The sequence below is a fragment of the Rousettus aegyptiacus genome, unplaced genomic scaffold, assembly GCF_014176215.1.
Source record: "Rousettus aegyptiacus isolate mRouAeg1 unplaced genomic scaffold, mRouAeg1.p scaffold_m13_p_15, whole genome shotgun sequence".
Classification (NCBI taxonomy): Eukaryota; Metazoa; Chordata; class Mammalia; order Chiroptera; family Pteropodidae; genus Rousettus; species Rousettus aegyptiacus.
In genome coordinates, this window is record NW_023416290.1 from 11,018,908 (window position 1) to 11,163,086 (window position 144,179).

The 144,179-nt window shown below is 39.4% G+C and overlaps 3 protein-coding genes and 4 non-coding genes across 19 annotated transcripts; 2 read left to right on the forward strand and 5 right to left on the reverse strand.

The window, feature by feature from the left end:
- Positions 1-610: 610 nt before the first annotated feature.
- On the forward strand, positions 611-2,433 carry CRH (corticotropin releasing hormone). Of its 2 annotated transcripts, none has more exons than XM_016152897.2 (2): positions 611-903; positions 1,683-2,433. In XM_016152897.2, the coding sequence occupies exon 2, from the start codon at positions 1,697-1,699 to the stop codon at positions 2,285-2,287; it is 591 nt and encodes a 196-aa protein (XP_016008383.1). In that variant the 5' UTR covers positions 611-903; positions 1,683-1,696; the 3' UTR covers positions 2,288-2,433. The 2 variants fall into 2 exon arrangements, with proteins under 2 accessions (XP_016008383.1, XP_016008384.1); XM_016152898.2 differs by having other exon boundaries at positions 1,687-2,433.
- A 746-nt stretch (positions 2,434-3,179) lies between these two features.
- On the reverse strand, positions 3,180-52,796 carry TRIM55 (tripartite motif containing 55). Of its 12 annotated transcripts, none has more exons than XM_016152892.2 (10): positions 42,645-51,047; positions 41,949-42,121; positions 36,712-36,877; positions 34,676-34,771; positions 23,594-23,827; positions 23,217-23,239; positions 22,998-23,122; positions 21,470-21,753; positions 19,824-20,138; positions 3,180-4,632 (listed from the first exon to the last, which is right to left on the reverse strand). In XM_016152892.2, exons 1-10 carry the CDS (start codon positions 42,810-42,812, stop codon positions 4,510-4,512), a joined length of 1,707 nt encoding a protein of 568 aa, XP_016008378.2. In that variant the 5' UTR covers positions 42,813-51,047; the 3' UTR covers positions 3,180-4,509. The 12 variants fall into 12 exon arrangements, with proteins under 12 accessions (XP_016008378.2, XP_016008382.1, XP_016008371.2 ...); XM_016152891.2 differs by lacking the exon at positions 42,645-51,047 and adding an exon at positions 18,431-18,518 and having other exon boundaries at positions 4,499-4,632; positions 41,949-42,619; XM_016152893.2 differs by lacking the exon at positions 3,180-4,632 and adding an exon at positions 14,511-18,518.
- On the reverse strand, positions 50,949-51,021 carry TRNAA-AGC. The gene has a single exon. It is a non-coding gene; the product is annotated as a tRNA-Ala (tRNA).
- Positions 51,150-51,238, reverse strand: TRNAY-GUA. Its single transcript is given in 2 exon segments — positions 51,150-51,185; positions 51,202-51,238. It is a non-coding gene; the product is annotated as a tRNA-Tyr (tRNA).
- On the reverse strand, positions 51,773-51,864 carry TRNAY-GUA. The gene is given in 2 exon segments: positions 51,773-51,808; positions 51,828-51,864. It is a non-coding gene; the product is annotated as a tRNA-Tyr (tRNA).
- TRNAR-ACG lies at positions 52,193-52,265 on the forward strand. Its single transcript has one exon. It is a non-coding gene; the product is annotated as a tRNA-Arg (tRNA).
- A 13,783-nt stretch (positions 52,797-66,579) lies between the features above and the next one.
- Positions 66,580-114,719, reverse strand: DNAJC5B (DnaJ heat shock protein family (Hsp40) member C5 beta). The gene is made up of 4 exons (XM_016152899.2): positions 114,598-114,719; positions 91,570-91,783; positions 87,885-88,056; positions 66,580-66,685 (listed from the first exon to the last, which is right to left on the reverse strand). The coding sequence occupies exons 1-4, from the start codon at positions 114,714-114,716 to the stop codon at positions 66,591-66,593; spliced, it is 600 nt and encodes a 199-aa protein (XP_016008385.2). The 5' UTR covers positions 114,717-114,719; the 3' UTR covers positions 66,580-66,590.
- Positions 114,720-144,179: the final 29,460 nt, after the last annotated feature.

A 144,179-nucleotide genomic window follows, 5' to 3' on the forward strand; every position in this document is an offset into this window, starting at 1 on the left:
TGACCCTGGTTTGTGCCCTTCATCATAGAAGTAGCTCTTGTCATCATTTCAAGAGACATCGGTCTTTCTTCTGCAGACTCATAATTCTATTATCTGTTCTTGAGAGGAAAAAGCAGATAGAGGCTTAAACGCTAAGTGTCCCTGCACTCCCATCTCTGTTCTTCATTCTTATCCAGGCAGGAAGGTGACAGGACGCTTTGTCTCTAGCAAAGGGATATTTTCAGATACCGAGGTGTTGCCGGCGAAGGCTGGTCAAAGAAGTTGGGACAGAAGGAGAAGAGGAGGATCCAGAGCCATCCCCTGTAACTGGTTGCTGCTTCTCCCACAGGCCTGTGCATTAATAGACCTCTCTTCCCTCGCGCCTTCCCTTCCTCTCCCCTCCCAGTTGCTGTCTCTCTTCTTATGCTCAATTTGGCCCTTCAGAGTAAGAGGTCAGTATGTTTTAACACTTGGGAAATCTCATTCAAGAATTTTTGTCAATGGACAAGTCATAAGAAGCCATTCCATTTTAGGGCTGGTTGACGTCACCAAGGAGGCGATAAATATCTGTTGATATAATTGGATGTGAGATTCAGTGTTGAGATAGCAAAAATTCTGCCCCTGGTTCCCTGTCAGGGCCCTATGATTTATGCAGGAGCAGAGGCAGCACGCAATCGAGCTGTCAAGAGAGCGTCAGCTTATTAGGCAAATGCTGCGTGGTTTCTGAAGAGGGTCGACACTATAAAATCCCACTGCAGTCTGTGGTGTGGAGAAACTCAGAGCTCAAGTCTGTTGAGAGACTGAAGAGAAAGAGAAGAGAGAAAGAAAAAGAGAGTGGGAACAGAAGAGAAAACCCCTGAAAAAGCCTCGGAGACGTCCCGGGGGTGAGCAGCGCCCGGCTCACCTGCAGAAGAGCCTCAGAAGGTAGGGAGCGCCTGGACGGAAACGCGCCTCCAACTTCGCACTGCCTGAGCTGCCATGGTGCGCGCTGCGGAGCCGCTGCCGCTGTCCCCGTCCCTGTCCGTGTGTGTGTGTGTGTGTGTGTGTGTGTGTGTGTGTGTGTGTTTGCGCGCACGTGTATGTGTGTGCGTGTGCGCTATAGGCAAAAGCAAACTTAGACGGCTACTCGTCGTTACTCAAACCGCCAGTTACTCCTCGCTGGCTGTGTAGATGACGCCCCATCTCTCCCGACCCCGGAAAGAAGGACACTGGAGCAGGGATCCATAAATAGGAGGAGGCAGTAGTTCTCAATTTGGAGGAAAACACTGAAATATCCGGACAGGGGTGGGAGTGGTGTTAGAGCGGCTGAGATCTGAAATTTGTAGAAAATCAATTTGGAGGTGGGGATAGTTAGAAAGAGGATTCAGGGACCGTCGCATTGGGGGTCTTGGGAGGAGCAGGGTCATTCCAGCCTGGCGAAGGGCTGAGCTTTGGCGCCAAGCCCTGCAGGCGTCCCCTTTCCTGCGCCCCCTCACTCCAACTCGAGAAGTCCTTGTTCTGGAGCTTCAGAACCGCGGACAGCGCCTCCCCATGCCACCATCGTCCACCCCGCGCCCCACCATCCCGAGCCGCATCTACGGGTGTCCTGTAGGAAGATCCCCTACCCGCCAAGCTCACCTCTCAGTTAAGCTAAACTCTGACCAACTCTTTCTTTCTCTCTTTCATTCTCTCATTCCAACCCTCTGCCCACGTCTGTGCCGCAGCTAGCGCCCCTAACATGAGACTGCCGCTGCTCGTGTCCGCGGGCGTCCTGCTGGTGGCTTTCCTGCCCTGCCCGCCATGCAGGGCCCTCCTCAGCCGGGGGCCTGTCCCGGGCGCCCGGCAGGCCCCACAGCTTCCCCAACCTCTGGATTTCTTCCAGCCACCGCTGCAGCCCCAGCAGCCCCAGCAGCAGCAGGCTCGACCGGTCCTGCTCCGCATGGGGGAGGAATACTTCCTCCGCCTGGGTAATCTCAACAAGAGCCCCGCTGCTCCCCTGTCGCCTGCCTCCTCGCCTCTCTCTGGCAGCAGCGGCAGCCGCATTTCCCCAGACGAGGTGGCTGCCAACTTTTTCCGTGCGTTGCTGCAGCAGCTGTCGCTGCCTCGGCGCCCGCTCGACAGCCCTGCGAGTCCCATGGAGCGCGGCACCGAGAACGACCTCGGCGGCCGCCAGGAGGCACCGGAGAGGGAGAGGAGATCCGAGGAACCTCCCATCTCGCTGGATCTCACCTTCCACCTCCTCCGAGAAGTCTTGGAAATGGCCAGGGCTGAGCAGTTAGCGCAGCAAGCTCACAGCAACAGGAAACTGATGGAGATTATTGGGAAATGAAATGGTGCGTTTGGCCAAGAAGATTCTGCATTTAACACAAAAGTTACAAAATAAAATAATACAGTATTCTGTACCGTAGCGTTGCTCCGATACCATTTGTTTATTTTTATATAGCTTGAAACATAGAAGATGTACAGCAAGAGCGCCTATACTCCTTAATCAGCATGCACAAAGTGAATTCACGTGCAGTAACAGCAACAAAATGTTATCTGTATTGCTTACTTTTAGTTTCCATTTAATGGTGTTTTAGAGTATAGACCCAGAAGAAAACCTTTTTTTTTTTTTTGAAGCAGCAGCAGACAGAAGTCACCAAATTGACTTTGTTGTGGTCTAAGCCAAAGAGAATGTCCTTCTCTTGGGTGGGTGAGACGAAATCTGTAAGCTCTTTGAATCAACGTTTCCTTGCAAATGTTTCAGTAATAAAACATCTTTCCACTCCTCAGTCAATCTGATTGTGTAAGAGAATGTTCAATATTTATATTTTTAATAAATGCTACAAAGGTAATCATGAGTTTATTTTTCCTCTTCAATGCTAGCAAGGGAAATACTCTCAGCTCCTGGCTTCCTCCAAGCTGACTTCAGCACAAGAAAACACAAAACTGCATTTTATTTTCTGCTACAAATACAAACGTACCCATGGCTTATGCAATCCTGCAATTGTCTTGGGCTCATCTCTGTACCTCAGATTACTACTCTGAGATTGAGTTATATAAGTTTCTTCCAGCTCTAAGACTTAGTGATTTTATAAATGGAAGGTCAATTCATAATGGAAATAATTTAACCCTGATTAACCATAAGATGTAAAATAATTGAGGAAGGTTGGGGAAGGGGGAAAGAAAAAGAGAAAAGTTGAAGAAGGGCATTCCTCCAAACTATAGGGCCAAGTGCTGTCTTTTTTTTTTTTTTTCTATGAGAAAGGCTCATATATTATGGAGCTATTACTTTGCTACCATAAAATATTTTTTCTAAGCTACTTTCTAATGCCTATTTCAAATAGGAGGAACTTGATAGTCTCTCCACTTAAAACAACTAAATTTAGTTGCTATAAAATGGCTCTTAGGAAAAAATTTTCGTAAAGAATATTTTAACTTTAACAACTTCCCAAATTATGTCTGTCAACTCTAATCACTTTAATTTTTAGAAATATAAACTATCTCTATTTACTTCTAAAATCAAACAGTACGTCTAATTAGTTTTACAATGCATTCACCTTTGGTAGTTTAGTCATAACTTAAAAAATTAAATTGGCTGTTTACTACTTCAAAATTAATTTGGATATGTGAAGATGCTTCATCCCTTGGGACCCTTTAAATATCTTTGACTAATGGATTAATCAGATGATATAAAACACTGAATAAATCATTATAAGACTAAGTTGTTAAAAACAGCATTTATTTAAGATTTTATACAGAATACAGTTTATGTTCTAAAGGAGGCATTGTGGTGGGACAACTAAAGCGTGATTTTAAATATATATACACACATATGATGTCTATTATGGGTATGTATATTTAAATATATGCAGTTCTACAGTGCAGCAGAGCGGTGCCTCAGTGGATACATGAGAAAGTAGACAGTTACTATTGAAAAGTCCTTTTCAGTTAAAGTACTGGATATCTACATATTAAAACTAAGATTAGAAAAATGTCACAAGAAATGTCCTAGACCTGCAGCCCCTGGACTGTGAAAGTGTCATCAGAGTCAAAGAACATTTCTAGATATACGTCCAGTGACATATATTATGAAAAAGAGGAACCCTTTATGAAACATTTCATACCTTTGGTCAATGATTTACCTTTTGTCCATATATTGATAAATCAGTCATTTCTGAATTAACACTGAATTTCACTGACCATCTGCATTGTCAAAAGCTACTATGATATAATAACACTTTTTTCAACACTTGTCACTTGTTACTAATGCACGCACACACATACCACACCTATACATCCATCATAATGTTTCCCATGCAATAAGAGATTTGCATAAGATCAAGTTTCTTTCTTTCAATGCTTTTTGCAACTATTTTTTTAAAATATTATTTTCCCTTAACGTATCAGATAAGTCATCTGGAATTAAAGGGGTTTTTGTTTTTTGTTTTTAACAGAAATCCTGTCCAGAGGTCCCTTTAATCATCTGCATAATATCAATTTCATCTAGGTTCCCTGTTGCCTGTTTACATCTCAGGCAGGCAGATAGACGGGCAGCAGTTGGAATGAATATCATTCTTTCAGGGAGTTCAACCAGGAAAAGGAGAAGATGTGGCGAGCTGGCTCAGAATCAGCTCCATTCCCACTCCCTGAAGCTGCAGCCTGTCCCTGGAGGGGAGGGTCCTCAAATCCAATCTGCAACAGAGAAAATCTGAATCAGAAGAAAAAGAGGCTAGTCCTTTTTGGGTTGGTCCACTCACTTTTCTACTGAGGAGACAGGATCATCATCATAATAATTACATAGAACATAATTATTATTAGGGATGAGAAGCAAGCTTGTTATCTTGGCCATGGTCAAGAGCCATGAAAGTAATTCACACTCATGATCCAAAAAGGGGCAATAGTAATGCATGCAGCAGAGGGAAGTTCTTGGGAAATGGTCAGGCTATGTACATTTTTGTTACTGAGATGAAAGTTGCATTGAAACTAATAGGAATTTGGATTTAGAAAAGTCTGCAAAATAAATAAAATCCTATTTTAAATGACATTACTACATCACATATGTTATGGACATAATCTCTTCACTGCTAAAGTAAGAATTACTACTAGGATGTGATATATACATATAGTATAATTTTTGCAAAAATGCAGGCTTAGTTTTTATCAAATCATGAGGCCATAAAATCTAATAAGATCAATATTTATAAAGCAATATTTATCTTTTATATAGATATCTATAGATACCTGACAGATACAAGTTGTAATTTTGAAGTAATCGATCAGTCTAATCTCATAAGTCAAGTTTATTTATGTTGTTTTGAGTTTAAAAAATGGTAACTTGATGGAATGAGGGACAATCGTAAAGTCTTGTTGAAATGCAACTTGATGTAAAAACTCAAACTCTTTAATTGAAAGGTATTATGGCAAACATAGGTCTTCCTCGGGGAACTACCAAAGACAGACTAACATGTTCTGATGACTTCACTGGTAAAATTACCCCACCAGATTAGAATGCCACTGATTTCAAAGCAATGAGGTAGGCACATGCATTCAACTCAGAAGCCCCAGGTGATTTTATGATGCTGCTATATGAATGGAAAACACTTGGCACAAGCAAAGCAGAACTTTATAAATATGTAGTTTTGTTGCTACTCAAAATACTTTGATGTGAAAAATGAGTACCTATCCTGTACTTTACCAGATTTGACCCTAAATATCTGTTTTGGGGGAGTGTTTCAAGTTCAGTAAAATTATCCCAAATCCTTATGGCTTTGAGATATCCCTCCCACAACCATGTTGCTCTCTGAAAGAAAGAGGGGCCGTGAAATCATATTCACCATGGTAGAATAAAACGGAGGCATGTTGTTTTCTATGAAGGAAATAGTTGAGACATCAGGTGCAATTGGGCTTTTATAAAAAGGCTGCTATTAGATTCTGTTGGTAATGGGTTAACTACCTCAATGTTCTTGAAGTTGAGGTGGAATAAACATCATTTTTAAAAAAAATTTTTACAAGTGTTTATTTGAGCCAAATTGACAACATTGTCAGGAAGCAACATCTCAAATGCTCAGTAAACATCATCTTGACAGAATCCTGTGCCTATTTACGCACATTAAATTGTTCTCTTCTCCACAATAGTTGCCTTACTCTCACAAATCATTTATTTAAAAAAACAAACAACAAACAAACAACAACAACAAAAACCTCAAGTAATCTGGGTATATCATTGATGTGTAAAAGACTTTTTTTTCTAACCATACTATATGAGCGAATAGTGAACCTGCCTAGATGAACAGACCATGAGGGTCCATTTTGTAGCCTCTTTTCCTTGAAAGCAGTTTGTAATCTTGAAGAAACTATGTGACTGCTGTTCTAAAATATCTGAAGGGTGAAACTAGTTGGGTAAGGTATTATCTGCAGAGAGATAAAAGTCTTTGTGAAACTGCTGGTTGCTAACAAACCATTTGGGACTGCTTTAGGAATTTCTATGTAATTTTGTGCTTTTCTGTATTTGAGGTAAAAAATCTATCTTCCATTTAAAATGTTTTAGCTGTTAATACTCTACAGCCTTCAAAATTTGGTATTAAACAGTTAGGGTTTGCTGCTTTCACACCCTCATGTTCTCAATCAGTTATGAGATTTTCCTCCAAATGATATGGACATTATCTTTCAGAGAAGAAAGGCCACTGCCAGAGAGGAGCCAAGGGCAGAGATTATCCTGAGTCTCTCTAGGTGATTACACCATTCTCCTTGGTCTCGTTTATGTAAATGTGAGGGCCTACCAACCATCTCAGCAAGGAAGTTGTTTGCAGAATCTTACCCTGGTTCTGAATCTCAGATTAACCGCTTATTAGCTATATGACTCAGATAAGTCACCGAACCTCTCAGAGCCTTGGTTTTCTCTTTTGTAAAATAGTGATGAGATCCTATCTCACAAGATTGAAGCGAGGACTGAATAAATAATACACCTAAACCACTTAGCACATGCCTCACTAATATGAATTGTTTTATAAACGTTCATTTCTACCTTCTTTTTTCCCTACCTCCCTTCCCCCCTTCCTTCCTACATTTTTACATTAATGAAGAGGCTCCTCTGCTATGTAGAATGACCTGGGGACTGTTTATGAGGAACTATATACAACAGCAGTGACTCCTCAGTAATGAAAGACAATTAACTTGCAATGCTCACCTTTCCAGAATTAAATATCATTTATAAGATTTAGTTCCTTTGTTATGTTGTAATCACGGTTATCTATGACTCTGTCTCATGTGTCTCCAAGTGGCTCAACTTTATATATGGCTCTCTTATAAAAGAAGAATGAGTTAAAGATTTAGAAACCCCCTTTTTATAAACACAGCCCATTGAATTGTAAGCAGACATTTTTCCTATAGCCTTCCCCAAAAGGAATTGTATATATGTAGTCATTTAAATAGTATTTCAAATGCTGGCTTTCTTCCTTCACAGGAAGTGCTATTTTGGGAGAGTAATGATGTCTCATGAAGCTGAACAAAGGACAGAGATTGGTAAGCACTAATCTCCTCTACCTGCTTTTGAGCTTGTCCTGTATTCCATTTTAGTTTGAGGTGTATGAAAAAAGTTAAGAAAGGATTATTAATCCCATCTCATTTCTAAATTTTACACATTTTCTTTAGGTAACAAATTAAATGAACATACTTACAACCATCACTTAGCACTGTGCTCTATCACCATGGGGCTTCAGATAATTTGAGAAATATGAGTTTTAGTCATAAATAAAACCAGAAAATGGAACAGGGAGGTAGCATTTTCCCTCTGTCTCAACTGTGAGACCCAAATTACTCAAGATCCACAAAAGACCAGCAGAAGGGAGTGATATATCTTTGCTTAGAGAAAAGACTGTTTTTCTTGGATGAACTTGACCAGGAATTCGGGTATTCATGAACCAGACCCACCAGAAACACAAAATCTTTGCTTTTAATTTCTTTCCTGTTACTAGCAAATGTCCTTTGAGAGGAAAAAATTTATGCCAGATTGTGGCACTAGGTTATCGTTTCACTGCACAGAAGAGCAGGGTGATGAGAAATGCTTCCACCCAGAGCTGTGTGACATGCAGGCATCACCTAGACAAGTTATGTCACCTAGAGCCACTTCTTGTTAATGGGGATTAAGGAGCATATATTCTACCAGAGACTTGTGGACATGTTAGCCACTATGCCAGACCATCGAAGAGGATGTTAGGGGCAATGAGCTAATTTGTGTTCGGGTCCTCACAGTTGGGCCTTCATCCCTCTTGGCTGCTATGAACACCAATCACAAATTCAGCCTGACAGCAGGATCTGGTTACCACTGCAGAGTAAATGCCAGCTTTCCTAGGCCAATTCAAAAGAACTCTTGCCCATCTATAATAAAATCCATTTGCTTTAAAGGAATGTGGATAGGAGGAGTAAGGCTAAGTTTGAGGCTACTGAATGGGCAACCACTGTGTGTCTACCTTGCACCTGCTAGGCTGGGTCAAAGAATCAAAGCCAGATGCTGGAAACAGGTGTGAGTAGGAATGCCGAGATCATGTTCAGAATGTTTATTCAGAAAGACTAAACCCAAGTATTGGCTTGCTCCCCTACTTAGCATTCCTGAACCTCGGGTCCTTGGATAGCTTAAGCATTATGGATTCCAGATTGGGAAAGAGAGTACAGCCAAGAGCCTGGGCCAGTCATCATGCCTGAGAAGTAACTGAGGCAGGCCTGTGACTCACAGCCAAGGGCCTAAGCCCTGAGAACTCAGGCAGGTCTGCTACTGTGGGCATTTACTGCACAGAAATGTAGACATTTTATTTGGTGGCAGAGCAGCCAAGATGTGAGGAATGAGGCACAGAGCTGTGAACATGTTGCACCTTCTCCATGAATGGTAGAGAAAATAGGAAGAAAATAGGATTCTCTTCCCTGTCCCTGCCCCGCCCCCCTCAAAGAAGTCTGGCAGGAAAACTCTCACAGAAAAGTATTTTTTTCCTTGGGAGATTATTTATAGCTGTACACACTGAGTGCTGGAGGAACTGGTGAAGGGAGTGTGTTTGGGGGCTTTGTTATTAGGTGCTTCCTTTTTGCTAAGGGAAGATCAGAAACAAGAGCAATTTCCTCAGGTCTGTGAAACAAGAAGAAATTAAACTCGCTTTTTCTTAATGCAGAGGAAGATGTACGGCATAGTCTGTTTGGTTTGTTTCAGACACGGTGTCTAGGAAGTGATGGGGTCAGGTGCGGAGCAGGAAGGAGAAGCTAAAATGCTGATACCACAGTCTGGCAAACACTTCGAGCCAGCTGTCTTCTCAGATATGGGCCTGACAACTGTGCGTCTAGTACAGATTGTGTGTGTGTGTGTGTGTGTGTGTGTGTGTGTGTGTGTGTGTGTGTGTGTTTGTAATCCTTCCTGAAAGGAGAACTTAACTACAAAGAACTGCTAATTAGATCATTAATTCCTCATAGATAACGGCCTCTTTGCTGTGTGTTAAGCAAATAGACCAAACAGGTTCTCAAGAGCCATGGGAGGTGGGTAACATTTGTATGCCCAATTTATGAATGAGAAAACTCAGACTCAGAAAGGCCCAAGAACTTGCTCAAAGTAACTCTATGGATAAAATGCCAAGAGTCGTTGATAGTGACCACTAACCCTAAGAGAAAAGGGGCAGCTAGTGTTGTTGAGCATATGAGACTCTGGGGACAGGCCAGCAAAACCCACCAGAAGTCAAATAGAGAAGCAAGTTGGTCAACAGCATGGGGATGCAACTATAGGATAGGAATGTTCTCATTTACAACGTACAACCACATCCCTGCAAGCAGTGGAGGTGGAGAAATGACCTCTCTGCTTGTGAGGCTGTGCCAGTGGGTCATGAGTGACCCTTGGGAACCTTTGGTCACACTCTTTTTGCTTCAGTCACATCAGCCCAGGTAAAGTGGAGATGCACTCACTTTTTCTGGATGTGGGCTTGGCTTCCATTTTACTGCATGCACATACTCCGTGGGGGAGGACAAGGCATCACTGGGCATCAAGCTCCCCACTGCTCTGTGATATTGAGCAAGTCACTCAACTTCTATGATCCCCCACCATAAAATGGGGAAGTTTAACAAATCTTCCTGTACTGGGTTCTTGGGAAGTTTAAGTGAGAGAACCTCGATGAAAGACTTTGTAAATGATAAAGCAATGACCACACATTAGTTATAGTAATTGCTTTGCTTTGTGGGCTGTAGTGGGGAAAAGGTATTTTATGGAAATCACTGAGCTACTTAAATAAAGACAGAAAAAATCCACAGGATGTACAATACTGGCAAAGGTCTTAGGTTAAATCAGAATAATAAACAATTTAAAAACACAGGAAGTAAAATTCAACTAGCTATGTCATAACAACTTCCCCAGAGGGCTCTCCCCAGTGCCTGCGGTACTGTTTTCATGGAATTGTAGAGCTGTAGGCACCGGTTGCCAGGGGAAATGAATTCATTACACTGCTCGCACACAATTTACATTATGTTTCCCTGTAAAATGGATATATCCATTTTAGCTTCCTATTAAAGTGACATTTACAGAGGATGCTATTTGATCTTGAGAAATATAGTCTATGGTTTTAGTATAGATTTTTTTTGTCCTTCTAGAAAAGCTCCCAAATTGAGTTATTAGGATGTTGCCTTCCTAGCAAGAAAACAAAAACAAAAACAAAACAAAACATAAAAAGAAAACTGCAGTTGTAGGATGCAAATGAAAAAGCATTAGTAATGTGAATGCAATGGCCTCATTAAAACACTTGTTTAAGAAAAACCTTACTCTTTCTTCTATATTTTTTCCTATGTAAAAATGCTTGCATTTCATTATTAATAGGGTGTTATAATTTCCAGGATTATAAAGTCCTGAACAATGCTATGCCATAAGTGCAGGCCAGTCCCGACCATTGATCAGTTTTCTCTCTATCTGACCAAGCCAAAATTCCAGCACAGTCAGGGCACCTGGCATATCAGTGATTTGTAAGCCTGAATCTCCTAATTTGTAAAAGATAGCAATTGCTCTCAGTAGGGATTTCTATTTGAAAATAATTTGACATCCTATTCCCTCAATTAAATTTAGAGAACATAGTTAAATTTTCATTCATTTCGGTTTGTTTTGGAAAATTAAATAGATCATTTCAAAGAACACAGGACCTATAGTCGCACTCATGGGAAATCATGTTCTTGGTCTCCTGCTATATTTTTAAATGTTCTATAATACCTTGAGAAATTAATCTTGCTCAGAAAAGCTTTCCAATTCTCTAGTCTCAGGCATCTCTCACCTCAGTCTCCGGTGGCATCTGGAGTTGATATTTACACCCTTGAAATCAGAGTGAATGATTTTGTCTCAAAGGTTATTTGCATGAAAATGATCTTATCTTTTTGCGTGTGTGACACCTTGCGGAGACACAGGACTGCTCCCCAAGGCTGCTTCTCCTTGGAACTTTGGCCTATTGTTCATCCCAGTTTAGGAAAATATGAGTATTTTCAAGGGGACCAAATCTTGAGATGATGAGAAATTTTGTAAGGTCTCAGGTCTGGGGACACATGTATTAATAGTTTCCGAAAGCCTAAAAAATAAACACTGGGCTTCAAGAAAAGAATCTTTGTTAGCTCTCCACCTGTCGTTTTAACTTAAACCATAGGTCTTTCTCTCTCTCCTCTCTTTTCCTCCCTTCTCTTCCCTTCTTCTCTCCCTTCCTCTCTCCTTTCTTCCTTCCTTCTTTTCTTCCTTGAAAATTTATTCCTCAGGAAGTATCTTTATAAACTCAGAAGGCAACATTCACAGAACCTAGGTTGAGGATTAAGATGGTCATGTGCTACTTTTCCTTGGTGACATTTTCCACACTAGCTTTGACCTCTACACATCCTTTTATTTGAGAATGAAGAGCTCCCAGGTGTGGGTGACCCACATCGTTCCTCAGGTTCTGTCTTTCAGCTTTTAATATGCTAGAGAGGGAGAACCTGGGAGGGAAAACCTACACCTTCTTGGGATGGAAGCCTTGGACCTTCTCCACCAAGAGGACAAGCTCAGTGCTGGAAGTCCCCATCCCATGATAGGGTGACTTCTGCCATTCTGTGGAAACTGGTTTAGACAGGACAAGGAGTGAACTAGGGCATAGGTGTGTCATGTAAATGCACAGAGGTATTAGCTCATAATGCAATTTACATCAAACCTAAAAATAGGGCCCCATGGACCAGTGACAACCAATCACCTGATGTAAAGTTCAGCCTAGTCACTTAAAAGCATCAGGCAACTCAACCATCCTGGCTCTTGCTATATTTGGCCTTGTGCATGGCTGTGGGAGGAAGGGAAGATAGATTTGTTAGATTTAAGCCATGAGGCTTTCCCTATGGCCAGCCATTTGGAATGCCTTAGGACTGTCAGCACCTTCCTCCTCTAACTTCCTTCCCTCTAACTTTCCTTCTTGAAATTCTTCAAGAACTATAATAATGCTAAATGTGAATGCACCTATCAGAATTTCAAAATCCATGAGGCAAAACTGACAGAACTCCAAAAAAATAGACGAATCCACAATTATAGTCAGAGATCTCAAAATTCCTCTCTCAGCAATTGATAAAACAAGTTAACAGAAAATCAGTATTCATATAGTAGACTTGAACAGCATTATAAATTAATTGACCTAATTGACATTTGTAAAACACTCCACCCAACAACAATAGAAAATACAATGTTTTTAATTCCAGGTGGAACATTCACCAAGTTAGATTATATTTTAGGCCATAAGCAAATCTTAATAAATTTTAAAGGACTGGAATCATATAAAGATTAGTCTTTCTCTACAACAGAATCAAACAGGGATCTAAAAAATCTCCCAATATCTAGAAATTAAACACTATTCACTTAAATAACCAGTGGGTCAAAGAAGAAACCAGAAAATAAGTTAGAGAAAATTTTGAATTAAGGGAAAATGAAAATACAACTTATCAAATCTTGCGGGATGTAGCTAAACAGTGATTAGAAGAAAATGTATAGCATTAAATGCTATTATTAGAAAAGAAGAAAGATTTCAAATCAATAATCTAAGCTTTAACCCTAAGAAAACTAAAAAAAAGAGAGAAAATAAAGCCCAAGGATGAAAATAATAAATAGTAAAAATTAATGAAATAGAAAATAGCCACAAAAAAAATAGAGAAAAACAATAAAGTCAAAATCAGTAAAGTGCTTGTTCTGAAGACTTCTATGAAGCTATAATAATCAAGACAGTGTGATATTGGTAGAGGGGCAAACACACAGATCAATGGTACAAAATAGAGGGTCCAGAAGTAGACCTGCACGTATATGGCCAGTTGAATTTCCACAAAGTCATCAGGTTAGTTCTCTGAGGGAAAGGATAGCCTTTTAAATAAATAGTGCTGGAACAAATATCCATATGGAAAACAAACAAACCAAAACCCAAACCTTTATTTTTACCTCACATATATAAAAATTAACTTAAAATGATCTTAGGTCTCTCTAATTTAAGAGATAAAGCTACAAAAATTCTAAAGGAAAACTAGAAGAAAATATTTGTGATTTTGAGTTAAGTGAAGATTTCTTAAATAGGACACAAAAAACAAATCAAAAAGGAAAAAATGACAAGTTGGACTTTATTAAAACAAAAATGTTTGCTCTTCAAAATACTGTTAAGAAAATGAAAAGACAAATCACAGATTGGGATAAAATATTTGCAAAACATGTCTAGTAAAGAAATTTTATCCAAAATACATAAATACCTTTTATAACTCTCTAAGATAAACAATCTAATAAAAATATGGGAATAGATATTTCATCAAAGTAAATATAAAAATGACTAAGAAGCACATGAAAAGATAGTAAACATCATTAGTCATCTGGAAAATGCAAATCAAAAGAAGATACCATACACATCCATTGGAATGGCAAGCATGTGGAAGACTGACTCATTGCCAAGTTCTGGCTATGATGTGAAGTATTTAGAATTCTCTTACATTGCTGGTGGAGACACAAAATTGAACAGCCACTATCAAAAAGTCTGACAGTTTCTTACAAAATTAATCATGAGCTTACTATTAAATCCAGCAATTCCGCTCCTAGGTATTTACTCAAGAGAATTAAAAACGTACACATTCACACAAAGCTCTACATGTGAATGTTCATGGAAGCTTAATTTATAGCAGCCAAAACTGCTAACAGTAAGACCATGCATTAAGTGATGATTAGATATATTGTGGTATACTCATACAATGGAATACTACTCAGGAATAAAAGGAAATCAGAGCTACTGATACATTCAACAAAATGGACAAATCTCAAAAGCAATATGCTAGGTGAAAGAAACCAGTCAGAAAAGTCTATAGAATGCATCTTGTCATGTACATGAACCTCTAGAACAGGTAGAATGATAATGACAAGCAAAACATCAGCTGGGATGCAGGGAGGAGATTAACTGCAAAGACACATAAGGGAACTTTCTGGAGTAACAGAAATATTCTACTTATTAATTGTGGTAGTGGCTCTACGATGCTACATAGTTATAAAAAGTTACTGAACTGCGTGTACACTTACAGTTACTGAACTGCGTGTACATTTTAAAAATCACATATCTTTCATCTCTTCATTCTCCTAATGAATGTCCTTTCTCCTAATTTCTAATATTCCATGACTGCCTCGAATGTATACATTCTGTCTTTGCTCTACTGGGCAATGAGCCCTCTGAGTACCTTTAGGTGGGCTTCAGAGTCAAGTTATCATGGGTTTTATGAAGTTTACTGGCATCTAAATGGGTAATAACAGCTGTGTAAACATTCAGTTAAATGGATGCCTAGGAGGAGATTTGTAAAGCAGTTTGGGAAATGGGGATTTATGTACAAACTTCGAGGCAAGAAATATATTTTAAGAAATGCTATGGGCTGAGAATCTTTTGTTCTTATTGTTACAGAATGATATGTGCCAGTCCTAAGTCCATAACCCTTCCAATGAAAACATCCTGAAACAATCAATCAAATCCTTAATACTAGATTCTTCACTCTATAATGTTGTGTAAATAGATAAATCTTTTTGTTGAGTAGTTGCTTCATTTTCCTAGTGAGAAAACAGGCTCAAAGAAATTAAATGACCAGAGTCAGGTGCAAAACCAACAGAACTGGAACCTAAGTCCTTTCTCCTAATTTCACTGATCTTTTCAGTGCACCAAGCCTTACCAGAATTTCTGCCAAACTTGTTTTTCTGTTTTCAGACTTTAAGAAAGAAATGTGTAAAGTAGATATTCTATGCTTTAATCAACAAATAGCTATGATATGGTAAAGCTTTTAGGGTCTTGTACAACTAGAACTTTATGCTCTGGTGAAATATAAGAGCTGTGGTACTTTATAGAAGCAGAAACTTCAGATTTTACTGTCAAAGTCTACATCTCCAAAGCAATGCAGTTTTCTCTCTGTGGAGTGTGTGTATGTGTGTAAGGGGCAGGGGTAGCAGGGGGGTCCTCTGACCTTAAGGCAGCTGCCATAGCCCAGCTCAAGTATCAGCCAGAGCAGCTGCCAAGTTAATCCACCACATAGGGAGACATTGCTCTGGAAACCCCTATTCCCTGAACAGCTCCCATGAAATGGTTTGGACAAATTCTTCCAACCAAGGTCACTAAACCTCACTGGGAAGGGAGAAAGAGGGACAGTGAAGGGCTTTCATTACCACTCCCACTTCTGAAAACATTTACTTGCCACTCATATTCCCAATATGATACCCAACTGTCCGTGGGCCTGGGGACGGGGGTGGAGGCAGTCCCTGTGTGAATGCTTGGGTGTGACTCGCGTGTAAGTATAAAAAGAGGAAAGCCAGTGGATGGAAGCAGACTGGACTGGGAAATGGCCAGAGCGAAGCATCCCCAGGAGACGGGTCTAGTGGGTAGCTGACCTGTCTCACAGAGGCCTTCTCCCCACCTTTTGATTGCCCTGCCTTCCGAGGTTGACTAGGCACTGGTATAATTTTTTTCAAAAACTTTAAAAATTAACACACGACATGGATCCATTGTCATTTCCAACAAACTCTCTGCATTGACTGAGCATACAGGGGCATGCCCTCAGAAGGTGAAAACTGAAGAGGGTGATTTTCTAGCTAAAGACCAGTTGTGCACAGTGTGGCCTGTGACCTCTTTCATGAGGTTTTCTGAAAGGAATGGGGTGTGATCGTGTTCAAAGTGCATCCTGTCGAAGGACAAATGAGAACCAGGGCCTTCTGTGAAATCCAAATTTGATTTAGGGCTGAATTCAAACTTGTTGAAAATTTTTTTCTTTAAGAATGAGGGTGGGGAAAGTAACAATGCTTCCCCGAGTGCCTGTTCACCCCTGGTGGAGACAACTGAAGTCTGGACTTTGCCAGGACCAGCTTCTGACACATAATCTGCCTACGTGATTAGGTGAAGAGAGAAGGTACGTGATAGAGATTGCATGGTATCAGAAACCACAGGCAGCAAAAGCAAGGGCAGGTTTCGCTGTGTGAATGGCTGTGTGGGGAGCACCTGGAAACAGAACGTTGGCCTTCTCGAAAAGTTTTCAGTACCGCTGATGGGGCTGGAGTGAGTTTACAGATGAGCAAGCGAGCCTGAGATGTTTCTGAGTTTTTAAGGCAACATCATTCTCTGGTGTGGGACTATACAGTAAAGACAGGCCACACCACCAGTGAATCAAGGAGAACTTTTGTATCACATCCTAAATGTTCAGGGAAAGAGTAATGATGGAGTGTGAAATTCCAGCAAGCTACCCTTGCACTGGACAAGTATTTAGTGAGTTCTGAGGTGGTGAAAGCAAATCAGGCCTGCAAAAAAATCAGAGGCCAGGAATCTGATACTCTGTTGCGGTCTTTATCCATCTGCCCATGTCTCCATTCGCGGATCCAAGGTTGGTGCTCCATCATAATCAGGTTTCCTTTTCTATGTGAAAGGCCCTTTCTCAAACACCAAGAACTACATGAGCAAGGTTCTTTGCAATACTGAATGTCAATTCACCTTACCCTACCCTGTCCTCACCTGCTTCACCCTCATTTCACCAGACAGGCATGTAAATGTCAGCATACATGACATGGGCTCGGTGGATGGCAGACGAGAAGCGTGACTCTCCCCCTGCAGCCTCAGAGAAATATTACAAGGATACATGGCAACAATGTCCAAAACCTGAATTCTCAGAATGTAAGCTGAACTCTTAGACAATTATTCAGATCCACAATTAGGATGTTCCCAGACAGCAGGGAGTTTTCTCTCTCCCTGTTTGTCCCACTGAGTCCATGGCCAATACTTCCTCCCACTGCTCTTCAACATAAATACTGACAGGAGGAGGAGTTATACACCTGAGCAGACTATGAGGACACTCGGAACATTCTAGGGGTGCAGGTTTCTGGCTGACTAGACACTGGGGGCAGGGCCCACTTACATACAGTTACAGACGTGACAGGGACCCATTAAGATCCCACTGCCTTTGCTGAGCAGACAGCTAATGAGGCAAAAAGGAACTCCATAATGGGAAATTTCCAGAAATTCCCTGGATTGTCAATGAGCCAGAAATAGCCAAGGTCTTCCAGTACCAGGCACCCTGAATTGCTTCTGAGATATGGGCACAGGGAGCTGGGGCTCAGGTCCAGCAGGGTAGCTTATTAAAAGTGCATGGGGTTTGAATCTTTAGATATTATTAATTAAACTGACAATGTTCAAAAGCTATTAAAGGAGTAAGATGTCAGTCCCTAAGCAAACCTCATAACTGTAATCAGAAAAAGCTTGACTATGAGAAAGGTGATATCTCAAAAATAACATGCCATTTGTTGGCTTTGTGACTTTTCTTTGGTTCTAATTCTTTATGGCTGGTAAACAAACGTTGATCTCTGGCTCTTTATTCATTCGGATCTCACCTGCAATCCCCTGAAGCTGCTATGCAGGGCACCTTTTTCTCAGGGCCCTCCTCTCCCAAGAAAGACACTGTAGTCTGAGGGTTCAAAGAGAATTGAGATGTCATCTAGCCCACCTGCCCACCAGTACAAGAATTGCCTCTGTATCCCCAATGGGAGTCATTTAGCTACCTCCTCCTGTGACCCTCTGGTGTAAGCAGATGAAATGCTGCTACTTAATCTGTGGAAACCCTACATATTCCTGAAAGAGTCCTTTGCTGCTCCTACCTCTATTTAAGAGTAGTGAATTCTCACAGCATCATGGACACCTTTTGAAACTGGCCTCTCCTGATGGCCATTCTGGAGGGTCCATTCTAATGGATTACTGAATAATTGCCCACTGAGTCACTGTTCTGAGTCAGGGTCCCCTCCATGCAAGATGAGGTAACGGAGGGGAGGGTGCCTTGAGGTGATTGCATTATGGGAGCTTGAGGCCACAGTCTTGTCTAGGGACTTGGTTCTTTTTAGGTGGCTGAGCCTCAACATTGGGGAGACATTCATCTCTGGGCCTACAGAAGAGGAGCATGATGGAAGAAACTACATGAGATGTTAGTCAAGGGAAAAGAAAATGTTTCCTACCCAGCAAAGTAAAAACCAAGCTCTGAATCTGATTCCAGATGTAGTGAAGTATAAGAAAAGCCAAAAGTACTAGGCAGATTGCTAACTCCTGTGAGAAAACAAGAAAAAAGCTTCACTGACATTATCACAAATAAGTTTTCCAACATCATTTAGATGGACTTTTCATTTAGATTCAGAGCCGTATTTCATGCTCCTCATAGGGTATTACACTACTCTTTTCAGAAAACAACTCCTCCTGACTCAACTTCCACTAAAAATGTATTTCCCTAAACTTCTAGAAGTAATTTAAGTCTACTCTTTTTTTAACCTAAAATCCACCTCAAAAGATTTCCTCAAACCAAACATTTATTTTTACATCTATAAAAATAAATATATGTCACAAAAGCATATTACTTTTAGTTTTCCAAAAATCATTTCCTTTTATACCTCATGAAATTGAGGTTCACTTGAGCAGACACAATCAAGATAAAAAGTACTTTTCTGATTTTGGAAAAAAAGTTTCTTGCTCATAATCACCTGATGACCCAGGAGCACGGAACTAGAGAGTATTTCTTTGACAGCCCCTTGTCTGGGCAGCGCTCAAACCCACACATTGTTTAAGAATGTTCACAGGTATGGAGTAACCATGAACATTCTTCTTTACGAAGAAATTGTACAAGATTTCTTCTATGGAATCTTTTAGCCATGCAAACATCTAACCCAGTGTTACGAAGAAGACATGGACTTCAAACTTTCATTAGAAAAAGAAAAAGAAAAGGAAGTGAGTGTCCTTTTCAAAAAAAAAAAAAATCAGATGGAGGAAAACCTGCGCTTTTCTGCTCCCAGGAGCACATGCTTAAGAAGCACTGGTTTAATTAAGCCAAGACTCTCTTTGTCTAGCTATAGCCGGCACACTCCCGGAATCCAAAGGTCACAGGTTATTTTCCAGAGCAGACTCAGAATTCAATTCAAACGTGCTCCTTGGGGATTGCTGGGAACCACACAAAAGCAGGAGATTAGTCTTTGAAGCCCAAGGAGGACACAGAAAAGGCTGAGCAATGGCAAGTGGCCTTGTAAAGGGGAACAGGGACACCAGCCAGTCACTTTAGACAAAGCAACTTTCAACTGCATGCCTAAGGGCCAGGCTCTCTAGAAGCCCCTCCCCTGGGAAGCCAGGTGTGAGCTCACCACTCACGGGCAGAGTGTAGTTGAACTGTTTTTTCTTTTTGTTTCATATAAGGCTTTAAAAACAAGTCGACACAAAGCTTAAACAACTAGTCAGCATAGGTGCTGAGTTGTTCCTGTATTTTTCCCAAGGCCACGGTTTCTCTCTGCCCCTTCCTTCTTGCTGTGATTCTAGCAGGACCCCGGGCAGCACAGGGAAGCATTGGGACACAAGAGCATCCACACTAACCTGAGAAGTAGCTGCAGGTGAACTAGTTTCCTTACCACTCACTGCTGCCCTCTCACTGGCTGCGGCTTCTGCCACGTCTGCCACTTCTGCCACTTCTGCCACTTCTGCCTTCTGCACATTCGAATCCTCAGAACCCGGAGACCCTGTGTGCCCCGGACCTTCACTCCCTGGGTCGGGAGGTGGGTTGGCAGTAGCTCTCCGGGTTTGGCCTTTATACCAACTAGGGTAAAACAAGGGATCCGCCGTGTCTGTTGCTGCAGGGACTGGCGTTTCAGACTCTGTGGTCTGCTGAGAGCCAGTGGGCACAACCTCCCCCTTAATCAGGACAGATAAGTTCAAAAGTAAAAAAGAAAAAGAAAAAAAGAAGAAAAAAGCAGTAGATTTTAGTTCCCTTCGAGTTTGACAACTGCAAGCTCTGTGTGTAGTGCCTGATTCAGTGCATGTCTTAATTCCTCCTGCCCTCTGCAGGCACTAAGGGAGGGGAGCTCACAGCGCCCCCCATCACGGCATCCGCACGTGTCCCCTCTTTTCTGGCCTTGCCTGTCACTAGATGGTAGCCTGGCCGGGCAGACAGCAGAATCCTAAAATGAAGGTAGCTTACCAAATATCAGATATGGGAGAAAGGTCAAACTATTGACCAAAATTAATTTTTTGACATTATATATGGACTCTCAAAACCTCTTTTCTAAGACCAAAAATTGATCTTACTCTCATTTAGTTACCATACCTCTTTCAATTTCAGTGCAATTGGTATACCCAGATTTTCAAGATTCTACGAACTATAAATAGTATTTTAGCCCAGTTTCCTATGCAGGTAGTGTAGAACATAATTCCATCTCTGAGCTTCCCTTCTGAGGTTTTGTTTCTATAGATAATTTCAGTTCACTCTGAAAGCAGGTGCAAAACCAGGGCTCCTTTGTGATGAGTCTGCATTGCCCACAAACTCAACAAGTAGGAACCCATCTGCTGAAAGTGTCATGTGGTCAGCACAAAGGCTTGACAACTGGACAGTAACATCTTAGAACCATAAGGTCAGCCAATTAGGTATAGCATCTGGGATGATCTAATTAATTTCCTTAGAAATTTCTAAAACAACTCTATTAACACATAATCTTATCAAATGACAAATACATAGAAAACTAGGCTTCATTTGTTTGCCCACTGATTGAAAGATATAGTTGTATTTCAGGGTAAGCAAGAGGGACATAAACTAGCATGGCTTCTCTATCTACTTATTTTGTTATCTACAGAAAATGCAAAGTTCTTAAAGTTTAATCATTTTTATTTCTCACCCTATATCCTATATTTGTATTGAGAGCAGACCCAGTCTCCCTGATAACGGCTTTCTATGAACATGTTATACACACACAATTTCCAGACAAAAATTGCCTCAAATTTGATGGTGTTATTGGTGGAAAAATCATGTTAAACTAAATCTTGCCAACCAATTAAAACAAGGAACCTGTTGAATCACCTAGAGGACTTTAACCCTGACGTTGTAACTGCCCTGAAATCTTTTGTCTTCCACATATAAATGTCTGGCATATAGTTATCTTTTTCTAAAGGTAAAATAAATTGTTTAGGCTGTTTAGCAAGAAGGCACGCTTGGATTTCCTATAGGAAAGAATTCATGAACAGTTGGTTACCTGTGTTACTGGGGCATCCACAGCAGGTGCCAGGGCTGGAGATAGTCCTGGAGAGGAAACTGGAAGTGTTGCTGGGGCAGCCTGGAGTTCCGAGGCGAGCTGAGAGGGTTCCAAGGCTATCTCCAGACTTTCATCTTCTCCTAATGACGCCGTTCGAACTCTTTCTACCTCTTCCACTTTCACTTCTTCTTCTCCTCCTTCTTCTCTTCCTCCTCCTCCTCCTTCTTCTCCTTCTCCCTCTCCTTCTCCTTCTTCTCCTTCTTCTTCATCTTCTTCTTCATCTTCTGTTAAGGTAATATATTTTTAAATCTTTACAATTACCATTATAGTCATGCAAACAATTAATAGCCAGTACTTACATCCCAGATTAAAGTCAATGCTAGGGAAATCCTCTCCAGTGGACACTTGACAGTGGCTCAAGTGTGCCCTGCTGGGGATTTGTGCTTCTAGTTAAACGTGGACATCACAAACATAAAGAGGGGACAAATTATCACCATCCTCCTGGCTCCCCTCCCTAGTATGATGTCCTTTCCACCACTGTGCACCATCCACCTGACTCCGCCCAGAGCCTGTTACATCTGCAGGTTCATGGAGGGCTAGGATTGTCATTTATTTATCTTTGTCAAATTAAATGGAAATGCAACTCTCTTCTGCATCTCAGAAAACATACGAAACCCTTGTCTTATTTTAATTTACCTCTTTTTTCAGTGAATACCACAATTATTAATACCATGACTCTTTTCCTAACCCAATGATCTTAATATTCTTTGATGCAATATTAAGGAAAGACAATATTAAGTCATTTTTAAAAAAGATCCATCTTAAAGATTTGCTTCTAAAGTTACATCTGTGGTCACTGAAACGGCTCCATGGCATTAGTGGTGGTCTAGGTGAGGAGTCTTGTCACTAGATGGGCTAGGACGGATCATCAAGTTTTTGGCCAGCTCCAAGTTTATTTTCCTCTTTTCAATTATTTCATCAGGCTAAATTTCCAGGAGTGGGATTTCTGGGCCAAATGGCAAAGATGTGTTTATAACTCATGGTGTACATCTGGTCACATAGACCCAGTTTTATTTCCAGGTTGTGACTTATTCTGTGACTTGTTACTATTCTTACCCGCTAAAGTTTGATTAAGTGGAGGTACTAAAATATCTCTCCAAATGTCTTCTCTATTTTTATCTCATCCTTAACCTTGTACCTGATGACATTTTACATCACTGGGGCTAACACCTTGTGTGGAGTTGAAAGGGAGATATCATCATCACCATCAATTATTATTTGACTATCCAGAGTCAAATGCCCAATAATGACATTATAATAGGCACTATGATATGCACAGCTAAATAAATACTGTCAACAAACTGTATGACTTTGTAATGAAATAGAGCTTCATGTTAGATTATTATCCTTGTAAAATTGTCGCCATGCATTCTGAAAGTGATTCCGAATCCCCCTTTCCTCCCTCAGGACTCTTCAGCAGCTTTCATACACCTGCAATTTTGGTCAAATGGTCACAAGAATAACAAACCTCTGTAAAAATCAATTTCCCGTATTATTTTTTCTTCTCTATTGAGGTTGACTGTGAAGTGGTTCATATTCTCATAACCATGCTCTATTTTCTCCATCTGAAATGCCTTCGATGCTTCAGAAATTCTGCAACAAAGACAGGTTGCCACTATTTATAGTTTGATAGCCTTGGGTAAAAATGAAAAGTATGCATTTTTCCATAAAATGAAAATTAACTTACTTTTGTAACAGAGTTTTGGCGTTCTGTGAAAGCAAACAAAAGACAGACCTACTTAAATTCTTTTTATCAAAGATGGTGTTGAGACTTAATTCTTTCCTTTGCTGACTCTGAAAATCTCATAGCCTTATTTCTAAATGCCCTAAATAACTGCTCCTTTATACCAGAACCCTCTTATACTTAAGCAATGTCACGGTCCCTTAAATATATGCTCATGAAATTGTTTAAACAAATGGAGACATAAGCACACAATGGGCTTTTGTTTTAGTTGGGAAAATAGATCAAAATGAGATACATAAAATAACAAAAATGTGATGACAACTACTCCTCCAGCACCCACCTTCTTGGTTAGTGTCCTCTGGTGCCCAGTGGAGACTTACCTGCAGAAACACTGCCATTTCTGGCTCATCCATGAACTGGATTCCTGACTCAACCAACTTTGACACATTCTCCAAATGGTCAGAATACTTTTTGATCAGAGCACGGACATGTTCCAGTTTCTCCCCTTGGGTTCGGGTAATGACTTGGGTCATCTCATTCTTCCTCTCCTCCAGGATGCCATACAGGTAATCAAACTTCTCACAAAGTTCCTGTTTCTGTTTTTTGCAGCATTCCTATTAGTTGGGTTAGCTAATGTTAGAAAGGGTTTGAAAGAATGTCTGTTTGGAGAAATTACCTGGACATTTTGAGAGACAACGAAATTGACTTAAATAGGATATTTTTTCTTTTCCTTTAATCTATACAGATACCCACTGTGTTGATGCTTTGAAAATCCCACTTATATCAAATTTGATACTTATAAAATCCAAAATTAATCAAATTGGCTAAATGAATTAAGGATTTTTCAATCTTCTTTATAAATGGAGAATTTCATATAAATTAGGACAGGTTTTGTTTTGTATGTTGGTTATATAGCATACAGGGTCCTATTTTGCTTTGTGTGTGTGTGTAAGGAAAAAAACTATGGTGCTCCCTGGATTTTACCCTTCACTCTCTACACCGCGGCTGTTCCAGTTTCAGGCCTCCTATGCAGATTCCGACGCTTCCCATGGCCTCTGCCTCTGGGACGCCCACTTCCAGTCAACTCACACACTGCTGCCAGATTCATTTTCCTAGAGTACATTTTCCTGGGGTACAGTACTTTTTCTCTCTTATGACTCCCTATTGCCCAAAGAATAACATTTAAACTTTCTAACTGGCTTTCAAACCCCTCCATGACCTGCCCCCAGCTTTCTTTCATCATAGTCTACTTTTCTCCACCCTGTGTCCAGCAAAGAATGAACCAACCACTCACTTTCTTTGTTCATGCTCTCCCTCTCTTCTGAATGTTCTTCCCCAATTCACAGTTGCAAACACTAAGCAATCTTAAAGACATGTTGAAATACCACTTCTCCTATTAAGCTTTCCTTGATCGCTGTGGCTGAATGTCATTTTTTAATCTTCTGAAATTCCATAATAGTTACCATTTATGGCATATACCTGTATATACCAGGTGCTCTTCCCAATACTGTCTAAGAGAGGGAAATACAGAATTTGGTCTTTGATTCCTGTAGAAAGGCTGTGTGGAAAGTTGGGTTTATCCATTTGTACCATGTGACTAACATCTCCAGTACCATCCAGCTCCCTTTACTATGAGTCCCTGTTTAAACCATAATTAACTTTCCAGTTGGCCTGGTCATTGGCTTTTTTGTTTTTCAAGCTCCAGTAAGCTTGCTATATATGTATGCCTGTCTCCTTGACCCAACCATCTCTGGGTCCAAGACCTTTATAGCTGAGAGCAGGTTTTGAGCCATGATGATCCAACCTTGCTCTCCTGCCTGACAGGCACTTTGTGAATCCAGCCAATTTACCTGTGACATCTCTGACCTTTGTACGACCCTTATTACCTGTCCTTTCATTTTAGTAAACATTGGTCTCTTTGATATCATGTTATTACTTTCTTCCTTTACATGAGTTTCTCAAATATCTAAACTATAGTCTCCCCGAGGTTAGAATCTGGGTCTTTCTAGGACACATACTACCTTGGATACGAATAAATATCTGTCGAATAGATTTTTTTAAATGACGTTTCATTTTCCCCAAACATCTCTACTGTTCTCAGACTAAGGATAACTTAAAAGAAAAAGGATAACTTAAAACAAATTGTTGATTATGAATACCTTTCAAATGTGCAAGAAATGCATCCCTCACCCTACTGTGTCCCTTTGAAGATAGTTCTCACATTTCTAACCAGTTACAGTATGTTAAGGAGATCCTTAATGAGTACCAGTATTGCTATCATCCACCCATCCATTCATTCAATAAATAATTTTTAAGTATATCATTTGTGTCAAGTACTGTGCAAGGTTCTGGGAACCTAACAAGAATTAAACTTAGTTCATATTCTCAAGGAGTTCACAGTTCACTGAATGAGAAAGACTGTAGGTCAATAATGTAATACAATCTAGTAGGCTAAAAAAATGAAATATATTAGAGATTTAGATTATACTTGGTTTAATAGAAGCATAGACGTGGCACCTTAATCCAAATCTTTCTGTGGGTGAGGACCATTTGAGGGGAGTGGGCTTGAGGGTGGTGATGTTAGCTCAGGAAAAGCTTCTTAGAGGAAGTGGTGCCTCGAGTTTGACCATAAAGGATAAGCAGGAGCAGAGGAGGTGTGGGGAGAGGATGAAAATGTGTGGAGTCTCAGCAGTTGTCAAAGTAATAGGACAAGGGCCCACACAATATGTCAACATGGAAATTGCTAAGCTTGCCAAATTCCCATCCATTTCCAGCCCTTTGGCTTGAGATTTAGACTATTATTAGGCTTAAGAACTGAAGCCTGTTCACAGCTCTCCAATCAAACTTTCCTTCACTGTATTACTTTCTATTCTTAGCTTACAGGCAACCATGTGCCCACTGCACTCCTGAAATATGCCTTCAGTGTTCAGATGCTCTACCGTTTACTGTGAGCATATGATGGTTTCTAGCTTATTTTTCTAAATTGAATTTGTACACATGAAACATTTATAGTAATGGACATTAAGATATGGTACTGGCATATGTCTGTTTAATTAAAGTTTTCTCCTGCATGATTTAATATGTGTGAGAACCTTCAAGTTTATGAAAACCAAATGCTTTTCAGTGAGACTAGTGTAAAGTTATGTCATAAAATGTTTGTTCAAATCAAATAAAGATTAGATCACTTATTTTGGCCATATATATTTTATTTAGTGGCCTAAATGGAATAACTACTTTATTCTTATATTCACTTCCAAGTACTGTTTTATTTCTATTCTGATTTTTAGTGACTTGTAGTATATTGAATTTTAATAAAATCACTATCATTTTAATAGCAACTATCATTTGCTTATACTTTACAGTTTAGGAAATGCTACCCCATGCAGAGTATATGTTTAATTATTATTTTTATATGACTACATACTGTGTAAAGCACTTATTATATTACTTGGCACATAGTAATCACCATTTGAGTGTTTATTAAGTTTAGATACAATTTTCTTTAATTTGAATTATTTAGTTGTGGAATCTTGAAGCTGCATGGACTATCAGAAGTAATCTGCTTCAAACCAATCATTTCGCTGATGTAAACACGAAAATTCGGCAGAGTTAAGTTACTTTCTCAAGCCAGTCTGCCATTTACTGTTGGTGCCTGGCCTAGACCTAAGGTCTTTGAACTTCTGGGTCATTGCTAATCCCACCATACCCAGCTGTGACATACTTTGAAGTAATCTGGGGAAAAATGTATTAAACTGCTCATTAATTGCATATATATATGCATTTTAACAAATCTACGATGTTGCAAGTAGGCTCTTAAAGATAAGAAACCTCAAATTGTTTCAGAATTATATTTGGTAATTTATTCCTTTAACAGAATTCACTAAGTGCTTACTATGTATCAGGCATTGTAAGATCTAAAGACTTCCCATGATTTTCCAGTGTTCAGCAGAATAGTAGGAAAAAGATATATTTTCTGATATTTTAAAAAACCTAACTTTTTTTCTCTTGCTTAATGTGCCTTCAATATAATTCTATGCAAAATATGGTAGGAGACAGATTTGTTCCTGAAATAGGAAAAATATATGTTCTTCCTTGGAATTATGAAATTGATACTTACAAATTTTAGAAACTAACTTAAGATCTTCAGGTTAATATAATTCACATTCAAATGAGAAATACTCCATAAAATTGAACTCTTTTATTTCTCCACACTCTCTGAGGTAGAAGCAACACATGGGAGACTAACGTAGGTACCTTCAATCTTGCTTGGGTACAAGACCTTTAACATTCTATAAACAACAAGTACCTCAGTTTATCAACTTGCCCTCCAAGGTAATTAGGGAACAGGTATATGCTATATATAAAAAAAAAATGCTCTCAGAAGCTACCTTGCTATGGATAATGATTACTCAGAATTTCAGTACCTATTATGTCTTTGTAAATGTGGAACTGAAATTCTTTCAAAAGACTTTCTAGTAACTTAAAAAATGGAATGGGAAAAATGTGGATTTCTACATTATCGAAATGTCTGTAGGCAGCACACTTTAAGAGATGATTTTTATCTGCCAAAACATGAAAGCAACCATATTTCTTCTCCACAAAAACTTACTCACCTCAAAAACTTCTTGCTTTTAACTTTTCATTTATTTGAATAAAAAAGTATGTTCTTTAAGCCCAGTTCCAACCTGTATGCTTCCCTCTCCTCCCATTTCTCTGCATAGTAGTGAATCAAAATACATACTTTTTGAACTTACAAGTTTATTTTTCCTAATATTCTCCATATTCTTCCTTTTGATGTCTGTGGTTCCTGTGTCATGTGTGTGCGCATACACATATGCACATGTGCCTGCGTAAGCATGTTAGCAACTAAAGTAACTTCCATCATAGATGCACTAGGTGTTGGCCTCCGAGCATATTCTGATGCAGAGCCTCTAACTCTGGAGGTCCATGGCTGACCTCCTAGGTCTGCCAAGACCGTTATATTTATTGGCTTCTTAGGAGAACCAAATAAAAGTTGTCTGCATTACTTCAATGAAAATAAAACCCATCCCATCTCTAGAGACAGCCCCATATGGATGCAGTATACAAAAAAGGTATGATTTTATAAAAGGAAGACTATTTGACCATAATAAAATGATAAAAGTAAGACAGGCAGAATATTTGTTTCTAACCAATACCATACGATCTGGATGAAAAGAAAAAATCAAGTAGTCATTTGGTTGTTTCCTTGGAAGTAAGTAGGTAACCATTAATGTTTATCTAAAAACCACTGTTTAGCTGTAGCCTTCATAGAAATGTAAAAATTCACTGACTCTTATATTTTAGTGGCAACAAGATAAAGTATATAACTACAAAGAGAAACTTTTCATGGGAAAAAATCAACAATAGATACTATACTAAAAGAGTAGATAGTCTGCCAAGCAAAATATTGTCACACTACAATTTTTAATGGCTAAGTTTTACAGTGGCTCCATTTTCCCCCAGGTGCTTATTATTGTCTGAAATGATATTGTTATTCATTTTTAAATTATCTCTCTCCTTTACTGGAATGAAACCTTCCTGAGAAGCAGGAACTTTTTCTGTTTAATTCTTTACTACTCTCCCACATTATGTGAGCAGAATATGGCATGTAACGTTCACACGAGAAATGTGGTTTGAATGCGTGAATGGATTAATGCAATATGAATTGTATCTAGGAAAAGTCAGCCCTCACTCAAAAGTTTCTATTTTGTTGTGTTCCAAAGAAATAGGTATTTAACTGGATACCCCCAAGCCTCTGCTTCATTCAGTGCTCAAAAGAAAACAGCAAGAAAAGCTGTGCAATTTTAGGGAAGCCATTTAACCTCAGGACAGTTTTTTTTTATCTATACGTTAAGGGATAGGACTGGATGGATGCTAGGGTCCCTCCTGACTCGACAGCTCCCAGACTTGATGACTCCAGGTAAATGTGGCCATCGTTCAGAGTCTTCAAGCTGTGACATGCCGCTTTATGTATAAAATGCCTCTTTCAATTCCTGGCGGGTTCCGGAGTGGTAATCTACAGCACTGAGACATAGACTGCACGTCCTAGCCCTGCAATGTCAGTCCCGGCTTGGCAACGTGCCATAGCCACGACAGGAAAAACCTGAGACAATTGTGACCCCTGCTCTTACCATGTAAGGAGCATGACTTTGGGACCAAAATAGAGCTGAAGATAAGCTCTTAGCCCCACCACTTGTCAGTGAGCAACTGGCTCTACCATATCTCTCCCACATTCCTCCACTGGAGACACACTCGTTTGCAGGCGTAGCTCTGTGTCTGAAGTGCCCACTCAGCTTCATTTGAAATACAGTCCTTTGAAATTCCCTTCATCAGCCTAATAAGGGTTTCTTTCCCTGCCCCTCTCCCCCCGCCAAAAGAGAAAAAAGTAGACAGAAATTAATAATACTAAAGAAAGAATTACATTAAGGTAGGAAGATTCTCCTGAGGAAATCAAGCCCACTCTTTCACTCGGAAAGGCCCCTTGCGAGCACTTGGACAAAGTCCCAGGATGCAGACGCGGATGAGAACCCAGGTCTCTGCCAGGCTGCACTAGGGAAGGGGCAGACAAGTGAGAGGAGCACCGTAGCTCCAGGCGCGCGGGCTAGAGTTTGGCCCCTCTCCTGCCAGCTGGGCGCCTCTGTGGTGCTCAGCAGAACAGCTCTGTTCAGTGGCCTGGGACCTTGGGACACCCACACTTAGCTTTTTTCCATCGTGTTGTAATTCACTTTATGTTAGAAAAATAATTGTGTCATAATTTATGGGAATTCTAATGCTTACTCCTGGGGTTCTTGGCATTGGAGGTTTTCTGGGCTAGTCTAGATCATTTAGAAGCTTCTGAGTAAACCCTATGAAGGCTGAGGGCCAGGTGAGCCCATCCTGACTGGAGCCCCACAGTTCAGTGAAAGCCGCAAGACCACGGCAAGCTGAGCAGCTGTTTAATAGCCTCCTGTCTTCTGTGGATAGTCTGCACGTCTCCCAGAAGAGGCTCAGCCTCCCTTGGTTGCCAATTTTTCAAGTTACCACAAAGCCTTAGATAAAGATAGAGGTAATATCTACTTCCATCCATTTTCGGCTTTTCCCTCTGCAGGGAGTTGCTTCACTCTACCACCATAATTGACCGAGACCATGACAGGCTTATTCCGACACCATTTAAAAGATGCTCCAGTGGTCTAAATGAATATTAGCATCATTAGAATTAGTGTGCTCTTTCCAAGATGACTCTGAAGATGACAGAAGGTGACATTTATTGAGCCCCTGGAATGTTCCCCTTACTCCAACTTAGTCATCACAACAACACTGTGAAGAAGGTATTATCTTCATCATATCAAGGAAGTTAAGGGACAGAGAGCCAAAGTAACTTGCCCAAGGTCATATAATTAAGTGGCAAGGCTAAAATCCAACTCTGAAATCTCTTCTTTTAAGCACATATTATATTACCTTAAGAATATTGCCTTAAAAATTCAGGCATGCTCATTAAAATGGTTCTTAATATATTCATACTTTGTAATTGCATGGTCAATGTCTCAAAGGTTTTTGGGTAAAATTACTGTTTTGGAAATGCAGTGGATTTGTTCCCATTATAAACTTATTGGAGAGTTTTATTAAAGTTGTCATCTTTCAGATATTAGAAATGCTCAAGATCAAATATTTATTATTCAATTTGTAGCTCTTTCCCCTAGATAAGCATCCACACAAAACAGGATTATTTCTAGCCAGCCTGCCTGCCTTAGGAAGGCCAGTATGAATAGCCTGCTTTCTTGGACTCCAATGACATAGGATAAGTGCCACTTGTAAAGACTATGAGAAGGAGGTTACATTTTTTAGGGATGAAGAGTGGAAGTCAAGGACATTTCTCTGGAAGCAGAGAGCTCCCCACACAGTACACTCCCCACGCACACCAGCAGCCCCTCCCCAGTCCCAGCCTAACCCAGAACGTCTCCATGCGTGGAAAGGCAAGTGTAGCCAGACCCTGTTGGGCTTGTCTAGAAGAGCCCAGAAGGCCCTCCGACATCCTGCAGTCCAGAGCCCTGGGACCGTCCCCCGCTGAGCCACATTAAGCTGGGAGGACTAAAAGGACCGAAGGCTCTGTCACCCACCATCAGTCCACAGCAACGAGGACAAATGCCACTTCCCCTTCAGACACAGTTTGGGCTGCCCTTTTGTGACCACAGTTCCTTTCAAAGCTACTCTTGTCATCCCTGTAAACCCACATCAATGGCCTACATTATTTTTAAAACACGGAGTTCACAGTGTGATTTCCCCTCAGCTCAGCGGCTCTCCAGGGCCACTCCTGGCCCAGGTGCCTGCCCAGGCCAGCCCCGCAAGACATTGCATGATTAGGGACAAAATTAGACATGTACTGGCAGCAGGCACTACTACCAAAGGGCAGGTGTCCAGGCCCCAGCAGGAGAAGCAAGGTAATTAGGGAAGGACAGAACCCACCCCAGGGGCTATTCCATTTCCCCCCCTCGGGGGTTCCTCACCAATCAGAAGGCAGAATTCTTTAACAACTCCCCATGCCCTGGTTGGCAGCCACCAAAGGCTTCCCAGAAAATGTTTCCAGGCAGGTGGCGAGATGAGCCAGAAAGGAAAACAACAACCCCAGGCACAAAAGGGACAGAGGAGCTCTGTGACCCTGACTTCAGGCACAGAATTCACCTGCTCGGCAAGGTAGAACCATTCCTCTCCGAGCCCAGGACCCGCTGTGCTTCAGTACGTGCCGCCTTGCAGGCTGGCACAAAGTGAGTCTCTGGCGTTCTGCTCACTGATAAGGCCCTGGCTCTACAGGAGATCACTTTCGTGATTCTAGGTGCGCACAGTGTGGCTATTTGTGGCATCCTGTCCTCAGGGCCTCTTCAAAGGATACTGGCATCAAGTAGGAATCATAAAGTCAGAGACTTTATGGGGTTCGGAACCAATCCCTACATTTCCTGATGAGCCACCTAAACTGGTCTGAAAGAACTATGCTTATCTGAGACATATTTATTCATTCATTTATTCATTCGGTTATTCATTGTATTATTAAAAATGTCAAGCTAGCTATAGAAAAATGTGAAATACGGGAATACATAAGGAAGGCATTGAAAATCACCTGTAGTTCCACTATTCACTGCTTTTAACCTTTTGATCTCTGGAGGTTTTTTCCCCCCTATGAATGTGTATGGGATTATTTAAATGTATACATTTCATGCTGTTTTGCATACTGTGTTTTCATCTTATTTCCTTAAGGTAAAAATCCCAAAAGTTAAATAAACAGGTAAAAGGGACAGACACTTTTTAAGACTTCTTCCAAGTTGCAGTTTTACCTTGAAGCCTTGCAGGTGACAGTTACAAACCCTCCCCTAGTAACCTGTGAAAGTACTTATAAAAGCGTGTCATGTTCCACAAATATTCTTATCAGTAATAATGGGGGTCGTAATCCTGCTCATCGCTGCCAGGAAGTTCTTCTGATATCTGTGCTAAACCCCTTCTGCTGAATTAACTTGAAGTCTGTTCCTTCTGCTCTCATTCTCGGCAGAAGAAAAACAGCTGCTTTCCATTGCACCCCTGACTGGCCTCTGGGAACAAAACCAGTTGTCGAGTCCCTCCTCACCCTCTCAGTGTCCTCTGATGCTGGCTGAATGGAGCTGAATTGTTTGCATTTGCTCAGGGCCAACTGTGACTCAACAAGACTCTTCCTGGGGATGTGTCCCCCAGCCCAGCCCATTCCAACAGAGGTCTGTGATGAAGGCCAAACCAGAGACAAGTACAGGGAACACCTCGCTGGCCCATAAGCAACACACTCCTGTTTATACTCTTGAGACCCCATGTGGTACCGCTCTGCAATGTTGATTCGTGACTTCATGGTTGAGTTGTATTTGGCCTTTACTGAAAATAAGTAAAAAGCTCACATTGCCCATTTTGGAATCTCTTTGGGCTTTTCACCCAGAGAAAATTTTTCTTCTGTAAAAGGATTACAGATTTATCATAGACCCTTTCAGGGATATGAGCATAGACAAGAGAGAAGATTGACTTTAATGATGTGTAAATCTAAAATAAGATGATCATGACCAATGTTTTAAAGTGATCATCTAGGAACTGGCCTTTGGCTTTTGACAGAATGTGCCTTTCTAATGATAAAATAATAAGAACGGGGTAATTATGGGGCACTCACCATATGCCAGTCGCTGTGCTAAGCACTGTGCTTGTGCTTATTTAATTCCTCACAATAACTATAAAGTGGGTACTATGACTGCCCCATTTTTATAAAGGAGAAAACCGAAAGATTGAATGTACATGTGAATTGATCTTAAAAACATAATGTTTAGTTTTTAAAAAAGTAAACAGAATGAGAAATACAAAATCATTTATAAAATTAGAAAACATGCATATTAAACAATACACATTTTATAAGAATACAAGTAAAACAGAACATCAAACATGTTAGAGTGGTTATTGACAGAGGAGAGAACAGGAGTGGTAAATGGTGATAAAGGGAGATAAATAGATAACAAGATGGGCCTTGCCCACAGATATGAAGACAATAAGACATGAACTGAGTGGTACAGTGCTTCAACTCTCTGCACCCGAGGTCCAACTAAAAAACAAATTACCCCAAAGCTTAGAACAGGGAGGGAGTGATAAGCAGCTCCAACGTACAGAGCCAGAGACCTGGTGTCTTGCCTGCTCCCTCTGCAGCATGGCTTAACTAGTCTGTGAATCTTCAAGTCTTGAAAAGATAGTTGCCACAGAGTTAAAGCTTTTTAGGCTTCAGCATTTTGCCTTCAGCAATTATATAGTTTATATTTGAACTTGAGAAAAAGTGGGTTTGCAGTATTGCTTATGTCGAACCTAAGTGTGAGCTAAACAGCCAGCCATTCATCCATTTATTCATCAAGTTTTCATTGAGTATTTATGGTATGCCAGGTTCTGGGCCAGGAAGAAGGCGAAAAGAGTTGGACGAGCCAGAACTCTGGCCCCCATGAGCTCCCAGATGCGGAACCAGTCTGTAACCACAGTGAGGCATATCTTTCCCCTCCTGCCTGCCCTTAGCAGCCTCACAGTTAGAGCGCAGGTGTGTAGCTCAAACCTGCATATGAATTCTTAAAGTACTAATTAGCATTTCTTAACTGTTGGAATTTCCACGAAGAAACTGTGGAAAACACTCATTTTTGTTATTGGGAATTATTTTTCTTATAGCTTATCTTTCAAAGTGGGTTGACCAAGAAAAAAATAACAAAGGTAACAAAACCCTAGTAAATGTGGTAAAATCTGCCTTGACTCATGTGGTAACTTGTCTTCCTGTGCCAGGAGATGACTATTTTAGACACATATCAGGAAGGAGGTCATTCTACAAGGAGAGTTTGAAATGTTGAAAATGGGGATTTCCAGTGTGGAGCCGAGGAAGCCACGACCTCCAGGAGCTCGGGCTTGGCTTACACTCCCGTGGAACCTGGACTTACCTCGATAGTTTTGCAGGTGTCCTCCAGCTGGCTGATCACTCCCTGCACTCGATCATTGTTTCCCACGAGGCCAGCAATGCCGTCGCTGAGCTCAGACTAATGAAGAGAAAAGAGGGGCGTGATTTCTCTAGTCAGCACTGCCCGTGGAGTAGTCATGCTGTTGTCCTCGCAGGTTCTTCATCTGGGGGCTGAGGAACCCTAAGGAGTGACAGTGAGGCTCGGGAGGCCCACGCAATGCCTAATTTTGGAAATAAAATTCGATATTGACATCAATAGAAATGTATTTGTGTGAGAAGAAGTTTCATGATAACGAATTTTTATCAAATTCTTATAGAGACTGTGACCCTGCTGAAAACATTAAGAATGCGGAATTACAGGCAACAGATAGAGAATAACCTATTCAGCTAAAGAATTCTAAGTATGGTTTGTAAATTGAATGGAGTCCAATATGTGGCACAGGGACACAATGAATTGTTTGCCTGGTGCAGCTGAGGATCTGTTTTACTAGGGAAATGTGCACAGTCGTAAATACTCATTCATTTATTCACTTATTCAAGATACACTTATTATGCGCTTTTTATGCGCTAGGTATACACATACTCACATACTAGATTAAGTCACTACAAACTTGAAACTATAACGTTCAACTGGTTCTAGGGAGAAAATTGCCACTTGAAATGCCTCTCAGGTTCTTTTGACCCGAGGAGAGTCCACTGTTCACACTTACCCCTTCCCGAGCTTGGCCTAAGGAGCACGGGGGCTGCTGGATGGGGAGTGGAGACACCTCCGCCTCTAACGTCTCTGTGATGTTGGGCAAACCGTATAGTCTAATTTTCTCACTCATTAAGTAAGAACACTGGACCAGACAGTGGTCGTAAAACATTTTAAAGCTGTAGAACCCTTTTTTTCAAATGGAAGCTATTGTAGAATCCCATTAGATAAAAGTGAAGCTGCTTCAGCTAAACAGGAGCCGGGCGGAAGTCCTGCAGTCTGCCCTTCTGTCCATCCCAGGCCTCTGAGAGAAGCAGTGTGAAACTCATACTGTTCAGTTCTAACACACGATGACGTGTGTGTGTGGGGGGGAGGTGGAAGGAAAAGGGGGAATAAGTCATAAGTGGATTGAAAAATAAATGTTATAGATGTCTTACATATCCTGCTTCTTTAGAAGTCAGTACTCACTGGTGGTAACTGGCGTTGCCCAAAAGTTTGGCTTCCAAATTTGATTCCAACTGTGATCCTCAGTAAAACACTGACCAAATGTGGAATCTAAGATTCTAACAGAAAGAATTTGAGATGTGGAGCTGCTCAAATTCTAGGTGCCTAGGGTGGCTGCATTATTTGAGCTCGAGACTCCATATTTATTTGCATCAAATGGGTAAGTCCCTACTTGCCCATGGGTGAAACCATATCGGCAGGTTGGGGATAAGCTGTGGGAGATGCTGCATTTGGTTAGAATGAGAGGAGCGAGGCCCAGGCCCGGGGGTGGGGCACTCAGAGGAGATGTTCCCGCAACTGGCCTGGGGCAGAAGGCTAGGAGGCTAGTTTCACCTGGCCTTGAGGGCAGGCACAAGGCAATATTTTAAAGTTGTTCTTTAAGGAAATGCCATTCCCAGGTGAGTGGGGCGGGGCAAACGCTACCTTTCGATGGTGAATGGAGAAAAATATTCTGTGACTGGAGTAAAAAATTATCTTTTTCTTATCTAGTCTGAACTTGAAATAATGCTCGGGCAGCTAGAGTTCTGACTGAGTCCCAGAACACTTCTCGTCTTCAGCAATCCCCAAAGAGCCCCCAAAACAGCGACCCTCCCTCTCCAAACCCCTTCTTGACCCTGCGCATCTCTTCCTTCTCTGACCCTCCCCATCACCCTCCAAAGAGTCAAGTAGTGGCCGCATGCGCGCAGCATCCCTTTCCGCCCGGCCCTCCACGTCAGTCCAGTCTCCTGGCCCTACGGCCCTGAGCGGCTTGTGTAGCAGGAAGCCAATCACAGCGGCACCTGGAAGGGGCTGCGGCGCAGGGGTGGGAGGGACTCTGTTACCTTCTGCCTCTGGAACACGTGAGTGAGGGGAGCCACCTGGCAGTCCTTGTGTGCCCCGAAGACCTTGCACAGAGAGCAGGTGGGCACCTCGCAGTTCAGACAGTAGATGTTGATATGCTCCTCTTCATGCTCCTCGCACCTGGGCTGGTCGGACTTCTTTTCTGGTCTGGGAGGAGGGAGCAGACAGATGTGTCAGCTCCCACGAGGCCAGACATGGCAGACCCCAGCTAGTCCCTACACGCCCCAGCAACCCTGTTCCAGAGGACTCTCTGTGCCCTCCAAATTCAGGTTCCCTATGGGTGGAGCAGTAATGTGCCGACAAACCTTTAGCAATCGGCCTGGGGCAGGTGGGACGTGAAGACTCATCTGTAGCATTTGCCGACTTCCACGATATGAGTATTCTCGGGATGGCGATTTAAAGTGATTGAAGATTTAAAAACTGGTTAGTACAATTCCTGAGAGTTACCACTGGGCTCTTGGATTAGGAGCGTGCTCTAGCACTGTCTCCACAGCCCCACTAGTTTCTCAGGAGACCTCCTGCCGTTAACACAGAAAATTAAATGTAAATAACTTTCTGAGGACTTAGCAGTAGTTAAGAGTGGGTAGTATGTGCTCAGTGAATGTGAAGAATTATACTGAACAGGCAGTAAGAAAAATGCAAAATGCTGTTTTGAGACCCGGTGGTGCCTTGAAGTGCAAAGCTCAAAGATAATTCTCAAGTTTTAGTTTTCCCAACAGGTCAGCACAATCAAAAATTTTCAGAACTGCAACAGGTAATAATGGAGCATTGGGTTTGTATGTGCCAGTGAGATGATGAGCAAACAATGAAAAATGGAAACCATGAGAGAGGAGGTGACAAGTCATTGCTGCTTAAGGATGGAATCGCCCGTAGCAGCCCAAGTTCACAGCACATGATAGCACCTTGTATATTCCCCTAACCATCAGCATGGCTTAGGTGTTAGGATTGAGATCAAAGCTTCGCTAAACTGTGGTGCGTTTGGCTCCCTCTGGAGAACATGGTGGGAGGTGTGGGGGTATCCTACTTACATAGAAATCTGGAATTTTTATATATAGTCTATCTAAAGACTAAGGCTGTTAATAGTTTTCAGAAGCATTTGAAAAATTTAAATACAAATCCAAAACTTTTCTTCATATTCCCAAGCACATGGTTATTTAGAAGCATCTCAGATTGGAACTGAATTTTTTTAGTTGTTATCAAGATCTACTTTTTAAAAACTGCAAGTTTTTATGGACCATGAAATCAATTTAGAGGGTTATGACCAGCATTGTTAAAATAAAATAGAATAGTCAATTCTGTGAACTACATGTAGTAAGGAGAAGTACTAATATGTGAAACTTTTCTTTCAGGTGTACATATATATGAGTATGCATGTGTATATGCGTGTATGTACATGCCAATGTAGGCCTGAAACAAAGAATATATTACATATATATCTATATCCATCCATATATTGGTCACTAGATCACAATGCAATATTTCCTATTGCGAGATATGAATAAAAATGTTTGAAGACCATTGATATTGATGTGCAGTATGATGTAGCTGCAGCCCTGAAACTCAAGAGAAAGGCAGAGAATACACTGGTTTACATCTATCTGTAAGTCTCTAGGTAGAATTCAAGTGCTTGAGACTGGGAGGAGCCCTGGGTCCCAAAAAGAAATCGTATGGACAGCCTGCTTCAAAACTTCTGAATCTGATTTTAGTAAAGGGAAGTTTTGCCTGGTCTTGTAGGAATACGTTTTCTGTGAAATCTGTGAGCTCGTGACTTGATTTCTGCCATATTCCCGGAAGCTAACTGAGCAAAATAAACTCCCCAATGAAGAAAATTACCCGCCACCCGGATCTGTCTCTTTCTTTCCTCCATGGGCATCTGAGCTCTACAGGGCAGTGGCCATGGTCTGTCCTTTTCTAATTCCTGACTCTCTAGTACCCAGAATAATGTCTTGCATAGAGTGGGTTCTCAGTAAATATTTGTTGAATGAATGAGTGAGAATTGAGAGAGAATTTGCCAGATTAGTGGAAAGTACTCCCTGTGCTCCAACGGCAAACTGCTCATCCAGGGGAGGCACATGAAACATGGCCCGGAGTCACCTGGCACTCAGGAGTGGCAAAGGAAGAGACCAGACAATGGCCTGAAGCCCCCATTTATAAGTGAAAGTCCTCTGGGGGTTGCCCAGAGATTAGGAGCAGCGACTGTGTCTTTGCTCTGTCAGAGGCTTCTCCAGCTCTGAAATCTTCACTCTCTTATACTTTCACCTTGTAGTATGTGTCCAGCGAGTGTCTGGAGCACATTTACTGGAAAATGGCACCGGCGACTGTGGCTCACGTCCCCTAGTGACTTCCTGAGGGCGGCCCACATCCCTTGTGCTGTTCTGACGTCAACAGCTCTGACCACAATGTCACAGAACTCAGGTATACCCAGTACGCGCAAACACTGAAAATATGGAAATAGCCATAAAGCTCTATGTTATGTTTTTGATTGTGATCATTTATTTTTTCATAATGTGATACAGATTGAGAACTACTTCCCATATTCCTTATTAGGCTTTTCTTGTTTAAGTGGAGCCAGGCCCAGAAGCATCCTCACTTATAAATGAGTATGTAATGAAAACCTTGCACAACTTACATAATAGACTTGGGACAAACATGAAGTGTGGAATAAAGGTGCAACTGCCCCTTCGTGAAGTGAGGGTGGCCAAGCTCACAGTTGTGATTCAGGGCTCACTGCCGAATATTGGCAGTGACCCTCGCCATTCGGTGCAGGCTAGACTCAAGGAGTCCGTGGGCTGCTGCTCTCTCTGTACCTTTACAGTCAAACTGACCTTAAAGCTTAATTCCGGCTCAGCTTCTCCATGTAGTGGCCGTGTGGCCTTAGGCAAGTTACTTAACCTCTTTCGGGCTCAGCTTTTACCCAAATCTAAAAACTGAGCCAAGGGTCTTCTAATTAAATATGGCAGAATATAAATAAACACATGCATTTATTTATTTGTTTCCTGTCAAAATCCCATTAAGAGGGCTTGTAGTGTTATTTGAATGTTTAAAGCATATATATGAATTATTTTGAGTAAAATATTAAAAACTTTTAATAAGGTAATAATAATAGCCACGACCTCACAGGATTGTCATGAGAATTCAAGAATTACACATGATTCATGTGTAAACCACCCTGAACAGAGGTTGACACCTACTCAGCACATATCAGTTTTATTGTCCATATTTTAAAGTTAATTATTATGTTCACTATTAATATCAGCAAAAGTAGGTCCTTCTCTTGTCATTTCCCCAAAACTGAGGCTAGTTCAGCACCACGCAGAATTCTATGTAAGAAGACCAAGTTTTGTCGAGGCCATGATCTCCAGCCTTTCTGTGGGAGGTCCAAGTTGACCAGCTCTTCCCCTTTCTGCCACCAACCCCAATGACTGTGGATTGGAGCTGGATTCATCTCACTCTGTGTATCTCAGGTTATTCCAGGGTTACTTAATGTACACTGAGGCTCAGCGTTCTGGGCTGGAAAGGTTGCCAGCCTCCAGAGAGCAACTGGGTTTATGCCCAAACATGTGCCCAAGCCCTCTGTGCAACCTGTGCTTTTGTTACCAAGTAAAAATGTCCCAAAGGTAAGCGCCAAGTTCAAGAATTGACAGCATAAGAAGAACATGATAATCACAAAAACACCACTAGTGCACTCGGCTGTGAGCGTCATTGTTGGTAATTTGATTCATCGCCTTTATACATTTTGCTCACCTGGGCACCATTTGTGGTAGATGTACGACACAGTAAGGAGGTGTCTTGTGATTTTACTAATGCAACAAGTTTTAACATTTTCTCCTCTTTCAATTTCATAACAATTATTGTTATTTCATATGTTTCAAGCTCTCACTGTGGCAAGTAGCAAAACAAAATTATTTCAATAACTAGAACATGCAAGATTTGTGGTGTTGCTTAATCAGCTGGCACTTATGGAATGACCATTCTGTGCAAGGCTCTGCGCTAGGCTCTGAATCAGTGGTTGGCTATAAACAGGATGTTTAATTTTTTAAGAGACAGTGCATATTTGCATTTTAATGTAATGAAATACAATGGAATCAGATCTGTGAAGCAACAGCAACAATAATACTTTCCTTCTTCTCAAGACTTTGGAAGCAAGGGACAGCCAACTCCATGTCTCTACAATGGCATCAGAAATCTTTCTTTTTCCCTAGTTCCACGTGGCACTATCTAATTTAGTTTGAATGTTAAGCGGAAACTAATAGTCATAGTAATTACAGTAGTTTTTATGTTAGATTTATAGCACAGCTTTTCTTCTGAGAGTGCAATGTCCCTTAAATGCATGCCTCCTACTAAGAATCGGAATGAGGTCATTTTTAGATGGTCTCATTATTGCCATCAAGCTTTGTGGACCCAACGGACCCGTCCTTGTACGACTGAAAAAAGGGCTCCTCACACCATGCCTTCTAGGAATGAATTCCCGCAATGTTGTCTCCGGTAAAGGAACTCTATTGCCAATGTGATTCGATGACTAAGAAGCACCCCCTCCCAGCTTTTTTTAAGGACTGGATGTATATACTGCATATCAATCAATCTACAGGTGAAGAATATGCAGTAGATACGATCTGGGGAAGAGAGAAACATAACCTGAACTCCACCTATTTTTTCCTCCCATGTCTCTAAACTTTAAGTTGCTAAAGGCCAGGACTATGCCTTGCTTTGCTACTTCCAGAGTCAATACTGTGACATGTTAGATATTTTTGTTTTGATTGTTATCACCTAGATAATTTTAAGGTAAGACTGTCTGAACTAGGGATGGGCTATTTAGAAGACGCCAGTTCTGTTAATTTTCTGTAGAGTTTTATACTATATTTTTTCTGCTAAGTAGAATCTAGAGCTATAAAGGATCTATGAAGTGTAGAAATATCCACCCTGTATGTAATACAAGGCTTGGGTGAGGACAGCATTATGTCTCTTTCAGTACCACCATCTGGACTGGATTAGTATTGAGTTACTTCATCCTTAAATTGATACAAAAGCATGGGCACCAGCTTCGTTCTCTCCTCCCATGAGCAACTCTCCCATAGGGAAGGACTGACTTGGAAAAACATTTTCCTATAAAACAATTAGCCTGTGATTGATAAACAAGCATTCAGTGTAGCAACCCACTAAAACAAAGAAGTAAACAAAGACAAGCTTCAAATGGGTTTGATACACAGAAGAACCATACCTGGTGGACTCTTGCTTGTAGATGTCAATGATATTTTCCACCAACAGGTTCCTCTGAAGTCCGTATATCCCATGTCTATCCAAAACCACTTCGTGTCTACAGGAAGGGCAGCGGAATCGGCCCCCTGACGCCACGGTGGTGCCTCCCCTTGTGGGCAAGTACGGGTTAGAGGCCTGTTCTTGCCAAGCAAGAAGAGAAGAGTTGAGTAATGTCGCAGGTAGCCTTTCTGAGACTTCTTTTCGCTCTCTGCTACTACAAACAACATCCACTTCTACTTTAAGCTTGCCATGAGATAATCCCTCAGGGCCTATCAGCAAGTGGTCCTGAGACTCAGGCCGGCACTTATGAACGGTCAACTGCAGTGAACCATTTTCAGCATGCGGTGCTTTCCTATACAGTGTTTTCATAACCAAAAGTTCCAGCCAGAAACTCCAACATTAACGTCTTCGGTAGTAATTCATTTACAATTTTGAAACAGATTCCATTTTAACAAATATGATTCTTAGTACTGAAATAAAATTAGATTTGGGAATAAGGAGGAAGCTGACAGCAAAGCACAAAGCAAATCATTAATTTTTGTTTTTCTTGAAAATGAATGTAGCCTTTTAAAGTTTTCTAAAGGAATTCACCTCAAAATTAAGTGCTTGATTCAGAGGATAGACTCTTTTCCACCCCTTACATCCCAAACAAACCTACCTGGAAAATGTCACTGGCACATTTCCTACACAGGTTGTGCTGACACGGGAGAATGACCACGGGCTTCGTGAACATCTCTAAGCAGATGGGACAGATGAGTTGTTTCTCCAGGTTATCCATGGTCTGCTGCTCTTTAGAAAAAGACTTGTAATTCAAAGATGCGCTCATCTCCTGGCCGTCCTGGCGAGCACTGCCAGGGAAAGGGGCTTCTGCAGGTGCTTCCTAGAAACGATCCCGAGGACTGTGTGATCGAGTGCCCTTCACGTTTCTTTCAGCGGAGGACATTGTTTCAGGCCCAGGTTCGGAGTGGGAGCCGCAGCTGTTTTTAGCAGCCTGGGGGTCACGTGACAGTGGGCTTTCTTGTCCATATAAGCCAGTGACAGGAAGATGGATTCTGACAGGTGACAGAGAGCAGGAGCCAACATTCTTGCCCCAGGCAGTGAAGAGAGTAGGTGGGAAGGAGGATTACAAACCCCATTTAGAAAGGGTTGTGAGGAGAAGGAGGTGGAAGCTGACAGTTGTCAACAACAAATGCGAATGTGCAAGCCACCAAGCCACCAAGTCACCAAGTCACCGAGTCACCGAGCCCCGCCCTCTGCAGCGCTCAGTAAAAACGTGGTGCCGGGTTTCCCCAGGACGGGAGAACACGGCCCAACAGCCTGACTGTATAGTGCGTGCAGTTTCTGTCCCGAGAGTTTAGGAGGTGAGTCACCTCAAGTAGCACAGTCACTTCATCTTAGGTGAAAACAAACAAAAACATGTCTGGGAAATCATTATCCTGGCTTCGCAAGGGCAATTATCTAAAAAAGACTTGCTTAATGTTAAATATTTACCTTGGCGAAGGTTGTGATATGGGAAAAATTTCAACTTAAAAACAGACTTCAAATATTTTCACCATTAAAATGTCCACAAAATAAAAAAAATCCAAACACCAGTTAATGATTCAATAATAAAACTCTAGTGTGCTCTTTCTCTTTTAAAAAAAGGTTAAATTTAGTAGTTTGCAACAACTATCGGTAATGAGATGGTAACTGGCACGTGGGGTAGCTGGCCCATTCTTTCGTTTTGACATATACCGGGTGGCAGGTGTCGGTGCCATTGCCGACTGAAGTGGAGTCCTGCTTCCATAACCCGTTTTTCATCTGGTCTGAAATGCCTACACACTTTGCATTTGCTTCGCCCTCCAAGCTAATTTTCCAAAGGATCATTTCCCTGGTCATTTCTGTCATGATCTGCTCTTGAGTCATAAAGATCAATTCTAGTATTTACCAGGATTTTGTAAAACAACTGTTTCATCAATATGTATTTTATTTAAAAACTTAAAATCAGATTAAAAACGAAAAAGAAATACATGTCTGGTTTTTATGTTATGAATTTGCAGCTGCATTTCTCCTCGATTTTAAAAACCTCAAAACAATGAACACATTTTGTTAACATATCCCGGGTGTGCTCTTAATTACCGGTAAAGAGTAGGGCGGTGCGACTGGCTATGTGTGGTCTTAGTGCTGTGTGCACTGAGAGCTTATTGAGAATCTAAAAAGCTCCATTAACTAATAATAAGTTATATATATTCATAAACATCTCAGGGATCTTTGGAGAATTTTGATATGCCCTTCAATATCTATTTAACAACTACAGTGAAGAAGGGAATTGATAAAATCCTTTAACTGTGTTAATTCAGTTCAGCCAGCCTGGGCAGTTAATTGTGTTTATTATTTCATGGGCCATGGAGATCTGAGCACAATATTTATAATTATAAAGTTTCTACTGTAAAGGACCTTACAACCAAAAGAAAAGTAGTTAAACTAATAATACACATTGTAGCAGAGCCTGTCTTTATAATAGGGATTCATTCTTTCAAAAAACATTCATTGAATGTTTGTCCTGTGTTTCCATTGTGCTCGGCTCTAGGGATGGAAAGACAAACTAGACACAGGTCATTGTCCTCAAGGATCTCAGTCTAACAGTGAAGATGAGACATGCATATATAGAACCACAGTACAAAGCAACATGTGATAAAGAGCTACAGAATTTTAAAGCTGGAGGGGTTAGGAGTGCTTCATGGGTGGGGTAGCATTTGAATTGCTCTACTGAGGAATTGAAACGGATGCATGTATAGTTAGGTGAGACGTAGATGGGGCTTCCCAGGAAAAGCAGTAGTGAGCACGGGAGTGCTGGACATGCTCAGAGCTTAGGGCTGGAGCGCAGAGCATACTGCCGCCTCAAGGGCAGGCGAGCTATGCATACTGGGCTAAAGAGTTTCTAACAGTCAATAAATCAGGCAACAGGAAGTCGTTAAAAGTTACTCACAGGGAAGTTTTTATGAGAGTTTTACATTGGTTAAATTAATCTCTCAATGATGGTCGGGACAGATTAGAGTGACAGTGATCTGCCTAAGACCAGATAGGAGGAGGTTGTTGCCCGTAGCCTAGGTGAGAGGTCACGGTGACTTGGTACTGAGGGGTGGTGGTGGGGAAGGAAATGAAGAAATGGACTCTGGGGCAGCTATGGAAGCAGAATCCACAGAGGTGACTCAGATGCCCTGAGTCTGAGCAACCAGCGACGATGGGGTGAGAGGCTGCACCGTGAGTCAGGAGACAGGCCAGTTCAGCTTTATGTCCACCTCGCTTTGTGATCTTGGGAAAGTGACCTCACCTAACTGGTTTTCAGTTCTTTTATCTATAAGTAAGTGGAGTTCATAACCTAACTTAGCAGAATTTGTAGAGGAAAAAACCCTCTGAAACAGTATTAATTTTGACGTTGAGATTCTCCAATTTGGTCATTCCACAGAGTTAACCTATCCTCTCCTTTCTTTTTCCTTCTGCTCCTTCTTGCTCTCTGCCTTTCTTAGAATTGCCTCTGGAGGCTACACAGGAAACTAACAAGAATCCCAGAGGAATAAGAGCCAAGCCGATGAGTAATGATCACCTTCCCTTCCTCATCCTCTTTTCTCCATCCCTTGCCTCTCCTCACTCTCAGAGACCAGCAATCTATGGGGCGGTACGTGAGTGGGAGTGGGAGTAGCACACTACTCGAGGGAAGAACCAGAAAATTCTAGTCTGCTCCCAAATCATTCACAGGGTGTGAGAGATAGGGAGAATTCTGGAGCTGCATCAGAATAGAAGTCAGCTTCAAGGTGCTGTGCTTTGGAGTGGACCTGGGCCTCCACAGAGACATGAAAACCAGCGTAGTCTCCTAAGGGTATCGTGGACTGTACAGGAGTGGTAGAGGACTTTCTCCCCTTCTCCTACCCCAACCCCACCTTACACTAGGACTGGGGCTTGAAACCAGTCAGGGGCAGTTACACAGGGAGCTGCCTTAACTGGAAGCTCTGATTACGCCTCATTTCTGAGTCCCGCCTGACTGAGGCAGGAGTACGTTTGGACACATTGAGAAACTGACGTAAAACCACCACGGCTCTCATCTCCTCCAGCAGTTTCCCAACCCCCAAGACAAGTCAGAGGAAGAAAGATGAGTCCCTAGGAACCTGAGTATTGCCCAACGGTGGACTTGGCACTAAGAGATGACAACAGAAAGAAAAGACATTCGACCTCTTTCAACCTCTAGCTACCAGGCAAAACGTACCTAGATATCAGGGGCCGGGACATAGGGGTGAAATGTAGATATCAGTGTGTTCTTCATTTCAGGAAGGGAAAAAGAGGGTTCTAGAATATGTACTTTTAAGTGCTATGCTACCAAAACATAATAAGTACATACGGAGTATAGATTGCTTCTTAGAATTGCTGTCTATAATAGGCATTAATATCTCCCTCGAGCTAACTGTGGCTCAAGCGAAGGTAAGCAGTTGCCCAGACATATGGCTGCTAGTTGTGAGGCAGATCAAGAGACACATCTTTTGACTACAGAGAGCATGACCTCATCCACTAAACTATACCACATATATCCTCTACGGCACACTGCCCATTAGAATTTCTGCAGTGATGTAAATGTTTTGCATTGGTGCTGTCTAGCCTTGAGCCACAAGTAGTTACTGAGTACTTCAATTATGTACGATGCAACTCAGGATCTGAATTTTTATTTTTATTTATTTTAAACTTATGTTTAAATAACCATATGTGGCTAGTGGTACCATATTGGACAATCAACCTTAGAACATGAGATATAAAAAAAATCTTGGGGGAAAATTGGAATGCATATAAAGGATTCTCTAGCAGGAACTGGGTCCCCTCTTTTGGTGGATTTTGTACTTCCTGGTTAAGGTGATGTGAAACTCCTCTAACCCCAGTGTAGTTATGAGCAACATTGACTCTTCACCCCAACTTCCAAAACGAGCATTCTGGGAACAGGAGGCATTGGAAAAGTCCCAGGGAATCGGTGTCAGGAATGCTACCCTTCCTGAGGTTTGGAGAATGTCCTCCAATTTCCATTAACCATGTACTCTTTGTTCTTTAACATGGATAGTTACAAGTCCAGGTACCTGAAAATTATCCAGGCTTAGCTTAAAGAGCTAGTCACTCGTCAAACAAAACAGGATTTATGGTCAAATGGAGGGTAGATCTAAAGGGAAATAAAAAATAGATACAGTCTGAAGCAAAGCAGAGCAGCAGATAGAGTGCAGCCCTGGTGTACAAGGAAACAAGAATCTCCTTACAACAAGGGCTCATGACATCTCCAAAATACTCGACATTTTCCTTCTGTCTACACTATAAAACTTTTCAGTTTAGCTCTCTATTTGTCAATAAGCAGTTTGGATATGTGATTTTTAAATTTTTAATGAAAAAAAATTTATAAAATCTAAAATCAAAGAGAAATGGACTACTTGAAAAGTACATAACAGAAGCCAACACCATGGCATTTCTTTCATTAGACAGCAAACTTCTGGCTGAAAGCTTTTTTTTTTACCTTGATAATTACTTCTTTTCCAAATATGTAATTTGTAAATTTTACTTTATCATAAATAACTCTAAGAAAATGTTAGAAAACTAATATATCGTACTTTCCCCTAACACTCCTTGGCATAATTCATGTGCCAGAAATAAACAGTGAGTCCCGAAAAGTAGCAAATACTTTAGCTAAGGCCTTCTGATGGCCATGTCTGAACTCCTTACCTTGTCTCCACCCTCACACACAATTCCCTCTACCTCCCCTCCACCCAAGCCTCCTAATTGATTTCTCTAAATTCACTTTTGCCTTCTGCAATCTATTTCTCATGTGTCACTCCTTATTTAAATCCCATTAATTGTCATATGACCCCTAAGATAGACTTTCTCAGTGTAATCCCTCAGGCCTGACATGATCTGACCCCTACCTATCTCTGACCTAATTATACAATAGAAATAAGATGTGAGTGACATATATGAGCCATACATATGATTTTAAATTTCTAGTAGCCACAGTGAAAATCAAAATCAAATAGAATTAATTTCATTAATATACTTTATTTAGCCTCCAAACATATAAACGATTATCATTTTGACATGTAATCAAATATTTTTAAAAATGAGATATCTGTAAATAGAAATAGTCTGACTACTTCTTTTGCAGTCTGGAGGTCTTCTACTTTGTCTTCCTTGCCCTACTGGCTAGAAACCCCTGGGCATCCTTGCCTTGTTCCTGATCTTAAGAGGAAAGTGTTCATACTATTACATATAATGTTAGCTGTGTGTTTTTCATTGATGCCCTTTATCAGTTTGAAGAAGTTCCCTTCCTTTCCAAGTTTGTTGACAGTTTTAAAAATCAGGAATGGATGCTGAATTTCGTCGAATACTTTTCTGCCTCTATTGAAATGATCGTGTGATTTTTCTTCTTCAGTCTGTTTATTATGATAAATTAACATTGGCTTTTGAATGTTGAACCAATTTTATATTCTTGGAATAAATCCTACTTGGTCATGATGTATTTTCCTTTTTATGTATTGTTGGATTTAATTGGCTAAAATTTTGCTTAAAATTTTTGCATCTATGTTCATGAAGGTTATCAGTCTGCAGTTTTCTTGTAATGTCTTTCCCTGGTTTTGGGATCAGGGTAGTGTTGGCCTCACAGAGTAGGCTGGACAGCACTCCCTCTTCTTCAATTTTCTGGAGATTAATTTATAATTGATATTATTTCTTATTTAAATCTTTGGTAGAATTCGTCTCTGAAGCCAACTAGGCCTGGTGTTTTCTTTATGAGAGCAATAAATTTTAATATGTATAAAATAACTAAGACTATGCTTGGCTTATAGGAAGGGCTGAATAAATGTTAGCTGATAATTTTTAAAATTCACCGATATTTTCAATTAAAAATGTTTATTGCAGAAAACTCAGAAAATATTTTAATATCTTAAGAATAAAGCGCAGTAATCCTACTACCCAAAGATCACTACTATTAACATTATTAAATTTCTCCAGTTTTTTTCTATAGGTAATTTATGGTAGTTTATGTTGTTATTGTTCATACAGCTCTGTGTACCTACTTTATATAATTAGCATTTGATTATTAACATTCCCCATGTCAATAGTTTTTTATAAAAATAATTTCAATGGCTTATATGTATTCCATTATATGGTCACACCATAATTTACTTAACCATCACTTTGTATTTTTAGAATTGCTCTGCTTTCCCAGCACAGTAGACCCAAGCACCTCATTTTTGTACTTCCATATATATTTATATAAACACACATACAAACCCTCAGAATATTCCCTCCAGGCCTTCCAGCTATGGTGTGCTGGTAACATACACTGATAATACCTAATGTTTATTGTGTGTTTATTGTGTGCCAGGCACTGTAATTACATGCGATATCTTAATTAAAAGTAGATATCATTATTATAATCCCTATTTTACAAATGAGGAAATGAAAACACCAAAATGTCAAGCAACTTTCTGGAGATCACCCAGCTAAGGAATGGCAAAACCAAGAAAGGCCATCAGGTTTCACAGACCCCTTGATTAACCACTATGCAAAAGTGTCTCAGGGTTTATACCTTTAGACTTTTCATATGAATTCCATTCCACACCTGAGTTGCTGATCCTGAGATTTTGTTTGAGTTCTTGCCCAACTTACCTGCCCCAAATGTGTTCTCCAGCTGCATTTTGGGTGCATTCCTTCCTATTCTTTCCTTTTTTTTTTTTTTTTTTTTTAAACTGACTACTCATTTCTTGCTCTTTTAAGCCATTTATAGTTTGACTGCCAGTTCCTGCTGTCAACCGGCTAGAACACCCATAATCCCAACTGGAAATTGGGACATATCATCTGATAAAAGGATTTTTTCCTACTTTTAAATTTGCTTTCACAAAAAATGATAAGGCTATATTTTTAAGTGACTCCCTATACATTCAATTAAAAGACTTTATTGAAAGAATAAAATGAGATAAAAATGATACTGCCCCCAAAATGATATACCAATAAAACATAATGGGTTGTACACATTGGTAACAAAATGTACAGGTTCCCTAGAACCCTGATATGGACATGGGATTAAAGAACGATCGATTATTTATTAATTGTAATCTTCAAATATGATAATATCTCTGCTTTTGTCTAGAAGTTTTATATTTTTTGTTTAGAAAGCAGTATGGTTTCAACAGCGTTTTTTTGTGGCTGTATTCTAGAAAATTAGTATCAGAAGAACTTATTGCCAGAAAAGCCTTTGTATGTGTTCTGCTCAATTTCGGAATCTTTCGGTGTGTTTGTTTGTTTGTTTTTGTCTTATCTTTGTTTAACAAAATAGACTGACTACACTCAAGGACAGCTCTAGAAAGAACTTTCTTCCGATTAATTGCCTTAGTTCTGGCCTCTTGTTAACTCTCCACAGTTATTTCCCAGGAGAAAATGGCATTAGACCCCTCCTCCATCAGCAAGCCCTGAGTTTCTCTTATCCTGTCCACCTCCGATTTACCCAGAGCCGGGCCCCACACTGTACGCGGCTGAGAAGGAGCACTGTCCTCGTTTTCTAGGCTCAGTTGTAAAATAGTCAACGTACTTTTCCAAGTTCTTTGTTTTTACTTTAGTTTTGTTTTCCCATCTGTCAGCTACTCTGTGGGCAGCTCTGTCTTGGATGGATCCCTGGAAATGCAGCTACCAATCAGAAATCACAAAGAAGTCAAAATGTCAAGATGTGGCTGCAATCTGTCGCCATTTTTGGAGAGAAAAAAGACTCCATCTCGTGAACTTTGCAAAGTGTGTCTAAATTTTTAAAAGATAAATTGCTAGCGCCACTTATCCCTTCTCTGGAAGTTTTACAGAGCTGTAACTTGAAATCGCCATACCCCTCACTTATGAGAAGGCTGACCTTTAGCTCCACTCACAGTTTGGTGAGAATGGAAAAAAAACCCGATGGGACTTAGAGAGAAAAAGCTGGAGGATGCGGGCATCGATCCCGCTACCTCTCGCATGCTAAGCGAGCGCTCTACCATTTGAGCTAATCCCCCACTCCTGACTTTCGCTGATTATGGCTTCCCCTAGAGAGAGGTCAGGGTACTTAGATGCAACTAAAAATATTCCTGATCACATTCCTGACCTTCCGCATACCTAATACTGAGGTGGCAAAAAGAACCTCTCCTTCGAGCCGGAATCGAACCAGCGACCTAAGGATAACACCGAAATTGACCCTACAGTCCTCCGCTCTACCAGCTGAGCTATCGAAGGGAGTAAAGTTGTACTCTCAGCTCTCAATAAGTTTTAGTCATTTCTTGGCTTCGTGTGCTTTCAACTACATTTATTCCAGATTCTCAGGTCACTTGAACACAGAATATTCCTCCCGGACCTCCCAGCTCTTCGCGGCAGCCGGAGTGAGCACTCTGGTCGCTGACGTTGCCGGGGCTCTGAGAAAAAAGGCCGGGACCCGGGAAGCTGGCTGGCCCCAGAGGCGGCCTGGCCGCGTCGGCTTCCTCTGCCCGACTCCAGGACTGGGGAAACGCCCAAGGCGATCTAGAAGCGAGCAGAAAGCCGAGACCCAGAGCCTGCTCGCCGACCGCAGACTCCCTGCCGCGGCTAGAACCTGGACGGCAGCGCCGGCTTCGAGGATTTGCGAGAGACTTCAAACAGGGACGGTGCCATAGGCACTGGAGCGAAAGTGCGAGGATTTCCAACTGTTCCTGGCGTGTAATAGTGTTTTAGACAAGTGAATCAGAGGAAAGGACCTAAATCATAGAACACCAGGGGAAAAAAAAAACGCTAGTCTCCTTCGAGCCGGAATCGAACCAGCGACCTAAGGATGTCTTGCTAGGAATATTAGCTACAGTCCTCCGCTCTACCAGCTGAGCTATCGAAGGGACGAAAGTGCGACGTAAGCCCTTAGACATTCAGGGCGCCCGACTCCCAGCTAGAGACGCGCCGAAGCGCGGCAGCCGGGGGCGGGGCCGACGTGCTGCGTGGCTTCACGCGTGCGCAGAAAGACGGCCGGGCTCCGACGCGTGGCAGCGACCGACCGGGCGAAAGGGCCCCCAACTCGTGGGTCTGAGACCTGTCGAGCCATGGCTGGGGCTCCGACGCCACCCCCGCGTGCCGGTGTCACTTTTCCTTTACTACCGAGTGTTGGGGTGACTGGTGTGGCCACACTACCTTGTCGTCTGTGCACCCCTCAGGCGACTGTCGTCAGAGGGGCCAGTGGCGCAATGGATAACGCGTCTGACTACGGATCAGAAGATTGTAGGTTCGACTCCTGCCTGGCTCGACTTTTTGTGACCGGAGGTGTCCAAAACCGGAGATTACTTACCCTGACTTCTCCGAACCACCCAAGCCAAGAGTAATTTACGGCACTTTGAGCTCGGAGAGCCGTCGCGCGTTCTTTCCCATGGCTCGCCGTCGAACTTTCGAGATGTTGAGAGGCTCACGAGCACTCACGGGACACCCAGGCGCGCTGGGTGGAGGCCGGCGCCGCGGAAAAGCGGAAGGAAGACTGAGGGGCGCTTCTCTAGGCTCCAGGTAGGAAGCCGGGGCTGGAGCCGCAAAGCGAGGGTCGTAGTTCCAGTCGCAAAGCTGATGCAAATGCCAGGGCTCCCTCCACAGCCCGGGCCCCCGGGTCCTGCAGGGTATTTGAAGGCCTTACGGTCACCAGAGAAACCGCCCCCAGCTGTCCTCGACAGTGCAGGGGCCATTGCGTTACGGTTACTTTCATGGACTTTTTGATCCGAGTCCTGTTTTATTTCACTTAAAAGGTATTGAGCTCCTCGGTCGTAAGCACAGCATGAAAACTGTCTAATGACACGGGTTCTGCCGTCAGAGGTCTTTTAACCAAGAGGGTTTGGGCAAACGGAGCCTTTATTTTGAAAGTATATTAATCTTACTTTTTGGAGAGAGTTTAGAATTATTTCTTAACCTTCCCTCTCCTCTCCCTCCCCCGCCCCCTTCTAAGTAAGGTAACAGTTCCTAGAAGTAAAAGCTTTAATAAATTGTGAAGTTTGGGAAGAATTAAGAAAATGTGAAGTTAGGGTAAAGAACTGATTTTTATGTGGAAAAGCGGCTTCCTGAAGGCTATGCAAATATGGTTAAAGGAAGGTAAAAATTTAGGGGGTGGAGAGACAGACAAGCACAGACCATTTGAACAAAGTGATGGTGGGTCTAATTTCTGTTTCCTAATGAATATTTTGCCATTTTTCCCGTGTAACAAGCCGATATATCTTTAAAGTTATACAGTATTTCTGAGCATTGAAAAAATATTACCTCCACGGGAAGTTAGGGAGATATGTGGTACCCCTCCTGTCAAGGTTATGAGCAGAACCTTGTAAAATTAGGATAAGAGGAAAGAGCCTCGATATTATATTATCCGTACCTTTTCCTCGTTTTACAAGAGCGGCAAGTAAGGTGTTTATTATCTGCAGAGGTCACTGTCATTGGCCATCATTGCGCTGTGGGCAGAAACTCTGGCCCCTTGGTGTAACCCCTTCTTGATGTACCCTCCTCCCTGACAGCCAGCCAGATCAGAGTAACACATTCCAAGAGGGCCAAGATGATGCAAAATTTCTTGCTCTTACTTGTGATAGAAATTCACACAGAGCTAGTATAAGCAAGAGAGACATTTGTTCTAAATATACAAGGTGTCCCAGGGAAACCAAAGATGAAATGTAACTGGACCTTCTTATGGTTTTTTTCTCAGTGCTCTCATCTCTGTATGCTTCTCTAGTGCACACAGTTGAAAACATGGTGCTGCCTGCCCCTCCTAAAAGTTCCTGAACTTTATCCCTCACAGCTTATTGCTGTAGATTGAGTGTTTGTGTCCCCTCAAATTCATGCATTAAAAACCTAATGCCTAATTGATGATATTAGGAGGTGGAGGTCTGTGGGAGGTGATTAGGTCATGAGGGCTTGAGCCTTTATTAACAGGGTTAGTGCCATTATAAAAGAGGCTCCAGAGAGATCCCTCCCCTCTTCCGCTATGTGAGGACACAGTGAGAAGTTCAGAAGTCTGCAGTGGGGAAGAGGATCTTCATCAGGACCTGACCATGCTGGCACTCTGATGATTGACTTCAGCTTCCAGAACTATGAGAAATAAATTTACATTGTTTAAAGCTACTCAGTTTGTGGTATCTATTTTCTTACAGTGACTCAAACAGACTAAGACATCTATCAACCATAGACTCACTTCTCTTTTTCAGTCCTCACTGCAAAACTCTTCATTGTTTTAACCTCATTTAGATGCTCACCCCTGTGTCCAGGAGTCAGGATTACATGCAGTCATCAGGGCTGGCTCACCCCTAGCCTAAGGGTTGGGCACATATGATTGCATCCCCTCCTTCATAGGATCCTAGTGAAAAGATAAAGAAATACAAAAGAAGAAAGTCTATTGCAGCATGAAAACAACAGGTGGTACAATCAGCAAACCTGAGATTTTAATTTCTGGGATGTGGAAAGCGAATGAGAGTATGGACACATAGCCTGGAATGGAGAAAATCACAGCACAGAATACATGATGTAGAAGCTAGTGGAGAAAGAACCATTTGCCCCATGGAGCTCCTAAGAGGCTAGACACAGGCAGTAGCACAAAGGTCAGAGGCCCACAATATTGTGAGCTCTGAATGAAGCATTTGTCACCTGGAGCTGCCTGGAGAACTGCTTCAGCAGAGTCAGTTTACCTGGGGAGGGCCCATTGGTTGAGTATAGGACTAAGAGGAGAAACAGTGTAGAGCATAATTAGACATGTAGAGAAAGAAAGGCCACCTCACCCCATTCTCAAGAGTCCTTCCTTGAGTTGGCAGTTTGAGGCAGTATGGCTATTTTTTTCTCATGCACCATCAATAGAAAAGTCTGCTTGTCTCCCCAAGACTCAGACATTTTACAGATAAAAATCAATGCAGTCCTTTATTCATGAATATAAACAAATGTCTACCAGACATTGAAGAGGAAACAATAACAACTTTAAAAAAGAAAGGTGGAGGTGGACAAACAATAACTGACCCAAGAGGAAGCAAAGATAATGTAAGAAATAGTACAGAATTATCTTTTTAAATGTTAACTGATATCCTCAAGGACATCTAAGAGGATAGTACAGAAATAAAAACCGGAATAAGGTGCTATTAAAAGGAGCAACAAGAGAATAGGTGAGTTCTTGAAAATTAAAAGTGTGATTGCTGAGATGAAAAAAGATTGATCATGGCTAAAGATCAAATTTACAGTAGATAAAATGGAAAATATCTCCCAGGACACCAGAATGTAGAGAATAGAAAATATAAAAGTAAAATCATGAAGGATAGATCCAGAGTACACAATGACTGTCTAGTCAGAGTTCCAGAAAAAGAGACAATGCAGAGAAAGGAATGGAAGAATGACACGAGTCATTAAATCAAAAGGACCATCCAAGCAGGATGAATGAAAAACAACTCTGCCTGGCCACAGCCTAGTGACATTTTAAAGCATTGAGGATAAAGATGAAACTCTAAATGCTTTCAGAGATGGGGACAAAACAAAACAAAACAAAAATGAGCTAGCAACAAAGGAGGAGAATCAGATTATGGTCAGACATCTCATCAGCAATACTGAATACTAGAAGACAATAGAACAAGATCTTCAAAGTCTGTGCAGAAATAATTTTGAACCTAGAATTATATAACAAAAGTAGAAACCCCATAGGAGGACAAATAGATAATTCATACTTGCAAAGTCTTATAAAGTTCAAATCCCATGATTACTTTCTGAAATCAATACAAAATAAACATTACTTGAAGATGTTATACTGATTGAGTTCTCCAGGAAGCAGAAGGTGACACACAACTAGAGTACAAAGTTTTACTGGGGAGTAACATCTGTGAATGGAAAAGGGGAGGACGCATGATTGGTAGAGGTAGCTGTTAGGCAGTGACGCAGACCTGACAGCCTCTGCCTGTTCCTTTGATAGCTGCAGAGCAAATATTTTCCTTTAAAGGAGTCCTGAGTTGGGCAGAAGTGGCTAAGCCCACGTTTAAGCACCTTGTTCAGTCATTGGCTAGAGGCTGATAACCTCAGACCGTGAAGAAGTTAACACTGTGAAGCCCTCAGTTAACCATCCTCCTTGCACCTGAGCAGTGAGTCCTTCCTTGAAAGGCAACCTAGCAGCAGATCTCTGTGGCTGCCACAGATGTACTTCAAAACAAAATAAGAATCCAAGAAAAAAGTACACAAAATTTAAGAAGAAAGGGAACAAACCAAGGAACTTAGAATATATCCCAGCTTGACAGTGATGCAGCAAGTCAAGAAAACAATCAGGACAAATTAGGAAAAACAAACCAGAGCTCTTAGAGCCCTTAAGGCTCTAAGAAGATGATTTTTCAAGAACAAAGTGGATTCTTTTACAATGGTAATGTGATTATTGACCAGGAAGACCTTAAGAGATATGATAAAGGCATGTCACTTTTCTCAGAAACAAGCCAAAGATAATTAAGAATTTCTACAAACAAAGAAACAAGCTAAAGAGCTTTATAAAGAACTCATGGTCCAAATATAAAGCAAATTGAAATCTGGCACAATTTTGAGAAATTGATGACGTATTATGGGTTAACCTGTGTCCTCCTCCCTCCCTTAAATTCTAATATTGGAGCCCTAACCCCTGGTGACTCATCATGTCATTGTATTTGGAGATAGGGCCTATAAAGAGATAATTAAAATGGTGTCATTAGGGTGGGCCCTCATCCAGTACAACTAATGTCCATTTTCGACAGGGCGAGATAGCAAACACATGCACACATAGAGACACAATCATGTGAACACAAGAAGGTGGCTGCCTGCAAGCCAAGGAGAGAGGCTTCAGAAGAGATCAAACCTGCTGACGCCTTGATCTTCAACTTCTAGCTTTCACAACTGTGAGAAAATACATTTCTGTTGTTTAAGCCACCCAGTCTGTGGTATTTTGCGATGGCAGCCCTAGCAAACTAATACAGGGTTGGTGAGGAAAGAGAAATTTACTTTCTTTCCTGCATTCTTTGTTATTGTTCATGCTTTTAACTGTATACAAATTATTTTGTATGTGTGAGGCAGACAGTCCCATAATTGTCATCTAATGTATCATCTAATGAAAATTGATTCAAAATGAAGGAACTGATACCCAAAGGTGTGAGATGACTTACCTTCAGTAACAGAGCTGCACAATGGCAGGTGAGATCTTAGATGTCCTGAGTCACCAGCCAGGACTCCCCCCTTGGCACTAGTCTCCCTGTCCTCTATTGGACACTTGAATCACAGAGACTGGACTTCTTGACTGCTTCCTGAAAGGAAGGAGGTTGAAAGGTGGCTTCCGATGTCAGGCTACGTCAGATGATAACCAGGACATTCTGGGAGTAGCAGAGTATCCTGTTTATTAAAGGGAACTCTCTTCTTAACTCTAGACCCCAAAGATCAAATCCCTTAAATTTGTTATGGTCCTCCACAAAAGTTACGTCCAGATACTCTGAGACCCAAAGAAAAAAGCCATTGTTCAACTTGAAAAATATCTTACACTTATGCACATGAGAGAACTTCCGAGTTTTTCTTTTGAGGTGACCGTTCTACAGTTGAAGAAGCTCTACCAAGAAAGGTTAAATAATTTCTTCATAATGACCCTCCATATTGGGGGAGTGGGGCCCAACTCAGGGTTACTGATTCCTTATTCATGGCTTTCTGTAAATATGTGCTGTCTCCAAGAAGGCTATTTGTGAGAAACTACGGAGATAATGTTTCCAACATCAGAAAGGAAGTCATTCTGGAGAACTGCAGGGGAGATACAGTTGTTGATTCCTGTTATTGGTAGTAGTTGGGTTCTATAAAGTCATCACAAATACTGATTTAGTGAATACTGAACTATTGCTCCTAGGGGAAACATAGGGTTGAGCCTCTGTTCGCAAAATTTTCATTAAGTCATCAATACATAACTTTGTTTTATGTGTGTTTCTGTTTAGACACCTTATTTAATATATATATATATATATATATATATATATATATATATATATAATTGATTCATTAACATTGAACTCACAGCCAACAGTACTATTATCCATGCGTGAAAGAAGCTTATCTAACATACATATTTTCTCTGGAAGTTACGTTATAACCTCTTGCACTTGAGAACACTAGACATCACTTCAGCACTATGCTTTTAAACATTTTAAATGGTGAAATCACCAACAAAAAATACAAAATGCAAAAAATGTGGCACTTTACAAAAGAGCTGAAACAAGAAGGCAGAACATTGCCTCGTTCAGTCTCACCTGGGAAACTCAAATTTCTTGACATTCTGTGGATGTCTGTGAATGACCATGAAATAAGTTTTAGTAAGTAGTCAAATTTACAAATATAGAATCTGTGAATATTTAAGAGTGACTGTTATTAAGCCAAACTAAACCCTGAATTATATGCCAAATCACTCCATCAAAAGATCTTAATCAAACCAACCCCCAGTGCCCCACGTCTATTAAGGAGGGTAACAGGAGCCATCTGTGCTACAGGGAGATGGCAAGACCAACCCATCCAATTCCCAGGGCTCCATAAACCCCTGGGAGCTCGACTGCGGTATTTCATACTCAAGGAAAGTGAGACTATCATCTTGTTCATACAGTGTCTTTCCCAAAGTGTGATTTGGGGGCCATTGCACAGAGATTTTCTTCAGAGGTTTATATTTATTCCTTTAACAAACATTTGCATAGTCTCTTCTATGTGCTGGGCACTGTTCTAGTGCTGGGACTCCAGCAGGCCTCCAACACTCAAATCTTTACTCTGATGGAGCACACATTTTGAAAGGGCAGACAGACAGTAGTTGACAATAAATGACGGTGGGCTCAGCAATGGCGACTGCTCAAGGGAGAAATAAGTACGGGTAGGGTGCTGTGCGTTTCATAATGGCAAATTGACACAGACTACCAGAAACAAAAATTACCATATCGAATATACACACACACACACACACACACACACAGCACATATATACATGTATGCGCACTTATTTAAGATGGTTGTGGATAAAGTTTCTTGAGAAAAAGTAAAAGTTTGCCAAATTGCATTCCCATTGTACTATGGAGAAATAATAAAGGATTGCTAATTTAATAGTTTGACATAAGTCATATTATAGTTTTAGCATACAAACTTCACAATTTGTACCTCATTTTGTACATTGGTGAAATTAAGTATAATTTCCATTTTATTATGAGTAGATAACACTTAAAGTCACAAAAAGATTATATATCTCAATGTATGAGTGGTATTGAAATATCTTATTTTTATACATACAAATGTTCTCATCCTGATCTTATGGAGCCAGAAGAATGGAACACAATATATTAACTTGGGTTTGTAGACCTATGGAATTCTCTTATAGTGAAGGAGGGACAAATTAGAATACACTGAATGTAAACACTTTTGACATTAATTAAGTAGCTGTATCTGACTTTACATTAAATAAATAGCTGTATCTAATGTGTCTTAGAGTACAGGGTAGTGAGTAATTAAGCAGACAGACCCCAGAGCTAGACTCCCTGAGTCCAAATGCTGGTTCTCCTCTTATTAATGACACAAGTTAATTAATGGCTCCAATTTTCACACTTGTGAAATAGAAAATAATAGTACCTACCTCCTAGGGTTGCTGTGAGCATTAAATGAATTAATCTGTAGTATGCACTTTGAATAGTGCTTGGCACAGAGTAAGCACCATAAATATGTTTGCTATTAAAAAAACTATATTAAAAAGTTTCCCTAGCACTATCTACACGTCCTGGAAAATTATGGCAGGAATTTTATCTGAATTTTTAAAGTCACAATTGTTTACTAACATAACTACTCTAGAATTACTTTTAAAATTTTTTTTAGAAATCCAACTTTTCACTCACTTGTTTAATGTTGCCATTATTGGTCAGACAAGAGAAAGTGGCAGATATAGCTACCAAGGCCACACTGGCTTCCCAAGTAAGGAGGTGCTGCAAAGAGCTGAAAGAGAAAGAGGAGGAGAAGGAGGAGGGGGAGGGGGAGAAGAAGGGGAGGAGAAGGAGGTCGTTTTTGGAAATTTTGAGTCTTTAAAGGTTTGCTTTTGAGAAAATCACTGGGAAATAAGTAAGGGCAATTCCCTAGAGGAATCTAGGGAATATAAAGGAATCTAGGGAATATAAATCTAGAGGAGATATAAAGGACTGTTGAAGAGAAAGTTAGACAATAAAAGGAATGATAGGAGCTGGTATTCTTTTGAAAATAAGAGAACCCTGGGAAGGAGTTAGGCGGGGATGTGGAGGTAGTTTGTTTTCAAAAAGAGCAAATGTAGTTGGAAATACAAGAGGCGGCAATACAGCGTGGCTGTTAACATTGTGCACTCCAGAACCAGCCTGCTCTACCCTTCTTCACTAGCTGGGTGATCTTGGCCAAGTTACTTAACCTTTCTGTGTTTCGGTTTCTAAGCTTGAAAAATGGGGAATAACAATAATGCCGATAGTTTGGGTTCCATAGGTTGTTGTGAGTATTAAGTGAATATATAAATGTAAAATAGATAAAGCTAATACAAATCTCTTAAGGCAGTGTCAGCTATGAAGCACTATGACTATTGTCATTATTGTTCAACAGATTTATTTTTAATTTATGAAAGAATTAATCATCTTTTTGAAATACAAATGCACCTCTGATCGTAAAGTCATCATGTCTTACTTCCTTTAGTTTGGGGAAGGGATGTGCTGAGAAGAGGTAAGAAAAAGAACTAAGAAAAGCAGAAGATAAACAGGAAAATGAATCATTTTTCCTCTCTATTAAAACTTTATCCTCTTACTCAGAATAACATCTTTTAGGTGAAACTTTTTGTGGCTAAAAATAATTTCCTAGTACACTATACAGTGTATTTAAAAAATAAATTCCATGCTAAATACAACAAAGAAATTTCAAAATGAAGGCATTTGATATAAAACTGTTATGCTAATAAGTTAATCAATATATAGAAAATATTTTTCATTGCCTGGTAGCTTTCATTTGTTAACCTTTAAACCTGGATTGGCTTTAAATTATTGCTTTCTGCAATTTTAATAAATAATCCTGGAAAATGTCAGTTTAGTAAATAGTTAATATATACATTTTCAAATAGATCATTCTGAAATTTTTAAAGAAAATTTTCAAAAGGAAATTTCCAAAATGAAAATCTGCACTAAAAGATTTCCCCCAATTATTTTTCATCAGGAAAGAAAGTAATCTTCTCATGTCTGAGAAGATGAATTTGGACATCTCAGGAGTGGAGATACTTGGATACCAGAGCAGATTACTCAGAAGTAAAACGGAAAAAAAGAAAAAAAAACCCTCACTAGGTAAGAATCCCTTCTTCCTAGTCCTGAGAACAGGGATGTGTCTGGGGGGCTCTCGGACATTGGAGAAGCTGATAACTGGATTTTTAGCCATTAGAAAGCTCAGTTAACAGCCCAGTGGTGAGCAGAATGTGTTAACGACTGTCCTGTCACTTGCTGATTTGATTCTAGGAATTTAGTTTTGCTTGTTGGGGACAGCCCTGGAACAGCATGAAAATTCTAAAAAGTTGTATCACACTTAGCCATTCATTTGGTGTTGAGCATGTTTACGTCTCCTTTTGGAGAAAGGCTTTTCTGAGAAATGGCATATATATTGTGAGAATTAATCAATAGGTATTTTTTCATTTCCTACTTTGTTTTTAGCACTGTGCAAAATGCAGATGTAAAGTCTATAAGATATAGTTCTGGAAATCACTACTAGTTTGAGCCTTCTACAATTTGGAAATAGATTTGTCTTATAGAAACTGGGTATACGTAATTTAATCTAAATTTCTGGCCCTTTGCAGTCTTGAACTGTTCAGGAATAATATGAAGATTAATGTAACTTAGGTACTTAGAGCCGCAGGCTGAAAAAAGGTGGAGGTGGGGGGTGGTGGAGAGGAGGACTCATGTGTCCTAAATAAAAGTTTCCTCTGCTTGGAGAAGGACGGGTACCCCCGAAATGGATATTTGTCTTTATATCAATGAGAAATAAGGGAGGGCAAGCCGCTGAAATTTTTTAAAAAGATAACTCCGTAAGTGGGTCAGAGGCTTGATTGGGTGCCAAGCTAACATATTAATTTTGTGTTAATTTAATTCAAAGCTTCCCTAAAAATAAGGATTCTAGCAGCTTTTGTGTTTCTTAGCAGTAGAGATTTCTCTATTCTATGACACAGGCTAATTTATTCATTTAACAAATATTCCTTGATTGTCAGGCACCGTTTTAAACACTAAGGATTCAGCAGGACACAGATAAAAAACCTTTGCCCTCGTGGTGTGGGAGGCAGAGAGTAATCAAGATAAAAAGTATATTAGTGAAAGGTACTAAGAAGAAAAACAGAGAATGGGAAGGGCGTGGTGGGGATGTTACAGTTTTAGGTACGGTGGTCTGGGAAAGCCCATGGAGAAATGACACTTGTAAAACAAATCTAGGGGAAGTCTCTTGATGCTCTAAGTACATTCTGTGTTCTAAATTAATCTAACTCTGACTCAGAGCTGCAGTTTAACAGAGTAGAAAGAAATTTATCTCAGCCTGGGTTTGAGAGTCATTTCCCTTCCTAGGCTTGTGAGGGGTCTGCAAGGGTTTATGTCTTTGTCCTCCGAGTGAGTTTCAGGCCCGTAATCTTGCTCCAGCCTGGTTGCTCCTGAGGTCTCATGTCCAACCATGAGCGGTTCCTTTGAGGGGCCAGAGGTGGGCACAGGAATCTTTCATTATTGCTACAAAGTGGCCATGACTTAATTTTGTCACCTAGGCATCCAACCGTTATTTTGTCATAGGAGCTCTTCTTTGTAGGGAACTCCCCAGCAAACTCCCAGACCAATCTTTAGTCTAGAGACCACTCATGGGGGGCATTTCTCTTCCTCAGGTTTCCATACATACTTTTCTAATGGCCCTTCTAAGAGCTCAAGCTCCCAAACAAAAGCCTGGCTGGTTGTCTCCCAGGTGTCTGACTGCCTTTGTTTTTAACCTCCAAGACTATATAGTAGCCAGAGAGTGACCTTTTAAAGGTGAAGCTCAGTAGGAGAGCCTTCATTCCTTTGTGTCTCCTAAAGCAGTAAGGACAAAACAACATTAATGTCTCAATAAATTACCTTTCCATACATTCAAATAATCAATGTGGTCACTATAAATTATTTCTATTTGTCAATATACTCAGAGAATTGTTTGAAAAATACTTTGTTCTCTCTTTAACTATTAGCATTGTGATTATTTGTGCTTGAAGTTAGGGGTGGGGTGGGGGGGACATTTCTTTAAGAATATTCTGTTACCCGGATTATTTGTAATCTCTCCCTCCACCACCAGTTGGAATAGATTCGCAATGGTTCAGTTTATCTGTGAGACCAGTAAATGTTAAGATAGAAAGTTGGCAGTGTGAGCAGAGAGGTTAGGAGAATAAAACAGAGAAATGAAGGTCAAATGGGAAAAAGGTGGAAGTGGGAGAAGGGAGGAGGAGAGGGAAGGAGTTGGAGTACTGAGAAATAGGGAAGGGAAGAGACAAAGGAGAAAAATGAAGTAAAAAAGACTCAGGATGAGGGCATGAATAAACAGAGAAATATAGAATAATGGCAATGAAGAAACAAGTGAGGAGCACTGATCCAGCGTTAAACTCGTACAGTTCCGGAGGTCAGAAGTTTGACACTGATGTCAGGGTGTTTGCAGGGCCGAGAGGAGAATTCATTTCCTCATGTTTTTCAGATTTTAGGGGCTGCCTGCATACCTTGACTCATGACCCCCTTTCTCTTCTATCTTTAAGCCAGATCTCTGACCATTCATCTTCCTCACCATTCTTTTGTGGTCACATCTTTCCCTCTTCATAGGTAGGTAAGGTTCTCCATTTTTAAGGACCCATGTGATTAGATTGGATAATCCAGTTGGATAATCCAGGGTAATCTCCCCATCTCAAGGTCCATAATAATCACATTCACAAAGTCCCTTTTGACATGAGAGGTGATATATTCATGGGTTCTGGACATTAGGACATAAGCATCTTAGGGGTCCATTATTGTGCCTACCACAGAGATCATGTAGCCTTATTTGAAACCTTTTCTGTAGGTCGGAAGATCAGGCACTGCATTACCAGGTAAGTGTATTTCCAGACTAGACCATGTCAAGCGTGTTTTAGCATACATACTATTTAGAATGTAGAAAAAGAATGTCATTTATTCTCAAAGAATTAAGATATGTGTTTTTTGATAAAAATGTATATTATTAAAATTATGTTCTAATGTAAGACAGCATAAAATAAATAAATGGATGACCTATGAAACTTTGTGTGAAATCTCCTACTCTGGTAGGCCAGGATTAGGCTATAGGCCACTGAAGTGGCTGGCGCATTTGACCCTGCATGAATCAGAGCCATGCGACCATGCTGAAGACCATGATCAGTGTGTTCCATCTTTCTTTGATGCTTCTCTGATCAGGTGCTTGTGGATTCAGAATAACTGCAGGTGATTCCAGATGGCCACTCTTGTTGACCCCCACAAAATGCTTAAGTGGCCCCTCCTCAGGTAAAGAGTCCATCCTTGTTTCTATGTAGCTAAGGGGCATTCTGTGGAATTCATTCCCTCATTCTTAGGCATTCATGTGCTTACATTTGCCACACATCATTGTAACTAGAACTAGCCCATTGTGGGAAATATCAGCCAGAACCCCTCTGGGAATTTAACTCCACCATCTGATCCTGATTCATGCCCTGTCCTTGTCTTATACCAGCTCTCTGGGCAAGCTGGCACTGAAAGCAAAAAAACAAAACAAAAAACAAACAAACAAAAAAACAATCATATGAGAGAGGAAAATGAGATCTGATGGAAAAAGAGATGTGCCTTGTGTTGTACAGGTTGCTATTCAAAAATAGGACTGATTTTTGCTTAGAGTCCTTAGGAAGGAAATGTAGTGGTTCAAATTATCCACAGGGGCTATTTATCTTATTGTTCCCTTCAAATGCAAAGTAGCATTTGTTTGTTGAATACAGTTCAGAGCTTTTGCTGGTCACTAGAGCTTTTAGTATTGGGTATCTTCATGGGTTTTGTTGGGTGAGAGTTTATGTACCTAAGAAGTCACATTACGTTTGTCCACATATACACATTGATGTAAGACCACCTTATATTTGTTAAACACTTGATTTTTCAGAGTTCTTTCACCTCAACTATTTCATCTGGTCTCACAGCAACTTGGAAGGTGACAGAGCAAATATGAAAAGAGAGTCATAGGGAGATTAGCCATATTACTCTCATCTCATTTGGTCAAATTGCTAGTTTGTGAAAACTTAGATTAGAACCAGGTTTCTTAACTTTCAAACCTTGGCTCTTTCTACTTGATTATGTTGATTACAAAAAAAAAAAATTCCAGCAACTCAAGAGTTAGAACAGAGTTTTAATGACGTCAGAACTGTCAGCTATCACACCATTTTCACAATGTATAGTTAACCTCAATTAACTGTAATTTGGTGGTAGGGGGAATAAGAAACAAACAAAAAAAAGAACTTTCATAATATTATATAAAAACATAACAGGTTCTTGAAAAGTTCAATGTTACATAAAGATCTAAAAAGACCTAGAAAAACAAATATTTTTGCTGCTGTGCTATTTTAGAAATAGCATATGGTTTCCATCACATAATGAATATAGGGATCAAACAAGTAAATGTAGAGATGATCTCTAAGCTTAAATGTTCAACATAAATACAGAGCTGAGCATTTTCTAATCAATGTAATTAATCCCACCAAAAATGGCATAAGTGATATGCCTTTAAGTATAAATTTAGGCTATAGAATTTAGAATTCTACTCTTTACCTCATGCGTTTTTTCCCCTTAGTCTGGCTAGTCTAGGGTAGTTTTACACAATTTATTTTTATTTAAAAATGGTCCACACATTGTTTGGGGTTGTTTCGGGCTCAGAATAGTTTTTTGGATCACTTATAACATTTAACTGGGTTAAAGTTTTGTGTTTGTTGCCAATTAAAAAGTACACACAATACCCGTTTCTTCTTGTTTTTACTTGTCAATGTTTAGTAAATGACAATGTTTAATCTTTCAAAAATATACTTTTAAATACTGTGGCCCATCTCTTTTGTGTAATAATTTCCTCCTATCTCTTGAAATATTTCTATAGCCATACTGAATATTGACAGGGAAAAAAATCTCCACACATATGAAAAATTCCTCCTAAATTCTCAAGTATATTTTGCTGAAGATATTTATGGCAGACATGAATATTACATTTAGCTAAATAGATGAAAAGTGGCCTCTGTTTTGGAATGCTATTTTAGCCTGTAAGGAATGAGGTCTGGCTCACATAAAGGACAGGCTCAAAAAGCCTGTCTAGTGCCACTGTCTTACCTTATGCAAGGAGCATAAAACAACTCTTCAGGCCTTTATTCATTGAAATGGAATGTGTTTCATTAGGAATTCTACTCAAAGAGTAAGTCTGCATACTAAGGAAGTTGTGTAGCAATTATCTTTTCCTAACCTAAAAATAAAATACAAATGTGGGAAAGTTCACAGCATTTCATGCTCTACACCCTCCCCTCATGACCACTCGGAGACACGGCGGAAGCAAGAGGAGGTACTGCGGACCCTCAGTGGGCTCAGTATTAAGAGTCTGTGCAATAGCTTCGAGGTCCTTCTCTGATTAGCTGTGTTTTCTCATTTGCATTTGTAGGCTGGAGAACAACGGGAAATTCCACATCTAAAAATAAAAAAAGCAAAGTAATAAACACCCTCTCATCATGCTGTGTTTCCTTTAATGGGGCAAGTAGTGGATATTTTTTGTTGAAATGATGATTGGCAAATTAATTCATTTTATAAGATACTACCCTTTAAAGGACTTCAGAAGGGAGGAGACACTATCTTTATTCTTCATTTAAGGTCTCTCAGTTATAGAATCATAATACCAAAGCACTGGACTCAGCTTTTACTTTGAGGCAATTGCCGAACTTGGTGAACTCGAGCTTTAGTTTTTACCATCTTATAGGAATGAGGACAGGCCTACTACATATGTCATATAGATTATAGTACATATCTATATAAAAAATGTCCCCCAAAGTTATGCAGCACACAATTGCATATATGGTCCTGATTGGGAAAGAGTTGAAAACCCAGAGCTTGCTTAGGTGAAGAGTCTAATAGGAAGCTGCCCACATAAAGCTAGTACCCCAAATGGTCATGTGCTTTCTAAATTATCATACCTCTAAATCTGCAAGGAAATTTGTTATTCTTGAGTTTTGGTGCTGAAGTGCAAGAGGAAAGAGCTCCCCTAATATTTTTCAATGGCAAGCCAATAAGCACACAAATTGCCAGACCAAACAATACCTGTTTGTTCTAAGAAAGCTCAAGCTGATAATTTAGTTTAAAATAGTCTAGTGCAAGATGTGTCCCCAAGCACCCAGCATAACTGAATGGCCCCACCAATGCAGACCTCAAAAAATCACTAAAAAATTTCAAGAGATATGAACTTATAGTACAAATAGAGAAAAGAGATAGGAGATGATGAGATGAGACGAGATGAGAAGAGAGAGAGAGAGAGAGACAGACAGACAGACAGAGATGGAAATTGAGGAGGAAAGATTACACATAGAAGCAATGTATACTGAGTGAGAGCCAACAGAAACAACAGAAGGCCAAATCAGACCCAGAAAGACTTCAAATCCTACACTTACCACGCACAGAAATTTAAAAAGTTTTGATATGTTTTTTATATGATCAAATGAATTTTGAACTTAATAAAAAAGAATATCTAGAGAGTAAAACATCTGAAATTTTAAAAACTTGATGAATGGGTCTAACAGCCAAAGAGAGAATTAGTTAAGTGAATGAATTAGTTAAGTAATCTGAGGAGACTAGTCATGATGTAACACAGAGAAACAAAGAAGTGAAGTATAAAAGAAGTTTAAAGACAATGAAGAATAGATTGATAAGGTCTAATTTATATCTAATAAGACTTTCATAAAGAAATGTAGAATAGAGGCAATTTTTGAAGATTTAATAGCTGAGAATTTCCTAAAATTGATGAAAGACACCAATCCACAAATTTAAGAACAGGCTAGGATAAATCAAAAAGAAACTCGTATTTAAAACATCTTGCCCAGGTGCTGAAGATCTACTGGCAGCTAGTCTGGCAGCGAAGTTTGCTTGGGCATAAGATGTAATATGGAGGACGTCAGAAACATAGCAGGGTAAGGGATGTCCCTGGATCTCTCCCCTTGAAATAACAGTAAGTTGAAATAACACCCAACCTGCACACAAGCACGTCTGAGTGGGTGATCTGCACGTAAGAGCCTCCAGAGGTCAGAACCACGGGAGTCTTAGGGGTAGATTGGGAGGACCAAAGAAGCTGCCTCATGCAGCCAGGACTCCTTGCAGGAGGAGGGGAAGAGGAGAAATTATGGCAGCTTCCTGGAACAGCCCTACCTAAGGGGTCAGTTAGTTTCATGCAGCGGAACCCAGGGATCAGGGCAGAAAGCAGGGCGGGAACTAAGTGCGTAAGGGTAATAGCTGTTTCTTAGCAGCTATGGATGCTAAGCAGAAGGCTGAGACACTGAGACTAGCAGCAAACCCCACTCACCAACCTAGAGCATGCCTTCCCTCCACCTCATATCCTCCCAGACCTAGCACCGGGGAGCCCAAGGGAAATTTGAGCAAACAGTACTGAAACAAAAATCCACTGGTGGTACCACTGATGGGCTAGGACCGAGGGTAGTGATCATGACTCGAATATTTAATTAGAGAGAAAAAAGACATTATTAGCCTCAAAGCAGAAATCCAAGAGGCTTGAACGCCACCTACTGGAAATCAAAAGAAAACCACTTTCTTATCAACAGGCTTAAGAGAGACCTCTATATAATGTCTTTCTGGAGAAAAAGAAAAGAAAAAGCAGAATACATTGCCATTAATGCTCAGGCGGAGAAATAGTCCAGCAAATACAATGAATAACCAGGGTGACAAGGCAGCTCAGAAAGAAAGAGAAAAATCTCCAGAAAATAAGCTTAAAGACATAGAAATATGGGCAAATCATTTTCAACAACAACAACAACAAAAAACAAAAACATTCAGTGGAGAAAGGAAAGCCTCTTTAAAAAATGGTGCTTAGAAAACTGAAAAGCCACCAGCAAAAGAATGAAACTAGACTGTTGTCTATCACCACACAACAAAATTAACTCAAAATGGATTAAGGACCTGAATATAACACCTGAAACAATAAATTGCACAGAAGAAAACCTAGGTACTAAACTCATGGACCTTGGACTTAAAGAACTTTTTATGAATTTGACTTCAAAGGCACGGGAGATAAAAGCAAAAATGAATGAGACTATATCAAACTAAAAAACTTCTGCTCAGCAAAAAAAAATCATCAACAAGGCCAAGAGACAACCATCTGAATGGGAAAATGTATTTGCAAACAACGCCTCCGATAAGGACCTAATATCCAAAATATACAAATAACTCATACAACTCAATAACAGAAAAGCAAACGATGCAGTTTAAAAATGGGCAGAGGACCTGAACAGACACTTCTCTCAAGAAGACATACAAATGGCCGACAAACATATGAAAGGATGCTCAAATTCACTAGCTATTAGGGAAATGCAAATCAAAACAAAAATAAGATATCATCTCACACCTGTTAGAATGGCTATTATCAACAGGGCAAGTAATAAAAAGTATTAGAGAGGCTGTGGAGAAAAAGAACCCTCATACACTGCTGGTGGGACTGAAAATTGGTACAACCACTATGGAAAACAGAATGGAGGTTTTCTGATCTACCATATGATCCAACAATCCCTCTACTGGATATTTACTCCCAAAATTTGAAAACATTTACCCGAAAAGATATATGCACACTGATGTTTATAGCAGCATTATTCATGGTGACCAGGACATGGAAGCAACCAAAGTGTTCTACAATAGATGATTGGACAAAGAAGATGTGACATATATACAATAGAATATTATTCAGCTATAAGAAGAGATGGAATACTGCCATTTGCAACAACATGCATATATCTTGAGATAATGATGCCATGCAAAATAAGCCAGACAAAATTGAAAACCACATGACATCACTTATATGTGGGATATAAACCTAAAAGCAACAAACAAACATGACAAATAAACAGACTCATGGACATGAATAGTAGACTAGCAGTTGCGAGAAGGAGGGGGTAATGGAGAGGAGGGGAAAGGTAGATTAGGTAAAAGGGGTCAAATATGTGGTGACAAAGAGAAATCTAAATATGGACGGTGAACACACAATATATATGTATGTATATATATAACTTAGTGTTGAATTGTACACTTGAAACGTATTGGGTTTTGTTAATGTCACCCCCAATAAAAAAGAATTAAAATTAAAAAAGAAAAAAAGGATGTAAAAATAAATAAGTAAAAAATAAAACATCTTAGTGACATTGAAGAACACCAAAGACAATGGTTTTAAAAGCAGTCTTACTTCTCAATAGCAAATGTGGAAGCTAGAAAAGTAAGGAATTATATTTTCAATGTGGTAAAAGAAGATATCAACCTAAATTTGTTGACAAACCCTCTATTGTTACATTTTTTTAAAGCGTGATATATAGGTATTTTCAGACAACAAAAACAGAAATAGTGCCACCCGAAGACCCAATTTAAAAGATGGAAAATTTGTGCTGTGAAAAGGAATGATTAGTAAAGACAGTGGCAGATATGTAAATAAAACTACATGATTATTGACTATATAGAGCAAGAGTAATAATTTATGAGGCTTAAAATTAAGATACAACTAGAATACAATAGTGTGTGAATCAGAGTGGAGGTGATCAGTCTTATAGAGTTCTGGTATTCTTCAGGGATGAGTAAAGATAAGAATTAACTTTAAATTTTAATAACTTGATACATTTCTAGGTTATCCCTAAAAGAATTAAACAGAGAATATAATTTCCAAACTGGAAGATGAAAAGAAATAGAATGTGAAAAACATATTCTATTACTACAAAAAAAAAAAAGGAAAGAAAAGAGATACAGAATGATCATCAACTTAAATGATAATTATAATAATGAAATATTAAGAGGAAGCATGTACATAATACATATTATGGTCCCAACACTGTTCTCAGCACTTTATGTATATTAACTCACTTAATAACAGCACTACAAGGTAGGGTTATTATTATAGCAATTTTTCAGTAAAGGAAACTGAGGCATAGAATGTTTTAAGTAATTATCTTGAGGCTAGGCAGTATTTCTTAGAATTTGTTCTCTTAAAGAATACACTATACTATCTCTCACAAGAGTAAGTTAATATTAAAAACCAAAATATATCATTAATTATAATAAATACAAGTGGACTTAATACTCTATTTAAAAGAAAAATATTGTCAGACAATAAATCCCTCCAGCTACATGCTATTTACAAAAGACACATCAAAAACATAAGGGCAAAAGAAAAGTTGAGAATAAAAGGAGAGAAACATTTACCATATAAACAATAAGAAAAGGAAAGCTAATGAAACTATATTTTAACAAACTAAAAGACGAAAAGCATTGCTAGAGCTAGAGGGTAACTGCATAATAATAAAATGTTTAATTCACCAAGTAGCTATAAAAATTCTAAACTTATATTCGCTAATAATATTGCCTCAAAGTATATGAGGCAAAAATTTACAGAACTTTCAGAGAAGTGGAAAAATCCATCATCATGGTGGAAGATTTGAATATTTCTCTTAGTAACTGACTGATGAAGCAAGCAAAAAAAAAAATTTTAAGGCTATAAAGAATTTGAAAAGTGTAATGTTGTAGACTGAATTGTGTCTGTCCCTGTCAAAAAAATCATATATTGAAGTTCTAATTCGTAGCACACCAGAATGTGACCATATTTGGAGAGAGTATCTTTAAAGAGGTAATTAATTAAAATGCGGTCCTCTAGGTGGGCCCTAATCCAGCATGACTGGTGTCCTTATACGGAGAGGATAGTAAGACACAGGCGCCTACACAGGAAAGGCCATGTGAAGGCATGAGGAGAAAATGGTCATCCGTGTGCCGAGAAGTGAGGCCTCAGAGGAAACCAACCTTGAGACAATGATGAGATGTTCTCACAGAAGAATTTTATACAAGAGTGAAATTGAAAGAAAGTCATATGTAAATGAATGAATTTCAGAAATGTCATGATGAGTGAAAAAAAGCAAGTAGAAGGATAATGGTTGCATATAAGTTCATTCATTTAGTTCAAAAATATGCAAAAACAAAGCAATATATTGATTATGAATATAAATATATATAGTTGTAATAGTAAAAAGAATAGTAAGAAAATGATTACATTATAATAGCTGAGACATGGATAGAAATTGTCTATTGATAGATAAATAATAAAAATGTGATATATATACACAATGAAATATTGTTCAGCCATGAAAAATAAGGACAACATAGACGGCTCTTGAGTACATTATGCTAAATGAAATAAGTCAGACATAGACAGGGAAATACTATATGATCTCACTTAAATGTGGATCTAAAAGCAAAACAAAACCCACTCTCATAGAAAAGTCATCAGATTCATGGTTACTAAAGGAAGGGGGAGGCAGGAGGTGAAATTGGATAAGGTACCAACTCCCAGTTATAAGATACGTAAGTGCTGGGGTTGTGATGTTCGACATGATGTCTGGTTAATACGGCTGTGTGGTGTGATTGAAAGTTGCTAGGAGAGTAAATCCTAAAAGCTCTCATCACAGGGGAAAGGTTTTTTTCTTTTTTCTTTTTTCTTTTTTTTGGTATCTATAGAGGTGATGGATGTTAACTAAACTTATAGTGATAATTCTTTCACAAGTATGTAAGTCAAGTCATTACACTGTATACCTTAAAGTTCTAGAGTGCTGTATGTGAATTAAGTATCTCAATCAAACTTAAAGAAAAATGATTATAGGTGATTTAAGATAATTACCTCTGAAGAGGGAAAAGCAAATGAACTTAAAAGGTAATGGCAATATTCTTTTTCTGAAAGGTAGAAAGTCAGGTTATAACCTTTGTATGTGTTTCATGTTTAATAAAAACAGTAACAGATAAAGTAGTTAGGTAAATTACCCCCCAAAACCTCAACCACGAACTAATATAATTGGAGTTTAAAATGGGGCTGTCTGATTCCAAAGCCCTAGTAGTGTACTGCTCTCAAGCTAGCTGGCTGGCATAAAAGGCTAATAATAATCAACTTCTCCATTTCTCCATGTTTTGTGAATACTGATGTTTGGTTTAGGCCTATGGTACCCTTCACTCCCTATCACAGGGAGTGAATTTACAGAGAACAAAGAACCAACCTTCTTTTCTGAAGGAAGGGTGTTTAGTTTCTCCAGTCAATTCTTGGTCTGCCCACCTCCCCTACTATATACATTTTTAAATTGCACTCAGAGTCACATAACATAAAATTAACCACTTTAAAGTGAACAATTTGGTAGCATTTAGTACCGAGTATCCTAAATATATAATTTACTACCTCTATCTAGTTGCAAAACATTTCCACAAAGAAGAAAACCAGTACCCATTAGGCCATGGCACCCTGTCCTTCTCTTCCCCCAGGCCCTGGCAACCCACTAGTGTGGCTTCTGTCTCTCTGGTTTTACCTTTCCTGGATATTTCATATAAATGGAATCATACAGTACTTGTCCATTTGTGTCTGCCCTCTTTCACATAGCACAATGCTTTTAGGTTCATCCACATTGCAACATGTAGCATTACTTCATTCTTTTTTTATGGCTGAATATTTCACCTGTCCTCTACTTTTTTGCACTTTTCTCTTCAGAACCTCCTGGGTTTCTCTCAACTCCTTTATCTCTCTTCCTAGTTAAATCCTACAGCTCTTGCCCTTCTCTAGCAAACTGTCCAGGATTCCAGCTGCTTTCCACCCATCATATTTCACTTTGATGGTATGAGTCTTTGAGCATATGTTAATTTGGTATTATTTGCAAATATGATCTCTGCACAACTTCTGCTTCATTCAATAACTTGTTAAAACTATTCAGTAGAACGGCCCGGTGTGACTCTACCTATCTTGCCTGGCATCTGGTGTACCATTTACCATCTTATCCACAGGATATAGGGAGATATTGTGCTGAATGTTTTGCTAGTATCAAGATTCATTCCTTCTAGAGTTCTCTATCCTTATAACTTCCTACCCCTTCACTCTTTCTTATTTTTTAAGTCTTCAGTTTTAAATGTCACTCCTTCAGGGAAGCTGTCCTCACCTGCATGAGGGCCTGACCCCTTAGTGTTCACTGTCACAGCCCCTGTGTTTCTCCTTTGACACACTTATTGTTACTTGTGAATTAACTAAATCTTTCTGTGATTATTTGTTTAATATTTGTCTCCCAATCTCTTCTGCTGGACAGTAAGATCCAAGACAACAGGCACCATGTATTTCTTTTCTCTAGCCTCTAACATAGTGTCAGGCAAATATTAAGCACTCAGTTAATGTTTACTGTTGAAAGACTATCTTGATAAATCTGTCTAGTAAATTTGCTCACTGAACCTTGACAGTAAAAATGGAAGAAACTTTGGGTCCATTTTGAGCTACTTCTGGGGTAGTCTAAGCTGACCCACTCATCCTACTCCCCTGGCCCAGGTCCTTGATGATGCTTACCTGATATTTTCATGTAAAACAGCAGCAGAGGGCTTTGGACTAGCTGCAACAATTATTTTCCATGAATTATTTAGAAATTGATTCCTTTCGATCGCAGGAAATAGGGGGAAGGGGATTGTGTGAGGGTTAGTGAAAAGAAGGATGAATTTAATTTTTTTCTTGGTGCCTTTTTCCTGGACAGTTAAGTGTGATGAATGCCTAACAACAAATGGAGTATATGTCTCAATATCTTGGCTGAAAGAATCTAATTATAAGCCATATGGCCTTTTCAGCTCAGTGGCTGTGAATTTATTGGGTTTCATCCAGGTAAGTAGCAGGAACAGTTAAGCAATCAACAGATTTTTCTATGCACTGAATCTCACATTTTTAGATGCAAGGTCAACACTATAAAATCTCTTTAGATACTTTATTCCCTCTTTTTAAAAAATGAGGAAATCATAACTCCACAAGAAAGCTTTAGGGTTTAACTAGAAGTTTTCAATAAACCACTGCCTTCAGTTTTTAAAAAAATGAATTTATCTCTTGTTTTTTTTTGGTTTGTTTTGCCAGGGTGTTCAGAGATAACTAATTCCCATTTATGAATTTATGATTTTGCCTGTTTCTCTCTCTCTCCTCTCTCTCTCTCTCTCTCTCTCTCTCACACACACACACACACACACACACACACACACACACACACACACAGTCCCAGGGACTGGGATTGTACCTCAAGATGGTCTATAAAATTCTCTTGGTTAGTAGAATTCTGATTATATTATGGCTTTCAGCTAACAGAAGAGTATATGGTATAAATGAGTTTATTTTAAATATAACACGTAACATTTCACAAAGTGGAACTTATAATTCGTGAACATTTGAACATAATGGAAGTAACCGGATATCCATTACCTTTATCTTTCAAGTTTCCAAGATGAGAAAGGAGGGATGAGCTATCTCTCTTATACTTGTTCTTGATTAATTTATAAGAATAACAGAATTCCTCCATGTTCCTAGGATTCCATTTGAAGTACATTTTTATTTTGAGAAAGAGATGGGAATCACTTTACAAATTCTATAGTTTCCAGTGATATTGAAGATGCCACCATTTTGAAATTTCCCCCTTTTATTTCTTTTTTATTTATTAAGTTTGTTGGGGTAACATTGGTTAATATAATTATATGATTTTCATGTATACATTATAATTTGACATCTATATATTCTATTGTGTGTTCACCACCCAAAATCCAGTTTCCTTCAGCTACCATATATTTGATCCCCTTTACCCACTTCACCCTCCCCCTACCCTCCTATATTTGACCCCCTTTACCCTATCTACCTCCCCTCTCCTTATCCACCTCCTACCCTCTGGTAACCACTAGTCTACAGTCCATGTCCATGAGTCTCTGTTTGTTTGACTTATTCATTTGTTGCTTTTAGGTTTATATCCCACATATAAGTGATATCATGTGATTTTCAACTTTTTCTGTCAGGCTTATTTCGCTTAGCGTGATTATCTCAAGGTCCATCCATGTTGTCACAAATGGCAATATTTCATCTCTTCTTGTGGCTGAGTAATATTCTATTGTATATATGTACCACAGCTTACTTATCCAATCATCGATTGTAGGACATTTCGATTGCTTCCACGTCCTGGCCACTGTGAATAATTCTGCTATGAACATTGGTGTGCAAATCTCTTTTTGAATATGGGGTTTCAAGTCTTTGGGAGTAAATATCCAGTAGAAGGATTGCTGGATCATATGGTAGATCAATTCTTAGTTTTTTTTTTTTTTTTTTTGAGGAACCTCCATACTGTTTTCCATAGTGGCTATATGAATTCGCAGTCCTGCCAGCAGTGTATGAGGGTTCCTTTTCCTCCGCATCCTCTCCAACATTTGTTATTACTTGTTCTGTTGATTATAGCTATTCTAACAAGTGTGAGATGGTATCTCACTGTGGTTTGGATTTGCATTTCCCTAATAGCTACTGATGTCGAGCATCTTTTCATATTTGTTGGCCATTTGGATGTCCTTTAGGGATAAGTGTCTATTAAGGTTCTCTGCCCATTTTTTGATTGGATCATTTGTGGGTTTTTTTGTTGCTATTGAGTTGTATGAGTTCTTTGTATATTTTGGATATTAGGTTATTATCGGAAGTATTGCTTGCAAATATATTTTCCCATTTGGATTGTTCTCTCTTTACCTTGTTGACAATTTCTTTTGCTGAGCAAAAGCTTTTTAGTTTGCTGTAGTCCCATTCATTTATTTTAGCTTTTACTTCCCTTGCTTTTGAGGTCAAATTCATAAAATCTTCTTTAAGTCCAAGGTCCTTGAGTTTAGTTCCTATGTTTTCTTCTACGCATTTTATTGCTTCAGCTGTTATATTCAGGTCCTTAATCCATTTTGAGTTAATTTTGGTGTGTGGTGATAGACAACAGTCTAGTTTCATCCTTTTGCTGGTGGCTTTTCAGTTTTCTAAGCACCATTTTTTAAAGAGGCTTTCCTTTCTCCACGGAATGTTTTTGTGTATTTTTTTTTGTTGAAAATTATTTGCCCATATAAATATGGGTTTACTTCTGGACTTTCGATTGTGTTCCACGGGTCCTTGTGTCTGTTTTTCTGCTAATACCATGCTGTTTTGGTTACTGTCTCTTTGCAATATAATTTGAAGTTGGCCAGAGTGGTGCCTCCAGCCTCGTTTTTTTTTTTTTTTTTTTTTTTTTCCTCAGGATGACTTTGGCAATCCGGGGTCTTTTGTGCTTCCATAAAAATCTGCTGATGTTTTGTTCTATTTCTTTGAAAAAAAAATGCTGATGGGATTTTGATGGGGATTGCATTAAATTTGTATAATGCTTTAGGTAATATGGTCATTTTAACTATATTGATTCTTCAATCCAAAAACACGGAATATCTTTCCATTTCTTTGTATCTTCTTCAATTCCTTTTAATAGGATCTTACACTTTTCATTTATAGGTCCTTCACATGTCTCGTTAAATTTATTCCTAGGTATTTTATCCTTTTTGTTGCAATTGCAAAAGGAATTATATTTTCTACTTCTTTTTCTGACACTTCATAATTAGAGTATAGAAAAGCTATGGATTTTTGAACATTCATTTCATATCCAGAGACTTTACTGTATTTGCTTATTGTTTCTAGTAATGTTCTTGTGGAGTCTTTAGGGTTTTCTATATAGAGAATCATGTCATCCACAAATAGTGATAGTTTGACTTTTTCATTTCCTATTTGGATGCCTTTTATATCTTTCTCTTGTCTGATTGCACTCACTAAGACCTCCAATATTATATTGAATAACAGTGGTGAAAATGGACAGCCTTGCCTTGTTCCTGATTTTAGAAGGAAAATTTTTAGTTTTTTATCATTAAGTATAATGTTGGCTGAGGGTTGGTCATATATGGCCTTTATTATGTTAAGGTATTTTCCCTCTATACTGATTTTGTTAAGTGTTTTGATCATAAATGGGTGCTATATCTTATCGAAGGTTTTTCCTGCATCTATGAATATGATTACATGATTCTTATTTTTTAATTTGTTTATGTGATGTATCACATTAACAGATTTGTGTATGTTGAACCATCCCTGCACCTCTGGGATGAAGCCCACTTGATCGTGGTATATAATCTTTTTAATGTGTTGCTGTGTTCGGTTCAGTAGTATCTTACTTAGGATTTTTGCATCTGTGTTCATGAGAGATATTGGTCTGTAGTTTTCTTTTTCTGTGTTATCTTTACCAGGTTTGGGTATCAAAGTAATATTGGCTTCATAAAATGAGTTGGGAAGTATTGCCTCCTCTTCGATTTTTTGGAAGAGTTTGAGGAGAACAGGTATTAAATCTTCTTGGAATGTTTGGTAGAATTCACTGATGAAACCATCTGGTCCTAGACTTTTACTTTTTGGTGGGTTTTTGCTGATTGTTTCAATTTCCATACTGCTGATCAGTATATTTAGATTTTCCAGTTCTTCTTGATTCAGTGTAGGAAGGTTGTATTTTTCTAAGTACTGGTCCATTTCTTCTAGTTTTTAAATTTAGTGTTATATACGTTTTTCATAGTATTCTTGTATGATTCTTTGTATTATTCTAATATCAGTCATAATTTTCCCTCTTTCATTCCTGATTTTGTTTATTTGTGTACTTTCTCTTTTTTCTTTAATGAGTCTAGCCAGGGGTTTGTCAATTTTATTAAACTTCTCACAGAACTGGCTCTTCGTTGCATTTATTTTTTCTATTGTTTTTTGTTTTTTTTTCAATTTCATTTATTTCTGCTCCAATTTTAATTATTTCTTTCTTTTTACTGACTTCGGGCTTCATTTGTTCTTCCTTTTCTAGTTTTTTAAGATGAAGTGTTAGGTTGTTTATTTGGGTTTGTTCTTGTTTTTAGAGATAGGCCTGTAATGATATGAACTTTGCTCTTATAACTGCTTTTGCCATCTCCCAAAAGTGTTGATATGTTGTACTATCATTCTCATTTGTTTGTATGTATCTCTTGATGTCTCTTTTTATTTCTTCTCTGACCCAGTTATTCTTCAGTAGCATGTTCTTTAATCTCCATATATTTGTGGTTCTTTCTGATTTCTTTCTGCAGTTTATCTCTAGTTTCAAAGCATTATGATCAGCGAATATGGTTGGTATGATTTCAACCCTCTTAGATTTGTTTTGGCTATCTCTGTGTGCCAGTATGTAGTCAATCTTGAGAATGTTCCATGTACACTAGAGAAGAATGTATAAGCAGCTGTTTGGGGATGGAAGGCTCTGTATATCTCAATTATGTCCAGTTGGTCTAATGTGTCATTTAAGGATGTTATTTCCTTATTGATTTTCTGTTTGGAGGACCTGTCCATATATCCAACAGTGGGGTATTTAGGTCCCTTTAGTTCTGTTAGTAATTGCTTTACATATTTTGTGGCTCCCTAATTGAGAGCATAGATATTAATAAGTGTTATATCTTCCTGGTGCATGATTCCCTTTATCATTACGAAGTGTCCCTCAGTATCTTTCTTTACCTTTTTTAGTTTGAAGTCTATTTCATCCCATATTAGTATCACTACTTCTGCTTTCCTCTGAAAGCTGTTTGCTTGAAATATCGTCTTCCACTCTTTCACTTCGAGTCTATATTTGTCTTTGGAGCTGTGATGTGTCTCCTGGAGGCAGCATATGTGGTTGGGTTTTGTTTTTTGATCCATTCTACAACTCTGTGCCTTTTTTTTGGTGAGTTCAATCCATTTACATTTAGGGTGATTATGGAATTATGAGGTGTTCTTATAGCCATTTTATCTTTTGTTTCCTGGTAGCTCAGTGTTTCCATTCCTTCCTTGTCCTTGTGTTTCTATTTTCTTTATCTTGGTTGGCTTTTGTGCATTTTGCCTCTGGTTGTTCTTTGTTTTATGTTATACACTTCAGTTCTTAATCTTTGGTATGTGGTTACCGTTACAAATATATAAAGGATAGTTATATTTATATACAGTCATCCATTTTCTTTTGCACGTGGCTTATCTCCATTCCCCTCTGCAAATTTGGATCTTTGAATCCCCAATGAATTTTCAGTCATTGTTATCTCAATTTGTCCCTATGTATGCTGAATATTCATTACTATCTTGCTATAGCGATTCTCTTCTTATTGTTCAAGCTTATAATTAAGGCTTGCACTCCTCTGCTTCTGTTTGCCTGATAGTCACTTTACTCCTAATTATGTGTTGTTGTTTTTTCATTTGATTTAGGTGAACCTGTCTCTTTCAGTATTTTGTGCATTGCAGGACTTGTAGTAGTGATTTCCCTCAATTTTTGTATGTCCAGAAAAGTCTTAATTTCTCCTTCATATCTAAAGGAGAGCTTAGCTGGATACATTATTCTAGACTGGTAGTTCCTTTCACTTAATAGTTTAAATATTTGATTCCATTCCTTTCTGGCTTGTAAGGTTTACACTAAGAAGTCCTGTGATAATCTAATGGATTTACCTTTATAAGTTATTGTTTTCTTCTCTATGGCTGCCCTGAGAATTCAGTCTTTGTTATTGATTTTTGATAAGTTTAATACAATGTGTCTTGGTAAAGGCATTTTTGGGTTGAGATAATTAGGTGTTCTGTTGACTTCTTGAATTTCAAACTCCAGCTTATTCCTTAGATTTGGAAAATTCTTGTTAACTATTTGTCTGAAAATGCTTTCTAACTCCTGTTTCTTTTCCTCACCTTCAATAATGCCCATTATTTTTATATTTCCTCTCTTGATGGTATCAACTAGTTCTTGAATTTCTTTTTCATTATTTTTTTATTCTTCGGTTTCTCTCTTCTTCTTTCTGATTTACTTCTAGATTTCTGTCTTTGATATCACTGACTTTTCCTCCATTTGGTCGACTCTATTTCCCAAGCTTGCTATTTCATTTTTCAAATTTTACAGTGTGTTTTTTTATCTCTAGAAGATCTATTGTGTTCTTTTTGAAGGTTTCAATCTCCTTGCTCTTCTTATATAGTTGTTTTTTCAATTCCTGATATTGTTGATTTAAGTTGTTTTGGATCTCACTGAGTTTTTTCAGAAGTACCATCCTGAATTTTCCGTCATTTAAGTCACATATTTCTATGTCTGTAAGCTTATTTTCTGGAGATTTTTCTTTTTCTTTGTGAGATGCCTTGTGGCTCTGCTGTCACCAGAGCAACAACCTTGGTTGTTCATGGTGTTTAATGGACTATTTCTCCACCTGGGCATCAATGGAAGTGTATTCTGCTGTTTTTCCAAAAAAAAAAAAAAAAAATTTATTATATAAAGGTCTTTCTTTAGCTTGCTGCAAAGAAGGCACTTTCTTTTGGTTTCCAGTAGGTGGCATCTAAGCCTCTTGGATCCTTGCTTTATATAAAGCTTTAAAAATGCCTTTTTATTTGCTGATAGACATTTAATCATGCTCGCTACCCTCAGTTTCAGTCCCTGTCAGTGTTAGCAACAGTTTTGGTAGGGTTTGCTCAGATTCCTCTGGGGTTCCGCAGTGATCAGTCGTGGAGAGTATGGGGGGAGGGGTTCTCTGGGTTGGGGGTTGGAGGCTGTAGCGGAGCTTCAGTTTTGCAACTGTGGCTGGTAAAAATCAACTGTTTCTCCACCAGCTGCTTCTCTGCCTTCTGCCATGATGACTGGGCCCTGCCTCCAGCCACAGCTTTCCAAGATTTCCAAGGCAGGGCTGTTCAGGGAACTCACCGCACCCTCTCCCCTTCCTGGTGGCTGTGAGATGCAGCTTCTTTATTTCTCCCAGTGCACTGCCCAGTACCTGGGGTTTCTGACCTGTGGTTGTGCTTATGCATAGGTCTCACTCTCAGATGTGCTGGTGTGCAATTTGGGTGTTTTTCATTGAGTTTTAGATGTTCAGCTTATTGTTGTTTCAAGGGGAGAGATGTGGGGACGTCTCTCACTCTGCCATGTTTCCAAAGATCTCCAGCCTCCCTTTTATTTCTTAAGGGTAGAAGCTAGATTATACCCTTTCATGTAGCTGAAAGAGACGCAGTAACCTAAGAAGATCTCTCCTCTCTACTACCAAATCCCACTCTTTACCACTACTCCCAAACAGAGACTGGTACCATGTTAGTTTCAAAAGGTATCTTAGACTTTAGCTGGTGTCAAGGAGTAGGCATGTTTGCAATATTCATATAATAAGAAATATCCAAGAAAAATCATAAGCTTTAGATATAAAACTAGAACTATTATACTATCTCAATGCGGATGAAAAAACATTCAGAAACTGTGATATATCTAATTCAGTTAAAAAAAGGGCTTGATATATTAAATTTGAATTTTCATAAATTAAGAAATATCTACAGTATCCTACAGCATATCCTTAAAAATAAATTTTGAGGTGTCACTGAATTTAAATCAGAACTGTATTTCCCTAGTTAGCTCCTATTATTTCCTCTTCTTTATTAGTCTAGTTAGGCATAAGGAGACAATAAAGTAGTAAGCAGATATAACTTTTATTCTGGAGAGAGGATTATCTCATATTAGTTTTATTATACTTTGTATCTTAGCATTTCTGGAAAGTCAGAATAATATAAGAAAGAAATGCTAAACATACTTCTTTAAAAATCAATACTCATGTATGAAAAATACATTTCCAGTTGTTACCTTCATATACTGGCCAAATCTCTAAGCTCAGTATATTTTGTAGCATAGCATTTAGATAGGTAATTAAAGTACAACCCTGGCTCCACCCACTCTCCACTGCCCTACCCTATCATCTCAATTAGTTTTCTCTTTCCCTAAAATCAGAGTATTATGCTCTGGAGGCAATTTTTCCTATTCCTCGCCAGTTAATATCAAGCTTGAAATCCAGACTTATAGCCCACATAGGGAAATATTCTAACAATACTGGCTAATTAATTTGCAAAACCCAGTGCAAAATGAAAATGTGGTATATATAATTCAGAAGCTAAGAATTTCAAGATGGTGACAGCAGAGCAACAAACCAAGTATTGGAAATTCTAGCCAGTGCACGAAGGCTAGAAAAAGAAATAAGAGGTACAGATTGGAATGGAAGAAATAAGACTCTCTATTTGAAGATGATATGATTGTTTATGTAGAAAATCGCGAAGAATTCACACACACATAAATACAAATTAATAAGTGAGCTTAACAAGAGCATAGGATACAAAGTCAACACACAAAAATAATTATAAATACTTATGATGAACAATTGAAAATCAAGATTTAAAATGAATACCATTTACAGTAGCTCCCTCTAAAATGAAATACTTAGGTATCCATCTCACAAAACATGTACCAGTTCTGTATACTGAAACTACAGAACACTCATAAAATAAATCTGATGAGACCTAAAAATGTGGCTAGACATAGCATGTTGGTGGATTGGAAGATTCAACATAGTAAAGATGTCAATTCTTTCCAAACTAATCTACAAATTTAATGCAATACCAATAAAAAGTCAGCAATATTTCTGTCAACTTAGAAACTTGATACTAAAATTTATATGAAACAGCAAAGAAACTATAATAGCCAAGACAATTTTGAAAATAAAGTTGGAAGAATCACACTAGCTATTTAAAAACTTATTTTAAGTAAGAAGGGAAGACAGTGTATTTTTGATGAAGGGATGTACATATATACGGATCAATGGAGCAGAATAGAGAGTTCATAAATAGACCCACAGAAATAAGGCCAATTGATTTTTGACAAATATGCACAGACAATTCAGTGGATAAAGGATAATCTTTTCAGCAAATGGTGTTGGAAAAATTAAACTAAAGGCAAAATAATAATAATAATAATAATAATAATAATAATAATACCTTCACCTAAACCTCACACCTTATCCAAAAATGAACTTGAAATGGGTATAGATCTAAATGTTAAACATAAAACTTTTAAAAAATCATGGGAGAAAATCTTCATGACAAAAGCTTTGAGTTCTTAGACATGACACCAAAAGCACAATCCATTAAATATTAATAAATTTTTCATCAAATGTTTTGCTCTGCAAAGTAGCAGCAAAAAATAGCAATGTATAGATTTGATAACATTTTTGTAAAACAAAAAAACCCCATAAATATTTAAACAAAAATTTTTAAAAATTGTTATGCTTGAGAAGCTGGTGCCAGGTGGTTGGTATAAACTTGCTTTGGCTCTGTACCCTCCTGTGGTAGTTCGATTTTTATGAATATCTCTTACTTTCATACAAGGCCCCCAAACTCCCCAACATTGGTAGCTTTCAGATGAGTTTGGGTAGAAGTCTGCTAGAAAAACTGTGAGGAGGTGAGGGTCAACTCCTCAGATCCCTTCCAAATCTAAAAGCCTGTGATTTTACGATGATAACCAACATAAGATAATTAAAATTCCCTAAGTTAGAAAATGTTTGCCATATTTGATTTCAGAATTACCAAAATAAAATGCTCAAAGGTCCAGTGTCTCACAAGTGCCTTTTATTAGACTCAAATCTTGATATATGCTGCTTATCATTTGTCAGGAGTAACTTGATATCTAGGTGACAAGTAGCCACTTTCAAGTGTATTTTCTTAAAACAATTTTAAGTGTGTTACCTTCTTATGCCAAACAGAAGATACAGTCTGTCAGTTGGATCAGAGTCCAGAAAGCATAGTCTTCACATGGAATCTGCTTTATCATCCTTACGAGCCTTAACTTGCATTAATTTTACCAGCAAACTACATAACTCTGAATTAGTGGAGTAAAACTCTGAAACTAGCTAATGCACCTAACTGCAAATAAGGCATAATTCATATAATGAAATGTTAGATCAGGGAGCACTAATGGATTTATTGCACAGTTAATGAAATTTAAGCTTCAGGGGCATTTATCTGAGCAGACGCTTCTGAGGGCCTGTTGGGATCCTAGAAATGACTCACGTTTTTGTAGATTTCCAAAAGTAAGATATTTTAACCATAACCAAACACTGGCTCTCTCTACTTTGACTCTCCATCATACCTTTCTTCTTGATGAATGGCAACAAAGAGCCTATAACATTTGGTGGACTTGGTTATGAGGAAATAGCATTGGGGACAGGTTTTATTTGAGTTTAGCGGGATATGTTTTTGTGGTGTTTGCCCTACCGGCAAAGGAATGGCCTTAGGGATACTCCTGTAGCTCACTGTGCCAATTCGCTTGCTGAGGGGGCATGAAGATCCCCACCAGAGGTGGTGTCACAACATATACATATGAATGTGTCCAGTGGGCTCTGATCCTGGAAGTGTTGAGTGATGGGAGGGGCAACAAGGTTTGAAATGATCAGAGTCAAAAAATGATGTGTGGAAAAATTCTTCCAAATTTTACATGTCATATATGAAATAAACTAGAAAAAATTTTCACAAATTTGACAACATTCCCTAAAAATGTTTTTCCTACAGAAAATGATGTTACAAAATTATTACTAAATGAAGAAGCATTCAAAGAATATGCAGCCAGAAAGCATAGGGGGAAAGTATTATAGGAGTGTTCCAGGCAGTTAATTAAACTATTGCTATTTTTCTAGATTTTGTGATATTTATGGTATTTGTCAGTTTTTAAGCTTTGCAATTTGTTGCGATTTCTTGTTTTTATTTTAAATAAATATTCACTTTCAGATCCAATTTTGTTTGTAATTGTGTGTGTGTGTGTGTGTGTGGTGTGTGTGTGTGTGTGTGTGTGTGTGTGTGTGTGTGTGTTTTAAAGAGAATCGCCCAAATTGTATAAGTTTCAGGCCTTACAAAACCTGCATAGGAGCTTTTAAGTATTTAGGAATAAGATAAAGTTTTTCCTTTTGGTTAAGAATTCTTAGTAACACAGTCAAACAGGATCATGATTTACTGAGTCTAGACGCTGACCTCTGCAATGGAAGTGGTAGCTCTGGCGGGTCAAAATGGAGAACAGCGAGTGCCCCATAGATTTATCATCAGTCACCCTGCAGGAGGGAAACCTGGGTGGAATTTGGCACTGAGGATGAATTTCTGTTCCAGAAGAGAAATTGTCTGCTAAGAAGGTCTGCTGAAATGACCTGGTGGAGCTTTTTCTAATTTAAAAGAAGAAAGACTTTGAGGCTTTTCAGAGAAGTGTAAAACACTAAATTTGGGATATCTAGGTTCAGTTCACCTAGTTTTGGTTTCCACACTATAAAGGGCAAGTTAAGATAAGGTTGCCACAGTGGATGACCGTGACAATACTCTCCTATCTCACTGGCACTATCCTCTTTCAGTGACTGAGTACTGGACAGGATTGATGGACGTTGTGGGAGAGCCTATAGAAAACAGGGCCAGAGACCCCTGACATGTTCTTATAACGGTTTATTTCCCTCACAAGAACAGATGGGATTAGTACACTGGGCTCATCATTCTTAAGCAAGTTATGCCAAGGTGACCGGTCCTCCCTTGAAGAATTTACATATATGTATGTCTCTTCTTAACCCATTTATGAATAGCTGTTTCCTTGTTGTTGTTGTTGTTGCTGTTGTTTTGATATTTACACGCCTATTGAAAGATTTGTTCTTTTATGTCCCAAATAAAGCAAAAGAAAATTGTAATCATATTTCACTGTAGACCTACAATCTTGTTCCAGAGGAGTGATAGAAAAGTGTAAGAGCAACCCCCTTGTTTGCTGAACTGGCCATCCAGTGGTCCCCACGGGAGGGGGTCACAGGTTAAGGGAAATCCCTTCTGACCTCTCTGACTTCCCAATCCGAAAAGGGCTTGAGACTAAGGACAATCCACATGACTGAAGACTCCTCCCTTTAAGCTGGAGTCAGGGTGGGTAATAACTGGATCCATCATGTTCGATAGAGAATAAAAGGTCGATAGAAGCTTTGAAGCAGACTCTGCTGCTCGATGTCATGGAATTCCTGTTTCATTGCCATCCAGAGAATCGGAGTGTGGTGTAGTCCAGAGAGGTGCACCATTGCTAATTTCAGCAGTTCTGACAACTCTGGGCCAAGGTCTGTCAAGTACTTCTCTTATTTGGCTGTCTAGGGTTCTCTGTGATTTAGTGATCAAGTCTCTAAGACAGAATCGTGGTGCCTTCGCCAGGTAAAAATGACAGTAGGATTATGGATGCAAGACAGAGACGACAGTGGCAAGTTTGACTCCGGCTCGTTTAAACAAAGGCGTTTTCTAGAGAACATGAAGTATTCCTAGTGTTGTGAATTCTCTTAAAATTTTACAATTTGTTATATGTTTTTCTTAATCATTTCTGGGCAGAATGAACGTAAAGAATCAAGTAATATATCACAGCCATACTTCCACATAGATAGACATGTGGGGTGGTTTAGCAAAACAAATAGTCCTGTTTACATAGGACAATATTCTTGATGCAGGTTTGAGGCTGGTTCTGAATGTGTGAATTCGGAAAGAAACTACATTTCCAGGGAAGGAAGACTACACTCCCCCCACACCCAGTTCTACCCAAAACTCAAAATCAAATAATCAAAAGGGAGGAAAGTGAAGGATTGCTGACTTTTCTTGATATCTATTCCCTTCTACTTGAATAGTGATCCTAAGGTAACAGGCTGAAATTCTCTTCCTGGGAGAAATTTCTGCCTTGGTTCTCCTACCCTTGGGCACCCCCACCCAAACCTCCCTGAACCCAGAGCTCACTCTCTTGTAATGAGACCATAAATTGTACTAGCTTTGCTTTGCGATCAGCATATTTCATGATTTCTTTCTAATGGTGTCAGGTTCTGCTTTTCTCTGTGGCTGGTAAATGGATTCCCCCCATTTAGTTGTTGGATCTCTCTCACTTTAGTGATAATCATCACCATGGGACTTAGTGCTTGGCCAGGCCTATGAAAGGATGCCCACTCCCTCTGCTCCCATCTTATTCCACCTTTTTCCATGTCAGTCTTGATCTGCTCCTCCAGATCCTCTGGGGACATGTAGAAGTCCTCTTCTGGCACGGATGATTTGGGCCGGCAGCGTCCACAGCAGCAATTGCAACAGCAGCACAGACAGCAGCAAAAATAGCAGCCAGTCAAGAGGCCAATGATGACAAACAGGGTCTAGGGGAAACAGGCAGAACAAAACAGGGATGAGGGGTGGTGGTGTGTGGGAGAACCCCAGAAATCAAGTGTGCACCCATGTACCTCCAGAGACCTGAAGACATCGCAGTTCACCCTGTAGACCACATATCCATCCTCATCCTTATTCCATGCAAGAACTCTTTAGTTTCCATGGAAACAAATTCCACACAGTTTTGCCTAACAAGTTAAACCCAAAGGAAATGACTTGTAGCCAAAGTAATGATATATGACATATTCTTCTTTATTCTTAAGCTATGGTGTTCATTATTAAAAGTAAAGCAAACAAAAGCAAGCAACCTAACGAAACCTCTAACCAAGGGAACTGAATCATTCTCACTAAAAGAGTCGTTGACAGCCCTCCTACCCCACCCGCATTCATTAGTCACCACGTCCTGTGGCGTCTCTCTCCTCCAGATCTCTTGCACCCTCCCTCTCGTCTCTATCCTGGCTGGCAGGACTTTCGAACGGATCTCATAATCTCAGCTCTAGACATTTTAGTAGCCTCCTGACTGGCCTCCCTGCCTCCGCTCCTGTCTCCTAATCCACCTAATCCACCCTGCACATTGCTAATCAAACTTCCTGGAGTACCTGTTCTCTTGAACCCACAGAGTGACTCTCTGGCCTCTTAGATAAGGCTAAAGCTCCTTATTATGGTCATTTGGCCTCTGCCAATGCCCCCCCACACCCTACACCAGCTGGCCCTGTTCTTGCCATAGCTGCCATAGCTTTTCTCTCCCTGCCGATTCACCTGCCTAGATGTCTCCCTCCGATTCCGCAGTCTCCTAACAAATACCCGCTCTGTGTTTGATATTCATCTCAAGGACCCTCTCCTTCACATCTTTTCTGACTCCCTCCCCAGAACAATTTACTCCCTTCCTTGTGCCTCAGTTGTACTCCACACAAACTTCTAGCATGGTGCTTTTTGTGTGGACACTTTAGGACATTGATTGGTGTATAAGTCTGTCTAATGCTTCTTCAAGTCTAGAGCTATATGTTAGTCATTCCACTACCTAAGGATTTAATACCTAGCATGTGATAGACACTTAATACCTGCCTACTGAATTAATGAATGTATAAAGTAATAGATAAACAAATGATTTGTTTCTCCTAGTGAACAGCACCAGATTCCCCACAAGCATGTAAAAGATTTGCTCACAAAGCCATAGCTGAAAATTAAAAGAAACTCTCCCAGGCCCCCCAATTTGAAGTTAAAATAAGCCAAGTTTTATTAATTGGAGCAAAATGAATTTATTATTTCATTAAAAATATATATTTGAAATAGAAAGTTGTTTTTACATCTTTGAATCAGAATGTAGATTTTATTTAATAAAGGAAGCAAATGGGATAAAGATCACTGTGTCTGCAGTTCTTCAATAACTTAAGGTGGAATCTCTTACGTTGACGAACTTCACCTGCCCCGTTCCACTTGCTCAGGACTCTATCTATCCGACTCTGGCCCCAGTTGTAGGGTAGAGCCTATGGGTGGCTTGGAGTAAGAGTTACTCAAACCCTCACACCTATGATCTTTTTTGCTGTGGATACTATACATTTTCATAGACTTAGGTAAATTATTCCGAAAACAGAACTGCAACACCCTTCTCTTTACCCACTGCCTCTGAATCCTCCTGTGTAATATTCTTGTGCCATTGCCCCAACAAGCTTCTCTTTTCGTTAGCTATTTTTTTTATTTTTTTCTATCCAATTCCCATATTTTTCTTGTTTCTGAAAATTTCCTTTAGTTCATATGCTATTTTGTTCTTTAGTTATTCCGACTAGGTTGTTTGTCTGTTCCAGAAATAACCTTACCTTATTCCTTTCGATGCTTAGCACAGTCCTAGGCACAAGTAGGTGTCCAATACTTTTAAATACATTTTTCAGTAGTATACAAATTCATTCATACACTACATACTTAATTCATGATCACTATGTGCTAGGCCACTGTAATGGGCACTGTGAGTTAGGCTTTGGCACAAGCAGAAGGGGAAATTAAATGGTTTTTGTAGCCTTATTTTTAAGGAGCTACATCAGGAATTATTTTATATATCCCTTATACTACTGGACCATTTTTGCTTATCTATGAATTTTTATCAATGTTGTCAACTTCCTGGGTAAGGAAACCTATTCTCATTTTTATGCAGGCAGGCCCCAATATGCAATCAGGTGCCAGCATGTAAATAATCTAGAACTCTAGATGTATCTCTCTATGAAAAGAGCATCACGTCTGGAGGTTAGGTTCCCAGGCAAGCCCACAAAAGCCCAGAACATTCAATTTATCATGCATTATAAATGACATTGTCAATATGTACACTCTTATCCAAGTTTCAAATCTGCTTAGTAGGAACTTGTCTCCCTCCTACGTCCTCACCATAGAGAAAGGGGTTTCAGTGGGAATCTTGGTTGTCCCCAAGAAAAGGAATTCTGGGGTTTGCAGAAGGCAAATGAGTCCTTTAGTCACAGACTGTCTCTCCATGCTTATGTACAATAACATATCCTTTTTCTTCCCGCATATATAAAACTCTTGAATTTACCAAGATTTATTTTAGTGGAAGAAAATAGCAATCAGAATACTACAGAACATGAAACCTGCCTGTTTGGGGATCTGCAGCTTTTTAAATTATTAATTACTACTCATGTGAATATGAGTTCATACAATTTCACAAAATGTGTGAACTGTGAACTGTTCACATGCATGTGAACTGTCCAAAAAAATATGCTGATGGATTATGTGTGTGGTTCATATGTAAATATATTTTCATTAGACAATAGGAATATTAAAACTCATAAATATAAAGTCACCACCAAACATACATATACTAAGGATTCCTAGAAAACCACGCAAAACTTACTGTCAAAAGTCAATTCTGATTGCACTACGTTGCCTTTTTCTTGACCCGGTATGTTCTCTCTCTCTTCTCTCTCTCTCTCTCTCTCTCTCTCTCTCTCGAATTGTCTGTCCTCCACTGCTTAATTTTTCACCTTTTCCCTCTCATTTCCTCCTCCACTACCTCACAGCAGGCTCCATGTGAGCCTGTGACATAATGACCACGCGTTCTCCTAAGTACTCTGTTTGCTGATGTAGGCTATGCTATAAATAGTAAAGTACATGGCTAAATTTGTCCTGTAATAATTTATTAAACAGTCATCACACTAATAAATTATTTTTGGTTTTGAGCAATGAGTCAGTTCTTAATTAGTCACCATGGGGGGGTGGGCAGGGAGGACAGTCAGAATTAACCTGAAGCTTCAAATTCAAATATAATTAATGTCTGGACATATTAAGTCATGCTGTATTTTATAATTATTTGATGAGCTAAAGCAAAAATGATCCTCAAATAACCTTTCAAATAACAGGTCAAAGTGATATCTCCTTTTATTTACAAGAGTTTCATTATATAGTAAGGTTAGGCTTTTCTTTGATATTGAGTCTAAAAGAGTGACTGATACCATTATCTAACAGGAAATTATTTTTGAAGGGAAAAAAATATGATTCACCTTTGCCCACCAGCTTGACAGCATAAAGTAGGTATTAACATTTTCATCTCCAAATTGTTCAGCCACATAAAGTCCCAGTGATCCATATTTGTCGTATATACTTCTCTTTGACAGGTCAGTAAGTATCGTGTGGGCATGGTTGATTTCTTTAAACTTTTCAGCAGCAGCTGGATCATCTGGATTCTTGTCTGGATGGTGTTTCAGGGCCAATTTTCTTTTTTAAAAAAGTGAGGAAAAGAATTATTTGACAAGAATTACAATGGCATTTTCAAAGGGCAGTATTCCTTTGTACATCCTTTATACATGAATATACTGTGCAATGATAAGTTTCATGCTAATATTGATTTAACTAAGTAAGTTTTTATTAAATGTTGTCTCTGTTTCTAATGTACAAGCACAATAGTATTGTTTTCCCCCTCACATCCTCAAAGGAATTCTCAACTGTATAGTTGTTGAGCCTGAGACATTTTGCTGCTGGCAAATAATGTGAGATTTATTTTTACCTGGAAGCTGATCAATACCCCATCTCAACATGCTACATGCATGGAACTTTAAGAGTTCTAGGAACAGGACCAGGTTACACCAAAATTCCATTAGAACTTGAATAATTTTCCAGAATTAACAAAACTTCATACCACATATTCTAAAAGATAAACTCAATTTTCCAAAAAAAATTTCTAATTTATACTTCCTTGAATAGATATTACAATCCTTTCACAAATCTTCCATAAATTCTAACTCCCTTTGTTTTTCTGAAAAAATACTGTGACTTCTCTTGTATTCATAATATACATTTTACCACTTTCAAATAGGTATTTACACTTCAAATAATTTGTAGAAATTTACTTTTGGGTACAAGGGCCTCTCTCCTCTGTGGATGATAAAGCAGCTCCTGAAGGGTGTGGGTATGTATTGTGTTACATTGTGTGTGTGTGTGTGTGTGTGTGTGTGTGTGTGTGTGTGTAGGGTTTATTTAGGGGTATTCTTTATTCTTCAGTATAGTCAAGTACAAAAAAACTGTAAAATGGATGTAAGAACTGAATTATGATAGTCGGGTTCTGGCTGGTGGCCCTCTACACTCAAATTTAAGTAATGATTAAAGCTGCGCTCAAAATTTAGTCTGTAGTATTTTTTCCACTGCAAAGTCAGTTAATTTTATGACTCTTTATAAAGACTCATTCTCCCTACTGTGCCCATCATAAGTATATGTAGGAATACACCTTAAACTTTTGTTTATCAGTTTAGATTAAGTTGTTTTATTTTAATACAATAATAAAGGTCATAAATAGAACAGAAAAGTAGAATATATCTAAAAAATCATTCTATACAATAAATTGGAAAAAATAACACCTATTTCAGGAATTAAAGTATTGCTGGTTCAGAAATAGTGAGTAATTAAGCCTCTCAGCATCGGGATGCTTAAAAAGTACCAATATATTTAAAAGTATAAATCATGGTGTATAATCCATTCTAAATAAAGAATTTTTTTAAATGATCATTCATTTTAAATTTGTTTAACCAAAAGATTTTTCATCTTTCATTTTGAGAGATATTTAGGGTATCTGTAAATTCTTATAGATTCAATCAATAAGACTTTTTTTACATGCAGAATTTATGGTGAACTCTTTTGCTAGTAGCGCAAAATGCCTATTTTGTCAGTTTTAAAAGCTTTTTAATGTTTACTATATTCCAGCAGTATTGTAAGGATATTTTAAGTATTAATTCATTAATCTTTACCACAGCTCTATGAGACAGGTATTATAATGATTCCATTTTACGGATGAGGAAATTTAGCCACCAACAAGTTGAGTAACTTGCCCAATGTCACACGACTAATAATTAGACCCAGGCTTTGAACACAGGCAACCTGACCCTAAGCACACGCTCTTAACCACCACTCTGCTGTCTCCTATATATTTTTTAAATTAAAAAATGTGAGGCATACAGAATGTTAGTAGGCCACCGTAAGGACTTTGGCTTTGGGTCTAGGTGATATGGGAAGCTATTGGAGTGTTTTGAGTAGGAGAGTGGTATGATCTGACTTTAGTTTTAGAAAAATCATTCAGTCTTGGAGAAGACAAAGGCAAAAGCAGGGAGACTCTTTTAGGAGAAGTTTATAGTGATTCAGGCCAGGGTGGTAGTGCAGGATGTAGGGAGAGGTGGTCGGATTCTGGATATATTTTGAAGACTAGCTGGACTGGATGTGAGATGTGAAAGAAAAAAGAATCAGAGATGGCACCAGAGTTTTGACCTTAGCAATGGGAAATCTGGAGTTACTATTTAATGAGTTGGCAAGAGATTTTTCTGTAGAAGGAAAAGGTTTGTTATGGTTCAGAGTTCCATTTTGGACACCCTTAAGATGCCTATTAGAATTCCAAGTGGAGATGGAGGAAGAGAAACCTATGAGCCTGGAGTTCAGGTGAGAATCTGTGGGGCATGTACGTTTGGGAGGTCTCAGCAGGTACATAGTATTTAGAGCTATGGAACTGGAAAAGATTCCCAAGAAAGGGGGTCCAAGAGAAGTGAAAAAGACTGAGCAAAGGAGATGAAAAAAGAAAAACGAATGACATAGAAGGAAAAATGTGGGAAATATGGGGTCCTAGAATCCCAGTGAACAAAGTATTTCAAGGAAGACAGTGGTTGCCTATGTCAAATGTCATTGACATGCTATGTATTATGAGGACTAAGAACTGATCACTAGTGACCTTGACACATGTGCATGCACACACACACACACAAATGCATACATGCACATATACACTCACCACAGACAACTGTATGTGTGTGTTAATATAGGGAAAGGTTAAGCAAAAAAAATATAAAGAGAGGAAAACAGAAGGTTATAACTACAATTAACTGTGCTTATAGATGCACATTGGGGTTATAAGTGATTCTCTGTTTTTGCTTGTTGTACGAAATATACATATTACTTGTGGTTTCCTTCCCAAGTGTTTTTAACCTCTGGTTACAAATTTTGTGCCTCTTAATAGATAGAAGTTTAGAGTTTGTTCCTTAAATGACCCACTACAGACTGGAGGTGGGGAAAAAAAGAAGTCCTCAAACTTTAATGATACAACAGTCATCATCGAAGAGCTTTAAGTGGCTTCTTTAAGCACATTACTTTTAATTACTCATTATTCCCAAAGTTCTCATTTTGTACCCTGGAATACAATTGCAGCATTTCCCCTTCTAGTTCCAGAGATCAAGTCCGGAGCAAACCAAATGCAAGGACTGTTACTTCTGCCTTGAAAGAAAGAAATCCCTGGAAAATGGCTCTTTACATATGTTACTTTGTTTCTAGTGTTCAATTGTAGACTGATACAAACTGCCCAAGACAGCCAGAGAAGCCTGGTTTCCTGGCGCACTTTAAACTGCTTGGATCTTTGTCAGGCTCACAAGGACAGATGCACACAACCATTTATCACATTCCTCTAACAATGGAGTTGGCAAATTCAAAGGCCTGGAGTACCTCCCTTTGTAACAAGTCCAATTCCTAGTTGTCAGCAGCATTTTGACTCCTCTTGGCAGATACTCTTGGCTCTGAGGAATCCTTTGGAAATGTGGCTAGCAGAGGCAGCTGCCAAAATTACACAACTGCTCGAGGAGGTAGTTGTTGATCAATGACCCACCCCCTTAAACCGTAAGTAACGTAAGAAAACACATATGGGATTTACGGTGAAAGGAAGTGCTTGGAGTACACTTAAATGTTCTTTTACTCACCTATTTAAAGATATTCCATATAATTTCTCATTTCATACTTAAAAGTGACATAATATTCAACCATAATGTGGGCCTTTAATTCTAAATCTCTCTATATACTTAGTCACCTCTTAATCTGGTATGGCTATAACTAATATCAGAAATAGCAACAATGCCTCTAATTTCCACTTCAAAATCCAATGACAGCTGTCAACTGAAATGCATAGTGAATTCAGCGAGTGGCAGATAAGATAAACCTCAGGCCCCTAAGAAATACCTATTTTGAGGCAGCAGACTAATTCTAAGAATTATAATGTTCTGTCTAGTTCTCCTTCCTGTCCCACCTAACACTCAGGTGAGATCTACCTATTATCCTCTACCAGTTTCTGAATCACCTAACTCCTGATTCTGACCATGTTGTCTCAGCTCTAGTCCAAATCTATCTCCATCCATGGGGTTCAAATGTCAGAGGAGACCCTCTTTTTGTTGGAAGGCTGGTCTCTGAGCCTTAGGAAACAATTCCACCATGGCATGGCTATGTGTGTAGCTGCTTTTCCCCACTTAACATATTGAACTTTCTCCAGTTACCTTCAGATGCTTCCTATTTCAAATATTTTGTTAACTGCTGTGTGACTTTCTGCTAAAATATCTCAGCCATAAAATTTATTGCCCCTCCATTGTCACAGAAGAAAACCACCTGCTGCCTAAGACAAAAGACAAGAGAGAGGGTGAGGTATTATCTTCCTATATCCTAGAACCTTTAAAACCACCCTCATGGGAGGGCCAGCATTTACTGCAGAGTAGCAAAAGAAAGCAAAATCTGAGCTCATGTTAGATTATTCTTAGACTATTCTTTCTAGAAAAGAAGTGGCTATGATGGGAAGGAGACTGATAGTAGGTAGAAAAATACACTGCTATAAACCAGAGTTTGCAGGTGAAACAAACCCTATTTTATATATTAGTAACCCTAGATGTATGACAAATACTGCAACTATGGAACCTGATAGTTTGTCATAATACTGGAGGTTCAGTGGGACTCCTGTGCTCTCTTGGACTCAGGCAACACTGAAATGAAAATATAAGAACCAATGCACAGCTCCCTGACATTTGGTATTGAAAGGCATTTTAATGTTTGACAATTTGGTAGTTTTTTATATATCCCTTTGTGGTTTAATTTTAATTCTAATTTTGGATATCCTCTATTTAAGTGCATGTTAGTCTTTTATCATGTTTAGGTCGATGTTTAGAATTAATTTTAAAAATACATATTTTAAAATACATAATTAAAAAAATACATATTTTTTACATGAATCCTTTGTCAGTTATATGTATTGCATATTTATTCTCCATTTCTGGGGGCATTTTTGTTTGTCGTTGTCAGTTTCTTTATGGAATCTTTAAACAAACAGAAATTCTTAATTTTAATTTAGTTGAATTAATCTTTTTCTGAATTCAGATATTGTCCTATAAACTCTAAAATTCTAAAATCTTTATAGATTTACCTTTCACACGGAAGTCAATGATCCATTTGTAGCCAATTTTTTAATGTGGTTGAAGGTAGGCATCCACTTTCATTTTTAAAAATGGATATCTAACTGTCCTACCATCATTTATTTAAACTTTTAAATTCTTTTCCTGTATTTCTAGGCTCTCTGTTCTGCTCCATTGTCTATTTGGCTATTTCTGGGCCAATAACAGTCTTAAATATGATACCTTTTCGTATCATATTCAAGATATCTTAGTATCTTAAAGAGGGAAGTTTTTCCATATTGTCGTTCTTCAAGAGTTATATGGCTGGCTATTCTGGGCCCTCTGCATTTCAACCAGAATGTGAGCCTTTAATTTTTTAGAATTATTTTGTCAGTTTACACACACACACACACACACACACACACACACACACACCCCATTGGGATTTTTATTGCAATTGCATTGACTCTGTAGATTAATTTGGAGATTGACATATGTACAATATGTCCACTTATTTATAACTTTTATTTATAACATCTAAAAGGTCCTGCATATGTTCTAATTGATTTATTCTTAGGAACTTAATTTTTTTGGTGTGGTTTTTGACATTAAATTTTTTAACTCATTGCATATATAAAAGATTTTAATATACTGATGCTTTTTAGTTTACAAACTTCCTAAGCTTATTTATTAATTTTAATAAAATATAAGTTCTTGTATATTTTCTACATATGCAAATCATACAATCTGCAAATAGTGATTGTTTTTCTTTCTTTCCAATTCTTATGTCATTTACATTTTCCTTATTTTATTGTTCTAAGACCTCGATGTCAAATAAGAATTACTAAAGCAGGCATCCTTCTTCCTTCTTCTTTTACAAATTAGAGTGAATGGATCTTGACTTTTTACCAAATGCTTTTTCTGCATCTATTGAGAAGATATGTTTGTTTTCTTTTAATCGGTTAATGTAATCGATTTTCTAATGTCAAGTGAAGCTTGTGTTCTAGAATAAACCCAGCTTGGTCATTTTATATTATTTTTTATTTATTGCTGTACTAAACTTTTTAATATGTGTATTGAAGTCTATAAATTTCCTTCTAAGTGCCACTTTAACTGAATTCCAGAAGTTTTAATATGAAACATTCAGTTCTATATATTTTCTAATTCTAATTATGATTTCTTTTACCCATGAATTATATTAAATTGTACCTCCTAATTTTTAAGCTTATCAGAATTTTCTCATTATCTTTTGTTTTTGCTCTCTAGCTTTATTACACTGCAGCAAGAGAACACTTTCTATATGATTTAAATCCTTCAAAATTTGAGACTTGCTTTATGTCTCCTTGTATGTTCAATTTTTATAAATGTTCCATATATACTTTAAAGATATGTGTTCTGTATCTGTTGGGTGCTTTGTTCTTATATAAGAGCATTAAATTTTGTTCGCTGATTTTTGTTTAAATCTTTTATATTCTTAGCCATTTTACTGATCTGTCAAGCAAAGTGTATTAAAATCTCCCACTAGGACTATAAATTTGCATTTTCTCATCATAGTTGTCACTTTTTGCCTTGTATATTTTAGACCATGTTCTTTAAAAGCATACAAATTCACAACTGTTATATATTCCTGGTGAACTGAACTTTTATCCTCATGAAGTATACCTCTTTGTCTCTAGTAATAGTCTTTGTCTTTACTTTGATATTAATAAAATTACACCACCCTTCTTTGGGTGGACATCCACATAGCATATATTTTTCTCTCTTACTTTCAAATTTTCTGTATCCTTATATATTAGATCTGTCTTTTGTAAACACCACATAGTTTTGTTTTTTTAAATTCATAATGACAACTTTTTTTAATTCAAACATTTAGTCAATGTTTATTTCTAATACAATTATTGCCATCTTTCAGGTTAAATCTACTACTTCATTGTGATTTTTGTTACATCTAAAACATATTTTCTCCCCTCTCCTATTTGGTTTCTTTTTGATTGATTTTTTTTTTTCATTATTCTACTTTACCCCTCTGTTGCTTTGGAAATTACACATTCTTTTATTATTTTTGGGGGGGGTCTTCCTAGAGGTTACATAATTCTTGGTTTAGCAAAGTCTAATGTTGATGTATTTTTGTCTTCTTCCAAGACAATATAAAAATTTTAGAACACTCACACCGTTATCTCCTCCTAGCTTAAGTGTTGTTGGGAACACGTACTTTAATTCTCTAAGTCTTTTAACCCCTCAAGAATTGTTATTCATACAATTAATATTTAATGATGTTTTATACAATTAGTATTTGTGTACATTTATTAACCTATTTTGCTATTTTGGTGCCATTGGTTATTTCTTGCATCCCTTATCCATCTAGGATCATTTTCCTTCTACCTATGAAGACCCTTTAGTATTTCTGTTAGTGCAGGTCTGCCGATGATCAATTCTTAAAGTTTTTGTTTAGCTTAAAAAAAATCTTTATTTTATCTTCGTTTTTGAAGGGTATTTTTCCTGGATATAGAATTGTAGGCTGTCAATTATTTTATTTCATCACACTGAAGATTTCAGTCCATCATCTTCTGGCTTTCATTATCTCTGTTAATAATTTACTTTAAGTCTAATTGTTGTTCTTTGAAGGTAGTCTGTATTTTTTCTCTGGTTGCCAAAAAGACTTTATATCATTGGTTTTCAGCAGTTTTTCTGTGATATGCTTGGGTACAGATTTGTTTTTGTTCTGGTTGGCTTTTGTTGAGCTTCTGGTATATAGGGATTGATATCATTCATGAACCTGGAAAATTCACTTACATTATGTTTTCAATTAGCTTTCCTTTTATTCTTTTTCTACTGTCCTTTTCAGACTCCAGTTGCATGTATCTTAGACCTTGATAATGGATCCTCTATATATTTTATCATCTTGCATTGCTTTCTGTCCTTTTTTGATTCTTTCTGACTATTTCCTTCTGGCCTACCTTCCAGTCAGCTCTCTCTAACCTGTTAAGCCCCTACCTTTGAGTCCTTGAGTTTGTTGTATTTTTTAGTTGTGAAATTTATCTGTTTATTTTAAAAATCTGAAATGTTCCTTTTTGTAATTTTCAGTTTGATGTGAGAATTCTTAATCTTGTAATTCTTGCTCATGATAGATTTAAAAAATCTGTATCTGATCATTTTAATACCTGAGGTTCCTACAGTTCTGCTTCTATTTTCTCATTTTGCTGACTCTTATTCATTTTGTCTTTATTCGTGTACTTGATAATTTTTTTTTGTTCCAGATACTATATTTTTAAAACTTTCAATGAAATATTAAAGAACTAAGAAGACGTTATACCAGAGAGCATTTTCATTTCCTATTTTCAGATGTCTGGAGGCACTTGCAAAATTGAGGTCATCTTAATTCAAGATTAGGGGTTAGGGATTGAGATTTTCTTGGTCACCCACATGGATCAAAGTCCATACAAGACTGGTGTTTCCATTATCTTTTTGTGTGTAATGAGCTACAACAAGCATTTTATTTATTTGCCTACAGTGCTGTAATTGAGTAGGACTAGTGGAGCCATCTTTCTCTCTCTATCTGGCTTTGGCTGGGACTGCTCAATTGGAACTGAAGGATCTACTTCCAACATGATTTCCCTGACCTGCAGGAAAGCAGGTACTGGCTGTGGCTAGGGGCTGAGCTAGGGTTTTTCCACATGGGTAGGTAAGGTGCCTCAAAACATGATGGTCTCAGGTAGTCATATTTCTTCCATGATAGCTACTTTAAACCAGATTGCAAAAGCAGAAGCTGCTAAGCATTTTAAGGATTTAGGTAAATCATCACTTCTGCTACATTGAATTGGTTAAATCAGGTCAGAGAACCAGCCAGATTCAAGGGGACTATACAAGGATGTGAATACCAGGGGACACGGCTTGTAGAGGACCACTAAAGAATTATCAGCCATAGATGCTTTACTTCCATTTGCCCTTTCTCCTGAGGTGCAGATCTTGGAGTCTAAATAGAATTGCAGGACTCCCATTCTTGTTGGGTCAGGGTCCAAAAATTTCCCTCATCTTTGTAGAACCTGCTCAGCCTCTCAGCTTCTCTTCTCCCATATCATGACCTTGTCAGCAGTAATTCGTTACTCTCAAAATGCTTTTAAGATGTATATTTTAAAATATAACTTTCCTTTTAGTTTTTCTGGTTGTTCTCAGCAGAAGGGAGAACTGGTATAAATTACCTAGTTGTGATAATCAGAAACCCCTGATTTAGAAACTCCTGGCTATCCATAAAAGGCTTTACGCCACTGTTATATAAATGAGCAAAAGATTGCCTCTGTGTTGACTCCTACAATGTTTGTTTCTTTACTAGACGCTGAGACCCATTAGCTCAGAGGCCTACTGGAGCCCAATTCAAATTTTTTATACATTCGATTATTTTTAAAATAACCCAAACAAGCAGATCGTTAGCTAATTTGAGCCTGCTTTACATACCTGTAAGACCTCACCCCATATCTGCTGGAGACTCCAGGTTGCCATGCCCTTTGGAGCTCTCTGGCTCAGATACTCCTTACTGTGCACCCAGATAATAAGCCCCCTTTCCAGCTTCCCCTTCCTCTGAGATTTTCTTTGCACTCCTCCCCTTCTGAAGGTGGCCTCATGCCATAAGTCTCTGAATGGCCTTATGCTGTGAGAGACTTTCCCTCTCATCAAATCCAGTGTTAAAACACTGCCCAATAAAGCTTGTTGTGTGCTACTGGCTCTCTTGGGCATATATTTTCCCTTAATCACCCCTCGGGTCTCTCAAACCCCCTACAAGCATTTCGTGTAGCTTTAATACAGTATGCTGCTAGAGAAAGCCAGAATTAGAGTGTTAGTGGGGCTCAGGGAAGCAGGAACCCCGGGCTGGGATTCATATAGAATGAAGGGACAGAGTAGCAAGGTCAGGGGACCATTTGGCTTCAAATTGCAAATAATGCCAGCACTACCTCTGCTATAAAATCATTTCTGAACATGTGCTACCATGTTCAGATGTGTATGATCAAGATATTTGACCACAAAGGCTGCACCAAGGCCCTCCGAAGGCTACGTTATACAGTCCCATGATTTCCTCACCTTTGCAGATGGAATATCTGAGCAGCTCACCCCAGAAATTGTTACGGTATTTTCTGGGATTCAAGACAGGTTGCATGAGATAGCAATAGGAACCACGAATGATCTGTTTCAGAAAACTGGTCTGTATCCTGGAGCAGCGCCACTGAGAATCAAGTGCTGGCCTCTAGCGGTAGTCGAGGCAGCAGTACCACTGTGCTTCAGCGATTCCTTGGCAAATCTTCCCAGAGTTTTACTGGTCCGTGTAATAACTTGACTTTAGGGGGCATTATGCCAGAGTGTGTTTTTAATATTAGTGTTTTTAATATTAGAGTTAAAAATACTTAAACTTTTGAAAAGTTTAAATGCCAATTGATAGAACTTTGTTTTAGATAGTTTTTCTGGTCACTACAATTCTTTTCAATGGCTAATTTAAGAGCCGGCTCTTTACCCTCCCCTAATAAGGTAGAATAGACGGGACTATATGTGCAAACACAGTAGACATAATGTGTCCAATATTAGAAGTATTTGTCTACAGAAATTATAAAAGTACTACTTTAGGCAATGAGGACCTGAAGTTCTGACACCAGTAGGCAACAGTCTTCAGCAGGCCACTAATATCTTTAAGCAATATATTTTAATCCTTTTCCTCCCCAACCCACAGCTCACCCAAAATACGAGAGCGGCATATGATTCAAGATCTCTGTATCTGGCTCAGGATCCCAACAAAAGTTTCTGGGCCTCTAAACTTATTACTTTTTTGAGGAGGTGGGGAGTGGGGTGGATTTTGCATTATTATTATTATTTTTTTTAAAGCCAGCAATCTCTTTTGAACTCTGAACATCAAGGGAGAACAAGACTGGAAAGTAGAAGAAATGGCTATAAAACCTCTCCTACTTCCAGTAGCTGCTGTCAACACTGGTTTAAGTTAAAGCCCTCAGTGAGCTCTCGCTCTGATGAGTTCCCTGAGGATTAGGGATGCTGAGCCCTTTTTAGGTACCACCTGTGTGTCTTCTTTGGAAAAATGTCTATTCAGATCCTCTTTTTAATCTGATTTTTTTTTTTTTTTTTTGCTATTGAGTTGTATGAGTTCTTTATATATTTTGGATATTAAACCCTTATCAGATACATGGTTTGCAAATATTTTCTCCCATTCAGTAGGCTGCCATTTCATTTTGCTAATGGTTTCCTTTGCTATGCAGAATTTTTTTAGTCCTACTTAATTAGTTTATTTTGCTTTAGTCGCCTTTGCTTTTGCTGTCAAATCCAAAAATATTATTCCCAAGACCAGTGTCAAGGAGCTTACCACCTGTTTTCTTCTTGGAGTTTTATGGTCTCAGGTCTTACATTCAACTCTTGAATCCATTTTGAGTTGATTTTTGTGTGTAGAGTAAGATAGGGATCCAGTTTCTTGCTTTTGTATGTGGCAATCCAGTTTTCCCAATACCATTTACTAAAGAAACTGTCCTTTCTCCATTGTATATTCCTGGCTCCTTTGTCATAAATTAATCGCCCATATAGCATGTATCTATTTCTGGGCTCTCTATTCCATTCCATTGATCTATATGTCTGTTTTTCTGCCAGTACTATACTGCTTTGATTACTATAGCTTTGTAATAAAGTTTGAAATCAGAAAGTGTGTTGCCTCTAGCTTTGTTGTTCTTTCTCAAGTTTGCTTTGGCTCTTTGGGGTCTTTTGTGGTTTCATATCTATTTTAGGATTCTTTGTTCTATCTCTGTGAAAAATGCTATTGGAATTTTAATAGAAATTGCATTGAATCTGTAGGTTGCTTTGGGTAATATAGACATTTTAACAATATTAATTCTTTCGATCTGTGAGCATGGACTATCTTTCCATTTTTTGTGTGTCTTCTTCAGTTTCATTCAACAATGTCTTATAGTTGGTTAGTTTCCTGATTTTGAAAAGGTTTATTCTGACAACTTTTTTATGATTTTTAGTGCTTTTATGGAGAAGCAGGCTTTTTAGAGTCCCCTATTCCACCATTTTCACTGACATCATTACCTATTAATAATTTTAATATCTATATCAATTTCAGTAAAATATATTTATGTTTATAGAAAACACATTCCTTTGAAAGTATATTTCTATTATTTATGCTTCTATTTTCAGAATACTGATAGACATAAAGCAGACTAAAGGAACATTTTGGTACCCAAAAGAAGTAACAATTTTCACTGAAGTCAGTGTTGTACCTTTATATTTTTGCTTTTAAATTTATGTTCACATAATTTCTTTTGATTACTGTATTAGATTATTTGGTTTGACACCCATTGCTAAAGGAAGCAATACTTTTCCTCACTGACTTGCTCATTTATGCTTTCATACATGCATTTATTTACCAATTATTCATTAACCGCCTAGTCTGTTGGGCATAGCTGTAGGTGCAAGGTATTTGGCAGGTAACTTATGCTGAATTATACCATATTTTATTTTACCAACAAATGACTTTAGAAGCAGTTGGGCTGAACAGTATTGCCAGAAAGAGGTACATTACATTACCTTAGGACCTATAAGGCCTCCCTTTCCAATGTATAATATGGACTTTGCTAGTAAATACCAGAAGCTACTTCTATCCCAGTGCAAGGACAGATGTCATACTGCCTGGTATGTGCAGTCATCCCCTGGGTGTGCTGATCCAACACTGTCTGAAACTTAAAGCTTTGTGCTTATTCTGGATCCCCTTTCTACATCTGTATTTAAATCCCAACCTAGGACTAAGAACCCTGAATTTCATCCCTGGCCTTCCTTCTCGGACATTGACCTTTGTTCCATCCTTCACTATAGCCCATCACTCAGATTCTGGCCTTCAAATCTTTTGTATTTATGGTAGCTGTTCTAAAATCAGAGATATGATGGTTAAGAGCAGTGGGCTCTGGAACAAGGCAACCCAAGTGCCAGTATTAACTCCAGCACTTACTGCTGTGAGACTTTAGACAGCTACTTAACCTACCTTTCTAAGCCTATTTCCTCAAGTGTAAAATTGAGATAATGATAGTAACTACACAAAACAGAAATATGAGAATTAAATAGAATAATAAACACAAATTGCTGAGCATAGTGCTTGGCACATAGTGAGCATTCCATTTATGTTGGAATATGGCTTGCCCATCTGGCTTTTCTTTGATTACCTTTGATATAAATTGGCAAAATTTGCACTAAAATTAAGACCACATTCGTTTCCTTGGGGAATACTTCTCTAATCCCTAGTCCAGGTCAGCTGTCTTTGTTATGTACTCTCGTGGAACCATGCTTTTCCCTCCAGGGCAGTATATCTCATCAGTACTTACACACTCGTTTTTGTCATTATTTGTCTCTTTCACTAGACCTCATGTTAACAAGATCAGTAACCATGGTTTGCTTATAATTGTATCCCCAGAACATAGCATCATGCCTGGGACAGACATGAATGATGGAATGAAGCATTCACTTTCATTTAAATGATTAATATGAATCCTATGCTTAAGTTAATCTATTGCACTCACCTGTCTCCTTTGTTTGTCTTTCAGTATGTATCTTTTAAAACCTTACTAAATCTGACTCTTTGTAAAGTAAGCTCTTTAAATGGTACAAATGATGTATTTATATATAGATACAGATAATTATGAGGCATCACTCACAATATAAGTATCCAATACTAATAGGTATTGGGTGAATGAGTGAGTTAAAAAAAAAAAGTCATTGATCATAATGATTCTAGTGCCTTGGAACAGCTGAAGTTGAAGTTACATGAATAAGAGGATCAAGTGGAAGTTTTACCATGGAGAAGGGAGGTTATGCAGCTGACCTAGAAAATAACTCTGACATAGCCTCATATACTCTTCTTTTTAGTGGAAGGTTTTAGAATTCAGGAAACAAATTAGTGCTTGATAGAGATTAATTTCAATTTATCTTGTGAGCTTGAATCATCACTTTGCCTTGTAAATATTTACAATGCTTCTATTAGCTATGCATTCCCCTGACATTTACACTTTATTCATCAGCAGCCTCTGTTATGACCTGTAATTGCTAATAATCATGGGTAAAAGCAGCACAGATTGGGGTTGCCACAGATCACTATGGAAATGACATTCCTTCCTGCTCCTTGTGAAAACAGCTTTTGACTCGCTTTGGTCTACTCTGAGGCAACTCACCTCTTCAGTTATGGAAGATGATTTCCAGAAAGTTCCATGTGAAATTGAATGAAATAGAAGAATCAATTGAACCCCCGGATATTTGGTACCTTGTCAACAAGGAGAAATTAAGTTCACCCATGAGGCACAGAGACCCAGGTGCTGATGTATAAAACTAGTTCATACTGATTTTATGGTTCTCTAAGATGCTAAGAAAGAGCTAGATCTTTGTCTGATTTCCCATTCAGTAAGTAGGCTGGCATTTTGTTAGTTTCTTGCACCAAGAACACCAGGGAACACAAAACTAGCCTCAACAAATTTAAGAAGATTGAAATTATATGAAGCATATTCTTTGACCACAGTGTTTTAAAATTAGAAATTAACTGCAAAAAGAAACCAGAAAAAAAAAATATGTGGAGATTAAGAACACCAGGGAAATCAGTCGGCCTCCCTTTCATGCATCTTCATCTTGTTTTTATCTAATTTCAAAAATGTACATGTCAATGTAAATAAAAACTAACAAGTTATATATGAGATGTTGAATACTCAAGACTCACATTCTCTAAATTGCATAACAGTCTCTTGCATTTTCTGCAGAGTTTTCCCTTCCGTTTTCCCTAGCAACTTGAAGGTCCCACAGCCATACAAAATGCACCTGATCCAAACTGAAACCATGGTCTTTCCTTGAGGATCTACCCCTCTCTATTTATAGGGTCAGTAAATGTCTAGCAAGGTGCCAGACATTTGAGAATGATCCTGAAGAAACTGAGAATATAATCAAGGAGAAAACCCAGAGGTAAAATCTACTCGCTGACCAATTCTTTCTTGTTTTCGGTAAATATTAGCATGGTGCGAGGGTTGGAAGTGCAATGGAAGACACAGCACAGTGCTCACGCTCAGGGAACTGACAGAGTGGGAGAGGCAGAAGAGAAGAGGGAATTACAACGTGCGAGCAGTTCATGCTCTGACGGGACAGCACGAGGGGCATGAAGCGTATAGATGGCCTCAAGTAAGGCCCCCTACAGGCCTCCTCCCCCTCAAACCCACCTAAACGGCTCCTTGCAATCATTCCAAGTATGATGCTGGGGTCTCTCTCTGTCTCTCTGATTCTAACTTTTTGCTTATATACCCCTAAAATTTTGAGAGATTATTCCATCCACATTCTAAACTTGGTGACTAAATTTTTTTATCAGAGTAAACAAATGAAAAGGGTATACATTTTTAGCATAGTACAAACATTGGCATGTTAAAATAAAAGTTTGAACATTCTTTTAAATGTATACGATAGAATTGAATTGTCACAGAATCTGAAGACCCTCCATACACACATTCATTCTCTCTCTCTCTCTCTCTCTCTCTCTCTCTCTCTCTCTCTCTCTCTCTCTCTCTCTTGCACACACACACATACACACACCATTCCTTGTAGAGTGTCTTCGAGTCCATGCCCTAACTAGTTTGAAGAATGCTGTTCTATAGGGCTATTTCTTATGTATTCTTTGTGGCAACAAGTGCCCATGTACTAGACCATAAACATTTTACACGTATCATCTCGGTTAACCCTCGGTAACCCCCTGAGGTCAGTGTCATTGCCTGCATTTTACTTATGAAGAAAATGAGGCTAAGAGAGAAAGGGGTTGAATCCAGGTTTTTCTGACTTCATACCCTGTGCTTTTAACTGCTACTTTGTACTTAGAATTCACTGCCAATCAGGGATTTTAGTGTTAAAATCAAAGTGGAATACCTCAAAAAGAACGTGTAACTTCTAACACTGCTCCTGCTTTGCTTTTCTCCACAACACTTACAGTATCTGAACTACTGTATATTTTACTTATTTATTATTAAGCTTCCTCACTCCCCCAGCCCAGAATATAGGCTTCGGGAGTGCAGGGATTTTGTCTGTTTACCCAACACATAGTAGATACTCAATAAATATTTGTCAACTAATGAAGAGAACTTGCCGATAGAAAGCCATTAAGATTGTGAGAGACTGTAGACATTCTAGTGGCTGCTATGTGCTCTAATCAGCCTTCATGACTTCTGCTATAATTAGATATCAGTATGAGGTATAGTTCAGCAATCTACTGGGTCTGGAGTGAAGAATTTTTATGTGCCAGTCAATTTCAAGAAAAGAGGGATCTAATCACACACTGTAAGGGATTACTGAGCAGCAGTATAATGGCCAACTATTTTCTTTGCTCAAGTTACTAAGAAGAGTACAGAACAGGTAGCGTTTGTTTTAGGGTTATGCTAGGGATGCATCTTTGTGCCGTCACGGCCTACTGTTCATGGCTGGGAGTTTGAGCACATCAGAGAATGCTTGGGAGCCTGAAGGCAGCCTCCCAGAAGTCCCTCAAGCCTGAAGAGCCTTTGAGAAAGTAATCTAAGTCACGCACCTTCCTGGGGCAGCCACAGCTGGGTAAATCTGATGAATCTGGGGCAGCCTGATGGAAGCCTATCTGAGAGTGGGATAGGAACTGCAGAATCATCTTGAAAAGGATGCTGTCTTTGGGATGAAAGAGCCAGGTGTGTTGAGCTTGACCAAGAGCAAAGCTTTTTGCTGTCGGAGAGGTTCGAGATTCTAAGTATAGTCTTATTACTGCTAGTCTTTGACTCATCCGAGCATGAGTTTGGGTCCTATAGAAAGAGATTTGCAAGAAAAGATGGAAGGAGCTTTTCTACCAAACTTTGGCACTCACTGGGAATTCTAACAAAGGCTATCACAAAAAGAAGGGGGCCATTTTCTACATCCAGAGGTGGCTTCTTGGCCTGGAGAAATAATGAGAAAACTTGAGCTCCAACTTTTAGCAAGGAGCACCTACTATGCCTGCCAGTCTGCCAGAATGGCAGCAGGGCAGCCATGCCCAGCTGAGAACCAGTGGAGCTGCAGCCGCGGAGCTCAGCTCTCCCAGAGCTGTGCCCAGCAGTGGCCATGGGCATGCCCACTGAGTGAATGGAGAGGAGATACCATCAGCAGGGTGGTAACTCGGCTTGGTGCAGCAACACTGCTACAGGGGCTTGAAGTGGCTCCTGGATTCTGGAGTCTTTCTCAGGGGAGACTCCTAGAAGGACTTGGCAGGGAACCCAAGTTCCTCAGTCACTTGAAAGGGGCCAAAGCCTGGTATTTAGGGTTATATAGAGAACAATATTTGAATTTCCTAGTTCAACAACCAACCCGCTCCCCAGTTGTCCCACCATTCACCAGTATCTGTCTCCCCTCCTTCACCAGCTTCCTAACTCGAATCCCTTTTGGCTCAGAGAGACTACTTAAATTGGGTGAGAGGGGAAAACAGTTTAAAGTTACAGCAAATATGTGCAAGATGGGTAGCCACTTAGCCATTCCTGGTGTATTTGATTAACTCAAATGAGTCCCCTTCAGACAGCATGAAAAGGGGGAGTAAAGACTTTTAGGCAGTGGGAGAATAGGGGAAAATATTTGCTTATATCATGCAAACACTGTTAGGATTAAGTGACATGACCCAGCAATGAGAAAATCGGATTACATGAGCCTTAGACTTCAAGCTCCTTGGTATGTTTATGATCTGCAGTATTAAAGGCAGATTGATTCCGTAATGAAGGCCGTGGATGAGAGTCATACCATGAGTCTCACCCTGTGATATGGCACATTTGACATAGAACAAAAACTCACTTCGTGCTACATAAGTGGTTTTTGAACAATAGCAGCAAATGACAGGATAATTTTGGGCTTTTAAGGATGACGAGGATGTCTGTTCATTCATAACAGTACCTGGTATTTTCGTTGTGCTTTTCCACAAAGGGCTTCACACACTGAAAAAAAAATGGTCTCATTTCTCTTTACAAAATCTCAGTGACAAGAGCTTCCATTCATGATGGATTGACACAACAGAAGCCTTCCCATTGTCATTCTTCCCAGCTGTCCTTTGAGGTAGCTGGAGACTCAATTTATCAACTGACTGATGAAGTATGGTTATATTATTGTAGGGAAACTGATGATGTAGGAAAGAAGATGCTTTATTCACAGGAAGATTTTACGATAAAGATTTATAGACGTAGAAAGGGGCTGAGATAGGTCTGTGAGGCTGTGATTTATGGTAATTCTTCAAAGGACTAAGGAACTAGAGATACTTTTAGTGTCCTTCACAACCGTCTATCCCCTTCCCATAGAGTTGGATCCTGTGACCCTTGGTAACTAAGGTAGTGGGATCTTGGAGCATATGACCCAGCTGGGTTGGTTAGAGCCTTGCTCCAGAAATTTGGAATTGGGGCACAGCAAAAACTGAAAAGAGGACAGGAACCAAGATTATTTCCATCTTCTCACCACTAGCTACCCTTCCGGGACCATGGGGTTTTCCTGAGAAGCTCTAAGTTGGTTCAAAAAGGCAGCCTAAATGAAAACCAACTTAAACATTTATCAACAGAGAACTGTTTAAAGCATAGGCCTTCTATGTCATGGATTACTATGCCACAATGTGAAAAGAATGGAACTTTTTATGAACTGATTATTCCCAAGAATGATCTCCAAGATATATTCTTAAGAGAAGAATGCAAACTACAGAATAAGAGTGATAGTCCATCACCATTTGTATAACAAGAAAGGGAAAATATGACATATACTTAGACCATTTACACTTAATATAATTATTATGTTAGGGCTTAAATATATCATTTTATTATTTGTTTTCTGTTTTCTCAATTTCTCAGTCCTCCATTTCCCCTTTCTTGCCTTCTTGTGGGTTATTTGAACATTTTTAAGGATTCCATCTTGATTTACTTGTAGTGTTTTGGTGTGTAGTGCTTTGTATAGTCTCTAAGTGGTTGGATGTGTGTGTGTGTGTGTGTGTGTGCGCGCGCACACACACACACACACACACACAAAATGTATCACAGTCTACTGATATCAGCGTTTTGCAATTTGAGCGAAGTGCAGAAACATGACTCCCATTTAGGTTCCATTATCCTCCCCACTTTTAAATATTAATTGTCTTGAGTATCAGATGATATTATAATTTTTATACCAGTCATCATGTAATTTGGAAAACTCATGAAGACAGCCTGTTGTATTCATTTACCCATATTTCTGCATTCTTCATTTTTCTTTCTCCCTTCTTAATGATCCAAGATTCCTTTCCTTATCATTTTCTTTTTTTTGAAGAACATTGTTAATGAAGAGTAGGTCTGCTAATGATGCATTTTTTTTTGGTTTTCCCTTGTCTGAGCATGTCTTTACTTCCTCTTAATTCCTGAAATGTAGTTTCACCAAATAGAGAATTCACAGTTGATAGTTCTTTTCTTTTAGCACTTGAAAAATGTTGTCTTAGTTCTTTCTGGCTTCTGTTGTTTCAGATGAAAAATCTGCTTTCATTTGAATTGTTGTTCTTGTACAGATAATGTGTTCTTTCTCCATCTGCTTTCAAGGTGTTTTCTTTGTCTTTAGTTTTCAGAAGTTTAATTATGGTGTGTCTTGGCATGGATTTCTTTAGATTTATCCTATTTGTTATTCACTCAGCTTCTTGATCTGTAGGTTTATAGATTTTGCTCAATTTGAGGAATGTTTAATCATTATTTCTTTGAATAGTCTTTCTATCCCACTCTCTCCTTCCCTTCTAGGACTCAATGCTATAAATATTAGATTTTTTGTTACAGTCTCACAGGTTCCTGAGGTTCTGTTTTCAGTTTATTTTCTCTTTGTTGTTCAGAGTAAATTTCATTGATCTATCCTCAACCTCACTGATTCTATCCTGAGTCATCTCTACTCTACTACAGAGCTCATCCGGTTAGTTGTAGTATTTGTTATTTTCAGTTATATAATTTCTATTTGACTCTTTTTTATAACTTCTATTTCTTTGATGAAATTTTTATTTTTTATTTGTTTCAAAGGAATTTGTAATTGCTTGTTGAATCTTTTATATGATAGCTATTTTAAAATACCAGATGAATTCAATATCTGGTTCATCTCAGTGTGGGAGTCAGATGATTGATTATCTTACTCATGCAAGTGGTGACTTTATTTGTTCTTTGTATAGGGAATGATTTTTATGTGGATATTTTAGCTGTTGTTTTAGGAGACTCTTGGTCCTATTTATATATTTTTTATTTTAACAGGCAGCCACTTTGGGTTTAACATGCAGCTTTTAGCTTACTTTTGTGGCCTGTGGTTCCATTGACGATCTAATTTTCAGAGTCTCTGCGGTGCTGTTCTGACCAGCTTGGTTTGTTTCCTACATCTGAGGCTGCCACTGGCACTTTTGGTACTAGCTGAAGAAGTGAGGGGAGCATCTCTGGGCTGGGTTGTCTGGTGCCTTTAGTTATGGGAAGGGAATCTCCAGGCTGAAGGCACAAAAAACACTTCCTGGGCTGGGTGTTTATCGTGGCAGAATCTGCCTTGTTAATATCTGCTGTCAAGTAGGTAGGGTCCCTGGGTGAGAGAGGGAGGTCTCAGGGTGGTGGGAAAGTCCTCTGACTCATTCTCGTTAAGGGGGATGTTCAGTTGGTCCCCTTTGCTGTTTCTGCTGGGCTTGTCTAGAGTTGTTACCAGTACTCCAGTTCAATTTGGAGGAAGAATAAGACTACCTGAATACCTTCCATTGCTAGAGTGGGTATCAGGAAAGGCTAGAGTGGGTGGGGAGTCATAAGATGCCCAGCCACCGTGTTGTTCCCTTGGTCCTGTGGTACCTAACCAATTCATTTCCTCTTTCTACCTCTCAGGGTTCTCTTTCAGTTGTCTCTTATGTTATTTCTAAGGCTTTTAGTCATGCTTGGCAAGGAGGACCAGAGAAAGACAAAGCTATACCATCTTGTCCAGACCAGAACGTCTGTATATATGCCTGTATAGGTATAAGATCTCTCTAGAGAGGTATTCAAGGAACTGCTTTCCCTGGGGAGGGAACCTGGGGAATATGAGGTAGGAGAGAGACTTTTTTGTATACCGTTTATATGATCTTATTTTAATCAGAGAATATATTATCTATTCAAAAATAAAAATAAAATGTAAAAGAAGAAAAAAAGTCTTCTAACTCAGCCTTGTTTTCAAGAGCACAACCAAAGATTACAACAGAGGTCAAGCAGCGTATGGATTCAACAGTTGGTAATTTTATTAAATTTCACTGACTTTTAATTTCACTATATTTTGACTGCTTTGATCCAGATCTCTGAATATAAAAATAATATTCTCAGTGGATTTTCAGCCTGCTCATACACTTTGAATAACTTGCAGAATACAAATGTGTAATTTAGATAGAAATGGATGCTTTTGGCAGCATACTAGTACCCTAATCAGTGGAAAAAATAATATTTGTTTGACATTAAAACAAAATTAATAGCAAGACACTGATTACATGAAAAGACTTTAGGTTGTAATTATTAAACTTGCAAACAATTCAGCATAATTCGTGTCTTAATTAGGATATGACCTGAAATTTTAGCTTAAAAAATTAATAAAGGCAATTAAAATCACATTTGTAAAGTAGGTTTTAAAACTTACAAGATAGTTAGATTTCACTTTTTTCTCATGTTGAGGAGCATCTTTGTAGGTATTAAGTTAACAGTGCAAGTACTTTGATTCCCAACCCTCACCCCTAGCACAGTGCCTCAGCCTGAAGCCTTAAGAGTCAAATTTAGTGACCCTCAAACAAAAACATCCACCCGCAGGAGGCTGAGGAGCTCCCAGGCACACTCCTAAATAGCTTGAGGGCACAATAAAATAGCAAAGGCTCTTTGTCTCCCCAGTGCCATAAGTGGAATATAAACTAGATAGTACATATTGATTCCCATCAACTCTATCATTTTCACAGAACTATTTGGGTCCAAATAGCAGTTTTCACAACCGTCATTTATTCTCTAACACATACTTCTTAAATGCATTTTGGGTCTCTCAGTTTACTGCATGGTAAAATTTCTAATCCAAAGCCAAAGAATTTTTTATCAGTAGATAAAAATGAATAATTTAATGAATTTTGATGGGCTAGTGATTTAGGAAAAAAATAAATCTGGATTCTTAAATTTATTCCTCATGTCAAAATAAACTTCACAGGGATCAAAGATTTGATATAAAAAATGTAAAATCATAAATGTACTAGAAGATATGGGTTAATATTTTTATAATATTGTTATCAGGAGAGGCTTTTTAACCATGACAGATGAAGCAGAAGTGAAAGATGGAGAATGTGGATGAATCCAATTTTATTTTAAAATGTCTTATCTAGACAGAAAAAAAAGCTAGAAGGAAAAATATCGATGATAATTATCACTAGAGATAGAATTATGGATAACTGTTATTGTTTTCATTTTTAGTAATTTCCAATTTTTCTATAAAAAGTAAATTATTTTTTGTACTCAGTCTTATTTTTTTAAAAATTCCTTGGAGTTTTAAGGAAAAAAATTTCAGTTTTTCCCCCAAATAGCTAACTAGATGAAAGATGAAAATTGAAGACTTAAAAAGTATAGCATACAATATCCCCTGCCCCTCTCTCTCACTGCAGGCTGCACTTTCCTAAGGCCCAGCATCGCAAGACAGTTCTTTCATAAAATTGGTGCTGTGCTTCCTATCCCTAACAGCCTATGTTACAGAACAGGGAACATGAGTTCCAAAACTCTGAATTCCTGGTCTTACCAGGACGCTTATATCTTAAGTTGGAGGCACTTGCCAATCACAAAAACTATCACTAGCACCATAGGAAATGTCATGATTGAACTTCCTCTGTACCTGTAGGTTTTCTTAATTTCTTCATTTGATGCTCCCTTATGCAGACCAAGAATTTCATATAGAGCTTCTCCAGATGTTGACATTGTCCGCTGTCTTTGGTTAGGTATGTGACGTGCCATTTTCTTAGGCTGCAAAACCAAAGCGGGTAAATAGCCATGAAGGTTATGCATACTGGATCCCACTCTCTAAAGAAGAAGGTAGTTCATTTCTGACCTTTGTAAAATGACAATCTGAAGTACATTTTTGTGCTAGTTGCAAAAGGAGGGGATAAAAGACTTAGGACTGCCCAAAGTAGAGCTTCTAGTCAGGGTATTAAAGGCTACAGGCAACCATGCAAATGCATATAGCTTTGTCCGAATGGTTAAATGGAAACAAGTTGTTATCTAAATACTCAACTAATTCAAAATTGTTGAGAAACATCCCTCACAGGTCAGGCATATGTAGATTTCTTTTTGCCAGAAATAATAATAACTACGTTTTCATATACGTTTTCCAAAGTTAGCCAGCAATGGAAGTAATCATCCACCTCACCTTTACTCTATTGGCCTCACCTTGTTAGAGCAAGAGTTTTTTTTTAAAAAAGCAACTTTTTGTAAGTATCGAAGAAAAAGCACCCTGGTCTCATCTGGGAGCCAGTTTAAAACTTCTCTGTTGCTGCGTGATGGCAGAGGCTCCCACAGTGCCCATGGGGTGGAATATTGGCCTTTCTATGAACTTTCTCTATCATTTTGGAGACAAAAATGTGCCTAAACACATGTAGTTGTTCCAAGAATTAAATGAACTAATATATTAAAACAAAAGTGGACCTTTTGTTCATGGCAGCATTATTCATAAAAGCCAAAGAGATTGGAAACAACCCAGATGTTCGTGAATAAATGAATGAAAATGGGGTATGTGCATAGAATAAAATGTAATATTTTTCAGCCATTAAAAGGAAGGAATTCTGACACAAAAGGACAATTATTATATGATTTCTCTTATATGCAGTACCTTGAGTAGGCAAAGTCACAGAGACAGAAAGTAGAATGGAGGTTACCAGGGGCCTGGGGTTGGGTGGAGGGAATAGAGACTTATTGCTTAATAGGTCCAGAGTTTCTGTTTGGGATGATGAAAAAGTTTTGGAAATAGATATTGGTGATGGTTAAATAGCACAATGCACTTAATGCCACTGAATTGTACACTTTAAAAAAAAGTTAAAATGGTAAATTTTATGTTATATGTTATCACAAAACCAAAACAAACAAAAAAAAAACATAAAATCTACTTAGATTGCCAGCTCCTCCAATCAGCGGTTCCTTAAAAATCATCATCCATCTCTTAGCTCTGGGCCCTGTGTACCAGGGCTCAGGAGATGGTGTCAGAGCTGTGAAAACTTTCATGTTCAACATAAGGAATCTATAGTGACAGTGGTGGCAGCAGCAGAGCCCTGTAGGCACGTCCCAGTGTCAGGTGGCTCGGTTGGAGCCAACTTCCCAGCTCCGCTCTCACCAGGCTAAGGACCAAACCAACACAGCCAAGAGCAGACCCACCAAATGATGTCTGGTGGATTAGGCTCATCTTAACATCATACAGCGAGTGCTTGTAGCCTTAAGGAATTCAACTAAGAAGAACAATGTGAAGACCTTCAAATTGTTTTCATAAGCTTTTTAGCTTCTTTAGGGGAGAAAAGGAAGCCAGTACTGAAGAAAGTCGGACCCCAGGCAAAAGTCTTACAGCCCTGAAGATGCTGAGGACAAAAATGGCCCACCTGACTGTGTGACTGTGGCATGGCTCCATCATACTCTACTCCCATGTATGTGTGCCCCCTGGAGGCTAAAGGAGCCCTAGCCCCAAATCCCTGGTTTACGTAAGGGCAAGAGGAGAGAAAAATCCTGATTTTCTTGCCACAAAGCAAAATCTAACAGACGTCCACACTGACCGGCAGCCCTCTCAGTAAACTGTAGCACTTATTTTCATTACTGCTCTATCTTACCTTTCTCACCTACCCATCGCAATTTCCCTAGGGAGTAAGCAATTCAAGGCGTAGGGCCATGTCACTCATCCCCGTGTTCCAGTCCTGCATCCCAGCCCTGTCTTGGAACCACAGCCCAGCTGACTATTCACACCTGAAGGAAAAATTGCCTGAGAAACTGACACTCTCTACTTTCTTTCCTGTCCCCTCTCTCCTGCTGCCACCACGCACACATAGGCTCAGGATGCTGATGCTCTATCCCGCACACCCACCTAAGAGTTCCCAGGAATGAAGGCAATCAGCCATCTTCTCACAAATCATACTGTATGTCGAGAATGAACGGGATTTGGAAAGTAAGGATTTTTGTGTGGATTGTCGACGAGGAACAGGGCCATAGTCATCATGCTTCTCTCTCTGAGATTTTAAGGTCTTGCTTGATAGCAAGATCCCCAGAATCACTAAGAATATATCAACATAAATATTCAAATTCTAAGACTGTAAAATATGGAATTAGAAGTCATCTAAGCCAAATTAACAAATGCCTTCTGGGGCATTCTGGCCAGAGATCATTGTAGTAAACAACTTTACTATTAGGCTATTAGCTGCCCCTTGTCTGGTGAATCCCTAGGTCCCTACTGCAACATGTGCTTTTCCTGAGACCTGGCTCTCACCCTTACATCTCAGTTGAGTAGACCAGGAGTGGGTAGCAGACCCAAACCAGACCACTTGGAGCCCTGCCCTAGGATTTTTTTTTCTGATATTCAACAATCTCACAGATGGTAAAACCTGTAAAAAAAAAAAAATGTAAAATTTGGGTATTGTCAGCTGGCTTAAAATGAGAAAGATTGAAACTGACTCACAAAAGAGCAGTATAGAGCCCCAATGGGGGTCCAGTCCCCTGGTTCCAGTTGTTTCTGGATGCACTTGAACTCTTCCCCTCCCACAGTTTGTCAATTAACCTTTATTTGGATTGAGCCAATAAAATTTGTCCCCATACACACATTCATACAATTTTTTTTTCTTTTGAGCATACATTATCTCGATTTTGGCGACTGTCAACAATTAAACACCAGCAGAGGTTTGATGGACACTACTGAGCCAGGCTAATAACCCATTGTGACTTTTTCTCAAATAACTGCACCTACTCTTCCTCTAAATTGAATGTGGCTTACAGGTACTTGGGAAGGAATACTTCAGGAAAATAACAATGATATACTAAGAGAGTCAAACCAAACAGATTCAGATATATTGAATACACATTACTAGTATGGATAAAAAGAGCAGTGATAGATCTGGGTCAGCATGCTTTCATAAAGAAGGCCTAAAGATAAGTTTTATTCAAAAGAAAACTAAGAAGAAATAAAAGTATGGCAAATAGTTACTTTTCCTTTTTCTACTTTTCAGCATTCAAAAGAAACGGCTTCAATTTGGGGAGGGGGGGATTTATTCACTCTCTATCATCTGTCTTATGAAATAAGACATGTCATGGTTCCCATAAATTAACAGATAGTCTTAAAATCAATTCTAACAAGGCATAGACAGACATGCACAATTTCCACTGTTGTGAGCATTGCACTCCACGACCAGCTTTGATTCTTTCTTGAGTCTTGCTGTCATTAATCCAGGAAAAGTATTTATAGGTTACTGAAGATAATCAGCTAAACAGATTATAGCACCCATAGCAGATAATTCAATTATTTATTCAAAGTATTTATTCGAATGCCCGCAATGTAGTCTAGGTCTTTAGGGAGATTGCAGACTAATATGGGATACAAAACTGGACGCCAGTAATTAAACTAGTGTTCAGGGGTTAAAAGAATACTGAGTATAGAGGTCAAACAGAACAAGGAGGAATCTTCGGGTGGACAAGAATTCAGCTTTGTGCCACCAGAGACCTAGGGTTGTGCCTGGCACATGCTAGGTATGTGATAAATGTCTATTGTGTAACTAAATGAAAAACAAGTAGTTAACCTGAGTGAGGATGTTAGGGAGAACTTTACAGAAAAGATGATATCTAAGCTGATAATAATACTACCACTTATTTCTGTAGAACTTGGCTACACTTTTCTATTATGGCCCTTATATCTAAGCCTAACCTTGGGTCTGCATGGACTTATAACTCTAGCCGGTAACTCTCTTGATTCTCTGTTTGCATACATCAACATTAAAGAAGACTTCTGAGTTTGGGGACTGAAAGAGAAGGGAAGACATTTTGACAGTTTGACTGGGACGTTTTTTTTTTCAAGGCTACCTCCTTCAAAGTTATTCCAGGTCTGGGACAAGAGAGATGGGGTCAGTTGGGGACTACCCCTAACCCCTTCCCGAATAGTACTAGAAACAGCCTGGGGTTCATCCTTCTCTATCCATGGCCATCCGTCTGCTTACTCCTCTCCTAGTGGAAAAAAGGAAGGCAAATTCCATCTCTCAAATAATTTCATACATAAAAATTCACAGCTAAGGAGACATGATAACTGCCTGTTCCTTTGGTTTATATACTTTTTCAAATCAGCTCTGTAATTATAAATCTAATCTCACTGTAATCCATACCTCCTAAGTGTAATCTGGTAGCTGACTTGCTTTATGGTGTGGATTGAACAGTAGTCAGAATGGGTTGTCATAGTTTGGAAATTGCTTACCATCTGTTTCATCCTCTTTGACCTATTCCCCAAAGATTTCCTTTCAGACAGATGTCTTCTAATTAAGATACCAAAAACGAAAACAAAAACGAAAACAAAAACCCATTTATATCAATATTGGAACACAAGTTAGAGGACTTGGTCAATGTGGTTAGTAGTTGGCTGACTCTACAAACTGAAACATAAATGAACCAAAAGATGGCAAGGTTGCTTTCTGTGCATCAAGCAGCAACAACTTGTTACTTTTTCTGTTTCTTTGCTGAGCTAGAAACCAGACTCTTTCATAAATTATTGATGTGGGCAACATTTAGTTTCAAATTCAAGAGAGCAATACATTGAAACCTTAGTTGTTTCAATGTGTGAAAATAAAGATATTATGCCCTGAGAATGCACTAACTATAGAGTAATAATAAAAACATCCCCTAAAAACTCTCCTTAAATAACCTAAAGGAGAATAATGATGTCATATCCTTACTTAATTCCTTATATAAAATATAATTTTTATGAATCCCTTTTCTGTAGCCCTTTGAATTCTAATATTACTGTGTAAAATTCAAGTCTTTATTATTTATTCATACTCCCTCATCTATAAGCTATCCAATGGAGAAAAAAAATGTTGTCATGCAAAGGTATTAAGTAATTTAATTTTTATCATCCAGTACATGATACTTAATCTTCTGAACTTAAATTACTTTCTAGCTGCATTACAAGCCATTAATATCATAATTACTTAAAGCACTAATCACTGTACAGTCACTACCAAACCACATAGGGCCCACCTGTCCCTTGATAGTAGGTATAATTGAAAGAAGGTTCAGCACTCGTATGATGACAGGTATTGGATTCAAAATAAACACATATTTTACGCTTGAAACCTATTTGATTTTATTAACAAATGTCACCCCAATTTTAATAAAAATGGAGAGAAAAAATAAACACATTTGAAAGGTTCTAATTTTAGGAGTCCACAAATACTGTTCTAAAATTCTTATGTTGACGTGAAATATTCCTTTCAAACCAAAAGAAGCTTCATCTATATTTATTATGTGAATTCTGAAAAGTGGAAAAATTCAAACTATGCCTTTCTTGGAAGAGTCCCTCCATGGCTGAGAAAAGAAGTATTGACTTGACGGGGAGATTAGATTGTTAAACACTTTCGATGGCTGGGATTAGGGAAACCAACATGCTTTACCATTTTGTTATTCTGTAATTTCTCCATAGGAATCTATTTATTGAAGGAAAATCTCCTTATATTGTATCTTAACCCTTTTCCCATTTAGAAAAAAAAAAGTACAGCTTGCTGCCAGCAGTAAAGTCAAACACGCAGCTAAAATGATAATTCTGTGTTTTAAAGTAATAATTTTCCTAGCATGATTACTTATTTGCTATTGAAAAATTATTATCTCTTAATTGCACTGATACTTATATAAACAGCAACCTGAAGATGGGCAATTCAGAAATGTCACACATAACTCACAGTACCTGTTCCTGTAACTCCGATTCTGTATTCTCAGTCAGGAACAACTTGCCATTTTCAACTGGTCTGGAAACAGATGTGCAAAGAAATAAAGGAAGGCAACAAGGAAAGGAGCTGTTCCATACCTGTTCCACTCTTTCAAAGCAAATGGCTGCTCCTTTCCATCATTCCCATGGGGAGTTAAGCAGGTCAATGGAGTCGAGTTACTTTTCATTTGTTACTCTATCGCCAATTGGTTATCCCTCTGGAAAATATAACAAAGAGAGAATAAAACATGCATGAACGTAAAGGTTACCACTGCAAGGCATCCAGGGATACCAGAATACATGCTACATCTAATTCGCTCATCAGTCAACGGGTGCTTGGCTACCATGGAACTGCCTCCAGGTTTCCACGGAACTTTCAATTAAGAAAATATGCTAATCTCTTGACATGCAAAGTGAATTCCTGTAATTTTTTTATTGAGGTATAATTGACAAAACATATTAGTTTTGGATGTACAACATAATGATTAATACCTGTATATATTGCTAAATGATCACCACAATAAATCTAGTTAACATCCATCACCACAGTTAAAAAATTTTTTTTTCTTGTGATGAAGACTTTCAAGATCTACTCTCTTAGGAACTTTCAAATATGTACTACACTGTAGTCAGCATGCTGTACTTCACATCCTTATAACTTATTTACAACTGGAAGTTTGTACCTTTTGACCTCCTTCACCCACATCTCCTACCCCTCAGCCCCCATCTCTGGCAACCACCAACCTGATCTCTGTATCTATGTTGTTGTTGTTTTTTACTGTTATTCTACATATAAAAGAGATCGTATGGTTTTTTGTCTTTCTCTGTCTGATATCACTTAACATAATGCCCTCAAGTCCTATTCATGTTGTCATAAAAGGCAAGATTTCCTTCTTTTTTATAACCGAATGATATTTCATATATATATATATATATATATATATATATATATATATATATATATATATATATATCACACATTTTTCTTTATCTGTTCATCCATTAACAGATACTTAGGTTGTTCCCATGTCTTGGCTATTATAAATAATGCTGCAATGAACATAAGGGTGACTATATTTTTTCAAATTAGTGTTTTTGTTTTCTTTGGATAAATACCCAGAGGTGGAATTGCTGGATCATATGGTAGTTCTATTCTTAGTTTTTTGAGGAACCGTCTTACTATTTTCCATAGTGGCTGCACCAATTTGCATTCTCACCAACAATGCATAAAGGGTTCTATTTTCTGTACATCCTCAACAACACTTCTTATTTCTTATCTTCTCAATAACAACCTCCTCATAGGTATAAGGTGATATCTCATTGTGGTTTTGATTTGTATTTCCCTGATGATTAATGATGTTGAGCACCTTTTCATGTACCTTTTGGCCATCTGTGTATCTTCTTTGGAAAAAAAAATGTTTATTCAGGTTCTCTGCCCATGTTTTAATCAATTGTTGTTGTTTTGCTATTGACTTATATGAGTTCTTTATATATATTTTGAATATTAACACCTTATCATATATATAATTGGCAAATATTTTCTTGCCTTTTCGTTTTGTTGATGGTTCCTTTTCTGTGCAGAATCCTTTTAATTTGATGTAGTCCTACTTATTTATTTTTGCTTTAGTTGCCTTTGCTTTTGGTGTCAAATCCAAAATATCACAAAGTCCAGTATCAAGAAACTTACTGCCTCTGTTTTTGTCTAGGAATTTTATGGTTTCAAGTCTTACATTCAAGTCTTTAATCCATTTTGAGTTGATTTTTGTGTCCAGTTTAAGACAGGGGTCCAGTTTCATTCTTTCACATTGGCTGTTCAGTTTTCTCAGCATTGTTTATTGAAGTGATTGTCCTTTCCTGATTTTATATTCCTGGTTCCTTTGTCATAAGTTAATTGGCCATACAAATGAAGCTTTAATTCTGGGTTCTCTATTCTGTTTCATTGATCTGTGTGTCTGTTTTTAATGCTGTTTCGATTACTGTAGCTTTGTAATATAGTTTGAAACCAGGGATCATGATACTTCTGGCTTTGTTGATCTTTCTCAACATTGCTTTGGCTATTCAAGATCAAAGTGGGTTCTTTTAAATTGTTTTGTTTGTTTGTTTGTTTGTTTGTTTGTTTTTAGGTCTAAGGCTAGTACTGATCAATTGCTTTAAAATTACTGGAAAGGCAATGTAACAATTAATAATGGGAAACTGTAATTGCTCATTACATAATTCAACTAGTTTTATATCTGAACATTTTACCCTAATCTTAATCAAGAGAGACTGAGCCACAGTGGTGACCAAGGTGATTTTAAGAATTAAGGGATATATTGTTAAAACAATGCCCAAACTCTCGTATACAATAAAAGGTCAAGGTTACATGAGAGAATAGTTTCTGTGGTTTCCAGTAAGATCCTACAGACTGAAAAAGTCATAAACCAAATGAGACAGTTGTTACTCTGAATCTGATACAATGAGGCTGAAAGCAGAGTTTAAGTGTGCTGCTTAGCATGACTGGTAGCAAAGCCTAGGCCTTTAGTGTGAACATTTTAGAACATTCTAGTCTCTAGATGGCATTGGGGTTTTTTTGAATATAAAGAAATAAAATCTATTTCTCATAGATTCTGACTTTAGCCAGAAGTTAGGAAGAGCCTGTGCAGAGAAATAGGGGAAAGGGGGAAACTAAAGACATTTAGGACTAAATACTCAAGTTCCAGCATCACTTCAGCTTAAGGACAATGTCCTTTAATGAAATGAAAATAGTTGCTGTATTAATATGGGGAGATTATGAGTGACTTTCTAAAAAAATTACAATTTATGTTTAAAATTCAGTTTAATAAATACATTTAGTAAATTTTATTATTTTTTCACAATAACCACTCTCTCTTTAAATCATGCCTTTTTATTTTTTTAAATATTGAACCAACCATGAGTGTTTCGATTTTTGAAGTATTGCAGAACTCATAGGTGAAGTAGAACTGTAGCAATGTTTCAAAAAGTAAACAGTTTCTTATTCATCTAGTCATTCAACAATTAGTCACCTGCTAGATCCAGGTACTGGGCTAAATGCTAGAAATATATTGGTAAACAAAACCAAACACAGACTCAAGTTTGTGGGTCACAGAGTTATAGCCTACCAAGAGAGACAGTTATTAATCAAATGATTACTCAGATAAGTAAAAAAGTGAGACTTCGAAGAGATGCTACAAGACCATAGACTAGAGGGAGATCAGAGAAAGCTTCCCTGAACAAAATAACCAATCAGAGATCTGGAAAGAGCTGGACGAAGGGGTTGCTGGTAAAAGAATTATTCTAGGCAGGTAAAGAGCATGTTCAGTGGCCCTTGTCACTTAAATTAGGGGGAAAAAGAGATATGCTGACATGTGCTCTCCTACATAGTACATAGGATGTCAACAAATGCCTGTACATATATGGCTTCTAAATATACATGTCCTCTAAGTATATAGCAGAGATTAATGGGATCGAATTCCAGTAAAAAGGTGAGGCTTTCTAGAAGTAAACTTCGATGATGTTTGTAAAAGGAAGTAACTCCTGGTAAGCACATAAATTATTCCTTGATGCAAAATGCACTAAATGCATTATGAAATCATTTCCAGTTAAATCTTGGAAGATATTCCAAGATTAAAACAAACTAGTTTTCTATGATGTAGCAAATTGGAGAATGACGTGCGTGTCTGTGTGGGGGGCAGGGGGGTGGTGGTTACGTGCTAATTTTCCCTGGGTGTTACATTTATGGAGTCTTCATTATTCCCTTAGGTGCTCCTAGAGACCTCTCATATACCTCCCTCAATCAGTGCAGAGGGTCAGGGTTATTGTCAGAAATGACTAGTACATCAGCACAAAATCTGCAGCAGGTACTAAAGAAATTTAAATATTCAACCAAAATAATCTAAAAATCATAAACATTAGCATACATATTCTTTAATTGAAACTCCATATCTTAGCAAGTACAAATACCAGTCATTATGAACATGTGATGGGCAAGGACACATGCCCCAACAAATAAACCCTAAACAGCCCAACATAATGAATAGATGTTATTATTACTATCGCTGTTATTGTTTTTATTACCCCTCTACATTGTTTATGTTATTATTATTACAATATATGGAATTTAGGCCATCGCTTTGTAAATTTCAAAGGGAAGGGTCCTCTGGGCAAGCTTCATTCTATTAAGTGAATTTAGAAAGGAAAAGGACTTGTGATTGCTTTGATGGTAAAATGAAAGGTTGTTGGCTACCACTTCGGCAGCATCTCAGAAGTAACTACAGAACAATACTCCCAATTCTTTTGTAAAATCGAGTGTTTATATTTCAGAGGAGCAAATTGGTCCATTCTTATTACGTTTCATAAAATTTTCCAAAGTTAAAAAATGTCTCTTTTAATGAAAGGTATAAAGGGGATGGAATTTTAATGTGCTTAAACCTAGAACTATGAAGAAAGCAAAGAATTATAGAAAGCTAAGGGGGAAGCACTAGATGGGAAGAGCTCTTTTTAGAGTCACTGGAAAGATTTTAATTCTGACGCCTGGCCCCACGCAGATTATCCCAAAGCAAAATTTTGCAGAGTGAGCCAGGCTGAGGCATTTTTAGGGTTCTGGATGATTCTAAAAAGCTTCCCAGGTTGAGAGCCACTGTTGACCACTTCCCCTTTTCACTAGAACTGAGAAGCAGAGAGCCCTTCAGCTAGTTAACATGGAAAACGTCTGCCAAGCAAGCAGCTCTCTGGAGGAATTTTCCATTGCCTGCGTTTCCTAAGAAAACATTTACTGAAGATAATGACGTCCATGTGATTAAATACAAAGTGAAATTTGGCTTCACATAGTTTAACTCAAGAAGGAATATCCAAAAACAACATGCCTATTTCTTAGACTCTAGGCAAGTCAATGTAAACTTGTGTCTTCTCTGTAAAACAGTAATAAAATAGGAACTTTTTTATCTGTCAGACCTTTTGTCAGATGTCTAGTACGGTGTGCGAAAAATGATACTAGGAACTTTTATAAATAAGGGGTGTTCTCTAGGGTTGGGGTTTGAGCAGCTGTAAAGTAATTTCTCTCTCTGTGCACAGAGTTGGAACAGAGTGTACAAGAAGTGCTTTAAGAATGGAAGGTGCAATTCAGTTCATCAGTAATGGTATACAGTGAATGGTTAATTCACCAGAGAATGGTGATTGCTCCCCTATAATCACATAGTGCAAGGCACTATAGTGGGGGTGTGAGGGATTCTGAGATGGCGATGATGGTGATTATAATAACTAACATGTTCCCTGGATTATCTCACTGTAATTAAATAAATTGCCCAAGCTCACCAGCCAGTGAGCAGCGAACCCAGGCTTTGAAACCAGGCTGGCTGATTCCATAACCCAGGCTCTCACTAGAGAGTTTTGCTTCAGTCGACAGGGTAATTCCAGGGTACTGCTGTATGCTATATTCCCTTGCTTATCAATCTGCGCCTGAGCCAGATGGTGTATATGTTAAAGCTCAAGGGAAAAAAATGGAGTAATGGCTTTTAGGAAGGAACTACCAGTAAAGGACTGCGTTCATTAATGAGGTCCAACATGTAGTTTAGTGTCAAGGACAATGTTTACTTGGTTAAGTAAAGCTCTGAATCTGAGACCTGTGTTACTGAAAAAAATATTGACTGAGTCTTGTCCCCTGCTAGGAAACATATGTATTTCACAGGTGTGAAATTTAAACACCCTGTTTTTTACTCGTAGTAAGCAATGTCCAACAGAAATGTTTATTTAACAAACTATCTACAAACAGAACCTCATCCTTGATCTTGCCAATAGTTGTTCCCTTTACATATTAGCCCAAGATATCTGTTAATTACCTCAAAAAGATAGAAGACAAAACATAGACAAAAACTTTTGCTCAAGGCTAAAGTCCTTTTCGATGGGGTTTCCAATACAGACAGTGACTGTTCCGTAAAACAATAGAGGGCACAGAAACCAAAACAGTTTTCGTTTCTATTTGTTTGGCTTTGAAGTGATAGTAGGACTGACCTAAAAAATATATCTTTATCTTAACTCTAAGTCCCCTTTCGAATGAAGCTTTACCCAGCCCAGGTAACATATTTAAAAGAAAAAGGAATGCTAAGGGTTCCCTCTAGAGATTAATAAGTGTATTTACATCACACTTGGTAATTTCCTAAGTGTTTTCATGTGTCATATATATTGTTTGATCCTCAGTGCCCATTCTGAGAAAGAGATAACCAGCTAAGTGTGGTCATGTGACTTCCCTAAAGCATGAACTCTGGATAATGAGAGGCAAAAAGCTGGAACTGGAGTCCAACTTAAGTGTTCTGCTTCCAAAATCTGTTCTTTTACATCCTTGTTAAATAACAAGGCTGACTTGAGCGGTAGAATTGTAAACAACAAAGAGAATCCTTTCTTATTAGTTCGTGTACTGGCTAGACAGCCACTGCAGTGGTCACAGGCCTAGGAACCAGGGCAGTCCACAGTCTGACTTCTGGGCCAACCACCCAAGCAAATCATGGCCCTGCACTAATTTCTAGTGTCCCCAGTGGATCTTCTCAGAGGTACATTTCAACTTATCAGGAAAATGGCAATGACCTGTGCCCTCTGTTATAGATATGCATTCTCCCTCATTTTGTCAGTTTTCACTTGCAGATGAACAACTGGGGCCTGGTAAGTTGCAATCAATCCATTAGCAGAGATTTTGTTCTACAAGGCCTTCTTCTATTTTGTGTAGTAAGTGGTGCTTTGCCATTGTCTATATGCTGTCACTAAGAACAATCTCACTCTCTGCTGAGTGCCATTGGAAGGTGCCCAGAACTGAATGGCTAAAGCCGAGCTGTCACTCCCAGGGGGTGAAGGTAGACAGGCCCCTTTTGGGATGAGTCATGTAATCAGGTGCAGATTCGTCTACAACTACACATGCACATCCATGGGTTCCAGATGTGCAAGATTAGATGGCTGGGATGCTGGTGGTGATGCTTCCTGATGCCCACCTAGGTAGGCACGTGTCCACAGGCCTCAGAGCTCCAAAGCCAAGCCCCCTCCCCCACCCCCACCCCCTCATCTCCCACCCCGGATGTCAGCCCAGCCTTCCCTTCCCCGGGCCCTACCACCACTGTCAAGGCATTCCCAACCGCTCTACTCCTGCTCCTTGCAGACTCTTCAGTGAGCCGTACACAGTTCTCCATATTGCTGCAGAAACCGCGAACGTTCTGCCAGACTGTCCTCACCATCAGAGGGTGCTGGTGGGAGCTGGTGCAAGACCACAGACACAAGGGCCACGCCTTAGCTCCAGTTACCGAGTAGAAGGATCTCATGGAACCAGTGCAAAAATGACTGCGCCTGGAATTAATAAGCTGGGCCCCTACACAAGCTAGCCTATACCTGGGACACAATCCACACCTTTCCATAGTGCCACCCAGAGCTAGAAAGTCTCGGGATGCGGCGGCAGGGTGAGTGACAAGTGCTTCGCCACTGAGGAATCTGCAGCCCTGCCTAGCTCTCTTCTGTGGGTCTACCAGCCCCAGGCCCCAGGGCCTGGACAACCAGCACGTGGTCTCAAAAGCCTTTTCTGTAACTTTCTTAGAGGCGAGAACAAAATACATAGTCAAATGAGCAAATATTCAATTTAGCATTTGTTCTTAAATTTAAAAATATGTATATTGCTTCACAAGATTTCAGTCCTAAAGCAAGGTAGACTGGCTATTCAGTATGACTGTATTGCCCTCTAGTGTTCATAAAGAGATGAACTGTAAACAGGAGTTTTAACTTCAAAATACTCCTCACCCCAAATCACCCTCGACTTTCAGGATCCCTGACGCCTCTCTCTCTCAGCCACCTGAGATTCCGAGTATTGCCAAGAAAAACACTGCTGGAAACATTAGGGTGGGGCAAGCCATGCCTAGAGGGGACCCCACCCTTTCATTGCATTCTTCTGCAGCTGAAGTTTTGCAATAGGGTGAGTAGCTAGTCAGTTGGGGGATTTAAATTATAACCTTACAAAAATCTGTTTGGAAGTGTCTGTCTGAAGGGAGAAGCGTTGGGGCAGTTGTTGAACTTCTGAGGTCTCAGACCCATGCACTCATTGGTTAGGCAGAACAGAAGCCCGAGAGGTCTCAGCTGCCAATTCACAACTGTGAATAAACACAACCGTGAATAAACGCCCTCCAGTCGCTGTTGGGGAGGCAAAGGCCAAGAGACATTTCCTCTCTCTGGGCACATTGCAGAGGTCTCAAAATGATAGGTCTTGGTCAGGTTTTCCTTGGCCAGCAGGGTGGGGTAAGTGTTTTATTTAAAGGTAGACACATGTCGCAGTCTGAAATGGTTCCCCTGGCGTCACACTCAGCAACTTGGACCCATGAGGCAGCTGAGTTTACAACCTCTGGTTACCACCTAGAAGAGGAGGCGACATGTCTGCACTTAAAAGCATAACCCACAATACAAGGCAGCTAACCAGAAGGACCAGACGATGGTACGGAAAACCATGCTGGAGGAGGCAGGCTGGAATGGAAGGTTCTCCTGGGAGCAAGAGTGCAGGGAACAAGGACCGTCCCTTTGTGGTTCACACTGAGGAACTTCCACTTGCCTCATGCCAGACTTGATGGCAGCCTGACAGGTGTATCAGTTTCCTGGTGCTGCTGTAACAAGGTAGCACACACTGGGGAACCTAAAAAAAAACAGAAGCGTGTTCTCTCACAGTTCTGGAGGTTGGAGTCTGAGATCAAGGCGCCGGCAGGGTTGGCTGCTTCTGGCAGCTCAGAGGGACAGTGAGCTTCACAGCCTCGTCTGGGCTTTCGGTGCTGCTGGCGGCCCTCGCTGTACCTCTGTGTCTGCCTGTGTCACCACAGCGCTCTCTTCCATGTCTGTGTCTTCATGTGGTGTTCTCTTCTTTCTGTGTGTCTGTCTCTGTGTCTCCTCTTCTCACAAAGACACCAGTCATGTTGGATGAAGGGCCCACCCCACTCCAGTACAACCTCACCTTAACCGAGGTCTTAATTACATCTGCAAAGACCCCACTTCCAAACAAGGTCATATTCACAGGTACTGGCAGTTAGGACACACCTTTTTTAGTGACGCAGTTAGACCTACAACGACATGACTGGAAAGTGAGCAGATTTGGAGACTATATTTAGGCCTGTTCAGTGGTATGCTGGGAGATGTTTAACAACCAGATTTCCAAGGGAATAAAAGCCCTAGTTTATAGTGTTTTCAGATTTTCATGGTATAACTATTTCCTCCCAGGTCTATTTCAAGCTACTAACATGACACTTAGCTTGCAAAATTCCAGAAAATTTAACAGTGTGTAGCCATCATTCACTGGTACTAATGGGCTCCAACATTCCATCGGGCTTATTATATTAAAAAATGTCAATAGCTAAAAGGAGTTATCCATTGTAATTTTTTAAATATTTAAATATTGAGGCCGAGAGGCCCCGACCACTTTTGATTATCTATATGTAAAAACAATCTTTTTGTTTATAGCTCATATCAAATTTTAAGCCTGAGCATGCCTCCAGACCATCGTTTCCTCAGTCTTCCTCATCATGAAGCCGCATCAGCACCATCCTCCTCTCCGCCCTTCCAGACACTGCCCTCCGCCCCACCTTTGAAGTCTCTACTATCCACAGGTTTCTTGTCTTCCTTATGGCCATCCCCGGGTCTGACAACTTACCCATCTTCTCTGGGCCCTAGCACTCAGCTCTCACTCACTCTACCTTGAGTCTTCTCGCTGACCTGGGCCTTTCAGCTCCCATGTGCTCCTCCAGCCAGCACCCTCTCCCTCATAGCTCCTTGCCCTATTTGGATACCTAGATGTCCTCCAGCTCTTAAACTTTTAACTCCAGCCTTGTACTCTGCCCACCATTGCCTACCTACCCAGCCAACTCTCATGCATATGTGATACTTACATGTCACTAACACTTCCCAGCTCCCAAAATCCATCAGCTATGTCCCTTTCTTCAAACTTTTCCCTATTCAGCTTAGACTCCGGTTTCACTATCGTAACTATTCCTTTGTCAGTACCCCTAATTCCTCCCACCACCCCAGCCAACATTCAGTTGTATATCCACTGGTGAGACAAGTCCCATGGTCTCCAGTCCCAGCTGCAACCCTGCCTTGCACCCCTCTGTGTGTCCCAGGGAGACCCTAGTCCTTTTACCATTCTCCATCACTCTCCTCCAGTCTCGTGCCTCACTTCCAGCAAAAGACATTATGTCATACATCACAGAGAAAAATATAGAGTATTGTTTGCAATGCATTTTTACATAGGTTCATTTGACCTACATGACGACTGGGACAGGCAGGCAGAGAAAGTTATTATTCCCGTTTTACAAATTAAAACACTGAGGCTCAGAGAAGTTTTATGTCAACATCAGACAGAGCCTGGGTAGGAACACAGACCAGCGAGTCCCTAGCAGCCAGGAGAGCACCTGTGTCTCTGGGTACCTTCCAGATTCTTTATCCACCTCTAGAGTGTGCTGCTTTCTCAACAATGGCTCTACTGCTCTCAAAGCATCTTAAGTTTATTTACCCTTTATATTTAAAAATTTACAAGTAGAATGATCTTAAAAGCAATAAGCGGTTTTATTTTCCTTTCTGTGTAAATGTCTATCTGATACAGTTTTTCTGATATCTTGACTGAAAAAAAAAAAAAAAAAAAAAAAAAAAAAAAACCTGCTTGCCCCCTGCTCCTGTCACCTGGTTCACAGGCTCTGGAGACACCACCAGAGAGGAGATGGAGGGAGCCAGACCAGGGGTCTGACCTAGAAGCATTATCCCACAGAGCCCAAATGTGCGCCTGTCGGCCTACAAAGATGCCATGGAGAATGTACTGGGTAGACCACACGGACTTACAGATGAGCTGATTTTCTGTAAACACATGATACAAGCCAAAGCCACTTCCGTTGGCAATGGGGGCCATAGTGAGTCACTGACTGCAATTCCAGACTGATAGGCATCTCAGCTCTTTCCTAGCCCTTTTGATGAAGCATGCAGAGCAAAGGGAATCTGCTTCTACTAGTAAAAAAAAAAAAAACCCTCTCTCTCAGTTTCTCTACCAATACTTTGCTCTGTTTGTGCTGCACCTGCATCATCATACATCACTGTGCATGGGCCGGACATGTGACAGAGGTGCTGACCTCCCTTGGCATCTAGTGCAATCCGCCCCTCAAACACTGCCTTGGAGGTGTACTGCTCTTGGGCCTGCCTCTGCTGGGCTGGACCGAAGGCTGCCCCATGCCCACCGCGTCAGAACCAATACCTGCGGGGTACGCTAGAAGCACTGGGCCAGGAGACAGACGACTTGGCTTCTAACTGTGAACTTGGATAAGGCCCATGCTCTCCTGAGTCTTGGATTCCTTCTCGTTAAGAAAGAGGTTTGCTGTGGCCAAAGCTAACTCAGCAGCATGGGAAGGACTGCTTCTGTTGTCACGACAGGGAGACTCCAGGAGAGCACCCCAGGAAGTGCTACGGGGAGAGGGGCCGAGGAGTCTCCTTTAAACAAGAGTTGTCTAGGGCTTTACAGTAAGTTTGCCACTGGACGTTTCCTTGAAGCGCTAGTGGAGATGGAAAGCAAAGGAGCAGAGACATGTCAGGCATGAAGAACAAACCAGAGCAGGGAAAGCCCGGGCCTGTTCCATGGGTGAATCAGCAGACAGCACATACCTGCAGAGTTATTGATTCGTGCATGTTTTAAGCTGGATTTGTGGGAAGATTTGGGGGAGGGGTAGAACAGGATTGGACTAGCCCACGGGGACATTTACGGCAATGTTGGTGTTTTTGGAGGCTCTGGAGACAGTTTTGGAGGCTCTTCAACTCTCTGAACTCAGTTTCTTCATCTCGAAAATAAATAGCTATTGAGCAAATGGGAAGAAGAATACTTTCCAAGTGGGGCTTTGTAGCCGTTAAATGAGAATTACTACACCTACTAGCGTCATAGTAGTTATGATTAATTTTATGTGCCAAATTGACTGGCAAACTTTCGGTCAAAAATTATTCTGGATGTGTCTGTGAGGGTGTTTTTTGATGAGATTAACATTCAAATCAGATTGCCCTCCCTAAGTGGGTGGGCCCCACTCAGCCAATTGAGAGCCTGAATAAAACAAAAACGTTGACCTTCCTACAAGTACAGCCATGGGCCACTTAACGACAGAGATATATTCTAGGAAGTGCATCGTTAGGTGATTTCCTCGTTGGGTGAACATCGTAGAGTGCACTTACATAAACTATGCCTCCCCTAGACGTGAGGGAGGAGGGCAGTGGCAGGGGAAGAAAGAGCAAGTCTGGTCAGGCTGGAGACGTGCTGCTTCCTAATGACATGAGGGGCCTTCAAATGATTCATAAGGATAGGAAACATGCAGTCAGAAGAAACTATATGTTTCGTGACTTTGTTCCAAGTGAGAAAAAGGACATAGGGCTCTAGGGAATATGTTATCTCTTTTCGTACAGGCCATGACTTTGAGAAAGGAAAATGAAGGAAGCAGACAGCTAGCTCAAGATGGTGTCAAAGGCCACAATTTGGTTCTCTGGTGATGATCTTGGCTACCAGACACTAGACACCGACAAGGAATGCCGCGAAGCCTTTGAGAGCTATCAATGGCCTGGGAAGCAGGAGATTTGTCTCCTAATCAAGGCTTTCAATTAAAATCTGAGCTGGGGAGGGAGAAAGGGCCCAGTTATAATTTATACTATGAAAGGAAAGAGGATAAAATGCCCAATAATTCTTAGAAAAAGATAGTAGGAAAACTATCAGGACCAATACTTATAGGCACAGATGTCTATTTACCGCGGTTTATAGAACACCTGGATACTCTGGGACTTTAACAAATGTGTGAGATCCAAGCCCCATGTCAACTGAAGTGTCCTCTGAAGCAAAGTGTCTGAAGAGCTCTTGATCAGATTTGTTGAAAATTTTACCTCTGAGAAGTAAGAAAAATCACTGTCACTCTGAGCTTAGTTCTCACTCGCAAAGAACTAGTCACTGATTGTCAGTGGGGCTGTGCCATTGAGAGTTTATGACACCCTTGGTGTGGCAGGATAAGTACTGGACTTTCAAAACGCATTTCACAAATTTAGAGAGAAGATTGATTTCTCGCTCAAGGAGTATGAGTCCGATAAGCCAAATCGACGCCCCTACCATCCCAGATGACTGAGGCGGGAGAGAAGAGGGAGGATGCACTAAATTCGTGTGGCTGCAGAGGGAGTTCTCTTATTTCTAAATTGAAGAGATGTGTGTGAGAAGATGAAAGGAGAAAGTGACCCAGGGTAAAACTGTGAGTGGTTTAAAGGGGCAAGCACATCAGAAGTCGAGGATAGTGGGCGAGAATAAGGACAGGCAAAGAGCACTTTAAAACCACGTTTGACTTGAGCATTCATCATTACGGGGCTTGTGAAATAGCTGTAGGTGTATAGCCATTGTAGACATCAGAAAGAATGAAGTAGATCTACGTGACCTGATATAAAAATTGTATAACAAAATCCAGTTTCACAGTTAAAAGATAGCAAGGCATTAAAGATCATGAATAGTGCTATAAAAAGGAAAGTGGATCGACATGTGTATATGTACATGCACAGAGAGCGTACGTGCGTAATACATGTTCACACATTTGTATGCACATGGAACATTTCTGAAGAGCATGTGAAACTTGTAAAGTTCCATGGAGCAAAAGGACCGGGGACTGGGGTGGGAGGGATAATTGTTTTTTATAGCATAATATTTTATACTGTTTTTTTTTTTTTTTTACTATGTGCACATATAACTTTTCAATTAAAATACTTTTTTTTTTGGTCATTAAACTATGAGTAGGGCAAGATCACCAGTGCTAAGAGGGGCCACTGCTTTGAGCAGCTTTGCCCTGTCAGCTTTTAACACCCACCTCAGTGGCACTGCCCTATAGTCCTGCAAACCATCTTTCCTTTTCCGGCCATCCTCCACACCAGGGGTCCCCAGCCTCCAGGCCATGGGCTGGCACCTGTCTGTGGCCTGTCAGGAACTGGGCCTCACAGCAAGAAGTGAGCTGTGTCCCAGCAAAGCTCCATCTGCATCTGCAGCCCCTCCCCAGCTCCACCTCGGACCATCGGGCTTTAGATTCTCAAAGGTCGGGGACCACTGCTCCACACCACTTCATTTTCTCTTTCAAAAATTAGATTTACCTGAGCCAAGAAATCCTTATTGCCTCCTGTTTCCTATAGGTCAAAGTCCGGTTTCTTTAGCGGGGCATTGGCAGGACGTGATACTGCACCTGGTACAGTGTCGTTTCTGGGATTTCTGGACCCAGCCAGAAATCTGGCTGTCTTTCTTCATTTCTTCTCTGCTTGATTCATGCCTGTCACTCAGCCAGGCTGAATCCATTCTCCTTTCAAAGCTCTCTAAAGTCCACTGCCTGCCTGCCTTCCCACTGTTGCCACTTTAGACCAAGTTCTTCATCTCCTCGGTTTACCCCGCTGGCCTCCTAACTGATGGTCCTTTCTCAGGTCTTCCTCCACTCCCATCTGTTCCCATACACGACATTCTCTTAAAATGCAAATAGTTTCCTATCGCTCCCCTGCTTATAACCCTTTACAGCTAGCTGCCCACTGATCTTAAACTAAAATTGCAACTGCTGAGCACAGGGCCAGCCTCTGCTTCTCTCTCTAGTGCCATCTCTTCCCAATTTCCTCCTCTCCACTCAGACTCAATTTGCACCAACTCCTATACACTATTCAGTTCCTTCAACACATCGTTCTCTCTTTTCTCCGAATCTTTGCACGTTATTCCCTATCTTAAAACGTCTTCTACTTCCTTTTCCCTGGCTCACTCCTTCAGCATAAAGGGTCATAAATAATAAGAATGTTATGAGAAAATCACAAATAATGGAGGAAGAAAGCAGTTTCCCATTGAGAAGGAAACATGCAGGGGTTCAACTGTCAGAACAAAACTGCGTGAGTAAAACTATAGAGGCAATTAAGTGCTGGGCAGGCTGGAGAGCGGGAAGCAGAGGAGTCCTTCTGGGTACTTGAGCATGGGGAGGGCTGGAGGAACGAGTGGCCAAGGGGAGAGGAGTGGCCAAGCGAAGCTAGAGAAGGTGAAAGACCTTGAAAGCCAAAATAAGGAGTTTAGTCCTCGTTTTTCAAAGAGTAGAAACACTTGAACTGTTTTTAAACTGGCAAGTGACAATCTCTAGTCTTTATTTTAGAAAGATTTGACCAACCAACAGAGTGCAAAGGAATGAAGCTGGGGAGATGAGTGACCTTCGGGATAGAGGGTGAGAGCCTGGCCTAGGGCAGCAGCAGGCAGAACTGTCAGGAAACAATGGATTCAGAAGAGAGATAGAGATATAACCTCCTGGGCTTGATGACCAAACGCAGAAGAGACATCCGGGATTCAGAGAGGACTCAATGATTGTAGTGAGAATAACTGGGAACGTGCTAAGGCCACTGGCTGAGATGGGAATCATAGAGGGGGAGCAGGTTTGGAGGAAGATAATGAATTAGGTGTGCAACATATCGACTTTAGGGTGTAAGGTCAGGAAGCTCATGTCCATAATTAAAATCAGACACAACCCTAGTGACAGCATGCGGGCCTTTCACAAAAACCACCTGTTAGAGTGGGCCGCATCCTTCCTGGGGCAGCATGTTTCCATGACTCCTGTTTTCCATATCCCAACCAAGCCATGTGAATTATTTGCCTTGCATTCAAATAAGGAGTTGTAAAAAAGCACAGAGAGAGTGGAGATAAGGTCTGTGAGTGGGAGACTTGTTGGTCCAGGGCCGAAATTTGCACTAGAAATTTGCTTCCCCCCCCCCCCCCGCCCCAAGCTGGTGTCAGTCAGTATTCTGTTTCTCTTTCTTCAAGATTTGTCTCACATCCCAACTCTGCCGTGGTGAGCAACCCGAACCTCTGCTCTGCACCGAGTCCCGGGGATACTTTGAAATCCACAGGGCAAACATGTTTCACATGGTTATGCAGTTTTTTCTTTGCTTTTGAGCTCTGCACAAGTGTATATCTTATCTTCCTAACTAATAAATTCTTAAAGAGCCCGATTTATACCAAACATTTCATTTTGTTATTGCCACAGTGCCCGATACATATTAAGTTTTCAAAAATACAAATTAGACAGAAACCAACACCAAATCCACTTGGGGGAGACAAGAGAAGGGACAATAACCTCCTCGAAAGGGCAGAGTACAACAAGGGGGAATCCAGTGGTTAGAGGAGTGAGACAGCATCCGTTCCGAGCATACAGAGAGGCACATTCTAACATGAAAGGAATACTTCACCCCTATTCTAGTAATAACGACTTCGCATTTTAAACATGCTCAAAAAGAAGAGGAGAGTACTGGTATTCTAACTGTTAAGCAAGTTGTCTTCTCAGCTGGCTAAAAGTCTGGTTTCCTGGGACCACCTTTCATTTATAAGCAACATTGGTAAAATTAAATAAAGAACTTGTCATTTACAGTTAATTATACTCAGTTGTACTAAACAGTGCTTAAATGGCAAGACTAAGTCTTTCATTTTCTTTTAGTTCTTCCTTCTAGTTAGAGGTCCACTTTTGTGGCCAATATGATGTTTGGGTAACTTAAAAGAACTTAAAAGAAGAGTATTTATGATTCAGCTCTTGGCATAATTCCCTGGGCAGAAGAAGAGGTGGGACAACCCCAAGCATTGCCAGTGGCTAGATTGTGTGCTTGACATGATGTCTGGAGAGGAGGTGGGACAAAGAGGTCAGAAGCTGGTTTTGTGTTTTCATTTAACAAGTACCAGTAGGTCTGTGATCACAGAGATCTCTCCAGCTGCCCTGCCACGAGTTCCTGGCACTCGTACCATCAACCTAACTACTTAATATGGAACCCCCTCCCCCATTAAGATCACCCTTCACTCTGTATGGGGGCACGGGAAGAATGTGAAGTACAACCACAGCTTCCAAAAGAGGGTGCAATTAGGAGTAGGAAAGGAAGTGGCTCAGAAGCAGATCTGAGTCTACTCTCAGGAACAGCACGAAGCATGCCTCCGGAGGTTAGTTAGCAAAGTCAGGGGAAAGGCACTGGAGTGTCTGCCTCACAGTCCTGCCGAGGGCTCGATTCCCACTCTTTTCAGAGCATACCTCTCTCCTTCTGAGGTTCCCCCCAGCACGGAGTAAACAGCAGAAGGGCTCCTTCAAGCCTTGGGAGCATGTTGGCTTTGGGTCACATTCCTTTCCAGGCTTCACAGGCCTAGGGTTACAAAGGCCTCATTGCACAATTCTTAGGAGACTGAGCATGGGGTGGGGGGGGCTGGGCTGGGATGAAGGAGAGTGTCCTGTGTATGTCAGAGATCCAGGTGTGGCCAGATGCCAAGACACTCCAGGTGGTGGCAGCAAGAGAACCAAATGTCTCAGGATCTCTGGCAAGGCAGCTTTCTTTTACTTTGTTTCTTTTAAGCTGTTAAATAACACCTGTCAAGATACATCTTATTGGGTAATTTGACAGCAAACATTTCAAAAGTTCAATTGCATACCTGTGTTTCAGTTTACTGGAGAGATTTGAGAATTCACAACCCACAATGAAGAATCTGAAACTAAAGCTCCTTTTTATCCCTCCATTTTTCACAATCAGCTTTCTGCTGCAGTTTTATACTGTAGTATATACCAAATTACTCAATATATGACACAACTTTTGAAATTAATATGAAAGCTGAAAGATATTGCCACAGGCCTGTTTAAACCTTATGCCATGATGGAATGAATTTTTTTCCCATTGGTAATCATTGTATAGTTTTTTTATGAAAGATAATTGGTGTGAAAAACCAGAAACATATGGAAGATCCTTACAAGATATACACTTTTCAGTTGTTTAAAAAATAATCTAGTGACCCAAAAAATATTCATCAGAAATTTGGAGCTGATGGCTATGAAAATAAGGTCTATACTCATATTCAACAATCTTAATTTCATTTTCTTTCAGATTTTTAGACTTTAGACTAATATTAATATATTTTCAATGAATTCAATCAGAAAAAGCTCTGAGTATCTGTATCCAGAGAGTGCCTGGGCTCAAAGTTAATTGGACAGATTAATTGGGCACGCAAGACATATATAGAACAGACCCTGGACAAATCTAAGGCAGCTCCTAAATTATCAAGATAATTCCAAATAAAATATTACTTCATGGGATAAGCCAAGAAAAGCTCATATAGGAGACATATTAGGTAATAAGGATAGGTCAATGACAATGAATGTTGTAATAGCCCCATACCTTCCAGATGAAGTGTTTACATTTATAGGGTGCACATACACATATCTCAGATTATATATACGCGTACACATAATCAAAGTATTCTACCTAAACTGGAAAAGACAAGGCCAGAGGAAGTCTGTATATTCATTATAAAGCAAAAGATTGTTAATTATATAAGTGCTTCTCCCCACCCCCCACAATGGACTACTATTTAAGCCTCAAGTCATAGTGGAACTGTTTCCCTGGATTTATTGTCATTGTTATCTCTGCTTTTAGGATGGATTCTTGAGTGCTTTTCTTGACCTTGACCAAAGTTCTGCTTTTGGAGCTGTGAAGGCTAGGAGTGCTTTGGTGAATAGTATCGCCTACATAGAGTATCTGAATTTACCAATAACCCTACCAAGGTGACAAAGTGAGATTTCCTCATTTTAGAATATACTAACTTAGAAACTAAAATAACTCAAGTGAACAAATAACTTGATTCAACATGAATTAGGAGCAGGCAGTATTAGAGAGACCACTAGGCTAAGAGTGAGAAGACTTGAGCCTTTAGTTCCCAGGCCAGCACTACCTAGCCCAGTGACCTGTGAACACACGAAACCTCTGTGTGCTGGTTCCTCTTCTGGAAATGAGGACGTTAGAATGGATGGTCTGTTAGTTCCCCTCCAACTCTAAACTCCTGAGGTATGTGACTGACATAATAGTCAGAGAACATTATAGACACTAAATGTAAATGTAGATGAGTTAGGACGTTTTGTGTTTTATTATTGTAGGGTGAACTTAAACTTGGTTTTCAAAGACTATAAAATAAAAGAAGTTTAAAAATTGGACCAACGAAGCTTTAATTTGAAGGACGTAAGAGGCTGGATCATAAGCTCATTGTGATTATCATAGAGGCTTTTCTAGGTGGAAGTTGAATATGTGCTAGAGTTAATGTGCAAGTACATTTTGTTTTCATCCGGACCTTTGGGTTTATTTACATACTTTGAGTTATTACTAATTTTATAGTGTGTGAGTACTGGCCTTACTCCTGAGATAGTTTTATTCCTGGTGTGCTAAAGGCCAAAGGAGGCTAAAACTGTGTCCCATGGCTAGAGATTGGGTCTCCCCTCCACTGTCTGTTGCTGCTGGGGTCCTCTGCGGGTAACTGATCCACCTGTCAGAGCACTGGGCTGCTGCTTCCACTGTGGGAATGTGGCAACAAACTCGGATCTCGCAAGCGAATCTCAGCATGCTGCCTGACAGTCCTGTACTGGGCTCTAGGGTCGCAGCATGCTGATACCAAAGAGAGGCCAGTGCGGATGAGTCAGGGCCTGGCGCCCACCCCATTCTCCGCCCTTCTGGTAAACAGAACGGCTATTTGCCTCACTTGGAGCCTCTTAGGGCCCCAAGACTCCAGGAAGAAACAAATACTTTAGAAGCCAAAACCCCAAGGCAAGGTAAAGAAAACAGAACTGTCCACATCCCCAGCGATGATTTCACTGGCGTGAGTTCCATAGAGGAGGAGGAGCTGGAGGTGGTTCCAGCAAAACTGTTTTACTTACTTCTCAGCCATAAGGTCCTTGTCTTTCACTGTTTATAGGGGGTGGCCTTTTGCCTTTTAAGTCTTGATATTTCAAAACCAGACTTCAGAATCAGTCTTGGTTGCCAACCCATAATAAATAGTTTCCTCCTTTTATTACTTTTATTTACTTTCAGTTAATTTATTTTTTGTTTAGTCTTCTTTATCATTATGGGAAAAAGTTATTAAAAGAAAAACATGTAGATAAAGGAATAAACATCACCAGGCTACTTTAGAAAGTAATTTTTACACTGATCTCTCGAGGTAGCTGTGCCTTTCATACCTTCCCAGTAACTGAGGAGAGGACAGTGAGGGGCTGACAGTCTTGGAAATGTCCCTGTGTTCTGGCTTTCATGACCAAAAGTCTGGCTATTGGGGGGACGTGCCCCACCTCTGTTTCTGGTGGGACTGACGTTGACCTTGGTCTGCTTATTTGGAACCTTTACATTACCCTAAAGTATCTGCTGCATAGTCTCTGTGTTTATTCTGTTATTCCTAAGCCTGGAGACATACTCGTTTTGTGATATTCTCCTCCTGTTCCTTTAGACACCAGCTGTTTCTGTTCTGAGCTTAGCAAATGGCACATACCTGAGCTGGAGGCATGGCTGGCTGATTCCTCCTAATTGTCAGGTAGCGTTCCCACCTCTATTATATCAATAGCTGAAACTCTTGTTACTTTCTCCCTTTCTGTAGCCAGGTTGAGCCTGGGCTAGACATTGTGATGTCACAGAGTAGAATCCTTGCTCTTCTCAAAGGCCCAGCTGAGGCCCTCTGGCTGAAGCCCTTCCTCTCCAGTTCATGGTGGGAGGTCGGAAAGGTCCACCTCCTAATTTCTTAACTGACCCACAGAATTAGAGAATCTTATTATGGGAAAAGACCTTGGATACCTGGTGACTGTTTCTAGTCTGACTCTCCTTATGTTACAGATGAGGAAATCGAGGCCCCAGCTGGTTAAGTGGCCGAGCTAAATAGAAACCCCATGTGCCCTCAGCATTAGGGCCCTTCCTGAACACAGTACCTTCATACTGCGCTCTACTCTCTCTGGATTTGATCAATATCACAGTTTTCTGGTAGGCAGCTTATGAAATGGTTTTTACCCAAATCCACCCATATCAAGAGACCATTTGGATAATATTCATTATTGGAAGAGAACAGTCTCGGGGAAGATCATTAGTTTTTCCAAAAATTTATAGATGCAGGGAATAGCTAACTCTGGTCCTAGCCCTAAAACAGAAGTCCTGAGCCACCAGAGCAATTCTAGATTAACAAGTAATGTGACTTCTGAGTAACCAATGTTTTCAATGAGATTTCACAGCAAGGAACAAATCTTGAAAGCCCAGGATTAGTGTCGACTGCAATGCCATATCAGGTTCCAGTGTTTATTGAGGAGAGAAGGGGAAGGAACAATCAGTGAAGAAAAATTCTCACTGGAATTTAGTTCTTTATTCTTTCATACCCTTCACTTCTTCCAGACACTGTCCCCATATGGTATTAAAAAATCGACTGCATTGCATGAGATGATTTGAATGTGCCAAGCCAGCGGAATTACGCTTTTGGAATCTCTCAGGAGAACACATATTGCACTCATATAATGCCAACAGCTAACATTTTATATTGTGCTTTAGCATTTATAAGCCATATTTACATATATCATTTTATTTAAGCATCATAGCTCAGTGAGATAAACTTATTTTTAGTACAATTTTATGTGTAAGAAAATTATAGCTTAGCGAGGTTGTGACTTGCACATGATCACAAAGCTAATTAAGTGGAAAGGGTAACATTAAGTGCAAACCAGATCTTCTGACCCAGCATTTTCCCCACCACAGGGCTGCACCGGGATGGGAGGAATGTTATTTGCTCCCAGAACACACTTGAAGGCAATTGCATTAAGCAACCCTTTGAGTAATAGAAAAGAAATTATTCCCATGGGTCATAAATACTGCTTTACTGACCTCCTAAATGTCATCATAAAAACTTAGAGAAGTGGTTAATGAACACTAATTTCAAACTTTAAAAAAAATATAATCATTTCTCTTTCACTCAACAATTCTGCATCTGTGAATTCTAATGTAATCATTTTGGACATGAACAATATTTAGCTACAAGAGGTTCTTTGAAGCATTGCTTTTAATAGAAAACAAGTCAAAAGCTCAACACGAGAAGAGCAGTTTAACTCATGAAAATGGATTATGTTTAACTCATGAAAATAATGTTCCGGAGAAGGTTTTCCCAAGTTTTAACCATTCATGTGCCATCTTTGGAATATTGCTATCTGTACTAATATCTACTTAACATCTTCCTTTAAATTAACTTGTACATTTACTGAGATAAGAAGATTTAAAGGTAATTTTTGCACTACATAAGTGGAAATACAATATAATTACCTTAAGAGTCAGAAAAACAATAAAAACAAATATAAAGAAAACAAAGTAATACTATTAATGCTTTGATTTAGTGCTGATACCTAGCAAAAAAAAGGACTGATTTAATCAAATCACAATACCCTCAGAAACTTCACCTTACTGCATTCACCTTGGCTATGCAAGAGTCTCAATAAAGAAAAGCGATGTGTATGTCTGATTACAAACCTCAGTTCTGTGTGTTTATACATTCCTTGTATACCAAATAATTGTTGACTTCCAAAAGCGACCCTTTGCTGTACCTCAGAAAGGAGCATAGCTGTCCTAAGGACAGTTAGTGTAGGAGGATCTGTACTAACCCTCTGTGCAATCTCCACCAGTGGTTCTCAGAAGCCATGTGCTGCCCAGGAAGCATTCAGAAATTGGGGGGTGTTTTTGGCTGTTGCGATAACTGGGGGTTGGAAGTACTAATTGCTTTGTTGGACAGGGGCCAGAGATGATAGACAGTCTGCGATGCCAGGCCTGTTCCCACGTGACCAGGAATCGACTTGTAATTCCAAGTGACTCTAAATGTCTTACAGAAAATCCAAGTCGGTGAAAAACCTACTGAGCCAGACCTAAATATTATTCATAATTCATAATTACCTAAGCCAGACATATATCTATTTAACATGTAAATGCAAAATTTTTGCACAGCTTTAATATATGCCAATTTTTCCAGAAATGTGGCTGATTTGTACATCAGGGAAAACCATACTTATTTTGTTCAGAACTTTACCAAGAGTTTTTCACATTTTTGGAAAGTCGACATCCTCAATGACCATGCTGCTGGTGGTGTCTGAGTCACCATGAAGCTCACCTGCATGTTGTCTGCACTTGCAGCTTCGCATTCTCAGCATATCTCTAGTTATCCCTCCGTAGAAGTTCAACTCAAGCATTGAACTCATCAAAATGTATATTCTTTTATACAAATTATGTTCTTTTGTTTCTCCTGTGTATCCAGGGTAGGGTATTATATTGATTTTTATTAAATTATGTATATAGGTATGCTATTTATCACTATCATTTCAATAGTGGACAAGGAGAGTTTAAACTTCATCATTAAAAAAAGGGAACATTGAGCTAAGAGGGTTGAACACCACTCATCAATTCCAAGTTATATGAGACATTCACAGGCAGGACTGAGGATCTCACTGCAATTCATACATTCTTATGAAGCAGATTAGACTTATTATAAGCAACAGTATCTATAAAATTACAGGTTCGATGTACTAGTTATTTTTTTTCAATTCCAAAAAAATGTAACCATTAAAAATGTTTAAAATGTGTTCATGTAACACCAAAAAATCATCTTAGCCATAAATGGTGGCACATATTACACATATCATGCTTTAAGA

Excerpts from the sequence above, each read along its gene's own strand:
- CRH (XM_016152897.2), top strand. The coding sequence starts at position 1,697 with ATGAGACTGCCGCTGCTCGTGTCCGCGGGCGTCCTGCTGGTGGCTTTC.
- TRIM55 (XM_016152884.2), bottom strand. The coding sequence starts at position 42,355 with ATGAAAACACTGTATAGGAAAGCACCGCATGCTGAAAATGGTTCACTG. Across the intron at positions 23,123-23,216 it reads GCCAAAACTCTGTTACAAAA|AATTTCTGAAGCATCGAAGG; the intron begins GTAAGTTAATTT and ends TCTTTGTTGCAG. Across the intron at positions 21,754-22,997 it reads GGAAATTGATTTTTACAGAG|AAGATGAAGAAGAAGATGAA; the intron begins GTTTGTTATTCT and ends TTACCTTAACAG.
- DNAJC5B (XM_016152899.2), bottom strand. The coding sequence starts at position 114,716 with ATGGCACGTCACATACCTAACCAAAGACAGCGGACAATGTCAACATCT. Across the intron at positions 91,784-114,597 it reads GAAATTAAGAAAACCTACAG|AAAATTGGCCCTGAAACACC; the intron begins GTACAGAGGAAG and ends TTTTTAAAAAAG. Across the intron at positions 66,686-87,884 it reads CAAGACTGACATGGAAAAAG|ATGTGGAATTTCCCGTTGTT; the intron begins GTGGAATAAGAT and ends TTTTATTTTTAG.